The 142,263-nt window shown below is 46.6% G+C and overlaps 4 protein-coding genes and 2 long non-coding RNA genes across 14 annotated transcripts in view; 2 read left to right on the forward strand and 4 right to left on the reverse strand.

Moving 5' to 3' along the window:
* LOC121067006 overlaps positions 1-6,347 on the reverse strand; it is a 6,687-nt gene extending 340 nt beyond the window's left edge. Inside the window, exons 1-3 of one of the 4 annotated variants that reach the window (XR_005818060.1) lie at positions 2,699-6,347; positions 1,305-1,582; positions 1-113 (exon numbers count right to left, since the gene is read on the reverse strand). The exon at positions 1-113 is cut by the window's left edge and continues 340 nt beyond it. This is a non-coding gene — a long non-coding RNA (uncharacterized LOC121067006). Of the gene's footprint in view, positions 114-827; positions 1,583-2,698 lie in introns of those variants that run through there. The other 3 variants (XR_005818062.1, XR_005818061.1, XR_005818063.1) reach the window with 3 other exon arrangements.
* Positions 2,242-12,202, forward strand: CYS1 (cystin 1). Its single transcript, XM_040550923.1, has 3 exons — positions 2,242-2,415; positions 6,870-6,922; positions 11,251-12,202. Exons 1-3 carry the CDS (start codon positions 2,257-2,259, stop codon positions 11,357-11,359), a joined length of 321 nt encoding a protein of 106 aa, XP_040406857.1. The 5' UTR covers positions 2,242-2,256; the 3' UTR covers positions 11,360-12,202.
* Positions 12,203-15,609: 3,407 nt separating this feature from the next.
* KLF11 (Kruppel like factor 11) lies at positions 15,610-24,192 on the reverse strand. Its single transcript, XM_040550922.1, has 4 exons — positions 24,080-24,192; positions 21,514-21,768; positions 19,044-20,022; positions 15,610-17,161 (listed from the first exon to the last, which is right to left on the reverse strand). The coding sequence occupies exons 1-4, from the start codon at positions 24,119-24,121 to the stop codon at positions 16,848-16,850; spliced, it is 1,590 nt and encodes a 529-aa protein (XP_040406856.1). The 5' UTR covers positions 24,122-24,192; the 3' UTR covers positions 15,610-16,847.
* A 532-nt stretch (positions 24,193-24,724) lies between these two features.
* Positions 24,725-62,297, reverse strand: GRHL1 (grainyhead like transcription factor 1). Of its 4 annotated transcripts, none has more exons than XM_040550927.1 (16): positions 62,117-62,297; positions 59,330-59,516; positions 56,814-56,884; positions 54,986-55,376; positions 54,529-54,605; positions 53,587-53,743; positions 52,999-53,110; positions 51,927-52,021; positions 40,507-40,665; positions 35,893-35,944; positions 34,314-34,453; positions 33,070-33,107; positions 32,899-32,987; positions 31,248-31,333; positions 29,276-29,340; positions 24,725-27,594 (listed from the first exon to the last, which is right to left on the reverse strand). In XM_040550927.1, exons 1-16 carry the CDS (start codon positions 62,134-62,136, stop codon positions 27,480-27,482), a joined length of 1,854 nt encoding a protein of 617 aa, XP_040406861.1. In that variant the 5' UTR covers positions 62,137-62,297; the 3' UTR covers positions 24,725-27,479. The 4 variants fall into 4 exon arrangements, with proteins under 4 accessions (XP_040406861.1, XP_040406859.1, XP_040406860.1 ...); XM_040550925.1 differs by having other exon boundaries at positions 35,857-35,944; XM_040550926.1 differs by lacking the exon at positions 62,117-62,297 and adding an exon at positions 61,701-61,836.
* On the forward strand, positions 44,148-49,825 carry LOC121067008. Its single transcript, XR_005818064.1, has 2 exons — positions 44,148-44,529; positions 45,381-49,825. It is a non-coding gene; the product is annotated as an uncharacterized LOC121067008 (long non-coding RNA).
* Positions 62,298-70,252: 7,955 nt separating the features above from the next.
* Positions 70,253-120,356, reverse strand: TAF1B (TATA-box binding protein associated factor, RNA polymerase I subunit B). 3 transcript variants are annotated; one of them, XM_040552376.1, is made up of 16 exons: positions 120,205-120,356; positions 119,262-119,360; positions 118,690-118,775; positions 117,519-117,525; positions 116,725-116,820; positions 116,335-116,430; positions 115,627-115,759; positions 111,958-112,119; positions 105,285-105,379; positions 83,813-83,960; positions 81,478-81,655; positions 81,142-81,188; positions 78,315-78,405; positions 77,785-77,855; positions 75,061-75,286; positions 70,253-70,929 (listed from the first exon to the last, which is right to left on the reverse strand). In XM_040552376.1, the coding sequence occupies exons 1-16, from the start codon at positions 120,220-120,222 to the stop codon at positions 70,737-70,739; spliced, it is 1,746 nt and encodes a 581-aa protein (XP_040408310.1). In that variant the 5' UTR covers positions 120,223-120,356; the 3' UTR covers positions 70,253-70,736. The 3 variants fall into 3 exon arrangements, with proteins under 3 accessions (XP_040408310.1, XP_040408308.1, XP_040408309.1); XM_040552374.1 differs by lacking the exon at positions 117,519-117,525 and having other exon boundaries at positions 116,725-116,822; positions 118,687-118,775; positions 120,205-120,339; XM_040552375.1 differs by lacking the exons at positions 117,519-117,525; positions 120,205-120,356 and adding an exon at positions 119,635-119,852 and having other exon boundaries at positions 116,725-116,822; positions 118,687-118,775.
* Between the last annotated feature and the right edge of the window lie 21,907 nt (positions 120,357-142,263).

Consider the following 142,263-nt stretch of genomic DNA (forward strand, 5'->3'; position numbering starts at 1 on the left):
CCCACCATCCATCCCAGGACCTCTCTTCTCTGGGTCCCACTGGCCTCCACCTCATGGATATATTTTTTTCCTGGGGCTCAGAGGCACAGGATGTGAGATCTCCACAGCAAAGCCTGAAAAACCATCACAATTGTAATTTTTTTTTTTTTTTTCAGGTTTGGTGCCAGAACTGTAGAAAACCCAGGTGAAGACAACATCAGGGAAAAGGAATTGAAGGCCAGCCTAGCGGTCCCATTGCATGATAGAGGCAGGCTCCGATTTGAGCAATGCACACCTTTCCTTGCTGCACACGAGTTAATGCTAAAAAGGCAGATTAATAAATAAACCTGCTCACCGAAGGGTGACACCAGCACTGCGGTTTGCAGTGGAAAAGATTGAGGTTTCCCCGATGGCTCTGCAGAGAGCAAATCTGACATGATATATATGTTAACTTTGGGTTTGAATCCTTTTTGTTCCAGAGCTCTTATGCTGAGGGAATATATCTATTGAAGACTTGCAGAAAATCCAGCAAACGCCAGAAAAGAAGGCAAAACCTAAACATGTGGCGTAATATTTGTTGTCACAAGGTCAGCTTGCTCAACAAACCACCTGTAGTGCCCTAGAAAAGCTCTGGTGGGAACACAACATGAAAAAGCAGAGTTCCCCAGCTCTGTTTTGGTTATCACAGTGAGAGGAGCCTGCTATTTCACCCAGCAAACAAATTCCTCGTGTATTTGCTGCCTGGCACTGCGACAATACAGCTAGTGATCGCTGACACCCTGCCGTGCCCCGCCATCCCCATCCCTCCTCGCTCTCCAGCTGCCGTTGTCGCTTTGGGACACGGGTCGGAACTGTCATTCTCTTTTATTCTTTTTTTGTTCTCATACTCAGGGAATGAGCAACCTGAAAATAAGATCAGAAAGGGAGATTTCGCCCAGACAATTGCACGTCCCAACGCCACTTTAGCTATTGGTTTTGGAAGTCCAGCAAAGCCTGTCAAATACCACGACGGGGCAAATCAGCGCTCGTGGCTTTGATGGATAACAGTGATGTTAAAATATGTGGCAGCACCGTCTTCCAGCAGGGCCCCGGAGCCGCTGCCTCCCCCGAGGCCGTGTTGGATGCGTGGGCTCCCGGCCGCTGGCTGGGTGCCACCCGCAGCTGGCACCGCGCGCTGCCAGCCCTCGCTCTTGAAGATCAGCCAGGATTTTAAATACTGGCCCTGCTGGGAAACCGTGCTTAAAGCCACCAAAAAAAAAAAAAAAAAAAAAAAAAAGGGGATTTGATAGCTTTTTCCTGATTTTCCCGAGAATTCATGGGCTTACCAGGCCTTTAGCTTTCTGAAAATCTTCGCTTTAGTCCCCAGCAGACTTTGCAACAGGGAAACATCTCCCGGCCTCCCTGCTAAACCACAGCAGCATTTGGGTCGCCGCTGCCCGAACACCTCCCGGGCTGCAGCTGCTCCCAAACACGACTTGCTCGGCTCACCGCGAGACGCAGGCTTTGCGGAGGCGGCGTCAGCCCAGGCGGGATCCGCGGGACTGCCCTGCAATGAACTTTTTTCCATCGGGGCCGCCAGGAAACTTTCCAGGAGGCTCCGGGCCTGCAGGGAGCCGGTAGGTTTGTTCGTGGCCAGGGCCTGAAGGCAGTGCCACCGCTCGGGACCGTGCCACCGCTTGGAGCCCAGAGCCTCCTCTCTGTCACCTGGAGCACCCCTGGACGTGGCGCTGGGCACCCTCCGTTTCCAAAAACACCCGAGGGTCTCCTGCTGTGGCTGGGGCTCTCGCAGGGGCTGTCAGTGATCCGTAAACCGTCTGCCGCCCTCCTGGCTCCCCCATTTTGGGGGGGCTTTGGGGGAGACCCCACAGAAGGGGAGCTGCCTGATCCCAACCCGTGGCTGCTATCGGGGCCGTGGTGGCCTCCTGGGACCCTCCCCGAATAGCGACGACCCCCTGGACCCCCAGGGAAGGAGAGAGAGGGCAGAAGAGACAGCAGCATGCCCCCCATCTCGTGGGGATCCCGAGCTGCCGAGGGACCTTAGGGACCAGCCAGCAGCCCTGGCAGCCCTCCTGGGCCGGCAAAGCTCCCCCCCCAACCGCCCCCCCCCCCCCAAACCCTTTTTCCCATTTTCTCCCCCTCCTTTTGGCCGCCCCGGGGGCTCCCTCCCCGCACGGCGCCGCTCCCCCCCCTCGCAGCTTTACTGCCCCCTCGCCCCCCTCCGCCGCCCCGGGGGCCGGCCCCCGCCGTCAGCCGGCTCCGGCTCCGGCCCCCGAGCCCATGGGCAGCGGCAGCAGCCGGAGACGGGGCCCGGTGGCGACGGGGGGCGGCGGCGGAGGCGACCCCCGAGGGCCGGGGGCAGCCCCGGGCCCGGCGGAGGCGGCGGCAGGGGGCGAGGGGGCGGCGGCGCTGCCCGCCCCCGGCAGCCCCCCGCGGGAGGTAGGTGCCCCCCGGGGCCCTCAGCGATCCCCTTCCCCAAATCGTGTCCCCCCCCCCCCCCCCCAGGGTGGTCGCAGCCCCCCCGGGGGGTGCGGGGATGTTACCACCACCGCCCCGCCTCGCTCGGTTCAAGGGGGTCCTTGTGGGGGGCTCGGTGTTACCCCAAGGTTCTCCTCACCCCCGTTTCCCCGGGACCCCCCCTGTAAATAGGGGGGGCAGCAGTGCCCAGAGCCTGCCCCGTTTCCCCGGGACCCCCCCCCCCCATAAATAAGGCTTCCGCTACCCCAACGGGAGCCGGCCCCAAATGGTTCCCCGGCCGCTGCAGCCGCCCCGTTGCGCTGCCTCAAGAACCGCTCGGGTTTCCTGGATTTTCCTCCGGGGAGAGCTGAGATTTGTTTTCTTCTCCCTTACTCAGAAGTCACGGCGGCATCGCCACGGAGCCGGGACGGGGAGGGTCAGGCTGGGGGTTAGGGGAAGGATCTGCACCCGGGGGGGGTCGGGCACTGGGACAGGCTGCCCAGGGCGGTGGGCACGGCACCGAGCTGCCGGAGCTCAGAAATCATGGAGTAACCGAGTTGGAAGGGACCCACGGGGGTTAAGAAGCGTTTGGACAACGCTCTCAGACACAGGGTCTGATTTTGGGGTGGTCCTGTGTGCAGCCAGCGGCTGGGCTCGATGATCCTTGTGGGCCCCCTCCGATTCGGGGTGCCCTGCGTTTCTACAGCTGGTGCTGAGGCCAAAAATCACCGGCGTCGTTCGTCTTAGCTGGAAGTTGTTGTTGTGGAAGCTGTGTCCTGTTTGTTAGGTAAGCGCTGCTCCGAGCAGAGGCACCACCAGCCCTAAGGCTCGGGTAAAACATTCCCGGTGTGTTTCTGGAGGTACTGAGGTGTGCGAACGGGGCTTAGGGGCACGGTGCAGTGGTGGGATCGGAAGCGCTGGACTTGCTGGTCTTCAGGGTCTTTTCCAACCTAAAAAGATCCTGTGATTCTGTGATTTACCGACAGAAGTAAGTATTTAGGATGCAATACTGTCAGGCTTGCATGCCTCAGTTTTGCTCTTTTTCTGTGACCAAACTGCGTGCCCGTGGCACGGTGACAATTTTCGTGCAAACCGATTTGGCAACCAGGAGGCTTGGCGAGCACGAGAAACAGTTTTATGCGAGTCTTAAAGGAAAAACAAACAAACAAACAAAAACAAAACAAAACTGAAAGGAAGTGAGGTTTGGAAATGGCAAAAGGAGAGAGCTGGTACTGCTGGAGGTACGTTTGCAGGGCAGACCCGGTCTCCTACCTGCGCCGAGGTGGCCGTGGTCCCGCTCGATGGCAGCCCCAGGTCCTCCCCAGCTCCTCCCGGCCCACGGGCTGCGTGCGGCCGAGCAGGAGGGAGCTGCCAGCCGTGGGCACTGCTCGCAGGATGCGGTTTAGGATTTTAGGGCGTTGCGCAAGCAGCCGTCCCACCCTTCCCACGGGGCCGGCCGGGCTGCACCACCCGGGGGTGCCCTCTGCTCTGTGAGCTGGGGGGCGGGTGGAAAAGTGGGGCGAGGAGAGGACAGGCTGGTTTGGCAGAGCTGCTGGGGGCCATGAGGGGCTGGAGGAGCGGTCCCGATGGAGACCCGGCTCCAAACAGCCCCCAGCAGCTCCCCACCAGCCCCAAACCTTCCTTTTTCGGTCCTCCCCGCCCCCCCCACCCAGGGCTGCCCGTGCTTTTCCTCTGGGTCTTTGCTCGAAACACCCGTGGTTTTGCAAACGCTGCCACGGTGCAGATGTGGTGGCTGCTCCCCGTGGCAGCCGGGAGGGGAGCCTCAGGCGTTTCACCACCGGCTTCCCACGACGGAAAATCGAGCAGAAACGTTCAGGTCTTGCCTTTAGCGGCTTTTTCCACGGCGCTGCCCTGCTCCTTCCCGGAGCACGATGGCAGCAATCCACCACCCAGCCGCAGCTCCGGAGGAACACAGGCAGAGCCTGCGTTAACCATCTTCTGCAGGGGGTGCAGCACGCCTCCAGAACACCGATTAAATCCTCAAAGCTGGGTTTTTCAGCCCAAACAAGGCGTTTTCCACCCGTCGGTGCATCACCTCGCTGCCGGACACCCCCAGCCACACACCGCAGGGGCACAGGGTGGCAGATGTGGTTTCCTGCCCTCGCCAAACCAGGCCTCCGGCCGCAGAAATCTGCATCGTTCAGATCTAGCGATTTATCTCTGCGTTTCCTTCCTGTTTTTATTAATGGCCAAAAAAGCCACCCCCCCCGAGTCCAGACGCTCGCTCTGCAGCTCGTGCCGGGTGGCTACCGAGGAAAATTCCTTCTCTCTGCCAATTTAATGCTCCTTTTCTTCCTGAAAGCATCTGAAATGTCAGCAGAATCCACCAAAGAGTGAGCTGTGCAGTCCCCTCAGCCAGCATCAGTGGCCAAGCCCCTGTCCCCCCTTACAGCCGGGCTCCCCAAACCATCACTGAGTATTATTTTCCCCGGCGTTTTTCGGCAGAGCACGGGTCATTTTTATCCTGACACCACCCCTGACCCAAACCGAGCGCCGTGCATGCGTTCCCAGCCGGAGGACGGAGCAAGGCGGGGGGGGGGGAGCCATCCTTTCCCTGCCGAACCTATTTCCCCGTGACACGAGCTGGATTTTGCTCCTGAGATGTTGTTTTGGGCGGGGATCGCTGGCCTGGCCACCCGCAGCATTTCTCGCGTCGCTGGAGGGTGCTGCCTGCCTGCCTGCCGTGCCAGCGGGGCCAGCAAACTTTTTTTGATGCTCCCAATTAAACCTCGGCAGGGAGCTTGGGAAAGAAGTGTCGGTGCTGACGGGTTCCCTGGGAGAAGGTGGGAGCGGGTTTTGCAGAGAGAAGCACATTTTGCCGACCGGGGCTGCCCTGTCCCGATGACTAATTAATTCTGCCTTCCACCCACACGACACGTACGGCTCGTAACGTGGAGGAGTCAGCCACAGAGGGGGGGGGGGGAAAGGCAACCGACCGTGATCCAAACCCACCCTGAGCCCAGCAGCGTAGGAAGGAGGCTTCCCACGGTGGGAAGGGCTGAGTCCATGTGCAAGGAGATTCGGGGCAGCAGCAGCCTGCTGGGGGCGAGGAGGATGAGGATGGGGAGGGTGAGGATGAGGAGGGTGAGGATGAGGCATGTTCTGGGAGGAAGCAGCCTCAGGAACTCAGCACAGCTCCGTCCTGGCAGCACGTAGAGGGGCTGCTGCCTGCTTTTTTTGGCTGCAGGAGGCTGCCAGGAGGTGATGCTCCGTAACCAGAAGGAAATTCCCTTTGCTCACCATCAGCTCTCGCTCGCAGCCTTCGCTTTGCCCCAGGAGCTGTTTCCAGGCTCTCCCAGAGCAAACGCGTTGCCCAAGAGCGGGGGCCCCTCCGAAAGGAGGTGCGCTGCCTTTTGGAAGGTAGCAAAAGGTGCTCCAGGTTTGCGGAGGCTCAGTTTGTAATTCTGAGCAAGCAGGCAGGATGCGAAAGGCCCAGGACAGGCAGCAGATACCTCTCCCAGCCCCAGAAGCGGAAGCTGTGTGGGGCAGCAGAGGCTGACCCGGTGCCAGGAGAGGTGCAGGGGAGCCAAGGCGACGGCGGCAGCCCCGACCCCACCCCGCCGCCCCGGAGAGCTGTTTCGTTTCTGCTTTCTGGGCGCCGAGTCCTGTTCAACCTCTGCGGGTGTCGTCACAGGAGTCAGAACAACTCGCGTGAATCACCAGCTCCGGCCTCGGCAAAGCAGCGGCCAAGTCAGCACAGGGCTAGCTCTGTGCCAAGCCACAGCCCCCGTCCCTCTCCCCATCCTTTCCCATGTGACGGTGCAGAAAAGTGGAGAAAGATGGGAATTTTATTCCTCTTGGCTGCCGGGGTTTCGCTCTACCACTGGTTGGGCTGGGGGCTTGGGCAGATGTGGGGTCTGACCATCCTCCCAGTTTAAATTAAAAATTAAAATTTTATTTTAAAAAAATAATAATTAAAATTAAAAAAAAAAAAAAATAAATTAAAAGCCCAGGATTGGCTTTGGTGGCCCACCCAGTGACCCATCAGGAACCTTTGGGATTGCAGCATTAAAAATTTGGGTATTTCCCCTGCAGACGGGGTCGTTTCAGCGAGCAGCGTGGCGAGAAGTGCTTTACAGCAGGGAAAATGCTGTGTCGGGTGGGAAGAAGCAGCTCCACGTTGCCGCAGCTTTCTTCATTGGCAGGTGTTTTCCTGCTGCTGGCCACCAGTCAGTGGGGCAGCGCACGTCCATGGGCATCAGGAGGTGCCATCGCTTAACACGCGGTGGCTTCGGTAGCCAGCTGGATGCCCAAGTAGCTGAAGGAGAGCCGGCAGGACTGTTGTTACTGAAGGGGATGCTCTTGCACCTGCATCACCTTCACAGAGGTGATTTGGGGTGTAAACACAGCCCCCTAGAGCTGAACACAGCTCCCAAGCATTGCCACTGAAATACCTGGTGTTTGTTCTTTTCAAGGCTGTGTCACCTGCAAGCCCGCCTGACCCAGAGAACAACAACGTCAGCAATGAGTGAGTTCCCTTCCCTTCCCTTCCCTTCCCTTCCCTTCCCTTCCCTTCCCTTCCCTTCCCTTCCCTTCCCTTCCCTTCCCTTCCCTTCCCTTCCCTTCCCTTCCCTTCCCTTCCCTTCCCTTCCCTTCCCTTCCCTTCCCTTCCCTTCCCTTCCCTTCCCTTCCCTTCCCTTCCCTTCCCTTCCCTTCCCTTCCCTTCCCTTCCCTTCCCTTCCCATGTGGGGCAGCTCAAGGTGTCCATGGCTCTCCCCACCATCCATCTCCAAACTGTCCCACCTGAGAGTTTTGTGAGAATTTTCTCTAACTGTTCATAGCCCTAAATATTTGTTCTATACCTATTTGTGAGTTAAAAAAATCCAAGAGCCACGCTGCCTGAAAAGATCCCAGCTCCAGCTTAGGTACAGTACAACAATTTACTCCTAGTCATGAGTGGTACAGAGTTTAGGATGTCTGTGTGTCATAAAGGCATCTTGAAGGACCTCATAAAAAGGTCATCCAGCATGTGTAGGATGGATAACATCGCTTTCCTCCCTGGGAATCACAAGGAGAAACCCATGAGACGCTGCCGTGCTCCAACAGTGAGGGACAGGAGCATCCCTTGGGGACGGGGGAGTGGCGAGGACAAAGGCAAGGGTGCAGGCTGTGCCTCCAAGTCTGCAGCTCCTGCTGGCCAGAGCTGCAAGCAAATGCTTTTTGGAGGTGGTTCAGCACCCAGCAAACGTTCACGTGGATGAAATCAAAGCAGCTCAGGCCACAGAAGCGGTGGTTAAAGTGTGTGTAGGTGTCTGGTCCTAAATATTACGCAGGGCTGTGGGTAGAGTTATTCCAACACTCATGTAGGGCAGCAAATGTCCTGATGGACTGCCTGGCTGGAGGAATTCCCGTAAAACCAATTAAAGAAATAAATGCTGAGTGGGGAGAAAAAAGGAGATAAGGAGACTCTGCAGAACCACGGCGTGGTTGGGGCTGGCAGGGCCACCCGGAGCAGCTTGCCCAGCACCGTGCTATCTGCCAGCAGAGCAGGCACCCGTGGTGTGTGCTGGAGGTGGGCACAGACTGCAAAAATTCACGTGGGACCCCATTAAATGTCTAAAGCAGGCCCTAATAAACCTCCAGTCACCTCCAGGTGCCTGGCAACGTGTATGTATTCTTCACTGCATCGTGTTACGTTTTTATTTTCCACCAAGCAATTGTTTTGTGAACCTCTCTCTGGCATTGCCCAGGTCGGATGACACGGCCCAGGAGCGTTATAACGAGTGTATGATTGCTCCCAAGCCCTGTGTCACGAGCAGAGTTACCCAAACCTGGCTTTGACCCATTTTCCAGCTGCAAGGTCTTGCAGAAGGCATTGTAACGATTAATCCTGGACTTGCCCATCCTCAGCAGAATGATTAAAACCCGTGGCCTGGATTCATCCCGCCTCATTTCCAGGCACATAACTGAGGTTGACTTGATCAACTTGACCGGCTGGCCCCTACGGGTCCCTTCCAGCCACGGCCACCCTGTGACTCTGGGCTTTCCACCATCCCCACCTTGTTGGGCTGGCTCACCATGCCCAACGTCTTGCTCAAAAGGCAGTTTTTGCTCAATTTTTGTCCAGTCTTGCCCTTTGCACTTCCTCCTGCTCGGTGCATAGCTCATTGTCTATCCATTTAAAAAAATAATTGCCTCTTCCCTTAATCATCCTCGAACACAGAGAGGCCGTTAGCTGGACGGGAGCACACATCTTGCTTTCCTCTTGCCTTAATTGTTTTGCTTTAGCCTCTTAAATCATTCTTATTGCCACTTTTTTAACTCCCTCCAAGCTGTTAATAACTTTTTAGTGCTCAGATACCCTGTACAGACATCTTGATGGGTTGCCTTGGCCTTTTTTCCTTTGCTGTCCTACCACGCTCTTCTCTTCCCAGCGCTGCTCCTTCTCAGGTCTCTCCCTGCCCCAGAACAGCCAGATCTTGAATAATTTTTCCCGCCGCAAGTCTGTGGCCCACCAGGTCCTGTCCCAGCCGTGCTCAGGTGTCTGTGCCCCAGGTTAATGCCAGGACCAGGATAAACATTTGGCCAAGGAGCTGCACCGGCTGCTTTTCTTCCGTGCACGATAACCGGGATGTGCCCATCAGCGCGGAGCAGCCCTGTCAGCTGCCTTAGCCCTCTCCGAAGATAGTTTCAGAGACGTGGGGTGTGCTGGGGCTTCTGAAATCAAATCCAGACTTTGTCATTGTTTAACAAGCCCCTGAGATGAAGGGTCAGGCTAGGAGGGCCTCGTGAGGTCCCTGGCCCAGGCTCCGGCTCGGAGCCACACTCAGGGCTCCGTGCGGCCTGGCCATGACAACCAGGCCGAGGCCTGCTGTCCTTGGGGCAGAGAGGTTTCTCTTTTTAAGCAGATGGAATCACTCTTTTTTTGGACTTTTTGCCATTTTTCCAAATTAAACGGCAGATAGATTTGCCACAATAGCAGAGAGACGGAACTTGGGCAGGGCCTTGCTCGTGAAGTGAACGCTGCCCCCTTTATCCCGCTCGATTCTGGGGCCTGCGTGGCAGGAGGCTTTGCTTTTGTCTTCTTAAAAGCACGTCCGTGTTTCACCGAGCTTGAATTTTACCTGGAGACTTTCTCTCGTGCTTGGGGGTCACCAGCCAGGCCGGAGCATGAAGAATAATTAACAGCGAGGAATCATGCAGTCGTTAGGAGAAACAATGGCTCTTCTGTGGGTCTGCGAGCAAGCTGCCAAGAGCTCTGCCTCCGATTCATCGCGTAACATGAAATTAGTTGGAGGACTGTCCCAGCGCAGGGTTTAAATCAATAAATCATGTGCCAGCTGTGTGTTTAAGTCGGATTTCTACATTTCCTTTTCCTGATTCTTTCAAATTCAAAAGAATTTGCTTTGCAGCTGCTGGTGCGTGATCCTGGCTCGTGGACACTGGCTTCCAGCTTTCCTCCCGTATGTGCTGCTGCAGCAGAAACCAGGTAGCTCACAGTCCTTCAGGAGAAGAGAAAGGAAGAAAAGGAAGGAACAGAACTGGCTAAATCCTACTCGGGAGCTGCCAGGAGAAGCTGCAGCCGAGGGCAGGGTGCAATGTCCATAGCTCCAGGGCCACATGATGCGGCCGCCACGCCAGCTGGGGGCCAGGTGGCTCCCGGGAAAACATCAAACTATTCCTGACATTCACGGGGCACGGCATGAGCACTGCGAGGTCAGGCCAGCTGGGCCTTCTCTCTGAAAAGGTGCAGCTACCTCCGTGCAGTTTGCTCCAACAGGCAAATGCTTCAGAAATATTATGGACACGCCTGTGCCCAAGGAGAACCATCCTTGGCTGCCAAAGATGGCTGAGGGTTTGTGAAAGCAGCTCCCATATATGAGAAAGTTTCCTTGGAAAAGCATTTCAGGGCATTTTCCTTCAATTCAGGGCACTTTCCTTCAATTCTCATTCCACACTTACCTGCTTTGGGGCAGCTCTCATCTAATAACCAGGGTTCTCAGTTTTTTCCCCAGGGGATGCTAACACCAAATTCATCTAAGCTACAAGGCCAAGGATGAGCTGGATCTCATCCTTAGAGAAATGGTAAGCCATAGATGCTAACGATGATAGAGCTAGAGCCATGCTATCAGATACGAAAACCTCACTTTGGCAGCCAACCAACTGCCCTACAAAACCATTTATTTCTTGCTTACTTGTTCCTGGAGGGCACAAAGTGAACGCACCGAGCTGCAGGTCTGTGAAAACGTGTTAATACCCAAGTTCCTCCGAGTGAATTGCGGGCCCAGCAGAGCCCACACGCAGACACCAAACCTGGAGGGCTTTGTTCAGGCCCCGGAGAGCCTGAACAAACAAAACTACTACATTTTATCTTACATATCTCTAAAGCAGAGGTACAAAATACCAAAACAGTGGAAAAGCAAGCCGTTCCTACTGGCAGTGTCCAGCCCTATCGAAAGGGGCAAAAGCCGGAGGGCATGCAAATCCTGAAATAAATAAACAGAAAATAGTAAGAACACCTTTCTGCATAAAGCCTTGAAGCGAGTAACTGGTGTAAAGGTTATGGCGAGCTTTAGCTGGGCCTCGGCCATAACTCACCGGAGGGTTATGGGGTTAGGGGAGTGTGAGCCGCAGCATTGCAAGGACTTTACTTTCATGAACTCACCGACTGAAATAGATGCCAAGTAATAGCAAACGTCAGCCAGTGGTGGAAATTTGATGCGTTAGAGTATCTATATCTCAGCAAGCCACTTGTATTGCGACTTTTCTATTCACAAGCAGATGAAATTAGTGTCTTTTTGTGTCTTCGGAGCTGGATTCCCCCTCATGCCCACAATAACTCCTGCCCTTAACCAGCAGGTGCCCGGGAAGGAGCAGCAAGCAGCCGGCGGGGCGGCCGGCCGTGTCGTACGACTGCGCGGAGGAGGAGCTGATGGCCAGCATCGAGCGGGAGTACGGCCGCTGAGCCCCCGGCGGGGAGCAGAAAGCTGCTGCCAACAGACCACGGCCACCCCTCGCACGGCCAGGAGGAGGAGGAGGAGAAGGAGAAGGAGGAAGGAGAGGGTGGGCGAGAGGCAGCACGACTGCTCCGGAGGCACAGAGGATGACCTGAAGAAAGCCCACCTGGCAATTCGATATTTCAAAGCTCCTTTCTGAACCGTATTTCCAAATGAAGGCATATTAGAGTTCTGTTGAGCGCTGAGATATGGTGCTTTGAAGGGGAAGACCTTATTTTTTTGTTGTCCTGGCAGTGCAGGTGCTGTACCTGCAGCACAAGGGCTTTTACCCCCCAGTGAAAGCAGGAGGCACGTCCCCAGGGCCACCTCGCCGTGGCCATGGCCATCTACTTAGAGAGGGGCTTGCAGAGCAGCTCTTTGCCACCCATTCCCAGTCATCGCTCCTGGCCTTCCCCTGCATTTCTTTTCCTTCATAGCTAGTCTAGAAGAAAAATCACTACAATTTATCATTAGCTGAATCAGAAAGCCTGGATCGCCACAGAAAATCGTATGTTTTCAGCGCTCCCTGACAGGGAAGCCTGGTATTTTAGGGTTTCTGCCTTTGTTTTACCTGCATCTTAATGTGTTATGAGTAGCTGCTTATTATCAGAACTAGAAAAGTACCTTATTTCTGTCTTCAGCTGAATCGTAAAAGATGCCAGATGAAATCTTTGCAAAGAATGTGCAAGTGCAAGGGGAAACAGCAGGACGCAGCTGTATTTTGACTTCTTTGTCGTTCCTGAAATCTGTGTAAGAGAAAGAAGTTGATCTGTATTCTACATAACTCTCAATAAAGGCAAATAAGCTGTTCAGAAAACGTCTCCCTGTTCAAGCAGCGAGTGGTCCCACGAGCCGAGAGCGGGCAGGAGGCACCCTTGGAGGATGGTGGCGAGGCTGGAGGCCCTGCGGAGAGCAGGCATCCTCGTGTAGCTGGGGGCAGCGGGGTGGGAGGTGGGATCTCTGCTCTCCTGGAAAAAAAAAAAAAAAAAATCGCATTTTGAACGGTAGCGCTCAGCAGCAGAAATGGTCGTTTTTAGCTCTGCTGAGCCGTGGCAGGGAGGCTGCCCGTTTCTCTGCAGCGCAGCAAGAGTCGGTGGCCAGATCTCCCATCGCTTGTGTTGGTTTTCGGCAGCTCTCAGGGACCTACTGGGGTGAGCAGAAAATGCTCGTGCGGAGAAGAGGGAAAACACGGGAGACCTCCTGACTCTGGCACTGCAGGCGGCCGCAGCGCTCCATGCCCTGCCCGGCTTTTATCGCTGTAGGGTTTTAGATTTCCATCCAGCTTGGAACTCCTTCTTTTGGCCAGGACCTCCCTCCGAGGCTGCATTTGGTGACCGGTCCAGGTAATATCCCTAAAACCCCTTTCAGTCTGTCCTGAAGGAAAGCCTGTACGTGAACAACTTTGCAGATTGAGTTCCTGCACCCAGGACACAGGTGTCCTCCTGCCTCATACAGCGTGCGAGACGGCAGCCGAGCACAGGCTTTGAGCATAATACAACAGCAGTAGGCATGCGTGTTAACAGATTAATCACCGCATTACTCATCTAACAAAGACAAACGCTCTGTACGGTGTCTCCTGCCAGCCTACACGTAGGAGAGCCTTGCTGGCCAGCTGTCTGCACATCGCTCCTGTTAGTATTTTTTACAGGAGGCAACCCCACAGCTGCTGGGAGGACTAAGGAGGGCCCGACTTTCAGCTACGGATGAGAAGTTACTCGTTAGTTTGTGAGCAGATATCAGCACTTCTTTACTGCTGAGCTTGGCAACGCCCATAAATCCAGTGTTTCCTGACTGCCCGTGCAACCAGCTTACAGCTGCACAGCAGGGAAAGTCCTCAAGCCGTCCCTTTCGCCTTGTTTAGGTGCATGTCTTTTCAGCCTGCCAGCGCTGCAGCAGAGGAGGAGCCACCTCCGCGGGCAGCCACCAGACCAGGCAGAGCTCCAGGCTGTGATGGGACGGTCGCTCCTTCCCAAAGGATGGAGCAGATTTAGGAACCTTTTCGCTGGGCGGCTGCACGCCGGGTAGCCCGTTGCCCTGCGGATGCTTGCCGAAGCTTTCTGCACGCCTAAGCAGCACTCGTGGCCATCTGCACCCATCAGGAAGTCAGCGTTACCCAATTTCCTTCTCCTACGCTCCAGGACTGAACGAAGGCTGCAGTTGACAGAGGAAGAAACAGATCTGGAAGGAAAATGCCTCAGGGCTGACATACCCTGCAGAGAAGGCCACCCCACAGGGTGAAATGTGATTGCTGTGACCAGGCACAGCCGTGGCATCCTCCCGAACCACCCTGCAGTTTCCCTAGCCCGTACGTTGCCACTTTTTGAGTCACAATTTGCTGTTTTCCGCCTGTGTAAGTTTGCCTTTTCACGGCCGCAGCCCGCCTGACGCACGCTGCCTTGCCAGACGCGGAGGGAAGGCAAACAGAGACATATGTGCCGGCCGGCCGGGCTCCAGGAGCAGGGAGAGGGGAACAACCACAGCACCTTCCCCTCTCACCCTCCAGCCGCTCCCACGACGGATGCATTGCTCCACGGGCAAAGCCTCAAGCTCCCCGCTCCCTGAGCGCGGGGACTGGGTCACCTTGCAGCCAGCAGCTGGGACGAGGCTGGCAGCGGCGCCTCCTCTCCTCTCGTCTCCCGTTCCCTTACGTGCCCCCTCCTATTCCCACGCCGATGCCATCTCAAAACGTAGCGGCTAGAAATAAACGTCGCCGTAATCCGGGAGGCAGCCGGAGGTGCTTACAAATGTAAACAAGTCGCTGCTGCTGCTGCTGTCACCCTGGGCGGGCGCGTCCTTCCCCGCTGAGCCCTGCGGGTCACGGCCAGCCTGCCAGGGCGGCTTCCCCGCCGGGGCACGGGGGCAGGAAGGAGCAGGGGTAACGCTGCCGTCTTTCGGGGCAAACCCTCACCTCGTCTGTATTTGCACCGCGCGTGTCACACAGAGCTCGCAGCACGCGGAGCAGCAAGCAGGTCGGTACCTGCCGGGATTAGCTCCTGGAGGCGTGCTACAGGAGTACGGTCACGAATCTCAAGATTTGTGTTTTCACGCAAAAAAAACAAACCCTGGCGGTGATGTGCGCGTCCTACCAAATACACGAGAAGCGTTGTGTAAAGTCAGAAGTGGACAAGCACTGGTCAGCCTACGGCCAGACCCAAAAATAAAAAAATGCTGTGCTTGAAGGTAAGTGAGCCAGTGAGCCCTGAAGTCTTACGCTGGCCTCCATATATAACCTAAGTCAGATGTCTTTACACAGCTCTGAAACGTGTTCATAGGAAACCTGAAATTTCACTTTTTTTATGATTTAAAAGCAGCCATATTACGTAGCTTTTAAAATAGAAATCTAAAAAAGATAGGTACCAGAATGTAATTCTACTTCTTTAAAATACAGACTCAAAGAGACTGGATGACACGGTTGAGGCAGCGAAGCAGCCACTGCGGTCCCGCTCGCTCCGTAACCAACCCTCGCGCAGCACAGCGGCAGGAGCAGAAGGAGCAGCGTGGCGGCCCAGCCACCCGTCCACGCACGTCCGCGGGAGAAAGAGCCGCCCACGGGAGGGAAGAGCCGCGTTTGCGTTCCCACACCCGCCAGGAAATTTTGTGTTGTCAGCCCATCAGGTCCTCCCCGTGATGCAACAACCTAACACAACGTTTTATTAAATTACGGAGAGAGTTCCCAAGCCAGTTTGCTCAGGCGGACACCAAAAATGGTTGGTTTTAGGGGAAAAAAAAAGCTAACAAAGAAAAAAGCCACACACGAAGTACAAAATTGGCTATCAGATCGAGACAGGACAGTCCTCCCCCGTTATAGGCATGCTAAAGCAGCATCTAAAAGTCAAGCCTCTTGTTCTAGGGAACTTCAGAGCAAAAAAGAGCAGAATTCTCTCTTTCTTCACCACGCTAATGTGGAAAACGGGGCATTGCCCCCGAAGGGTAACGCTGCAGGCACTCACTGCGCCTGAGCGCGTTTTCGGCCGAGCCCTGTGGAGCACAAAGCAGGCCTGCACGTGCACACGCTCCGCGGCACGTACGCCAGCCAGAGGGACCGCAGCGCGGCGAGGGCAGGGTGTGGGCGCTTTCAAGGCGAGGCGCGCAGCTCCAGCGCACCCAGCGCAGGCTGGAAGCCCGCTGCCACGCGTTCTAGCCGTACGCTTACGGGTAAGAACAGCGATTTCGCTCCCTGGTCACATTTACGCCCAGTGTAAAAGAAAACCCATTCAGCGGGGAGAGTATTTCATTTAATAGAAAAGGGTGATTTCATACAAAGTACTGGGGGGAAGTATAAGGCCACATAGAGAGCATCATCGGGTTGACACGGTGGCTATTTTTTAAGTTAAGACACGATTAGTATTTCCTCTGGTGCTTCGATACAGGTAAATGAAAGCCTGGAACAGTTTCCTATAAGGTGCATAAGCATCCGCAATACATAAAAAACTTAGTTTCTCATTTCTCCTGTATTCAAAAAAAAAACCACCACCCCCGGAGACCCAGCGAATTATTCACACGTTATCTCGCCCTTTTTGCATTTTTTTTCAGTAGATTTTGATATGCTGGTTTAGCGGGACCGAAAGGATCATTTTTAGCGTCAAGGCTGCTCAACTGTATTCGTGCTTCTGCATCCGTTGGGAGGATCCATCGCAACAGCCTGGCTCCTCCGAACTTCGCTGAGGTGGAGCGTGGACTCGGGAGTGCCCAGCACGTCGAGCTTTACCAAAAGTCACAGCATCCCCCACTCACAAAGGGTATGGACTTGGTTGAGGTTGAAATCCTCGAGACTTTTATTCTGCAATCATTCTGTTGTGTTTTGAAACAATGACACACACACATCTCAAAATCTCAAACCTCCAATGCCACCTGCACAAGGAGGGTGTAACAGCAGCAGCCCACTGCAGGATCGGGATCCCGAAGCGTTACAATCCCAAACACTGAGTTCTCAAACGTTGTGAGTTTACAAAATGCTCTGAATGCGTTTCTTTAGGCTTCCTGAAAAATAGTTTCCAAAGCCCTGGGTCTCATCCTGCACACCCCTACTAATGCAGGTCGAGTAATTTGCCTGCATACCGAGACCAAAATGAATAAATACAAAATACATTTGGTATAGAAAACACTAGTATAAAAATTAAAAATCACCCTGTTTCACTGTCCATCAGAATATTAACAGCAAGCATTACAAGTGACTTTTTTAACCTATTGCCGAAATCATTTCAAAAAGAGTTCTGCTTTCCTGAAGTGCTGGTGATTGCATTTGCCCCAAAATGGAAAAAAAACAACACACAGGGAAGGGATGAGGAAAGACAGGCCAGATTTCTCACATAGCATTGTTAACCGAGGACCTAAAAAGAAGGAAGCTGAAGTGTGCACAGACACGCTGGGGGAGGAGGGTTGCACTGTCAGTTCTCTTGCAGCCAGCAGAGCCCTTCCCGATTTTCAGGAAGCTGGTGGAGGCGGCGCTCCCTCAGGCTAGCCCTGGCAGACAGATGACGGCACGGGGATGAGCATACCGAGAGCGCTGCTGCTGCTGCTGCTTTTCGGTTTCTCCACCGTGGCGATTCTGTTCAGTTTGCCAACCTCTGTCTGCCAGCTGGGAATCTTCTTCGTGGTCATGTGGCGGCGGGTGTGCTTCGTCAAGTGGTCGCTGCGCATGAAGCGACGCTCGCACACGGGGCACGCGAACTTCTTCTCTCCCGTGTGAGTTCGACGGTGGCGGGACAGTTCGTCCGAGCGGGCAAACTTCTTGTCGCAGCCTTCCCAGTTGCAGCTGAAAGGCTTTTCTCCTGCAGGACACAAAAGAAACGCAACTTATTTTCAATAAGCTCCATTTCATCAAAGAACTGACTTATAAGTTATAGCCTGCCTCGCAAAATCTGATCTGTTTCACTGAACTGCTCATGCAGGAAGTCACCATTTGCTGAAGTAGAAGCTGAATCCCAGTTTCAGGGAAAAAATCATCGGTCTTGTTTCTACTTATTTCCTCACACCTATTCAAATGTTCTTTAATCAAGCCTATTTTTTTTTTTTAATTATCCAAAACCCCAGCTTAAAGAAAAACGATTCTTCACAAAGCAACGTTATCGATCGACTGAACCAGAAGCAAATCCCTCTGAGCCTGTCCCTCCTACGTGGCCACAGCTCTGTGACCGCTACACGACATCAGCAAATATTGTGGGCAAGAAGAAACCTGGAATCGAACCTCCCAGGCCCACCGAAGCGCTCCAGCTCCGCATATCCGCGCGGCGTACCGAGGAACGGCCCAGCCCTACCTGCCACCCTACATGCCTGCACGCCCAGACACCGACGGGAGCTCTGTCTGCCAGGCAGTGAAAGCAGCCAGGAAGGCTTTCAACGTCACCTCGGCGCCTGCTTAACATCGGAACCGTCCTAACCAATGTGATCCACCGCCCGCACCCCACAGGCCTCCAGATAAACATCTACCACATGACCCAGATTTACGGCATCTCTTTGGAGCAGAACAACAAGTCCAGCGGAAAGGATGCACCGCAGCAGCTCTGTCCTCATCGCAGGGGGTGAAGCTCTGCACTGGGTGAGCACGATGGCAGCTGAACGAGTGGGATGAAGCAGGAGCAAGCTGAAGCTGCTCTGCCCACTGGTGCCGTGCAGCGGGCTGGCTTCCCTGCGGATCAGCAACGGTCCGGGCTCAGAAAACACGCGCTGCCCGCCCGTGGCTGTCCCGCAGCACCAGGTTAACTCACCAGCCTGCAGCACTTCCCCGCAAACCAGCAGCCGAACCAGCCGAGCTCTGCTTTACAAGGATTATCGGCTTCACGCAGAGATTAAGCTCTTTTCCCAGAGGAACTGTACGGACAAGCTGGCAACCTACTGGGAAGCCTTGCCATGGAAGCTGCCTTCCAATAAACCACAGAGGGTGGGGGAAGTAAGGCAAGGAAAAAACTAGACAAATGTTTAAATGAGCTGTTCTGTACCAATGATCTGCTATCCTTGTCCCTCAACATCAAAAATAGTCCCTTCCAAAAGCTCAGAAGTTAGTTGTAACAGAAGCTCTGAGCTAGAAAAAGGATAAGTAAAACACATTTATACTGCCTCCACGCTAACCAGGTGTTACAGAGCCAATTAGCTCTTATTAACTGTAATTAACTTTCATTTACTCACACAAAGGGAGTTCTGAAAGTAAGGGAAAACAGCTACATTCCTGCAGCAGCTCTGCTTCCCAGCACGGTAGCCCAAAACCTTAACGCCCACCCCTCTAGCCTAGACAAAGCTCTAGGAAAACGTGCAGCAGTTGACTTTCCCTCTTCCCTTTTACTTTGCCTTCACCAAAATGAAGACCAACCACCTGTACTACACTTTGGAGATCCCTCCACGCTCAAAACAAAAACTTGCACAATTCACTTCAGCCTAGTCCAGATGGCAGAGATCCACTCCAATCTAAACACACGCACGCAGCGGGCTACGCTTCGCTCCAACTAAAGCACGTGAAATTCAGCTAACGCTACGGGGTCAGCTGAGGTCTCCGAACAAAGTCTGTCTTGTTTTGCCCGCCCGTGAAGAATGAACATTCTTCTCTTCTCCCAGAGGAGCACAAAATTCCTGAGCACCTGCCCCTTCCCTTTCCCACCCCTCCCAGAGGAGCCGTGCATTTCGGCACCCCGACGGCAGGGCCCATCCCCCGTTACGCACCAGTGTGGGTGCGGAGGTGGGCTTTGAGGTGGGAACTCTTGAAATAGGTTTTCTTGCACCCCGGGAAGTTGCAAACGTAATTCCTCCGTCTAGAAAAGTCCACCTGGGGGGCGCAGCTTTGCCCGGAAGCGATGAACACGGGGGCTGGAGCAAGGGGCAGTAACTTGGTGCTCCCCACAGTCACGACCGCTTGCGGGCACTGCGGTGCCTGCGTGACAGCAGTCTGCGGGAGAACCAACATGACGGTCCCCTGAGGCACGGAAGGTCCCATGAGCAGGGGCTGGGAAAGCGGGGCTGTCTGCGGTAAGATGGGTTTCATCGGAGTCGAGGCCGCTGGAGCAGGAGGCTTGACGTAGGCGTTAATCATGCTGCTTTGCCTACTCAGGGGGACGGAGATCTGGCACAGAACCTGGGGGCTCGACACGGGGGCGGGCGTCACCGGGGCGGCTCTTTTTTGCAAGTCACTGTCACAGTTCTTCGGTACGTGGGGCTGCGGCGAAGCGGGGCGGGCTGGAAGCTGCCCTTTATTGGTCGCGGGATCGCCGCAGTCACGCGCACGGGGTCGATGCGCCGGCGAGGTTTTGGTGATGACATCAGCAGCAGCGCACGCGTCCTGGGGCGGTCTGGAATGTCTTCGGTCGGCTGCTCCGCACCACTCGGCGGAAGCGCCGCAGCCCGCCGCCGCCTGCGTCTTCTCGTGCGGGGCGGGAAGGTGGTGGTAAGCAGAGCTGTCGCCCGTGTGGCGGATCACGCTCGTGGCCATGGCCCGGCACGGCTGCGGGGCAGAGGGCTCGGCCACTTGGCTCTCCACGCTTATAACCGACGGCTTGCTTACGGGGGACGCGTCGGTGGTGGAGGTGAGCGAGCAGGCGGCCGTATTTGCCATGACAGTCCTCGGCTTGGAGTAAGTGACTTGGGAGGAGAGAAGCATCGCGGCCGACATCTCAACGAAGTCCGGGCTGTGCGGCGGGGTCATGCACTGCACAAAGAGAGCGCCGTTACACAACACTGCAGCTTCATAGCACGGTTCTCTACCGTTTTTACTGCGAAAAGAAAATTCAGCCCCCTCCCCAGAATCTCAGAAACTGCTTCCTGGGGAAACCAGTTAAAGCACGCGTTGCTTTACCTGACGGCCACTGGGAACAGGCTTAAAAGCACACTAATAACAGGAATGCAATCAGGCAGACTGTAAACCTGTTTAAGGTGTTCCATGTCCACTCGCTGCCTTACGAAAACCCTCTCGTTTCTCCTCCTCAGCAACAGGTACGGATTGAAGAGGCTACGAGCACTCTGCTGTTCGCAGCGAACTGACCAGTGACAGCAACACTGTACCATTTAAACTGCTGCCTTCCAGCAAGACCTCAATTTTTTAATAGTGATCCCCCATCAGCTGGCAGGGCAGTAGGATAAGCACACACAAACTGCTCTCCCCCCTCGCCTACCCCTTTCTCTCTGGGCTCTCTTGCCGCCACCACCTCTCCTTCCTCCTTTAATACCAAAAACTCAGCCCACGCCTGGCTCCTGTGCTGCTCAAGAGACAGTTCCAATACTGAGTGCCAGGAGTCAGAGAGAAGCAGCCCAGCAGCCAGCTGCTGTGCCACCTCAGCCTTTTTTCTTCTACTATTCCTTTCTTCCGACCTAACTGCACACTGAAAGTCTACTGGCTGAAAGAGGGCTTAGCCTTCTAAAACCCCAGTGGCACAGAGGGTTGCCTTTTCTGCTGTTGTTGTTTTGTTTTTTTTATCTACGTTTATTGCAACACAAATTGCAACAACAACAACAAAGTGATTCAGCTGACATTAGTCAGCCAGAGTAGGCCAATGCTCCGGAGAAACAGCAGGCTACATGTAGAAACATAGCATAAAACTAATTAAAATCCCTGTTTCATAATGGTAACCTGTACTTTCTCTCATAGCAATCAGAGCGAAGCCAAATGTCGTCAGGAGCCTTTTTCCTAAAGCACTTCCAGATAAGTCAGCGCTGAATCACCGCGGCTCGTTCTGCCTTTCTTACTCAGAAGTCTCCAAGAGGCAGGAAGCGATTTTTCCACCGTGCGGGTGACAGGGCCCTGGCCCAGGCTGCCCAGAGAGGCGGTGGGGTCTCCTCAGAAGCCGCCTGGACGTGGTGCTGGGCACCCTGCTCCGGGTGGCCCTGCTGGAGCCGGGGCTGGGCCGGGGCCTCCTCAGGTCCCTGCCCACCTCAGTGCTCTGGGGTCCTGCGAAACCTCCAGCCAGCACCCAAACTGCCTTCCCGCATCCCTACGTTTGCTACCCAGAGACAGCAGAAAGCCCCAAGCTCAGCAAGGCCCCCCCTCACTATTCCACGTATACACACACAGCACTGGCCACGCTGTGGCTATTCCCTGCAGGGACACGTAAGCAAGGCGAGCATCTCTCCAGCCAAGTTAAAACATCACAGGGATGTAACCTCCAGACATCACGCGCTTATTCTGCAGTCACGTTTTTCTTACCAGTGTAGATAAATAATCCTTGGGTAATTCAGAAGTAGCCTCGGCGTGCATTGTGAAATCGCCAGAATCCGAGAAGGGCGTAAGGGGTCTTATCTTTAACAGGTCACCCTTCTGCGATCTTTGCCCCCAGGAGCTCATGCAAACAAGTGCTTCGACAGCTTCGATGTCATTCTGCTCCAAGGTGCCGCTGGAAGACCTCTCGCTGTCGTGGCGCTGCCGTTCTCGGATGGACTCGTAGATGTCCACAATGTCAACCTAAACGCAATCGGATTACCGGCTGTTAGGACACGTCCGGAGACAAAGCTGACACCACCCACACGCTGTCTGCTCGCCATGAAGGTCATCTGAAACGGATCCCAGGCCTGCGGCAAGACTTTTACCAGGCAGCTCAGCTCTTCCCCTCCCCCTGCCAGCTCGCCTCCCCACCCCCTTACTCTTCTTTAAAAAAATAAAAATAAATGACTTGCAGGAAAGGAATTGATATGTGTAACATGCAGCTCGGGTTTCCAGAGCTACTTTCCTGGATGACACCGCTCTGAATAAACACAGCCCTTGCTTGCAGACAAGCAAAAAAGAGAAGAATTCTACTTCCAACCTTGTTTAGACAGGGCTGTCTCCCAGACCCCAAAGACTGCTGGTATTTAGCACTAATCTCATTCCTGCCTCATTGAGAACGTAGCTTCCAGGCTGGCGGTAAGATGCTCTGAGGTCTGAGCTCTGGCTCAGGGTACCACGCTTTGCAAAGACACTTTAATCTTATTTTTACCAACAGGAAAACTGGGGTGGGGGGAAGGAAGGAAAATAGCCTTCGAAGCGCAGTGGGACTTGTTGGTATTGCACTTGAAAAAATGTGTGGTGCTGCACAGGGGCTCGATATCCCAAAATGCACTGAGTACCATGAAGACAAACCTAATCGGATTGGTTTGTTTCCAAACACGAGCATCACAGAAGACACGTGCGTGCACACATACAAGGCAGCACGCGACTCTCCTGCGAAAGGGCACCCCAACTTCATAAAGCTCTGGGACTTCATAAAGGCTGGGATTCAGCAGTGCAGGGTGAAATTCAAGCCCCATGCTGCTACGCAGCGCTGATATACTACAGGAAAATTAAAATTAAATTACAGGGAAATTAAAAACCAAGAACCTTGTTATCACAGCCTCAAACCCTACAGGGAATTCTGCTCCTTGGGTGACATCACTTTGGGACTGGAGGCCACCAGCTTTGCTACTGACTCAAGTAACAAGCTCAGTGGTGTCACAGGTATACAGATGCGTGTGTGACACTGTTGCCACTACAGAGACACAACTGTTTCCAACAAAATGGATCTGAAACAGGAGCCTGCCACTCTCAGAGGACTTTCACCTAAAACATGAGGTACCCAGTGCAGAGGCGTGAAGGCTAGGGACAGGAAGGGGTTAAAGCACTCCAAATTAGGAAGCCAAAGGGTTAGCTGCTCAGAAAGAGAAATTTAAAATCTCCACTGAAAATAACGAAAACTGGAACGAGGGCAAGCACCGATGCAGCGTGCAAGCCCAGATCACCTGTCAAATAGGTAGCCACACCACGTGAGGCTCGGCACCGGGGAGCCAGAAAGCCTGCGAGCGTTTGTCAAAGCTCGGCTGCAGGCAAAACCAAGCCAGCACATTTATTATTATTATTTTTTTTTTTTTTTAGCCGACATTTCAGGAGAACGGCTTTCCCTGCAGAAACGCGACAAAATATTCCCCTGCTTCAAGAAAAAGAAAAAAAAAAAAAAAAAAAAGGGCTTCCCGAGGCCAGGCCCTGCCCGCTGCCAGGGAAGCGGCTCAGCACCACGCCTGGCCGCCTGTCCTCGCCTCACCCCGCCGCTGCCGCAGCGCCGGGCCCCCCGCAGGAAGCGGGGGCTGCTCCCCGCGGCGCCGACGCTTCCTCCGCCCCGGGGCGAGGCGGCGGCACCGGGAGGGGCCGGGGGGCACCCCCGGGGTCCCACAGGCTCCTCGCCCCTCAGGGTGCCGGCCCCAGCCGCCCCCAGCCCCCTCAGGGTAACGGTCCTAACCGCCCCTCAGCGCCCCAACCGCCCACCGCCCCTCAGGGCAACGGCCCCGACGACCACCCCTCAGCCCCCCTCCGGGTCCCGATATCGCCTCAGGATAACGACCCCAGCCCCTCCGGGCCCCGATATCCCCTCAGGATAACGACCCCAGCCCCTCAGGACCGCGATATCCTCTCAGAATCCCGATATCCCCTCAGGGTCCCGATCCCAGCCCCTCAGGGTCGCGATATCCCCTCAGGATAACGACCCCAGCCCCTCAGGGTCCCGGTATCCCCTCAGGGTCCCGGCCCCAGCCCCTCAGGGTCCCCATACCCCCTCGGGTCCCGATCTCCCCTCGGGTCCCCACACCCCCTCAGGTCCCCACACCCCCCCAGGTCCCCGCTACCCCCCCAGGTCCCCGCCCCCGCCTAACGGTCCCCTCACCGCCGAGCACGTGCCCGCCGCGGCCCCGCGCTGCCCCCCCCCCGGGATCAAGCATAGCGCCCGCCCTCTCCCCTCCCTCAGCACCCCCCGGCCGGGGCCGGCGCTCACCGCGGCCGCATCGCCCATCCCCGGGCCGGGCGAGCCGTGCATGGCGCGGGCACCGCGGGCGGCGGCAGTGTGAGCGGGCTGGCGGCACGGCGCGGCGCGGCGCCCCCGCCCCCTCCCCTCCCCTGCCCCGCCCGCGGGGCCGGCGCCCAGCCGGGGAGCGGCCCTCCGCCAATCAGCGCGCGGCGCGGCCCGCGCTCGGCCAATCGGGAGCGGCGGGCGGCGTGATCGCGGCGTGCCGCGGGGCTGCCGGCGGGGGGGGCGCCGCGTGGGAGGAGGGGGGGGAAGGAGGAGGCGAGGAGGGGAGGGGGCGGGGCGAGGCGCTGGAAACTGGGGGAAAGGTCGGGGGCGGGGCCGAGTCGGAGGGGGCGTGGCCAGGGGAGGGGCGTGGCCGAGGGCGTGGCCTGGCGGCCTCCCCCTCCCGCTGCGTGCCGCGCCGCATGTGGGCAGCGGGCTGTGTGTGTGGGGGGGCGCCCTAAATTGGGGGCGTTTTGGGGACAGCGGGGGTGGGGCACCCCAAAAACCCGCTGGTGGGAAGGGGAAGGGCCTGGGGCGCTGCCCCCACAGCCCTGCGGAGCTCTGCACAGCCCCCCGGGCACCCCACCCCATCCTCCCCGCCCCACTGAAGGAAGGGCTCCGCGTTAGAAATGACCATATAAAATTTAATAGCTCGGTGTAAAATACACTTGGGGTTACAAAACACAGCAGGAGGAACCACAAAAACGCCACAATACACGACAGCGCTGCTACTGTCCTAAGCCCCTTGTCCCCGGGGGAAAACAAAGCGGCAGGCCTGGGTTCGCAGCCGTGGGTTATCAGCGAGGAACTACCGCCCTACCTCTGCGCAGGCTACGGCTACCGCCCTGCCCCGAGCCTGAGGTTCTGCCACAAAACTTCCATTTTCGACAAAAACGTGTAAATATATATATATATATATATATATATTCCGTATCTATATACCAAGTTTAAAAAAGTTCCCTTGCCATAGTAACTCGATTCCCCGGAAGGTGAGGGGAAGCCCAAAGGGCAGGTCCGACGCAAGTCCGAGTGCTCGCAGGGGACGGCGGGCGTCCGCGGGGTCACGGCGCCGCGCTGCTCTCCTGCGGCTCACGGACCCCCGGGCTCCGTCCTCGTGCTGGACGTGGTGGCCGTCACCCCGCGGCGCCGGCTCGGCTCCTGGCACCGCGCGAGGAGGAGGAGAGGACGTGGCGCCCGGTGTAGGACCCGGCTCAGGATCCCGAACACAAACCCCGAAATACTCATGTCTCGCTAAGTCATAAAACAATAATAAAAAATAAAATAAAATATGGTGGGGAGGGATTTCAGGCGGCCACCTGGGTTCAGCACAAGGCCACGACCAACGAGCCCTGGCCCAGCTCTGCAGACCCCCGCTGCCAAACACCACAGCCTCCCAGGCCGACCTGTTCCTGTCACTAGGAAAAACAAAACAAAAAAAAACACTAAACAACCTTCTGAATGTGTAAACCTGAATTTCTGCGATTTAAGCCCACTACCTGGCGCTCTGTTCGCACCGGACTGGCAGAACGCTTCGACACGTTTAGGACTTGGCTCCTCAGCCCTCGCCGGGGAAGCTCGCCCCGAGCTCCATGCCCCGGTCCTTCCTCGTGGGGCACGAGCCCCGAGCCCCTCCAGTGGGACGGCGCTCGCCGGGGAGGGCCAGGCTCAAAACAGGGCACGAGGCTCCAGCTGGGGCTTTCTCGGTGCCAAGTAGAGCAAAAGGCGGGTCTCCTGTTTCCTGCGGGCTCTACTCCTGTTTATAAAACTCGGCGTGGCATTTGGCCTCCCTGCCCCAAGCAGCAAATCCTAACCGAGCGTCGATGAAGCGGCACCGGTACCGCTGGGTAGAGCCCTACATCCTACGTCTCCATCCTCGCCAGAGCAACCTCCCCGTCCTAGGCGAACTGCGTGCAGCTCTTCCCAGCTCTGCTCTGCCTGAAAACACGACAAACCGATCGTGAATCCAGATCGCTACCGAAAACAGAGGGGAATCGACGCAGCGCTCGCCCTTCCCTGCTCACATGCCACCCGATAACGCAGGTTTTTGCCCTAGAGCCCAGTGCTGCCCTTCCCCTGTGCACCCCTCACTCACTGCTGATCAGAGGGCGCCTTCCCTTGCCTTCATAAGCACAAATGTGGCACAACAGCAGCTTGGGGAGGTTTCTGGCTCTCCTTGCTGCCACCTGGGCTCAGGGCTCGTGCTACCAGCTGCCCTCGCTTGGTCTCCCCCCCCTTTTGATGCGCGCCAGGAATGTTCAGCCCCCAACTCCCCAAATACCACCCCGCCTGCTGCAGCAGGAGGCAGCTTTCCTGGGCCACAAGCCTCGCTTCCAGCTCTCGACATGCTTGCAAACCGCCTCTCCCCCATGGGTTCATCCTGCCTGAGCTGCCGTTGGGGTAAACGTTCACCGCCAGGCTCAGGGAGGGTCTGGGGGAGCTTTAAGCGCGCTGCTGCAGACCAAAACGCACCCTCCAGGAGGCTTCGGGGTTTAGGAGAGAGCCGGTACCTTTCCCTCCGCGGAGGAAGACGCGTGCTGGAGGAGGAGGTCTGGGGGCGTTCTGCCGACGTCCAAACGCGTGCTCACCTTCGGCGCGGGTTAAGGGTTTGTCCGTTTTTAAATAGCTACGTTAAATACCTGTTTCCCCCGCATACGGCATCCTTTTCGATGGGCTTCATTGCGTATATTCGCGGTATGTACACGAACACCATATTTTATATATATTATATATATATATCACTCGTATGTACACATTTACAAACCTTCAAAAATATATTGCACTTATATACAATATAGCTTCATCTGATGAGAGTTCACACAGTTACTAAGGCGAGTTCTTCATAAGCAAGGCAGTTTTTACGTCCCCCCCCCCCCGCCCCCCAATGACACAAGTGATCTCAACAACCTGCCCTGTTAAGGAGTAAACATCACAAAGACTTTTCTCCGACCTGCCGCAATTCCTCCTAGTGTCAAGTAGTAGTTCCGCAGCTCTACCTAACAGAAAACAGTCCGACACAACGCTATTGGCTGAGAACAGGCTCACACGCGGGTACTGAAGAGATAAATACGATATCACCACTCTAAAAGGCCACCTTCCAAGGGTTTTTTCCCCTCCCGTAGTTACTAGTGTTTTATACATGCTCTCTATTTAATTGCTGGTCTTCGCTCGCTCATTTCAAGTGCAAATAAGGCCACGAGCGTTACCACCTTCTCCGGAAAGGACAGAAACACAAAGGTGTTAAGCAAAACCACTACTCTGATCCCCAGAACGAGCCGACACCTGGCTTGCTCCTGGAGAAGGTGACTAGCGTTTTACCCAACACACCGAATTATGGGAAAATGTTCACTCGAGACCTTTGTTTAAAATCCACAGAGGATCAGCGATCTTAGATCTCGGTGAGAGTGAGCTTGTAAGATCCCCCGACTTCTTCGATCTGCAGCTGGAAGGTATCTTCATTAGAATAGTGTTTCACGATGTTGTCGTCCATGTTGACCAGAATTCTGGAAAAACAAAGTAAGGCAGGGAAATGTTAGAGTTCCACACGCCAAAGGCAGCAAAGGCACGCTCAAATCTCAGAGAGCTGGGACTGCCCGGAGGTAACCCGAGGTTCCTGCCCATCCGTCCCTCCCTCAGCGCTTCCTACTGGGGACCCAGCTGTTCTTACCCAAAGCTGTCGTCAAGGGCTGCAGCCCCCCTTGAATGGTCTGAAAGCAAGCGGTAACTCTAGCTCCTGAACCAGGGAGGGAAGAGATCTCAGAACTGGCAGAAATCCCTTCGGATGCTGCAGACACTTGAGCAACCTTGGGGCTCTGAGCTGCTCTGACGGCTGGAAAGACTCAGCACAAAGCCCTGCGGAGCTCACAACGGAGAAAGTGCTGATGCCTGGGCATTTTTCGTTTGTCAGGACAGTCAATAACTGAGTGTTTGTGTGCACGCAAATACACACAACTGTCCTTCACAAAACTGTCCTTACCAGCGCTTTAGCCACCACCAATTCGTAACTTTTGCAGTTATTCTGGGGCAGTAATTCTGCTATGAAAGCACAACTCTTGAAACCACATTCCAAAGGTGATAAGAGGACTTATTTTTCTGACCAGAGGGACTTGGGGGAAGAGGCTAAGAAACTGAAGTGACTTTAGAGAAGCACCAAAAAAATTACTGAAAGATTAAAAGGAAAAATAAAGGCGCCTTCATGAGCTCAAATATGTTACAAAATAAAAGGAGTGAGGCCTTTGTGGGGAGCAGGTATTCCGCCAGTCAAGTTCTTTTCAATGTAGCGCACAGAAAGACAAGCGGGTTTAGTAACCGCAGCCAAATGTAGACGCCCTGAGCACAGTTAGCCACTGGAACCGTTTAACAGGGCTTGAAGTAGGTTCCTCGTCACTGGGAGCCTTTACACAGACTGAGCTCTTCTTCCTCTGGCACGATCAACTCTGATTCACACAGCAATTAGATCAGAGAAGTCCAATGACTTGGTTTTGTAGGAGAAGTCAGAGTGCTTATTCCTGTGGGACCCTTCCAGTCTTTTGCTCCATGAGCTGCACTGGAACAGGATCAGTACGCGGTGCACACACACGCTGCGTTCAGCTTTGGGCCCCTCACTACAAGGGCATCGAGGCCCTGGAGCGTGTCCAGAGCAGGGCTACGAAGCTGGTGAAGGGCCTGGGACACAAGTCCTGTGAGCAGCGGCTGAGGGAACTGGGGTTGGTTAGTCTGGGAAAGAGGAAGCTCAGGGGAGACCTCATTGCTCTCTGCAACTCCCTGAAAGGAACCTGTGGGGAGCTGGGGGTCGGCCTCTTCTCGCAGATAGCCAGTGATAGGACTAGAGGGAACGGCCTCAAGTTGCACCAGGGGAGGTTCAGGTTGGAAATGAGGAGACATTTCTCCTCAGAAAGAGCAGTCAAGCATCGAAACAGGTTGCCCAGGAAGGTGGTGGAGTCACCGTCCCTGGGGGTGTTCAAGGAGAGGTTGGACGTGGTGCCTGGGGACGTGGTTTAGTGGTGACATTGGTGGTAGGGGGACGGTTGGACCAGATGACCTTGGAGGGCTTTTCCAACATTAATGATCCTGTGCTACGGCATTTGCATATGAGCAGTCCATAGAGGTATTTAAAGCAGATTTGCCTACAGGTTTGGAAAAAGGTGCCGTATTCTCAGAGTTGCAGCATGGATACATACTCACCCTTTTTTACACTTTTTGAAGATCTTCCCTATTTTATCAAAAGGAACATCGTACTTGTCAGATATCTGAAACAAAAGGAAGAAAGCCTTTGTAAAGCAAGGAGACTGCTAGTGCTGTCTCCCACTTACTGTTGTACAGAAAGGAACAGTAAAAGGTCTGCAGATCAAAACAGCTGCTCTGCCCTTTCAGGGCAATACCAAATCCGGAGTACAAGGATAAGCCCGGAGATGAGAACCCCTCCTCTGCAGTTTGCCAACTTCACTGTGAAAAATGTAAATGTTCTAAGCCCGGCCACTGACTTCTCATCAGGCAACCCCCCGCCCACCCAACAAAAAGCCCGCACAGAGAAAGAAACAGGAAACAAACACTCAGCATCCTCTCTGGGATGTCTTCAGCATATTGAAAACCATTTTTAAATTCAGTGTCAGAGGGGTCAGGTGAAAACTAGTCATCACGGTGGCTGATAGAGGGGGAAAAACAGCAAAAGAGCAAAGAACTCCGCTGTTAAAGACATAAGCTGATCATAAATGTCTCCCTTACCCATCAGAGGGTTCTTCACGTGGAACCACAGCCTCTAAGGATGGCATTTCATCATACAGACTGCCATAAAAGTCACGAGGCCAGTATCCCAAGTCTGATTTACCCAGGCAAATCGCTCTATTGCGCTGACAGCGAGCACCAAACCAGTAGGGACACGACACAAAAGCACAGGGTGGGTTCTCCAGCCTGCATTTGTGAGCTTTTGATTCCTTGTTTTAAGGAGTCCAAGTGAAACAATAAAGGTGCAGCTTCAGTGCAGGATAATGGGGTAAGGGAGGGCTTCCCAGCCTCCTCTCCCGCTACCTGTTGGCCCCCACATCCAGCCTGCCTGTGCTGACAAAGCTCGGGTGCCCCAGCACCAAGAGCCCACTGCTGCTGGAGCCGCCCCCAGCAACTACACATCACCTAAATTCCTCTTCCACCTCTAACTCCTCACCCAGGTTCACAGGGGAGAACAGCCCAAGAACTTCACAACCCAAAGCCCCACAGGGAGGACAGACTCAGGCTACAGACCCATCTCCAGGTCCCAAATCTCACGGCAGCACCTGGCCGCGCAGCCACAAAACACCTGTCCTCTGCGCCTCGACAAGGCGCTAGTCACAGAAAGACAGGCAGAAACGTCAGCGTTGAGCCTGTGCCAAGCATCACGCCGTTCCTCAGGGTTAAGCTCCAAATTTCCTCTGCAGCACGGCAGCAGCAGGGGTGGTGGAAGGCTGTTTTGGAAGTCACGCACCAGGGAATAAATTTCATGCTTGTGTGCACAGATACATAAAAAACTGTTCAAGCACACTCAGAAGCTGGGACTCAGAAAGAGCTCTTTGCTAGCAGGTTGTGAAGGGAGAGGGGTGGCCCCCAAACAAGGCTTCCAAGGCCGAAATAAACCCAAGCCATTGAACCCATTCCAGAAATCACTCCATTTCCTAACGGAAGTATTCTCTCTGATTTTGAGACATTTGGACATTGTAAGTGGAGTCCAGTGACCATTTTCTGACTCAACTAGGAAAAGACCCTCAAAGCCGCTTCTGCCACGTGGCCAAACACAACCCGTACAACAAGCATGCCCAGAAATCTACACCTTTCCAGCAGCACCTATCATTTTGGGACTAACTCAAAAAAGACAAGCCTGGATTTTCAGGAAGGCTAAGAAACACCTTCTTACACTCGGACCTTAAGTGTGTGGAATAAGTCACTTAAAAGGGAAGCTTCCACAAGCCCCTTCAACACTGAACTGAGGTGTTACTTACATTCCTTTTCCCTTTACTAAAAGTGCATCAGCCTTCTGCTTTTGATCCCAAAGCAGCAGGAATACGAGGACACAAACTGGGATCAGCATTCCTATGATTGTTTGGGGCACAACAACTGGACAGCCAGGAACTAGACATTTTTTTCCCCAAACCGGGGGCAAGGACTAGGAAACAGCCTTATTACTTACAGCTTCCATTAGGCCTTTCAGAGACGGGGTCTTTAACATAAGCGCATCGAAGACTTCTTCCGACTCTTTTCGGACATACAGCAACACTGCAAAACAAATCAGAGAGGAATTAGCTGTGTAACTGCTCCTTAAAGACCTGTATATGACTGTGGCAAAGCATGGAGTAATACACAAGGATGCCCTGAAGAGATGCAGACATGTACATTCACTATACATTGAAGACTGCGTGAAGTCACAGCATCTTGCACAACACAAGAATTTGATGGATGCTGTCACAGTAGGTGAAGGCAGCCTGGCCACCTCTTCCTTTTTAACTAATTTATTTGTCTGCTCCCCACTCTCCTCCTGTGCTGTCTCATCTGTCTTCCTTCTCCTTGCCATGCGTCAGCAACACCCGTACCACCTCAGCTCACTGTGGGCTCAGTTTCCTGCTAGGAGGGGAACCAAGGAAGAAGAAACCCAATTAACAAGCACCCCTAGCGTTCTCAAGCTAGCAGAGTCAGCGTGCGTAACATCAGCCTCATCAAAAACCGCATTAAGGCTGAGGAGTAGGCCTGAACGGCTAAAAAGCCAGGACTTGGACGTCTTTGCCGGCTTTAATCCATCTTCTAATGACTAGGTATTCCAGCCCGGATCGGATACAAGGCTTCATTAGCTACACGCCTGCAACACAGCACAATTACTGGCCTCAGCTGACCAAGGTGAGCTTGGGACAGCACAACACCTTGGATTTCCTCTGCTAAAGGAAGGTTCGAAAAAAAGGACTGCAGGTTTAAAGGCAGCACACGCTCAGTAAGAGCACAGGTAGGACGTTACAGCAGCCAAAGGACAGATAATCCCACGGGTCTTGTTTTATGGCATACAGCAGCAAGAGAAACAAAGAGGCCTCGTTCCCTTTTGTAAAATCCATTGTTCCTATGAGTTTACACAGACTACACAAGCAGCCCCGTTCGCATCAAACCTGGGAACTTTAACCTTCGCCACATCAGAATTGTAATCCCCGCCTTTTAATCCTTTAAACTTTGTCATTGTCCTTCCACACACAGCTGTAATCAGGCAGATAAACCTCAACACCATCTCCAAAAAGGATCTCATCCAAAAGGGATCTCATCTTCCTCCACAACCCCACAGCAATGTCCAATCCCACAGCAAAGTGCAGAAGTTGGTAACAGGTTTAAATAAGCAGAATACTCGCTCAATTTGGTTCTTGGTGGTGAACAGCCTGTTTTCCAGCCCCATGAAAGGTGCAACAGTTTTACATCCAGAACCAGTTCTTGGCACTGAACACTCCAAGTCTTACAGAGGATTCCCAGAGTATTTTGTACTGGATTCTCTGATGAATTCTCTCCCCTAATCCACCAAGGAGACCGGTAAACTCTTCAACTCCTCTGCATCTCTTTCCTTATAACAAGTTAACAGGCAGTCCATGTCTAAGCTGCTAGAAAAAATAATAAATTCTGACATGGCAGAAGGATTTGTGGAGCTGAACTACATCCTGGCACATGTACTTTCAATTACTATCCAGGGGCAGAACATCTGGCTAAAATATATTCCAAAATAAATTAAAACCAACTCCTTAACCTCGGATCCATCTCTCTATCCAGACGGACAAGAACTGCAACAATCCAGTCTTCAAAGGAGAAAGCAATACCTCTTTTTGGTTCTTCTATTCTGGCCATCTTATTAGGACTAGCGATGAAGTCCTCTTCACCAATATAAGCTCCTCTCTTCAGGTTGGAGCTGTCATTGATAGGACAAAACATTAGCCACAGCACAGTTACAGGGACAGGACCTGATGAGGCCGAAGTGGCACAGCTCTTACCTTTCGCCCTCCAGCTCTTCAGAAGCAACAGGAAGGACCTTTTAAAAACAAACAGAAGATTTTTTTTGACTTACGCAGAAGAACATTGGATGATCCCGCTGCCACCCACCCAAAGGTCCTCCAGCGACGAGTTTTTGTTCAAGGAGGGAGAACCCCTGAACCCACGGGAGGAGTTGCAAGGGACAGGCAGGTGGGTCACCCGCCCAGCTGGCTCATAAAGCACATCGGTACAGGGCACGGGGGAGAAAGAGGCTGTCAGGTAGGAAGCTCACCACAACTACCCTACTAGAAGTAAGACGTTTGGTCCAAGCAATAAACATTGCCTTCATTTTAATACACAGATATTTTTTGCTTAGGGTCATAAAATATTTTATCCAGAACTGGAATTCATTTCTCATCTTTCAACCCTGTATCAAAACCACTCAGTTTTCCAGAAGCCACTAAAAATCTTCCTCACCTCGTTTCATAAAAGAAATTGAAGGATCTCAAATGCTAAAGACGGGAACATACAAGAGCCAATCAGTTTTCTGTCTAGTGCGGTGTCTTCCATCAGCGCCCAGCAGTAGAGCCTTTGGTTTTTAACATGTGCTTTCCCACAATCTTACGGATACAAGTTTATTCTCCCAATCCCTGTTAGGAGCTCAGGCAATGCTCTTAAAAGTAAGGTTAACATTCTGTCAGAACGTGCCAGAACTCTCGACACAGTGAAGTTAAATGTTTTGAAATTTGGTTGCACTCATTTTTATTTTTTTTTCCTTCCAGCTTCCTGTCAGCTGGGACTTTCCAGGAATGCTGAGGCAGGGTGCTCTGGCAGCAGATCACAAAGCTGAGACATTTGCCAGCTCCGCAAAACGGCTTTTCACTCTGCAGCAGGCTGAAGAGGGAGAAGCCCGAGGTCTACAGCAGCACACCAGAAATCCGACAGACTTTACAAGAGAAAAACAGCCTGCAGTTCCTTCAGTGAACCCTCGGCTGGAGATGCTTTGGGAAAAAAAAAAATCACTTCAGGTTCTTACCAACAGGAGTTCATCTGAAAATAATTAATTTAGACAACATCCCCAGTTAACTCCAGCCAACACGTCTAGGAGCAACGTCCCTTGCTCATTTAAGGCTCGCCCTGGGTTTGTTTACAGCCTCACTGCAGACAGTCTGGTATTTCAGATTTATTCACACACACGGCATCCCAGACTTCTTGCAACTATGCCCCCCCCCCAGCCCTCCCCACCCCCGCGGGCTGTACTTACGTGAGCACCGCGCTGCAGATTCGCAAAGTGAACGTCGGGAATGAAGAGGACTGGCTGCGTGTCTAGGTCCATGAAGGGCTTGAAGATGGTGATGTCCGTGCGCTTGTGCGAGGGAAGCATGGGCACTTTGACGTCGGAGACTGGAGAGAGAGCAAGGAGCGGATTGGAGGGCAGGGTAAACGGTGACGAGGCCGCAGCTTTCCTAAATCATTTAAAATGCACAGAGGCTGTTGGGCACGAGTACCCTGCAGGCAGGGTCAAAGGGAGAACCTCCCGTAGCAGAGAAGTTTGAACCTGGGTTGTCCCGGGTGAGGGCCTGGACCCCAAAGAAACAGCTTGCTTTGCGGAGGAGCAAGAGTTTGCTCCATCCAAGCGAGCTGCTTGACTTCATTCAAGCATTAAAACAGGCTGCGGAGCGGTCTGACCACTCACCCCAGAGAAACCCAGGTCTTCCACGTACCAAGTGAACCAAACAGAGGGCAAAAGATGGTTCAAGCTCCCCTCTTCTGCCTAAGCGTTCCCCCAAAAGGCCGCTGAATTTCCCACACCAGAAAGTCAGAGGGAAGACAAAAGAATTAACTTGCAACTGATTTTTTTTCAAGATTGCTCTACTCCTGTAAAAAAATAGTTGGTGACTTTTGGTGAAAATAATTGCTGCTGTTGTTGAATCCACGGGCACGTGGTATTAGAGATCCTGGCGGTGGGTACGACGGCTTAATGGCTTAAGGCAATTAAAAACTCCCCACACAAGACCTAAACAGCAATGGCTTGGACTTTCCAGGAAAATAAAGGTCGCTTCAGGCTAAACCCAAACCTAGGAAATTCATCCTAGAAAGCACCTTCTATAAAATCACAAGACCCTGGGAGTCAGCGCTGAAACTGCTGGCACCGTGCAGCCGTTATGCAAAGAAAAAAAATCTTCTGGGAGCCGCTGGGGTACTGCATTTGTGAAACCGTGCTACACCTACCTTTTACTCGGGGGAAAAAGCAAAAACCCACCCCTTTTTCCACCTGCCCTTGAGCAAACGGGTTCCCTCAGAGCATTATCTTCTTCTGAAGCTGCTCCAGCTGCCCGTACCTGCTGCGTCAGGAAAATCCTGCCCAGCAAGCTGGGAGGTGCGCGCTTGTTGAACCAGCCGGGCTGTTAATAGCCCGGCTCTGAGGAGCAGGGGAGAGCACACACCTGCCCCACACAGAGGTGAGCGCAGGGAGGTGTTCCTCTAAGCGGCTCTGTTAGCGAATAACTAGTCAAAACACGGGGCCTGCTGCAGTCAAAATACAAAACCTCATCTGCAGCAGTTAAGAGACGCTTAGCAGGAGGCAGCTCCATCCACAGCCTTTACACACGAAGAGCGCCGAGGCCTTCACTTCATTCACTCACGTGGAAAAGCAAAGGCCTAAGTGACCCATAAACAACAGCTTGAAACAAAACCAATTCCATGGGGGGTAAAAAAATGGACTTAGGAGAATACTAGCGCACAAGTTACGCGTAGCCAAAACGAGATCTACTACTTAAAATACTCGCGGAGTAGTTTCTACTTACAGGCATTCAACTGAGAGCTGGGGTCAGTGCACTTGCCTTTTCTTTTGCTTTGCTTTCGCTCTTCATCCCTGATCTTCCTTTCCGCTCCCTGCCAGAGATTAAGGGAAGGGGGAGAGAGGGAAGGTCTTTTTAGTTTGGGTTTTCACCCAGAGGCGGGAACACCGATTCTTTAAGAGCTGTGTTTGGGGAGGTCAGCTTCAGCGTACCAGAGCACACCAACGTTGAGGTCTGCCCAGCGCTTACCTCCAAGTCCTGTCGCCTAAAGGAGTCCAGCGACCCATCTAAGACGGAACCACTGGCTTGTCTTTCAAGTCAGATAGGGGTGTGACGACAAAAGATACCCACAGCAGAAACAACCGTAAGAAATACGACATGAAATGAATCTGAAGTGTTTGACACAGGAAAAACTTCCACGTTTTCTCAGTGTAAGAGTTCACTAGGTAATCACTAAATGGTGATCCACGAAAACGAAGCCGCGCGGGATCACCGAGTGCCGGACGCTTTTCTGCACGTCACACGTGCAGCCGGCAGCCTTCGTACAAGCCTCCACCCATCCAAAGCTGCAGACGCCCATCACGTTAAAGCAGGCGTTATTTCTTCTCCTCGTGTCAGCGCCAGGCTATGGCAGCAGCCACAGCCCCCAGGTTCCTGCCCACACAGCCCCGGCGCTCCAGCCCAAGCAGCAGCGGGGAGGGAGCCCTATTTCCTGCTAGCTACACGCGGGCAGCTCTAACAGGGAGGAAGAAGGAAGGAAGGTTTGTACTGGAACGACGTTCGCCCCTGCAGCTTGCACACACGCCCACGGGAAGGCAGGGATGGCACACTGGCAGCTGCACGAGGCGATCAACCCAAAGCAGACGCCCGACACTCGGTGCTACCATCGGATGACTGCCCCAGCTGGAACGCACAAGCTCTCCCCAAACCCCCTCCTGTCAAGCAGGGTAACAGTTATCCGGCCACAGGGGAGCTCCGGGAAGCCGTTACTTCCCATCCCCGCTCCTGCAAAGCTGCCGGTAACACACCCGCGGCCTCGTGCAGCGCCGGAAGGAAGAGCAGATTAGCTACAGCAGCGGAGATGTCAAAAAACACGTGGCAAGGGGGGTGGGAAACCGCCTAGTGCAGAGCATGGGAAGAGCACCTCTTCCCCTGGCTAGCAGCAGGGACACGAGCAGCTTCAGGCAGCTGCTGTGGAAAAAAGAAGGAAGTTCCTAACGAAGCCAAGCAAAGCCAGCGGTGGGTTTGTCCCCCTAAAGCTGAGCAAGGCCCCAGCAGTACGACGAAGACATCCCACCTGAGCTTCGGCACGGCTGCACCGCCTCCCTCGGCGGCTTCCCCTACCTAAAGGGTTGCAACATCTCAGCTTGACTGCAGAAGACGGCAGCGGGAAGATCGCATTTGGCTCCAGCCCTGCATTTTCTACCTTTCGTTTGGAATTACTGAAGTTCTGCCACTCAAACTTCATGCTACAGAACAGCACTGTCTTCGATGCAAGGAACAAACAGAGCCATCACCAGGATTTGTAGGGGTTTTGAGGAAACCTCCACTGACCTCCCTTTCTGTACAGTCTCAGAGCTCTGCTTTCAAGTAACTTGTTTTTCCCTGGGCCTCTGCAACCTGCAGCATCTCAACTGCTCTGATAGCAGGCCTTTCTGATTCAGGGTAGGATACTTTTGGAGGAAAGAAGAAAAAGAGACATGGGAAAGAAGAGAAGGGAACCCAGCATTCCACAGTTCTGGGACAAATAGGCTCGTACGAAAGAGGTTTTCCTAACTTTATCACCTAGAAAACAGCCTACAGCCTGAAATCTAAGATTTCATGCTCTTGCAACGCGTTAAAGGCCGCAGGATTTTTTGGTTGTTGCTTTTCTCCTGCTAAGCCTCTGGTTGTGAAAGGGATTCTCGGGCTGTAAAAGGGAGGCTGCGTTTTGGGGAGGGCAGCCGTTCCTCCCTCCCTCCCTCCCTCCCGCAGCGGAACGGGGCTTGCTTGGTAAGCTCCAGATACGCAGGAGCCAGGGGAGCTCGCCGGGTGCTCCGCATCACAGCCTTTCCCCTGCTGGCCGCTCCAACAGCGCCGGGCGGCCGGCAGCAGGGCTCCGTGCGCTGCGTAAATCAAGCCGGGCTCCCTGTCAGCGTGCCCGACGTGCCTCTGCATCTGCCAACGCAGCCGGGGCGTTTGGCTGGCAGGGAAATGTCACTACGAGCCACTTCCCCTCCCGGTGCTCGTGGAAACTAGGGCAAAGGGGCTTGAAGACGTGAGGGCGTCGGGGACACGGAGCCGAAGAGGTCTAACGTAACAGCGCGGCGCTCCGGGGAGCCAGCTGGAGGCCCGAGCCGTGCCCCACAGCGTGCAGGAGGCGCTGGAAAAGGGGCACTCACCGCAGATCCTCAGCCTCGTCTCCTCGCTGTCAGGCTTGCTGAAGAGGTCAGACGAGAAGAGGTCTGCACAAGGAGTGCAGCTACTCCGAGGGTGGATTTGCTGAGCTGGGGGAAGAGACAGCCTCACGCAAGACTAACTGAACTGTTAGCCCTCCCTTCCACGGGACATCCACCGATTTGTACCAAAAAACAGAAAAAAGGGGACAGCAGAGGACTGCCGGGCGAGCGTTGGGGTTCGAAGTCAGTTGGTTTAGGCAGGCTTTAACCGGACCAGAGGGGCTCTACAGAGCCGTCCGAGCTGGGTGGCCACGGCACGAGCGTTTTGTGCTGGTTTTTCCCCAGTTCAGGCTTGGCTCCCCCCGGTAAAAGCAGGGGTAACAGCACTGGCCTGCAAGCAGCAACAGGAGGACAAACACATTAGGGGCCGCGCTGTGTGGATGCTATAGTAACGGCGGTCCTATAAACACCCGAGATAAGCTGATTGATTGCTTAAGATTTAAAGCACGGCTGCTGCTGGGAAAACGGGAGCTCCTTCTGAAATGGCAGGGCTCTTACAGGTGGCCGGAGGGGATGGACGGGAGGAAAGGTCAAAACCCAAAGTGAAAATGAAGGATGCAGCCGCATGGGGATAACTAGAGGGGCTGAAGTTTATAGCACGGACTCAAACACCTTCCTTTAAGCTACGTACCCACCAAGTCTGCCCTTTCATTAACCAACTTGTCTCGTTAGCGGTGGCACGAGCACGTCAGTCATTTTAGCACAGTGTCACTGATGGGCTGGGCAACGTCAGAGTAAGAGAACCCCCAAGCCCTGCAGCAAGTCTGCACTCGGTGGTATTGCAAATAAACGCATAAAATAATAAAATGAAGGTTGATAACACACAAGACTCCCAGCTAATCTGACAGCTTAAGGTGACAAACTTTCCTCAGTCTCAATCTAAAGGAGGAAAAGGGGAAAAAAAGACCTCCGAGGCTTAGGCCTGGAGAAAGTCCACGAGACCCAAGTTTCCAAGGCTTCCTGGCAAGTCTTAAGATAGGGCCAGTCCTACAGGATGAGGGAAACGCTATCACAGAAGAGCATCTGCAGAGGTAGCAGCAAGAATTTAACTCCCTGGTAAATTCCTTGCAGAAACGATCCCAAGGAGACTTCTCAGGAGGCACCTGAAGGAAGACGACTACGCAGCTTTATACCAAGGACTACAGGCAGCTCCTCCCAGCCACGCAAGGAAAAGAGGCCTATTTAACACAAAAATGGACAATAAAACGCGGCAGGGTGGACCGATGGGATGCCATAGCAGAGGCAGCCTCCATACGTTTTGGGAGGTCGTGGGGACACTGATCTTCGCGGCAGTGTCCTAGGGTCACAGAAAGCCCATCCGGAGAAGACATGGATGTAAAGAATGAGAGGCCCCAGTCAAGTATGGGGCCAGCAGAACAGTCAGCGTGGCTCACAGCCATCAAGAGAGGGGCTGGGAGCTCTGGGCAGCGCTCACCCCCGTGAGAGAGCTCTTGGTGGCTCTGCGAGCAGCACCACGCATCGCTTGCTCCGGTCCCTCAGAAGATGGTTCGGACGGGAGAAGGTTACAGAGACAGGCAAAGATCCCTTCTTCTCAAACTCAGAGAAGCTTTGAAGACTGCCTTCAGCTCAGCTCCCGCTGTGCTTCCTTCACAGCTTCAGGTGATGCGCGACTGCGGGAACGGTGTGAATTCTCTAGGGGCTGAACTAACTGCATCGGGCAGAGCAGACACATCGTGGCACCCGTCCAGCCTGTGAACAGACTTGTTATACTCACGGGAGCACAACGAAAACAGCAACATTTTCTGCTCACAGGACAGGTCTCTCTTTTTTTTTTTTGGATAACGAGTACAATAAGAACGCACAAAGACACTTAAAAAGGCTGTCACGACACAAGTTGGGCAAAAGTAAGAGCCTCCACCTGTTCAACTGCACCGACTCGTCCTTCTCCTAGTGAAGGCACTCTCCCAGCGTCTGGGCCACCACGTTTACCTTCTGCCACGGGCTGACCTTTCTCCAAAGTCAACACCGACGCAGTGCTCAGGAGCGCTCCAGCATTCTGAGAGCAGCAAACCGATCTGAGGTCATCATAACATCCACGAGCCAAGTGGAAGGGGTGACATTTTTTCCCTTGCCAAGGCTGCGCGCGCACAGGAGCCCTCAGTGAGCCCAAATACCAAGCGGCAGGATGAGAAAGAAGCCCCCTCAGCTGTGGAACAGCCTTCCCCAAAATATCATCTGCACGTTGACCCAGCCTTACCTTGTCGCAGAAGACTTTAATCTGGCAGTAGGCTCTGTGCACGGGCTTGTTACTCCTGTTATTGTAGCTATAGGTGTCAATCTGAAGATTCAGGGGCAGGCCTTTCACCCCCTTCTGAGAGGAGAAATCTGTGCTGAGGCAGTTCACAGAAATGAAAACCTGCAGGAGAGGAAACCAGTCCGTCAGAAGCGCCACGGAAATTCCCGGCTGCCCACCGAGCAATGGACTACTCGGCCAGCGTTGAGACCTAAGCGCGGGTCCTCACCCCCCCCCAAGGAGGGCTTTCTGTCCTTTGAGGTATCAGCTAAAATCCACGTGGAGCAGTACCGCATCCCCAGTTGTTTATAGATGTCATTACAGCGGACAAAGCCCTTGAACAAGAGTGAATTTCAGCAAACTCTCAAACTTCAGGAGAGCTCCACCCGTCTTTCCTACGTATTTTTTGCTGAAGAGACCTCATCTCTCATCATCAAACCTTTAGCAGCAGGAATCCTCCTACACCCAAGCTTCACTGGCAAGGCTTTAACCACCCTGAAAGACTTTCATTAATTCAGGCATGGTAAACCAAAGCTTTCTGAGTTGCACGTAAGCTGGTGCGAGCACAGCTGACAGGCAAAACTTTTCAAATCGTATTAAAAGCTATTAAAAACATTAAGCAGGCTATCACCTTTAAACAGAAGAATAACGCTATTATTTCGGTGAGAGAGTTTCTGGGTTTTCTACTTAGAACTATGAACACCATTTTGAACGTTCCCCAGGAAGACCTGCAGCATCCTCTAAAGCTCAGAACCAAAGGGAAAGGGTAATATTTTCATGGTTCTAATAAAAAATTGAATTAGGGGGAAAATGAATTAAGAGCGATTTTCAATGGATCTAATTTTATTTTCTTAATTGCCTCAAAAAAAGCCCTACGCCAGAGAAGGAGTGCGGCGCTGCCGACCAGAAGGAAGAAATATTCTCATGTGGCTGTGAACAAACAGGGCAGAGCTCTGTGTCCAGAACGCGTGCTTTGCGCCAGGCCCTTCTCCAGACACAGCGCTCATTACCGGCGTGTCTCGGAAGAAGCTGCAACAATTAATTACCAGGGATTTATCAGCTACCGAGACCTGCGGTGGCTCCTCTCCTCCCTGCCTCATGAACTAAGGCTGGCAACCCACCTCTGAAACAAAAAGCTAAACAAAAAATAAGGGACCGAAGCTGTTGGAGCCAGAAGCACGTTGCCAGAGGCTGCAGGAGCACGGTCCCACCGCCTGATTGCCGACTTCTCTGGTCTAACATCAAGCGCCAGGCTGACGAGCTCTGCAGCGAGCTGGTGCCACCTTCCGGAGCCCTCCCAGTACTGCGAAGCCCCAAACGCAGCTCGGAAAGGCGTAAAGGTTTCATCGGGATGGCTGTGGGTGCCCCAGTCCCTGGAAGCGTTCAAGGCCAGGTTGGATGGGGCTTCGGGCAGCCTGGTGGAGCGATGCTGCGATTCTGCGACTTACCGCCCCTGCACTAACTCACCTGAACGCTCAAGCTCGGCACGCAGCTTCTTGTGGTGGCCCCCGTGAGCGCCACCAGCCCCGCGTGCAAGCCCCCATCCCACTGACATACGCCCTGTGGAGTCCCACTTGTGCACGGAGAGATCAAAACGCATGAAACAACATCTAAGGAACGCCAGCAGCCTGTCTCTGGCAGCCCAGGCACAGCTGCCTGCGGCCCGAAGCAGGGAACGGGGCAAAGAAGGGGTGCTGACAGTGCGGCGAGCGTTGGCTCAGCACTGGTTCTGCCCGCTCGCCTCCCAGCTCGCGTGCCAGCACCCTAAGCCCCTTGCTGTTTCAAGGCAACGCCTCGGCTTTTTTGCACTACATCACAAGCCACAGCTGGGAAAGTTACTTTACAATAAGCTCGTCTTCCAGAGACCGACCCGACCGACCGCTACCCCGACTTTCATCCGCCCGCCTCCCCTTTTTGCTGCCTTCAACTCCCAAAGCTCTTTCTGCTTGCGGCGCTGGCACAGCCCCGGGGGAAGCTTGGAGGCGTTTGAAGAGCTGCTCTCGCCCCGTTCCGAGCCGTGTAATCAGCTGCGAGCACAGCCTGAATAATCGGGTTCCCTGGGCAGGGGGGGTGCTTTCAGAGAGCCTTGGCTCCGGTGTCTGCATGTTTCTACATTTTTAATTTTACGTTTCTTTACCCCTGATGAATATTCACACGCAGCTCTCACGTCTGTACAAAAAAAAAAAAAAGGAGGGTGTTCTGCGAGGAAACACGCACCAGCAGCCGCTCCAGAAGGTCTGCCACAGCCTCACCACTCCCGTGAAATCCCCCATACGAGTTTCACAGCGCCGTACCCCGGCAGGCTGAGCTCTCCAGAAGAGGCAGCACATCTCTTCTGGAGGATTCGGGTCCGAGTTTTGGGCTCTCCCTCCAGGCTGCTGCCCGAGAGGCTCCCCGGAGGCCGGGCTTACCAGCCACGCAAAGCGCACGCGGCTCTTGGAGCCTCGGCCTCGACACGACGGGTGCGTGCTGCTACAGCAGGACGGCACGGGTGTCCCATGGGAACGCGGGGCCGCCTGTCAGATGACAAAGCTCATCCTGCTACTTGAAGTTCTCCTCGTTTGGTTAGTTTCAGCTTTGAACGGCTGACTTCATTTTCATGCCATTTAAGTCTTCGGGACGCCGGGCAGATGACAACCACCGCCTCCTCGTACCTCCCTCAGAGCCTCTCCTGTTCCTACAAAGCCCTTTGGAAAGGATCACCTCCTCCTCCTCCCTACCCATCCCGTAACTCCAAGTCCTATTTTCCAGCTTGAAGTCCCCTCAAGTTCCACAAAAACGGACTTTCAGAGAACAGCTGCTCCAGCTTGGGCTCAAGCAGTTTCAGCCAGGAGCTTTTGCTCAGGAAGATTTGACTCGCGCTGGAGAAGAAACGTAAGGCCGAGTGACTGCGCCAGCTACATCCCCACCCCAAAATTGCCAGAAGAAAGAAAAACGTAACCGCAGAAGTTGCTCTGCGTCTCCAGCCTGCTGAGCAAGATTCCTTTTCATGTGTCCAACCTATTTTTCTAAGGGCAGTTCCGCATTCTCAGCTATATTAAGATTTGTTGTTACTTTTTAAAAAAAACATTTTCATCTCACCTCCCAGGATTCAACACAAAGACGGCACTTAAAAATAGAGCGCTGTCAAGCCCAAGCGCTTACAACCATGAGTCAAAGCCTCCAAAGTTACGTAGGTTTTCTTTAAAACAGATTTTGGAAAGGATTAGAAACCTGGTCCCGAGCTCTTTTGCTTGCTTGGCAGTTAAGCCTTGAGTGTACATTGAATCACATTTCCAGGCTTTTCTCTCCAACCGAAGCCAGACTTGACTTTTTCTTTCTTTTTTGTTGGTTTTTCACCCCAACGTGCTACGAGAAGCCCCGCACCCACCGGTCCCCTGCCACCACGTGTGGTGTCCCGCAGCCTTTGGGGCAGAGGAGCAGCCCGGCCCCCCAGAAAGAACAAACGGAGGCTTTAAAGCAGAGAGATCTGAGATCACGATGGGAGGCAGCGTGGGAAGAAGCCCGACCTCGTGACTTCCCGGGCTGCTCTAACCGTCCGACCGCTCGCGACTCGTAAGAACGGCGCTGTGCCCACGTCGGGATCCACGAGAAACAATCTTCAGTTTTAATAACGCAGGAAAAATTAATCCGGCTGCTCTGCTGCATGCCCTCAAGGAAGGGCAGCGGAGACAGCCAAGTTCTTTCCACACAGCACCTTTTTCTAACAAGATCTGCCTTTCAAACAAACCAGGAAAAACAGGCGTAATTAAAGGGCAATCAAAGCGCTGCAGGAACCTCGCTGTCAGCGAGATGAAAGATGCCTTTCTGAAATGAAGGCTTGCGTACCCAGATCTCTTCTCCCCGGTTTATCTTGGACGCCGCGCTCCTTTGTCACACAAGAAGCGCCCGCAATTTTGCTTAGTCCAAAGGCTACATATGCAGAAGCTTCAGATGAGATGTCACCTCGGACAGCCTCTCCTTACTCACCGCGGCGTGGAAGAGGAGGTAGGCACGTCTGGGGTTGCCACAGGTGACGGCAAGCAGCTTGGGTGGCAATTAGCAGGCCGGGAGTGCTGGCCCAGCACACGGACGCACGGGTGAGACCTGAAGTAGGCAACAGATCTCCCCGGAGTGCGATTCCTGGACGTCCTTCTGCACGAGGCTGGGCTTGGGATCGTTCTGGTCCCATCGCCTCGCTCCCTGTGGCTTCCTTTTTAATAAATACAGCTAAACTGAACTCACCTCCTCCCGTTTGTTACAATTTTGTAACCAGAGGATAAAGGCACCGCTCGATAATCCAAGTCCATTGGCTATTTCTTTCCCTATTCAGGATTCAGATAAAAATCCAGCTTTCCTAGCACCCTCAGGGAGACAGAAGCCTCTCATTTTAATGTTATACTCAGCTTAAATTTATCAGGCTGCTTTTGACGTTGAATTAACTGGGTCTGGACAGAACACATGGTGTAGACTCCAAAACACCCCGACGAGAGACAGGCTAAACTGCAATGAGCTCCTTGTTAGGGAACGCAGCCTGACACCATTTTCCATGACCTCGGCTCACCAATTCCAGCGTTCTGCCCCACACACGGTAGGCAAAGGGATCCCAGCGAATCCTGGGGCCATTTCCACCCCGCAAAGGCACAGCCTCACCTGCGGACGGCTCCCCACGCACCCTACTCGCAGACCCATCCTGTGGGCTGACGCAGAGCTTGCCCGGCAGGACCCATGGGATCCGTGCTGCTTCACATTCAGCTTTGACTCGGGGCTCCACGCTCGTTCTTGTGGTCCCCGGCTGGGGAAGGCAGCAGTTGCTGTGCAGCTGACTTTTATCCCCGTGTTATTTTCACTTTTTGCAGAACAAAGAGACGCACGACCCTTCGACCGAGCTAACCTGAAGAGTTAGTTTGAGGCTGACCCGGTGACAGCAGTCCCAAGGAGCAGCCCAAACAACCCATTGATCAGCCGCACACGAAAGAGAAACTGCCCAGCAGCTCCACGGTTGTTATTGAAATGCTGATGGTGGAAAACGTGTGGTTTCTCTAAAGGCTTTGACAAATATGGACACGGAAGGGAAAAATAAAGGGTCTTTTCTAAAGCTACGTCCACATGGATATACATAAAATAGGCCCTGACACGCTCAGTCTGTGCTGGGAGCTGGCAGGATGCAAATCCTCTGGCCCCAAAGCCTTATAAATTACACCAGCGTGGCTCCGAGGCCTTCCGAGAGCAGCGCGGTGCGCTAACGAAGCCATGTGGCTTCCAGGACGGGCGCTGGGTCGCGGCCAGGCAGCTCGCAGCGCGGGCAGGGCAAGCACAGCTCTGCCCGCACACATCCACCGAGGCACGTCCTAAGAAAGCAGTGCTGAGGAGACTGCTCTGTCTTTAAAAGAAGAAGAAGAAAAAAAAAAACAAAAAACCCCAGCAGCTTAGTAGGGATCACCTGAGAGGTCGCTAATCTTCCTGCTCTCACATTCGTTTCTTCACCTCCCACGTGCGCACCGCAGGTTTTGCATCAGCAGGAGGCGAGCCAGGAAAAGGGAGATAAAAAAACAGAATTGGGCAACTCGTGCACCTGTGGGCTCGCCTCCCGCCTTTGGGATCGGACGCTCCAAATAAGGCTCGTCTGGCAGGTCCGCGACAGGGCCGCATCCGCTCCAGCCCCGCTCAGCGCCCTCCTGCTCGGAGCCCGAGGAATTGGTTTGCACTGGAGCCCCCGAAGCCCCGTCTGGGTGCCTGGCACCGGGCGCGCCGCGGGTCCCACACCCCGCCAGGGAAGGAGGAGCGGGAGCCATCGCCCAGTCGCAGATAAAAGAACGTCCTCGGAGCAAGTTCATCCCATCAAGAGACCGAGAAGGCACGGTAATGAAAGGAAAATGCATATTCCCCCTCAAAGGGGAACGCCGAGTGTTATTCCAACGTGTTCTGGGGCAAGGAAATACAGGAACGTCTCTGCTCACAGCACGTGGGAAAAGCGGGGAGAGAGGTTCCCATTCCTGCCAGCGCTTCCTCCCCGCCCCACGCTCTGATAAGATAAAGATGCGGCCCAGGTGTCAGCTCCCGTCGGGGTGGTTCGAAAGAAAACAAAAGCAGCAGCTTGGGGGGGGTGAAAAATTGGCAATAAGGTAAAAAAAAAAAAATAATAATAATAATCTGAAAGAATGAAGTCTACAAAGGCACAGAAATGGCTGAAGGGAAGTTCTGCCATAAGGCACGAAAGGAATGGAAGTTAAAAAAAAAAATACCAGCACCCAGCTTTCCACCTAGGAAAGCTCACCGAGGGAAGGGTTTTGTTTTGGCTTTATGAAACACGCCGCGAGCTTCAGAGCCAGGCGGAAGACCAGAAAGGTGGTGGAGATTGAGACACCGAGTCCTGAGGGGAGATCTTAGCTGAAAAACTCCTCCTGGTGTGCAACGTTTAGAACCAAGGGCAACAGACACTTGGTTTTAGAGAACCCAGGCCAGAGTAGGAGAGCTCCGTGTTGAGAGGCAGGCAACGCTTGCTGTGCTTTTCCTACGTCCCTGCTCCAACGCTGCATGTGCTTGTGCCTCAAAGTACCTGTGGTCTGTAGCGCTGGCTCCAAACCAATCTCCCTCCTTGAAGTATGTTTGACTCATCACATTTCATAGTTTCATTTCCAACTAACCAAACCTGTACGTCCTCAATGCTGCTCAAGGTGGCAACACCTTCTTTAATGAGGCATATGACTGCCGCTTCATTACAATGGCATCCATATAAATACGGGCAATACTCATCAATCACAAAAGTTGAGTTCTTCCTACGGCGAACACCAAGCGAGGGCTACGCTACAAGAAACTCTTAAAGTAAATCAGCAGCGTACACCCCAGCCTTACTTTGAGTTAGAGCAAGAAATCTGTCCTCTCCAGGAGAAAAGTCCTGCCCAGGAACTGCAGGCAGGAAGCACAAGGGCCTGCCAGCAGACCACCCTCACCGGGCAACCTAATATTTCTGAAGGCCAATTCAAGTTTGCCACAAATTACCTTAATGCAGGACTGTCCCACTCGTCTTGGACAAAAAAAAAGAGCATTGTTTAAACTCTGTTATTCAGGGTGTCACTTGAGAGACGTCACAGCACCTCGTCTTCAGTGGAAAGAAGCAAGAAGCTCTACCACAGCATTCTCCACCTCCAAAGCCGTGGTCAGACCCTTACGACATACCCCCTTTTAGGGGAAAGGGTCTTTTCGCACAGTGTCTGCTTACAGCACCAAAGGGTGCCTCGAACACCACCTCGAGTTCTTGCAGCTACAAAATCTGGCGAACACGCAATCACCGAGAAGACGCGGGTGTGTTTTGCTGCGTTCTGCCAAACCCTGCCTCTCCTTCGAGCTGCAGCTGAGCAGGTTGGGCACGTGAGCCGTTCCGAAGCCCCCCGGCTCGCCCCGGGCAGAGCCCCGGCCCTCCTGCTCCACGGGGCAGGAGCTCAGACGGGACTTGAGCAAAGCCGGATCCAGCGAAGCCAGTTACCCCTGGGGAAACCGATCTGGCCAGATTGTTCAACTGTCACTGACCCGAGAGCGGGCCACGTCCCCAGGCCAGAGGCAAGGGAGAGAGAATTTGCCTCACACGGCCTAACGGGTAGCAGCAGGGGTAACAGGACAGCCAACAGTAAGAACAGAGTGGCAGGAAAGACGGGTAAGAAACGCGCGCTTAACCACGCGCATAACGACAATTTCCACCAGAAGACCTCTAACGGACGCCAGCCGGGGGAGGAGAACCAGGCACGCTGTACAGACACGAGAGGAGGTGGCTCCCAGTCTCAAAAACTCACACCCTGAACCTACAGACGCTTCTCCCCATTGCCAGGTGGAGGCAATCCACACAGAAAGCGCTACAAGGACAGGAATTCCTCTTCCCCAAGTTCAGCAACAGACTTTAAAGACGGCCAAAGCCTGCTTGGTCAACGAGGAGGGGCAGGCACCTCCACAGCAAGCTCCATCCCAGCCCTAATGAAGTAACAGAAGCGAAAGATGACCAGCCTGTGTTCAGACATCCAAAAGCTGTTACACAAAAACAATTCTACCTCGACCTTCTGCCCAACGCAGCAGAAGCCCAGGACAGGGTGGGAAACTGTTTGAAGTCTCCGCAAGCCTCAGGGTGACTCCAGTGTTACCCGTTGCGTGCGAGCGAGCGTATCAGCTCCCCATCTCTGTCAGACTCATCAGGCCACGCTTCCACCCAGCTGGGGCTGCTCCCGAGTAGCTGTGCTGACCACAGCACCTCCTCTCCATCTTTCTATCCTATATTTGCTCTCTTTCCAGTCTCGGAAGCACCACTTACAGGCAGCCTCTCTCCCCCACTCAAAACCTGGTCTTCCTCCCCACCCTCAGCTCCCTTCCCCTTTAGGTCCTGAGCCCTTTTTCCAGCTTGAACGCGCCTGGGAAGCCCACCGAGTTCTTAACGCGCCGCTCTCCCCCAGGCTGGCCGTTCCCAGCGACTCCTGTGCTGTCTCCGAGGAACAGAAGAGGGCAGAGAGGAGCTGCCAGAAAGAAGCACAAAACATTTGCTCCGAAAGCCACAGGCACTGATCCCAGAGTGGGAAAAGCCTGTCACGCGTGAAGTGCTCCTGGTGTACTCGACAGCACACACCCAGCCAGCTGCGGGACACCAGCAGTCGCTCCAAGCAGAGCTGCTCCGTCCCGCATCCAGGAGGCGTGCCCAGCTCTCGTCAGAACAGTTTTGCCTCACCAGAAAGCTGTATTTCACCCAATCCCCTGTGCCTCCAGGCCAAAGCACTCTCAGGGAGCGAGGCGACACGCTCCCGGCACGGACAAAGCGGCTCTGACGTTCCTGTACGTCCCCACAGCAAGGGCTAGCACGAGGCAAGGCAAGTTCTTGTAAACCTCTGGTCCCAGAGCTGCGAGGAGCAACTCGGTGTGACGAGACGGCATTTCCCCCTCAGCAGTTCTGACCCACGCCCCGAGCCCCGGGTGCCTGACCGAGCAATTACAGCACAAACCTCAGGCGCAGAGCCTCACACCACCGCACCGCACCGCACGGCACCGAGTCCTCCCCACAGCAACCTGGAACCGAGAGCAGCAGGGAAAGGGGCGAAGCAGCAACCCCGGGAGAATCACCTGGCTCTGGGCCAGGTTAACTCCGGGGCGCAGGAAGCAAGTTTCTAATAGGCAAGGCTTGCTGGCTGGTTAAATACACCGTCTACGCAACGCCGCTCTTATTAACCATCAGACTTGGTTTATTTCTGATGCTACAGAAGGTCTTCCACAGGTACTCAGCGCTCCTCATTCCCTGCTCTTCATATTCTTCACGACTATTCTTTGGGGGGGGGGGGGGGGGGGGAAAGGAGATTGAGGCGGGGGGGAGAAGGAGAGAGTGCGTGCACGCAAGGAAAGTGAACCACGCAATAAAAATTGTTGAAATTGGCTCAGGCATCTCCTGATAAGATCACAGGAGTTGGGAAAGAGCAGCAGCTCTGCTGATGAGAAATCCAGCCGTTGACAGAACGCATCCACTCAGGGGAAAAAAGTAAAAAGGTTAAACTGACGTTTAAAACACGTTTGTTTAAAACAGCGTTTGTTACAAACGAGAGTTCTTTCAACGCTCAAAATCCATGGTAGTTTGGTCTTAACGTGATCCTGATACGAAGACTGCAAGCCCTGGCTCCTGGAATCAAGTCCTTTCAAAGCACACGGATCTCGTACGCTAGCAGTGAAAGTCTGGAGGCAAATTTGCCTTATGTAGCTACCAAACCAGTCTGGGTCACATCTCCCCACACCACCTCATCCCCTGAAATACAACCCCGAGGGGTGTCCTGAGACTTTTTCAAACAGCTAGGGGCAATTTCCCTACGGACCTGCAAGACCTGAACATTCAGGGGTCTGTCGAGCACCAGGGCAATGACCATCTGCACCAGGTTCATACAGATAAAGCGCCTCAGCTCCCCGCTGAGGAACCTGTTTGAACGGTTTGGTTCGCCTCTTGGTTCGCCTCGACGAACGCTGCTGGCCCCACTAAAACCAGCATCTCTGCCTGGACGTGCCAAGGATGGCACAGGGGAGGTTGCTGCACGGCGTATTTCTTCGTCCACAGAGGACAGGTGCTAAAAATTCACCATATCTGGATCTGCTCGTTGCCTCTCTGCTTGCTGAGGCTGCCCTGAGAGGTGAAATCAAGAGAAAAATGGCTGGGCTCTGTCAGCAGGTGGGAAGAGACGGCTTTCCTCAGGACAGCCACCGGGTTCTCAGCACCAGCTCTAAGCCCTGCTCCTCGATCTTTGGCTACGGTAGCACGTTAACACCCTGGGAACACTGACTGTCTCCTTTCTGAGGCTTCACGTCCTTGTTCATAAATCAAAGGGCTTTGTGCTTCAGAAAACCACAGCAGGCAAGGCCCTCCCTGCCACCCCCCTCAGGCTGACCGAGGCCAAACCCAGAAGCCAAACCTGGTGAACGGAGAAGCCCGGTGCCCAGTTCCATACCCGGGTAACAGCAGGCACGCCGCAGGGCAGCCTTCTCTAGCCAGCAGCGCGCACAGCCCCTCGCTGCTGCCTGCCGAGCACCCCGCGCTTCTCCCACCCAGCTGAAAGCCAGCAGCAACCCCCAGAAACCTCTCCCTGCGTCCTTTTATCTAAAGCTCTCGTGCAGCACAGAGCAAAGCTTGCGATGACATCTCCTGGGCCTCTCGTTTTCGCCCAGGTAGTTCAGAAACTCTCCAAAGACGGCTTCCGCACTTCAACTCCAGCAACAAAGCGGTGGGAAGCGCCTGTGGAACTGAGGGGACTCCGTCCTCTCTGAGCTGCCACCCTGGCAGCGGGAAGGCGCGCAGATCCTTTTTGAGAGCTGGGATGGCTTCACACAGGTACAGCTAACCAGCGGCCAGGAGAGCCGCCCGTACCTACGCACCTACTGCAGCGCCCAAAGATCAAAACGGAGTTCACTGGGAGGCTGCTGGACCTCGAAACAGGTCACCGTGCGTTGGCACCCGTGGTTTCAGCAACGCATGCTTGGGCAGCTCAACAACAGCAGCTGCTCCCTCTTCTGCTGAAGACGAGCCCCTCGTCCCAACCTTAACTCCTCAGAAGTTGCCCCCCGGGCTGCTGCCAAGGGGCTGTGCTAACTGCCAAGCCCCGCTGCGCTCAGCGCCACCTCCAGCACCACCTCATCTGCCCTGGAAACCCTCGGCGCTTCCTTCTGCCAGTGCTCGCCTCTCAGGGAGACGATTCTGCCAAGAACCTAAAAGCAGTTGCAAAGCTCCCCGCAGTTGCACATGCGAACCCTCTTAAGAAACAGCCAGGAGGTTTTGCCTCACGTTAGAGTGTAAACAAACTTGTTACATGCTAATCACCGGGTAGGCCACACGCCCTTCCCTTCCCCCCGCCCGGCGAATCTCTCCCGAAAGGACAGGAAACCTGAGCGTGGTCACACACCTTCGCCTCCTCGTTGATGTCCCAGGTGAAGGAAATGGCGTTGTAGGCGATCTCCTCGATGTTGCTGATGGTGTTGAAGCTCTCCTTGTAGTCAGCTGTTAGAAAGGAGAGGCGTGAGGGAGAGGGAGAGGCGATACCGTCCGGAGCTCTTAATCACACAGAGCAGCCAGAAACTGCAACTCCTCAGCAACCCCTTGGGGGCAAAGGAAGCTGAACTGTATTTAAAAATGGATCATTAAAAAGTCTGGAAATAGTTCTCATACCAAACACACACACACATCAAAAAACAGGAGGGAGGAGCAAAATAGGGGACTCACAGAGAACCCCAACTAGAAACTCCTAGGGGAAAAGCAGACATCACAGATACTGCATGCCCCGTGCCATAACCTGCTGTGTACGGGAAACTCCACTCCGGATGGCAGAGGAATAAGCTCTCAATAAAAGTCCTTCAATAACAAAGATTTGCATGCGCGTCTGCTTTAAGTGCCAAGTGATTAATCCCTGCTTTTATTCGCAGAAGGAAGACGAGGAGTACAACCCAGCCTTCAGCCAGAGAAGGCTGGACGCCAGCCAGCCACTGCCTTGTCTAGAGGCGAGTGGAAATTTGCAGTGTTTTCTTTTTTGCCGTGCACCAAAAGCCAGTTGTGAGCAAAGCTGGGGGAAGGAGGATCGCTAGCGTCGAGGTATTTCTACAAGGATCTTGGCCTTTGAAGAAACACGGTATTTAAGACAGCCGCGGAGACTGTGGGCTGCAACTTAGCTACAGCCACCAAGATACGCCAAAGGAACTGCAATTTGGAGACAGGCATTACATCGCCCAGTGCAGGACTCTAAACTCGGTCTGCTCATGAACAAAATAAACCCCTCCAAAATCCAGCCCCTCTAAGGGGTCCTAAAAACCGCAACGTTAGCCCAAAACTATCAGTAGCTCTCTCCAGTCTTTCAGCAAAGCTACAGAGAGTTGAAAGCGTAATCCAAAGGTTGGTTAAAATAACAAAGCTTTAGCAGAAAGCCAAACCGTGCCAAGGAATTAGGCTGGAGTTTGACATCAGCAAGAAGAGTGTTCCTTTACCTATGTCAATGCATCTTTGTTTGGCTGTGTGCTGTCTCGAGTGCCAGTACTTCCAGTGCCTGAGCTGATCTTCTCTTGTTTTGTCTTCAGCAAACACCACCATGATGACACTCTGAAAGGAGAGGGGGGGGGGGGGGCAGAAGATTAAAGAAAATAAAACGCAACCACGTGAAAGAAAAGGCCGCAGAGTACATTTGTCTTGGAAGTCCTCCTCGGTGTCAGGTTTTCCGCGTTGCACTTCGCAGAGCGGCAGCGCAGCTGGCCCACGTGCTGCCCGGCAGGAAGGCAGACAGCAGCGCTTTCTGGGTCACAAAGAGCTGAGCGGAGCTGCCCTCCTAAGTGGAGTTCACGGATCTCGTTGCAGGCGTTGCATCACCTTCACACAAGTGCTGACACCGCTTCTTAGCGGGCCGAGCCAGGACGGGTTGGTCTGGAAGGAGGCGGACGGCAGAGGAACGAGCGCTGACGTAACAGAGCGGGTAAGCTGCCCGGCGTGCTGATGCTCCGGTTGGGATTAGCTTCGGGAGAGCGTAAGGCTCCCAACACGCACGCCCTCTTTCCCAAGAAACCACAAGAGCTGCCACTTACTCGGACTTTGCTGATGGGGTGATGGATTCCTTCGCTGCTGCTCACTTCTTTCAGCGTGATCGGGTAGAATTGGCCTTTGTTTAGGTAAGTCATCGTGCTGTCCCCTGGCTTCTGCCGGAGGGACTTGGAGGCTTCCAGGGTGTATTCAAAGTTATTCCTGCGAAGCAAAGAGGACAGCGATTGCTAAGGCATTTTCCTGGAAAGCTGATTAAATGTTTTACATTTAATTTGGAGAAATTCCAAAGTCGTTAGTTGACTCACTAAGCCATCAACAGGCGAGGAAGTTGGAAAACAGGATGAGCCCCTTTTTAAACTATTTCCTTCGTGAATGAAGATTTCAGAGAAGTTCTTGGCAAGCTAAATTCCGAGTCACAGCGGCAGGCCAGTCTGGAAGCTCTCTATTCCATCTCGGAGCAGCAAGCTGCTCTCACGGAACAGAAAACTATCCATTAGCTATTAGCAATTAAATTAAATTCACAAGCTAATAAGCTATTCAGTGGCCACGGTCTCCCCTTCCCTCTCGGCGAACTGCAGCTAACACAACTACCTTATTCCCCTCCCTCGGAGTTCACACGAGTTTCGTGCTTCCCATTTCTGCTGTGGCTTTCCAGCAGAGGGACAACAGGCCAGAAGCCAGCTCTGAGGGACTGCTGACAGCCGCTGCACCTTCTGACGGGACAGGGAGTTGTTACAAGGACAGCAACTGAAGCAGGGTGGTATTTCCAGCCCTACAGGTAGCTTTCCTTGAAGATGTACGTAGTGAATAGTTGAAAACTATTCAATTCCAATTAGCAGCTACTGTTGGTGCTTTTGACATCCACAGCCCCCAGGAGCCTGACAGAGACTCAGTGCAGAAGGGAGCGAGCTGCACCGCCTACTCACATAAAACCCAAATCTAAGAGAAGAAGAGAGTAAAGGCCAAGGGGGGTGTTAAAGCATTACCCAGAAATACTGTCAAACACATAATCTTCTGAATTCATGTTGGTCATCCGGAGATTCAGTTCAGCAGGAAAGAAAACCTGGTGTAGACACAAAAAAACAGAACACCGCGACAATTAACACAGCAGCACCAAGAGAAGTCAAGATTAAACAGATACGTGTTGCCACAGAACTTCTGGCAGGCAAACTGATCATCAGATAAGAGCCGATTTTTGGTCTGTACACACAGGACACCGGAGCAGGTTTTTAATCCAGAACTTTTGGGTGTCAACTAAGCACAACATCTCACAAGCCTTCTGAGTCAACTTATGGCAACATTTTAAAGCTTCCTCAAATCCTCAAAGAAAAGGAGCAGCTACACGGTTCCTTGATGTGTGGCTTTAAAACAAATAAAATCACGGTTACTGCTGTTTTCAGCTGATACCATTAAGACACACGCACGGAGTGCCTTTTTTTGTACCTCTTGCACGCCTTCCTTGAAGGTCTCGGAGAAGGTCGAGTCCGGCGTCCGCCTCTGGGAGTTCTGCGGCTGGGTGTTGGAGTTGAACTGGTCGGGATTGAGGTTCCTGTCAAACACCACCACCCGCTCGGGGGGCTCGGGGTGGTAGACGCTCGGAGGGATGCCCACCGCGAAGCCGTGGGGCTGGGTCTCCGTTTTGATGGAGTGGGTGGGCATCGTCGCGATGGAGACGGTGACGGTCGTGTCAGGGGTGGTGAGGTGGCCCCTCTTGTCCATGCCCATCTGGGGCGTGTGCGGAAGGACGATATTGAAAGGCACATTCTTCAGGACCTGGACTCTGTTTTCTCCGGCAGAAATAAGCGATTGTTCCGTCACGTTCGGGATGCTGTTCCTTTAAAAGGCAAGAAAAAGTAAACAAACAGAACTTTTAGTTTTCTCATTAAACAAGAACTAGAACTGCTTTTCAGCCTTTAGGACAGCTGATACCAACTCTACTGTCCGCGAAGAACAGCTCTACCCTAACCTGAAAAGCTGGGAAAACTCAAAAAAAAAAAAAAAGAAAAACCACTCACCCACTGCTAATAACTCCACCTTGGAGATGAATTACCCTGGAGCAAAGGGTGAGGGTTCACAGCCCCGATTCTCACTGCCTGGAAAACAGCGATCCAAAACCAAGCGCTGTGATGCTCCTCTCACCACACGCAGGCTCACGCTAGGCTGCATACAACTGCTGTCCGGTGGTCGGAGGGGGATCAAGAGCAAGGTCGCCGTTCCTCTGCCCTACAAGTTCGCCACCCAAGACGAGCTCCCAGGGAAATTACAGCCCTCGGTCGTGCACGTCCCCCAAGAAAAGCCCCACCGGGACTCCCCAAGGTGGTTTGCATAGCTTCGCACTCTCCACCCCACCGCGCTCATTTCTGCCAGGATGACACTGACACCTGCGGCCGAGCTGACCTCGGAGCTAGCAGCCCCTCAGAGCCAGCCCTCCCTCCCTTCCTTTCTCCCTCCCAGCGACGTGGTCCTGCCCTCTGCTCCGCACCAATTCGGACCCTCCCCCGTCCCCTCGGTGAGCCAGTCCAGCTTGTTCCACTGGCAGCAAACTAATCACTTTTGGTCCTGCTAGGTTATGGGTCGGCGGCAGACCACAGCTGGTACCAGGGGAGCAGTGGGAACACGTGGCTGGGAGCCAGGCTGCTCTTCTCAACCAGAAGTCGTTCGAGCAAACCACAAAACCTCACCTCAGGTCCTCAAGACATTTTAATCTTCTAACCAGTCCAAAGGAAGAGGACGGTGGGAGTGGAAGCCTGTCTTGAATGAACCTCACGCTCATAATATTTATTTAATCGGTATCTTCGTCTGCTTTGGGCAGGGGGCACAAGAGAGGGAGGGCAGGAAGAGGAAGACGAAATAAAGAAGTGCTAGAGGATACAAAAGAAGGCCACAAACAGTAAGGAAAACTAAATCGCAAGCACTCTGAAGTCCCTCCCCCTCAGCCCATGCGTGAGGGAGCAATGCTGCTGGTGCCTGAGACCAAAATCAGCAGTGAAGAGTCGAGATAATTGCATGCAAAAAAGAAAAAAAAAGACCTCTGCAAGCCTTGGGAAGGGAAGCCTTCACTTAACGTTAAAGAAAGCAGCTTTTGCCAAGCTGACTGCATGACACAAGCAGACAGAAAGCAGAACGGATGGCAATAAGAAGCAGTTTGGGCCTCAACTCTCCGTATCACAGTCCAGTCCCCGTCCTGTTCTTGGGGCAGAAGGTTCTCTTTCAGCAGCTTTGGTGGTCTAAGAGCAAAGGAAGACAAGCAGACAATAATAAAAACTCATACCTTTTGCTATGGTCTTGGTCAGGATGTTCCACCTCTGGTTTAGCTGTCGAAGATCTCCTCTCCCTTGGCACCTGGGAAACACAACACACGCTGTAATTGCATTCCTCCTCCCGTACACACGCGCAAAAAATTGGTCCTTCAAACCCAGCCATTACAGCTCTTCCCCCTCTTTGGTCAAATTAAGAGGGCATCGCTCTCCGATACCAGTCATTATTAGCATTACAGCCTGACTGCTGCTAACATCCGCGCAGCTCTGGGACACCAGGCACGTCCCACGTGCTGCTCGGAGGATCCTGCTGCCACTCGTGCAAGCCCTGCGCTCCTGCCAGCGTCAGACCACGTTAAAGCTGGTGGGGAAACGCAGCCCTCGCAGGCTGGAGCACCTCGGCTGGACCTGAGGGAGAGCCTCGACGTTCTCCGAGGCCGCTCAAGGCTTTACTTTCTCCTCAGAGCCCAGGGGACTGGGGGCACCAGGCTCAAACGGTGCTCCTGGCACTTGGACCCAGCGTGCCACCTGAAGGATTAAAGCAAACGTTTTCCTGCGCGAGGAGTCGACTCCCGGCACTTCCCTTTGCTCCACGAGCGCACTCGGATACTGCTCGTGGTTGCCAGCTCAGGTGCAACGTGAAGAATCACCGCGTTGCTGCTAATTAGCTCTGATGCCGGCGACGTAGCTGCATGAAAAGCATATTTCTCTTAATGGCCCCTGGCTAAACCCTAAATCCTGTCTGTTCCACGTAACACGGGAACTCCAATAACCCCAGAAATGGATTTTCCACAGCCACCAGCAGAACTCTGAAAACCTCTATTTGGAGACCACTGAGAGCCTGACCACAGCTATCCACCGAAGAACAAGGTGCTTCCAAACTGCTCGTGGCCCAAAGCCCACCGCGGCTGCAGAACCCACATTGTGGCTGAAAATTTAACTTCTGTAAGGCCCTGCTAGCAACAGCTGAAGGATCAGGGTAGCCCGTTAATCAAACAGAAGAGTCTTCAAGTGTGTTTTTTTTTTTAAATATAAAATATTCAAAGGTGATCTCATCGCTGCTTTTAATATTGCAAAGGGAGAGGGGGCGTATTGCGAATGCCTAGACGCTGTCCCTCTGACATTACTTCATCACAGCCTCCAATAAATCTTTCAGCCCTAACCGTTCTGCCTCACACAAGTGTGCTGAATACCTGTTTTTCCACCAAATTTTCTACACACCTACTGATACCCAAACATGAGGAAGCCCCGAATTAGACGTTAATGTACAGCAAATCCCTTCTGCCCTGCTACGCATGAAGGATTGACATCGCCATTATCTTTGTAATCTACGCATTTAGAAATCAAAATTGATTCTGTGGATTAAAATTGTTCTGGTGAAAGTGTTTTTTTCTCTTCCCCCACCCAAGAGCACAGCAAGCGTGGGCACAAAGCAGAAAGGCAATACTCCCATAAAACTAGCCGAATAACACTCACGCCAGTGAATTTGTGGCATTTCGTTGCATGTGTGGAGCGCTAAGCTCCATATAAAGCGTTACAAGAATATTTTGATACACAAGACGTGTTCAAATCAAATATAAAAAAAAAAAAAGACGGGCAAAGATTTTGTACGCCCAATGCAACCTCTGCTAGGGTTTGAGGAGCATACTGAGGCTAGCAATTGCACTCACGGCTGTCAAAAGGCATTAACCAAAACGCCAGGCCCCAGAGCCAGGTCAGCCCTCTGGCCTCCCTGCCTGCTCAGCAAAGGAAAAACAGGCAGCTCCGCCTGGGGAGCCAGGCCGCTCGAACAGCGGCACGACACCTCCCCGCCTGCAAGCGTCTGCCGGCCTCCGCTGACTTGAACGTCGGGGTGAAGAAAGCCACCCTGGCTTGGGCCTCCCATATTTAGAAAAGAAAGCTCAATGAGATGTACTCCGTGCAGACCAGAAGGTCATCTGCTCGGGTTCCACTCACCCGTGGGTATCTAGGAAGGTAAATGTCTCTGAGAAGACCTCGAATGCTGAGGGGAGACAACCACAGCTGCCAAAGGATTAACACGTTAACAGCTCGCTGAAGGTGCCTGCATCCCTCTAACCAACTCCTTCTGGCTGACGTTCCCCCACCCACAACCAAAAATTCTGTCTTTGCAGCTTCACAGCAGCACAAAAGCCAGCGGCCCCACCAGAACAGGAATCACATGAGCAAAAGGAAATGCATATTTACATTCAGACATGGACACGCTCCCAAGTTTCATTCATCGTGACTACTTAATACTCTGCCTCCTGCAGAACCTGGAGTCAAAGTGCTACTGAAGCTTTTGACCATTACAGCAAGATCCAGTTCTTATTTTACTGAACTAAAAATAAACCAACTTTCAAGAGATTTTTTTTTTCTTAATTTTAAAGCCATATAGTTTAAAGTCCTCGTGATATATTCACGGCTTCAGCAAAATCCATGCAATGACTCTTTGTCATCAAGCAAATGACGCCTTTTCCACCGGTGGAATAAAAGCTCCAGTGGCTGTCAAAGCACCCCCGTGACAATCTACCTTGTAGTAATCGTACAGCAGTCCGAGGGCAGCCGCGCTGTCTTCATCGCCGTTGATGCTCATCATAGCCTTGGTAGCTGCCGTAAGGGGATTTTCAAGAAAGGATTTCCAGGCTTCATCTTCGCTGGTGTACGGACGTCTCTGGGAGTAGAGAGAGTCATTCTGAAGAACCAGCACGGGTCTTTTACTTGAATCATAAAAAAAAATGAAAAAAAGAAAAAAGAAAAAACACCTGTTAGAAGTCATGAAAAACATTCCTGAAGTTCTTTAAAGTTAGCTGCCCCAGTTTCGCAGGGTTCAAATTCTGATTCAGTGCATTGCAAGGATTAGTCAACACAAAAAGCCCAGAAACCTAATTCTGATCTCACCCGTGCTCAGTGCAAATCGGGATTAATGTGAACAAACTCAGCTGGATTACACCAGCCCATATACAATCACAGAGCTGTTTAAGAGCACAACAGACCTGCTAACGCTCTGAATCCAGCCCAGGAGTTATACGTGCTTACCGGCCTACCACCTACAAAACCTCTAGCACATCCTACGTAATGGTAGCGAGCCGTAACCTGCTCTAGTTTCCATGTGGAACTAGAAAGTGTGAACTAACAAAACATCTTTCTCCCAGAGCTTTCAGAAGGTGCCTGCGCTCTCCGAGTCCACATTAAAATATCACCTAGAAGCTGATGATTAGTTACAGGTTACACGTGGAAAACTGGCCAGAGTCCTCAAAAACCAACACAGCAGTGAATTTTTCTGACAACGGAAGCCAAAAGATTTGCTGTCTGGTTACTGCTGAAGAGACATGAGCCTAGCTTGAGTCAATGACAAGTTATAGCTGGGAAAGAGAGAAAACCTTGGCTATTTCCTTGATGATGTAGTACATTGAGAAACTGCATCTACTCTGAACATGCTGCTGTTGCTGCAAAGGAGAAAATGTCCAAGACTCGCCCATAGACCTTCAGCCTATAACTGAAAGCGGGTCATGTTGGTGAAACATATGCTTCATCTGTAAAGTCAGATCAAGATAACATTTTAAAAATCTGACTTTTTAGATGAGCTCAAACAGTTCTCCTTGCAGTGCAAGGACAACATTAGTTTGCTAGATTGGGTGGAACAGGGGACATTTGGATTTCCTCAAATAATCCAAGATTTTTAATCCGATAATCTTTAATAGATCAATAACAGTTTGTTAAAAAAAAAAAAAAAAAAGGCAAACAAACAAACAAACACCAAAACGCATCCTCACCACCATCATACCCCTTCCCCGGAAGATAAGGATTCTTTTCATCTGTTATTTACCCAGATGCATTCAGAGATTGAAATACACTACAAATACAAAAAGTTGTGAAATACAAAGTTGTGAAACGCTCTAATCACTATAATCAGCTTAGCACTATACTGCATTTATCACCACCTTCTACCAAAAAGATTGCAAAGCACTTTGTAAATGATGCGTTCGATCCTTTATCGGTTACACAAGCAGTCCCACAGCTTCAATGGGACAGCTTGGCTGAGCTTAAGGCAGTTTAAGTGGGAGTTTCCAGGATTTATAAGAGCACTTTGTACCTATAAAACAGCATTGTATAGTTGGGGCAAAAAAGCAAACAACAAAAAAGACAAGCTCTTCACCAAACCCTTTTCTAGGTCTTTGTAGGGATTCATGTGTGGACTGACATATGTATGCCAAATTACAGATTGCTATTGTATCCGGGACATCTTGGAGGTCTCTTCCAACCTAGATGATTCTGTGATCCACCTTCTACCAAAGACTGCACAGCAAAAGACAAAGCTGAATTCTCTTAAGGGATGCGGTACAAGTTCCTCCTATTCTTATACAATGCGATGAAAGGAGCCTGGAATATCCACAGTAAGTGGGCAAGTCCTCAAGTCAAGTTACTTGCGAGAAAAAGGGAAGTGTCATAAGCGCTGTGTGATGCCTTTTACCCATCCTTGCTATGCCAGGAGCCGCAGGACTGCCAGCCCACCGAGCTGCTACCCTCCTGCACTCCCACGGGAGGAGAAGGAAGGGGGAGAAGCAGGAGCACCGGCAGCTGGGACGGCCACGAAGAAACCCAGCGAAACGCAAAAGCTGCCCGTTTCTCTGCCATTTCCTCAGCGTGGCCACAGCGAGGAGCAGCACACGCTGCCCCACAGGCGCCGTGCAGGGGGAGTTACCTGCGGAGCTGGCAGTCAGTCAGTCCCTGCACACAGCCGCGGCAGGAAAACGAGAGGGGGTTAAGGAGAGGGAAGCAAAGCTCAGAAAGCTTCTGCTCGCTCCCTGGCAGCGAAGGGGGCCTTTACAGCACCCGAAGCGCCCCAAATCCCCCCGACCCTACTGAAACCGAGGGGATGAAGCGCGGGGCCGCCCCGTTACCTGCCGAAATCCACCTTCCCGGCGGGGTGAGCCTCGTAGAAGTCCATGGGGCCCGCTCACAGACCCCAGCCGGGCATTGGGGAGGGGGTGTGTGTGGGGGGGGGGGGGGGGCGCTGCGCACACCACACGCGGCGGAGCCCGCTCCCGGCAGCGCGGCCCCGCCGGCCGCCGCCCGGCATTTAAGGAGGAGGGGGGCGGCGGCTTGGGCAGGCTGGGCGGGACGGCCGCAGGGGTGTCCCCCCCCCCCCCATCCCCTCACACACACCCCACACACCCGGGGGCTCCCTTCCGCCATTTCGCGCCGCCCCGCCTCAGGTCGCTGCCCTAAGATGGAGGGGGGGGGGGGGGGGCGCCCCCTGAGGGGCTTCTCCCCCCCGCCCCCCCCTCCCCGCCCCACAGGGACTTCCAGCACTCACTTGTCGTAGTCCTGGGTCATGTCTGGAGGAGGCAGCGGGCGGCAGAACTGGCCCGGCGGGTCGGGACGGGACGGGACGGGTCGGGTCGGAGCGGGACGGGACGGGAGGGCGCGGGGGCGAGCGGAGGGAGCAGCGCGCAGCCCGCCGCACCGACGGGTTTTGTCGGCTTTTCTCGCCCGCTCAGGTGGCGCCGCCGGCCGCAGGTGGACGGGCGCCGCGCGGAGCCTCCCATTGGCCGCCGAGGGCGGCGGGGAGGAGCCGACGGCTCCCCATTGGGCGGCGGGGAGGGAGGGGGCGGGACCGCGGAGATGGTGCGGAGGGGACGGGCGGCGGCGGCTGGCGCTGGGGTGGCCGCGCTGAGGGGAGGGGGAGGGATGGGTGCAACGACGCGGGGTGGCCCGTCTTCACACTGACAGGGCTGCTCCTGAGGTTTAAAAAGAAAAAAAAGTTCCCGAGGTAAAAAAAAAAAAAAAAAAAAAAAAAAAAAAAAAAAAGTCTGTTCCTGAGATTCCTGAGGTAAAAAAGGCGCTTTCTGAAGTAAAAAGTCAGTTCCCGGGGAAAATAAATAAATGAAAAGCCGTTCCTTAGGTTAAAAATGCCGTTCCTGAGGTAGAAAGTCCGTTCCTGAGGAAAATAAATAAATAAAAAGCCGTTCCTGAGGTAAAAAGTCAGTTCCCGAGGAAAATAAATAAATAAAAAGCTGTTCTTGAGTTAAAAAAAGGCCGTTCCTGAGGTAAAAAGTCCGTTCCCGCGGTAAATAAATAAATAAAAAGTCGTTCTTGAGATAAAGTCTGTTCCTGAGGTAAATAAATAAATAAATAAATAAATAAATAAAAAGGCCGTTCCCGAGGAAAATAAATAAATAAAAAGCCGTTCCTGAGCTAAATAAGTAAATAAAAAGCCGTTCTTGAGGTTTAAAGGGCCGTTCCTGAGGTAAATAAATAAATAAAAAGGCCGTTCCTGAGGTAAAAAGCGCCTTTCCCCCGCGCTGCCCCCCGGCGGCTCGACCCCATCGCCCCCCTCGGGGCCAGGTTTCCCTCCTCCCTCCCGCCCTGCTCCCCCCGCGACTTTTCGCACTAAAACCCCTTTTTCAGGAAAAGTCCTTAAAGACGGAACAATTCGCCACTGCCCCGCTACGGTGGACCCCAAGGACGCCGCAGCCCTCGAGCTGGGCGCAGGGGTGGAGGGAAGGGGCGGCTGAGGACGGAGTTAATGCTGCTGAAGCCTCGGGGTGACAGCGGGGCGGCCCTACGAGTACACGGGTACGTCCAGCGGGGGCACACCAACATAAATCGGCAAATCTTGAGTTCCTCCTTGAGAAATAAGGGTGGGAGGCTGCCTGTTGAAGTAACAAGCTGAATCAAACCCCATGCAGCAGCCATGCTATCTATCACATGTCAAGATGCTTCAGATAACTACTGTAATTTAAAAGCGTGTATACTAATAAGAGGTCTCTCTTCTAGGTCAAAATCTCTTCCCTATTTGTACAGGACATACTCCAATGCAAAATTACAGAAGGACAATTCAAGCAGCCAACCGAGGGAAATACGAAACTAAAGGGAACAAACTTTCACTAAGGGTCTAATTCTGGAAGTTGCTTAATATCCTCGGACTGGATTACAACTAGCGTTCTAGAAACAAAATGCTTTGTTTGGATCGGCAAACATTGCCACTAGGATGGCAAAAGATAAATATTGCTATCTGGGTAGGATCTCGCTCTACAAAGTGAAATGAACTGACTTGAATTGTTCTTCATGACATGCAATAAAAGCTATTCTGTATTTTTAAACCATTTTAAAATCTAGTTCTAGATTACACAGAAGATGTAATTTCTTACCTGCTTGCACTTATGAAAAAGCGCTATCATCAATTAAGATGTCAGGAAATCACATTTTTCCAAACAAGTAAAACTTGCTTTGTTTCCAACATAAATTACACAACCAGCTCAGAATTAGAAGTATTGGAAAGGGCTGCTAACTTTCTCAACTGTTATTTGTCCATAATGCTCTCTGTTCTTAGAGCTCGGGGATGTGCACGCGCGATCACCGCTTTTTGGCACACATACACACTTTTCATTAACACTAAAATACTGTCCTACCCTGTAGCTCTCAGTGACCCAGATGCAGTGTGCCTTGAAGTTCAGTCACCTGCTTACATTGCACCCCAATTGCTGAAATCTTAGTAATATGCCGTGCTTGGCATTTCTACTTAACTAAAGTTTGCTGAGGCTTTATTCCAAACAAATCAAAGCTGGTGCCTCTGCAAAAGAGTCTGCTTTTCTTAACAGCCTGATTCACGGATGAAAATTTAGTTATCGACATGGCAATCACTTCCACATTCAGGAGACAATGATACAAACACCGGATTGTGACACCACTGACTAATCTGCCGGTCACAATCTAGACTCTGTAACACCACTGGTAGGTGTATTTCTGTGATGTCACTAACCCAATTGCATCATCACTGGATAAAATCAGGCAAGAAGCACAAAGGGATTGAGGAGGGCTTTGGTTTGGGCACGAAGCCATCCCAACCTGATGTGGCAGCACTCTGGCAGGACTTCCCTTGCCTTGTGCTGACTGGCGTTCGCTCCAACTGCTTCCCTCACTCAGCCCTTTCACCTCCGTGTCTCTGCTCTCCTCCACCTCTTATGCCCTCCCCTTTACCTTTTCCTCTTCCTCAGTCCTGCCTTCAGTGCTCTCCTTCCCTTCCTCATGCATTCATTTCCTGTTAAGTGAATTCCCACTCAAAACACATGAAGAACCCCACAGAACCCACACACCATTTGCAACCATCTGGCTGAGCGCTGTCTCAGCGTGCTCATCCGTTTCCCTATTGTCTTTTGACATCACTCTCAAGAGAAATCGGGAATTATTCTGGACAAGGATCACCCACTGTTATGACTTACCTAACAAATAAGTCTCTTTAAGTTCGTACGTGATAATTATCATCTTCGTGCACCGGCCATTCATTCACACCTGTGTAACAAACAAGTTGCATCAAATTTGTAACAGTATTTTTGATTTCGCAAAACACAGCAGGCAGTCAAGACAAGATGCTTTCTACTTCATCCAAACCCCTGAGACGTTGGAGCCAAGCTGCAGATCTGGCTGTAAGGAGCACCAAATATTCTATACTTCACTGCACAGCCCACCAGGCAAGCTCTTCTTTTCTGCGTTAGGCCATATGGTCACCGACGATACAGCTGGAAAAGTAAGCCCACAGCTAACCACTGACCCCCGCAGAATTAACCCGAAGTAGTCAAAGGGATGAAAAGAAAGAGAAAAGCCCAGGCAGAAGTTCGTGAACTCACTAGGAAGTGAGGTCAAGCAGGCACAAAGGAAAGGAAGAGGCAAACAAGCGGCCATGGAAAAGGAAGGTGGAAATGCCTTGTAGGAAAAAGATGGGGAAAAAGGAGTAAAGAAATAAATGAAAGCTCAATGCATGAAATACAGAAGAGGAAAGTGTTGGCTTTTCAGTCATATCCCTATATGCAATCTTTCCAGCATACCTTAAAAATCTGATTTTCCCTTTAATTCTGTATTTAGCCTTAAAAATAACATAGAAACTGTTCGCAGAAAGCAGACTGTTCAGGGCCAGGAGATGCAGCTCCACTCTGACATGCCTACCACATAAATGAACCAAATTTGCAGAAGCCTACATATAAAAAGAAGTCAACCTGAAGTCTAGAATTTTAGACTTTAGAATTTAGAATTTAGAAAAGTCTTTAGACTTTTTAGAATTTTAGACTTTAGACTTTAATCGACAATAAAACCTTTGGCTAGCCAGTCTTACTGAACGTTTCTCATCCCTATAAAGCACTTCCTTTGGATTTAACTCCTTTGTACATACACCCTACTATACGGGGTGAGAGCGATGTAGCAAGAGGACAGCGTGTGCAGCTCTTTGCCTGCATACTGTTGTCTGCCTAATCCGCTTTGCTCCACAGCACAGTCAGCACTCAGCTGCCCAGCCAGGAGCTACGAACACCACGCAGCTCAGAGACGAGCCTCCCTTCAGTCAACAAAATGTTTTGTCACGGTCTTGTGCCGAAGTAGCACACCTCACTGCGCTGATGAGCGTCCCTCGCAGCCTAACAGAGCAGGTTGCCCGCGGCTGGGAGAGGGCCGGTCACCAGCGCTGCCTCCAGGGACCATGCTCCGAGTCCTGCTGAGAAGCACAGGAACCAGCCCGGGCGCAGGCTTCGTGGAGCTTGCCTCTTCACCGGGAACTCGCTCACCACCTCGGCAGCCTCACACGCCAGCCTCGGCTGCTGTGGCACTGCAATATAGTTTTGGATGAGCAAAGCCACTGCTAGGACAACAAGGAGGTCTTGGATCAGATACAGAATGCTTCTCCAGTACAGAGCAGCCACGTGAGACTGTCAGAGGAGTTGGCTTGTATTTTCTTTTAAAACCGCCTGGGTTACTGCCAGATGCAGGCTGTAGATGCTGGCGAGTGGGGAGGAGCGTTCTGGCTCTCAGAACACCGCCACTAGCAGTTGTACAAGGGCAGCTATAACCTCACGTGAGGACACCAGCATTCGTCATCCCGTGTTCTGCCAGTCCTTACTCAGTCTCTCGTTCAGCGCATGCAGCGCTGAGGAAAGCTTTCATCTCTGCCAGTTCCCACATCTTGGCATTCCCTTCGTGCTCTCCCTCGTGTAATCTGGCCAGGAGCAAAGGAGCTTCACACGCAAGGAGCAATGAGACCAATGACTGCGGAGGAGATGCTGGAAAGCGAGCATTGTGCTTTTAGTGTGGACAAAGCACCGAGGCACTCTACTTTGGCCAACCTGCATGCTATCATGCTCAGCCAGGAAATCTATGACCATATGTACTGGGAAACCCATTTTGTTTTGGATCAAAATCTTGAACAAAGCTATCCTGAGTCTTCTGTGCCTCTGAAGCAGCATAAAACTTACTCAACCTGACACAGGGAAGGGATGGATTAGCCACGGTGCAGACAGCTATCCAGGGACTTTACATTTTTAAGACTTTCCCAGAAGGCTTGTGGGTCCCAGCCCTTTTGCTCCCAGCTGGCCCTGCAAAAACATCCTCTTGACAGCTTTCCATAAACACCCTAAAATGACTTTTCAGGACCATCAGCAAATCTTGGTCATCCACAAAGGGAGAAAAGCCAGCATTAAGCATTCAGGAGAAGACACTTCTGAGCTTCCCAGGAAGTTAATAGAAGTGAGTTTTCACTGCGTTGCCTGCAACGCTGCACGAAGCTTTCCCAAATCTCCTTAACACCATTGTTTCAGGGGACGTCCAAATAATAGCCTAGGAAAGACGTAATTACAGTGAGGCCCATACAACACGCTATTGACAATATATTGAACTAGCATTGCTTACAGGCATGTAACCTTGCTGATTCTCATTTCTCTTGTTAAATCAGGCTCAGAGCCCTTGCTCAATGCAAGTGGTTAAGGAGAAAGCCAAACATCTCTCCTTCGTGCCTGGAAAACTATAAAAAATTTGAAAAGAAAAAGGTATGTGGCAGACTAAGTTGATATTGAGAATGCAAACACACCGAGGCAGTGAAAAGACAGTAAAATTCCAATTCTGTTGGAGACTAACTTCCAAAGAAAATTAGACGCCTGTCATATTTCTCCAAGGAATCAATAGAAAGGTTGCATTACTGAAGAAAATTCATAAAGTAAGGTTACATTTGTACTCTTGATAGAAAAAACAGCATGTTAAAGTATAATACGCAAACTGGGAAAAAAATAAATTCACTTTAGAAGGCACATCAAGGTCTCAGAATAACTGATACGCTATTGTCTAAGTTAGTAATTATTCAGCTATTCAAAATCTTCTCAATACATATTTAAAATTTCAATCTAAAAAAGCACTTCGTTTTAACCTTGCTTGGAGACTTGAATTTCCCCCGGAAGAAGTACAAAAAGGCCCGTGTCAGAAAGCTGAGCTTTCCTTGGCCGTTTTCAGCAAACAGTTACCGAAAGGAGCTGCAAGGTGGAAGCAGATACAAGAGGTGGTGGGAACTGCTGGGCTGCGGCAGACACCCTGCCCCTCAGCCATCTGCTCAACCAGCACAGCTCCACCTCGGGCTCATATTAACTGGACTCCAAGCAGTTGTCCCCGGAGAGCTCGGCTACACTCCACTGAAGATAAGGCACTCTCGTGGCTCGTCAGCTTCTTAAACATCACTACTCGAGCGTAAGTGCCGATTGATTAAACTGGATTGAACTACCATTAAGTATTTCAGAGGCACACCCTTTTCTTTTAAATCTGCCTCTTCACCTATATGTCCAGAAGGCACATGGCTGTTGATGATTAATTGCAAGCTTTATTCCAGTTTATTAAAGTACACCTTTAATTTATTCTAACATCCAAGGGAGCTTTGTTACATTTGTAACAATGTAACAATGAGTACGGTATTTTTAATTTACGAAGCTGAGATTTTACTACTACAGTAGTTTTAAAAGAAAGGTGTACCTATACTTAAGAAGCGCACAAGTCTTTCAAATGAAGACTTCTGAATTAAATTAAGCCTTTATGTATTTAAAGTGTCTTTTAAATAGGTAATTCAGAACTTTAGCAAATACTATAGTATAACGAAGGGGATACTTTCAGGAGTTTGAGGAAACACTGTTAATACACGTTGCTAATGCTTTCACATTTCCGTCAATTTTTAACTGACGCAAATACTTACCCAGAACAAGAACAAAGGATAATTTTTCTAAATATTTACAAACTTCAGTAATTCGCTCAGGTGAGGTTAGGTATAATAAATAACAGCTAATTTTAAAATAAAAACATGAGATCTGATTCAAATTGGTACATTCTGACTCCATTAGTGTAATTATCAGTTCAAGAGACGTCCAAAGTCTTGAGGTAGCTAGCACAACATGGCAATACACACTGAACTCTATCACTTAGGAAATATTTAACACAAACAACAAGTAACAACTCAGCCGGTACTCTTTCCCCCACCAAACACGGGTTAGCTTTGTGTTGCTAAGAGCATACTTTCTCATCTGCATGTCACAGTCACTTTATGGGACCACCGCTCTAAATCCGATCTACAAGAACTGCCTAAGATGTCTAAAAAAGTAAAAACTTTCACCTAAATGGTATCTTTTCTGTCACCTCAAATCAGGACACCATGTTCTACTCTACTGAGCCAGTGAAGCTTTCGTGGCTTGCCAGCATTTCCAAATAACTCTTACAACTTACTTTTAATAGCCTGCCCGCCCTCCCTTCCACACATTCCTGTCTGCTCTACCTGTGCTTGAAATACTGCTTTATTGCTTTGCTTCAGGTGGGCAGGGCAGCACGTCTCCTCTCCTATCATTCATTCATTCACCTGCTCCCAATTTTTAGACAACAGTTTCACAGATTGAACTGCAACAAATCTGAAACCCTTCCATCACACTTAGGCTACTCACTGAGCTGATTACCTTCTCGGATTACATCTCACTGAAGCCCAAGCCTTGCTCAGGAAGGAAGCTATTACTAAAATAAAATAAAATTTTAAAAAAGTCTGCAGACAGCATTTTTCTTGTCCACAATACCGCCCGGGAACAGCTGGTGATTTTGTGATCGATCAAGTGTATTTGGCAACTTCTGTACTTTGTGCTGACAGACGGAGTTACGGAATTTTGTTTCGTTCAACTGAAGGCAGCATTATTCAGCTGTGTATCTACTCAACATATCTCTGTTCAACATACGTATGTGTTATGGTGTCTTTAATGTACTCGTAGCACCCAACTTCATTTACACATTGTCTGGGATGGTTGGAAAACACAGTGCATAAATAAGATTGAGCATGAGAAACGGGTAGAATGGCTGAGGCGCAAGCTGCTGCTTTATAAAGTGATCAGAAGAAATGAAGTGCGGCTCAAAAGAGAGTAGCATTGCAAAAGAAGAATGACGGGAGGACCTGGCAGCTATTGCTGTACAAGAAAAAGGATGGGGAGTTCCAGGCATAAAAACAGCTGCAAAAGCTGTGAAGCCTGGAGTGGAACACGGACCCAAAAGGCGTTAGCTTGAATGAGAGGCTCAGGCACAGCAAGAGACTGGGAGATACTCAGGATGCAAAGAAATGTTGAAAGCAGTGCCAGAATCGCTGCAGAACAGACCATTTAGGAACAAAGACTAAACAACTCACTGCAGTGAAAACATCAACCACCTGCTCCTTTTATTTGTTAACATGCTATTTCAAAACAAAGTAAACATTACTTCCTAGAAATATATTTGCTGTCATACAAGTCGGTAAAAAAAAAAAGAGTAGCATTTTAATTGCAAAATCTTACAATGCAATTAGATGCCAATGTGCTGTCCAGTACACTTGAAGTATGTAAAATTATGTGGAAAAAATGGCAATTTCATAGCTTCCTGTTGGCTCTGTTGCAAAGCGAGGAAATAAATCTTGGTAAACAGTTCCCTTGGTAACTCTCCCAATTGGAAACCAGTGACTGACTTAAATTACGGATGAAGTGACACTACAGCTGCAGTGCAGTGGCAGAGCTCAGCACTACGACCTCAACAGGTTTCTACGCAGGAAACAGGAACATTTGGTAGTGTAGATGTGATACCCCGGTTCGGGATCAAACCAATTCACACAGCTTTAATACTCTTATATTTAGGTCTCTTTACTTCCTTAAGCCTGTGTTGTATTTTGGCTTTTTAGAGAGTTTTTTATGAAAAAGTTTGTGTTCTATCACACACACCTCTTCATGGATATAAGAGGGCTGTATCCTCAGAAGAAAGGAGAATAGCCTTAGCACAAAATGGTAACTCTGGGGAAAGTCCACTTCTTTGTAGTGAGCCAGATGACCACACAATCTGAAAAGAAAGAAAGGAAATATATCAAATTCTACTTAGAGGAAAATTCCAACATCTTATCAACTGCCTAAGTCACAATTCTTGTCTACAATGTCAGTTCTGTCCAGAAGAAACTTAGAGGACTGGCCCAAGATATGTCAGAGATGGTACAGAAGCATTAAGAAGTAAAAACATGCATAGCTTCTTGCCCTGTGAATTAGGATCATCCTGCACCAGATGAGAAATGCGTTTTTTGCCTTTCAGCATGACGTTGAACCAGTGCTCTTTTTACCAGCATTCAGCACACGTAGCAAAGTGTGAACTGGGCTACCTCAACCTAGTTTTAAAACTGCCAAGACCATCCAGTGCAGAAACCCCAGACTCTTTTTTTCTCTTCCCATTTGCACCGATCTCTAACGTCCCCTCTCCTCTTGCTGCCACTATGCCATGCAATGGTAACCCATCCAGTTCTTGTCCTCTGCCTTTGTGTGCAAAACATGGAATACCTGCCTAAAAACACGAGAGGAAAGCTAAGCTCACGTCACTGGAGTAATATAGGAAGCACTGGAGCATACGTTGGCCGTGTTGACAAAAAGTAATTAGTGCTATAGCAGCCTTCTGCTTAATTATTTTGTAGCCGTTGTGGCAACAATTTTAAGGGAAATGAGGAGCTTCACTGCTGAAGTGTGTAATGAAAACAGCAGACTGGACTTGCTAGTAAGAAGCACCAAACACACCCAACCAAAGATGACGGAGGACGCACAGCGTAGATAGTTCAATTGCATCACTATTGCTTGGTTCAGCAATTTAGGCTGGAAAAATAACCTGTTAAGCCCAGATTTGCTTTTATTAAGAACAGAGAGTTTAAAGTAGCATAAAATCCAGCTGCTTCAATTAAAAAAAACCAACACTTTACATTCACACGAGGATTCAGGTGCTATTCGCTGTATAAATCCTATGCAGCCTCCGGTTTACTACGTGTTGCCCTGGGACGTGGAGAAGCAGAGTTTAAATTTCCCCTCTGTCTGATTCAGAGCAGCGGTCTTAAATATTCACCAGAACAAGGACTGGAACCTGTCTGTCCCAATTTTTATGGGCAAGTGTGCTAATTACTAGACTATAGAGTCATTTGCTCGCTCCCTCTGGCCCAAAAAATATTTACATTTTACCTCAAACTGGAGGAACAGATAGACCCGTCCTGGAGTACCATGAAAGTCACACTTCGGGGAACAAAGTCTTTGTTTAAATCCTCCTGAAGCTTGGCAGATTGGAAATCTGAAACCAGGTCTCTCTCACCGTGGGTCCCATGGTCTGCCCAACAGATTCTGTCCTCATGCTGCCCAAAAGCTGCCAGCGACCTCTTACAAAAACTGGTTTTAAACTTTTCATTTCAGCGGTGTCAGAAGGAACCAGCTGGCTCCACAACCCCACCCAAAGCTTTGCTAAGTTCAAGCGTCACTTATAAGCGGTGTCGGTTGAACCAAATCTGCATTTTTTGGCTAATATAAATTTAAACATTTTGTGACACCCTCATCTTAACCCCAAGTTTCAGCACTTAGAATTCTTGAGGGCAATTCAGTTGTCAGAGCTCAGTTTCTAATGGGGGTGGAAGGGAATGATGCTGTATGTTCTTAGGCAAAATGTGCCTGAGAATCCATCAATACTGTAAAGCACCTGCTCCACTAACTGGAGTTACACTTTTCACAAGAGTCCCTAAAGACAACAGACAAGCACACACACACACTTTTGCTCCATTTTGTGCTCTTTCTGTGCTATTTACACTAAGAGCATCTCTAAAGAGCTAAAAAATTTCCAAGGGATTTTAAATTTAGATGTAGTCAGGGAAAAGCCTATCTATCTCAACGCTTCTCACACGTAATACTTTCTCATATATCATCTCAAAATAGTCATATACCCAATTAATTTAGAATTCAGCTTAAAAAAATAAAGCTCTAAAATATAAGAAAATGAAAAGAACATTTTACCAATCAGTTTACCGCTCTCAGCTTTGCCCATGCTGGAATCGCACTTTAGTCCTACAACTAAAGCATTCCAGCAGTCCCAGTTAGACCATGCTGATTTTTAGAGAATTCGTATCTTTGTTTTTCGTTCTCTTATACATACACACACTTGTATAGGATAAAACCCCATATCTGAGGGAGTAGATGTTATTTTCCAAAGTTAACTAAGTGTCAGGTGTATAATTAACTACTTGCATTGCAAATGATATAATGGGAAATTTAACCGGTAAGAATTTAAATTCAAATCTTGCTTTATGAAGGCTATGACAGTTTGCCATTAACATTTTAATACATTACATATGAAAATGCAGGCTTAAAAACAGACTTTGCATGAAAAGATTATTCACGCAAACATACACCGAAATATCCACTCATTCCGTGTGTATATAAGACTTACGCAAATTTGTGGTAAAAAGGATTATTACCTCTCCTCCCTTGAAAAAAAAAAAATGGCCCCCCAAAAAAGCTTCTTATTCATACAAAAGAATGAATCCATACAACCAAAGCTCTTGTAATATAACACTGTGTTTACATTATTCCAACCCATTTCTGTCACGGTGGATATGTGAAAGGCAATGTGAAAAGGAAAATAAAGATAAGCAAATAAATCCGCTAAAAGAAAAGACGGCATACAGGTAAAAGCCAGTTATTTTCAAGGGGAATATTTAATGTTTTAAAAATCAGGAATGTATCGCTAAGATTTTGTAGGGCCTATTGCTCTCTTTAGCATGACATTTAGAAGTGTATATCAGATAAAGATTTAAGATGTTCAACACACATTCAACAACACACAAATGAAAACTCATTTCACATTAATGTACCCAACCTCCTTTCCAAAAAAAAAAAACACACACAAAAACCCACATTGCACACATGAGAAATTCAGGAGAATCCATCTGCAAAGTTCTTTTTTCTTCTTCCCCAGTGATATCCACCATACATTGGTCTTCTGGATTAGGATTTCACGGTATGACCAATGGCAGAACCAAAACCTGGCACACAACCCAGAAGCCTTATCCACAACACCAAGGGAGCTCAGGAGAAACATTATTTTAGATATTTCCTGCTCCCTGGAGTAATGCTATGAACTCCTGCACTCTCTTGGCAGGTCTTCTGCTCTCTGTCACTGGCCTGCCCTGGCTCTCTGCTTGTACCCACCAAGTAGAGTCGTATCCCCCCCCCCCCTCAGTTTTTGCAGAATTTTACACAAGTGGAAGGTATTAAAGGACGAGTGAGAAGCGTGACACAAACCAGGCAGACAGTGAAATATTCATATAACCTTGCACAAGGCTGGCTAAACTGGGCTATAATTCTTACTCTTTAGGTCCTTTAAAGTAAATGACTATACTAACAAATAGCATCATTGTTCTGATATACCCTTAGTTGAACAAATAAATAAATAAATTTCCTTTAATTTGTGAAATCAGGATTTGGGGACAGTTCTCTAGTAAAGATGGACATTAAACATTTTTAATAATAAGCACAAGACGTTTCCTTTTCCCAGATTTCTTACTTTACTTTTCCAATCTGCTTGCAAAAACAGCTTAGAGGAAGTAGTGATCGAGTCCTCTTCATTCCCAGTCATTTTATTTTTAGGTATATTTTGAAGGCATTAACTAGCTATTTATTTGAACTCTGAGTGCTAATTTTAACATTAAGTTTTTATTAAGACCACCAAAAAAAAAAAGGCAAGAGAGTGATTTAGAAAAGCTATTTTCCATGCTTTTTGGGGCTCAGAGGAGAGAGGAATGGAAGCTTTTCCATTCTCTTAAGAGCGGTGGTGCAATAGTTTCTAAAATACTACAAAGACGGAAGCGTGGTGAATATTTCTATCTTGCTGCTACTCTTGCCATGTGACTGTGCTTGTTGATTTTGTCTCATCTCCTCTCTTCTCAAAAGCTCACTTTGATCACTCTTCATATTACAATGTCTACTCCCAATCCAAGACTAACCCTTCCGCACACACCCCTTTCTACAAATGATTTTAAATATATGTGAAGACATAGTTGCATACACACCCCATATTTGTCATTTGGAAAGAAAAAAATATAGATATATGTATATACACACATGGTACTTTACTGTCAGGAGATTTTTCCAAAAGGTATTTAAGGAAAATTTGAATACTTACTTTTCAGGACATAGTCTAATTGTGCACAGCCAATAGTCAGGGTTGATGGTTGTAAGTACACCGTTTTTTTCTTGCAAAATTCCCTTCAGGCTATGCCCATGAAAACAAGTTCCATCTGTGTTTTCTTCAGACCAACTTAACTGAAAACTTGAAGGATTTGGCCTTTCAGCAGGTTGCACTGCACCAGACAGCTTGCCAAACTGATTTTGCAAGTTCACAACCATCTCTGTACAAATAGAAACAAACAAGGGGAAAAAAAAAAAAGCAAAAGTAGTAAGTGTTGGAGTACCCTTTAGAGGTGATTTAAAAAGGAATAAAATAGGGGTATTTGTACCTTTTTTTTTTAATTTTATTTTAAACCTCTACAAGGAATACTGAGAAAGCTTAGGGCTCTATTGTTCTTTCCTCCATTGCATTTAAAATTCAACTCTGCCATATGCTTTAGAAAAAGGTTTTGAAAGACGATTCGAAATGTCGTGTTCTTCATACCTAATGATAACAGTAAGAGGGTCTTCCAAAAGCACTCCCCAGGTAAAGCCAGTAAAATCCATTTGATACTGCTAATACTATTACTCTTACAGAACACATATGCCAGGATGCCTTTCACTGTATTTACCTGGTCATATGCTATCACTTGGACTGGATAAGATTTATTGAATAGCTTCTTGTGTACCAGAATTAAGGAAACCTGGCTTCATACACATATGGATTTAAGGTTACACTTTTCATAGTGTAGATTTCAACTGGAAATAAAATAAATAATAATAAAAAAGACACACCACCTTTCTCCACTACTTGTGAAATACTCAGAAAAAATCTAATATATGGTGGAAGAAAAAAAAAATCACATCAAAATGTTTCTTCCTCTTAGTGAGAGCATTTTATGGGGTCTCTCTCTTCTCCCTACCTACCGCTTTCAGAAGCCCACAGGAACAACTTTGAAATTTCTAAACCCCGTCAAATGCACGTGAGAATGACAAACTTTCATACTTTACTGAGGCTGATGGACAGAGGAAAAGATGTTTTGATGATAGATCGGCACACATAACATGACCAAATAACCCTTTGTTTCCCTAGGATAACAAGCCAGCTAAAAAACACTGTTGTTGGAACTCCAGGTTCTTTTTATGATCTGTATCTGAGTAAACTCATTCGTAAATTGGAAAAAGGCAGGAAAGATATCCTAAAGTGATCCAAGGAATGGGAGGCTTATCTTGCAAGACAAAAGAAAAGCTTTACTAAAATCAACCACCACCACCATCCACTACCAACCCCTCCCCCAAAAAAAAGAAAAAAGAAAGAAGAAAAACAGTAAATAAAAGAAAAAAAGAAAAAAAATGAACATTTTTGAAACCTATACCTGACATACAAGTATATGCTAAATGCCAGAAGGGTAAAAAACTGCTACAGGTAAAGGAAACTTTCAGAACAAGAAACATGCAATCTGTCCAGAAATAACCAGCCAAAAGTACAAAATGTTTAACACCAGCAGAAGGACAGTTCTAGAGCACTCTCTGCATAGGTATTCATCATCTCTGCTATTTAACATTGTTTTACGATGAATCTTGCCCAGTCAAAATGACACTATGGGAGAGTCTGCCTGCAGTAGTCGGTGGTAAAGCTCAGTAATCCATGTAGCTCAAAGAGAAGCAGAACCAGATGGGGAATCCAGAGTGGCACAGAAATAATAAACAATGAATATTTTTTCACTTTTTCTTACAAACACGGGAAGTACAGGGCATCTGAGGAAACCATCAACTTGGAATAAAGCTAAACATGTTTTTCCACAGAAGGTGACTCAACTGCAGGATCACCCCTACAGAATTTTGAAGCGTGAAAACATGAATAAAAACCAAATGCATTCTTGCACAGGAAGTCCAACACAAGCTATTCAAACCAAACAGGGCTATACAACGTGCTTACAAGTCCCTGAACCAGTCACTTCATGAGACTGGAAGAGCATATAAAGGGAAAAAACATCACTTGGCACACTTAACGTCTCTCTCCAAATACCTGCTGCTTACTACTATTAAATGTAGAATGAGGAACTTCATGTTTTATGTAATTGAATAAAATTCTGGTTCTCCTAACCAATGACTGTGGTTTTTGTTGCTTTTCTTTCGTTTGTCTGTTTTTAATGGAAAAGTAAATCACAATAAATTCTCAGAGGTACTTCTACAACTACTAAAATAAAATGGATGGACCTTCATTCTGACCATACACAGCTAGCCATTCAAGTAAAGTCATGTTCAGACAAAAAAGGCTCCTCGTATTTTTGTAGAAGACTGCAAAAATAACAGAGAGAGAAGATGGACAGGCAGGGTCGACCAAAGGACATACTGGGGGAAGAATATGAAGAAGAAGAAAAGCCATGGGAGAACAACAAAAATTGATGAAGAGCACAGTTATACAAAGGCAGCTGACAAATCAGTGTGATGAGGACACAGTACTCATTCTGAGATTACATTAAATAGGTCATTAGGAAGACTGGCAAAGGGAAGACTGGCAAATGCAGTTTCAATTAAGCAGGAGGAAAACGTCTGATTGAAGAATTCCAGCCATGAGTTGTAAAATAGCACTACGTTAATTTTACCTGGAGATGAAAGAAAGAAGGGAAAGTATTTTAAGATGTAAATGTTATCACAGTCAGGGTTGCAGATTTTCTATGATGGGAAAACTTGGAGCACATTTCTGTGCTGATGGAAAGAGGCAGAGTTTACTCACGTCGTCTCCTAAGAACTTTGGATTTCTTCTTGACTGAATAAAACAATGGCTTTTCACATCTCCACAGATACCTACAGTAAGAGAAATAGAAGTTGTTAGGAAAAAGAAGGCTTGAGCAAACATGTGAAAGAATGGCAATTTCTTAAAATACTGCTAGAGCTATTAAAATAAAAACAAAATAATCTAATGGTTAGCACCACTAAACCTAGCCCCTCCAACACATACAAGAAGCCTTTCTTTTTAGTAGACAACCAGATGCATGTAAGATTTATTGTAATCAGTTAATAGTTCAGTTGTATAAGCTACTTGCCACAAACAGTGTGCATTTAATTAATATGTTGGATAAACTTGATGAGTGTAAATAGAAAATTAAGATAGGGATTTAATTGCTTTATTCACCCAAGCTTGCTGGATGGAAATATGGAGCAAAATTCCAAACCTTTTCAACTTCTGGAGAGGTCGGGATTTCACTTAAAACTGTCTACCTTAAAAATATTACTAGTAGTATTAAGTACTTAAAAACCTCTTACTTGGCTCTTTCTTCATCCAGTTTCATTTGCTCCGCATCCAAGGAACGTTTTATAACTTTGTACCACTTTTTGAACTCAAAATATGGACCACCTGAATAAAACATTCACATTTTAGGTTGTGAAGAAGTAAAAGAAACACGTGACACGCAGAATGTGGTCTCCATGCAGTTATGCCCTGTATCTTCCATCTGTATGCAAACCTATCCAAAACTCTATGTGCTTATAGAAAACGTACTTAAGCCAACATCTCAGTAAGAAAGAGAAATGAGAAGCAGAAATGCAGGAAATGAACAGCATAATAAGTGTGAAGAAGTGCCTTTGCTCAAATAGTTTTCATAGATGTAGCACAATTCAAACCTTTTCCCTCCTTTCTGAAGAGTAAGCCTAAATGCTACCTCCTCTCTACCAACAAACTAGATCTCCACAACACGGACTGGCCTTTGTCTGTTTGAATGTTGGTTTCAAGGAATTAATGAAACTGTAGGTCAAGCCTAGGTTTAAATAAATAATTTCCGAAGCTCAGATATAAGATTTGAAACAGTGTCATCAAGTCCCCACTGTCTATCCTATTGCTCATGAGATATTGCAAGGCAGGAGGGATAAGCTAGCCAATTTTATACACTTTATATCACCGTCCCATATTTTTAAGCACAGGATTCTCACTCACTGATATATGAGCACATATTTACCAGCACATGCAAAAATATTAAGGCACAAGGCAGTCCAGCAGCACATTTATCATTGATGCTCCGAAGAGGCATAGGACTGAAGTAGATCAACAGGGTACAGTAACAATAAGCACTGCAAACAGTACTATGGCGTAGAGTACAATTAAAATATAACCATCTCTTATTACTCGTGGGTGTATTATCTGCATTGTGAATTAACCAAGCTTTGCATTTCCCCATTACCCCAGCTGCACTGCACTGATGCTTGCATCATGCTTAGCTCCGCCAGCTAGCTGTTTGAACTGTTTTGAGGGTGACTATACTGTTCTTATGATCAGACTTCTGTATGTTTTGTATTATCTGTGTTTTTTGGTATTTGAGTTATCCTGCCACAAGATGTCTTTAAAGCTAGAACTATAGATGGACTCCAAAAGCAACAGACAAATGAAGGAAGAAAGATCCTTCAATACTTCTTAAAATTCAAAGGTGTGGATACAATTTCTTTTATGAAATACTCAACGCAGACAGTGCTGAGAGGGCAGTCCAGGGGAAGAAAAAATTATTTACATTTATCTTAATACAAATTATTAAGCATCTGTCACAAGCAAACCCACTGCCAAAGACATGACGCTAGGCTACAGTAACCGTGTACCTGGCTGGTAGTGCTAGTCCTACGTTCACATAGCTGAGTCAACTGGAAAACATACAGCTCTGCGATACACACATACATATATACACGTGTCTCAATCGCATTTTTTTTTTTAACATAAACAATAGTGTGTATGTGTGCAGTTCACAGAACATAGACACACAAATACACGCTAGGTAGCTACAACTATCTACTGCACAGCTCCCAGTCTGTCTTTAAAAAATACAGGAGCTGGGAAAAAAAAAAAAGGCTAGAGAGAGGATAGTTAAATTGAAAACGAAGTTCACATACACCGAATCTTTACAAGTCAGTATTAGCCATTATTCATTTCAGTACGCTAACTTTGGGAAAGTGCCAGAGGCAGTTTTGAGCTCTGGCACTGATCGGTGCCTGAACAGAAAACTCTCACGTCGGCTGCTCACTGTCACTCCAACGTCTGAAGTACAGGGACAACACAACACAGCATATGGATCGTTTTGTACCAGCAGATTTCAAAGGAAAAAAAAAAAGTGGGCAAAGAATGAGCTGTTAATTCCCAAAGGCAACGAGACTGGTTAATAAGGTAGAAACCCTATTAAGACATTAATGGCTTTGAGCCTGGGCTCGTAAGCAGTTGTGCAACTTCTACTCCTGTCACTATTACGTACTCCAAGTTTTCAATGGAAATGAAATTGAAAAACTAAGATCCCAAATAAGTTTGCATATCCACTTAAAAATGAGGATTACAGGTTTTAGTTGAGAGTAATGACTTCTCTACATACAGCAGTAATTGTGTTCATGCCTGGCTAACACTGATTTCTGTTATTGACTTAATTTTTTCAGAAAGTAACAGAAGGGTAAAAACGAACCCAAAACCGGATGGAAGGCTTAAAACATAAATCACCATAACACATCTTTGATCTTATCTTCAACTGTGATCTGGATAAGGCCATGGAGAATCTTCCTGAGGATTTCTGATCTCTGATTTGGTCTTTCTGCCCTCAAAGAACCATGTTCACACCATTATCTTTTCTATCTTAATTGCTCCTAGCTTTTCCACACTCTCTCAGGATTATTTGGAAGAAAACAGATTACATCTCAAATATGTTACACACTAAGACATTTTATTTAACAAGACTAAACAAGTTTGGATTGTATCATAAACGTGGTTTGATGCCCCTAATAAGTATCTGCTATTTATGATCAAAGTGCATTCCCTCTTTACGGTATAACCATTCACCTTCGCCTAACATGCAGAGCATTCTAAAACGAGAGGCAAACAAGGAAAAGAAGAAAGGTATCCACTAAAACGCGTACAAAATTCCTTATCCGGGACAGTAAAAATTACGCGAGGAAGCCAAGACAATTTTATATGAACAAGATTGTGTTTTCTTTAAATAAAGAACTTTCTGAAAAGAATAAAAGACAAAAAGACACTTTAATGATCAATAGGATTAAGTCTTTCTAAGCCTGATTACAAAGTTATTTCATTTACAAAATCACGACTGCTTCTACTGGAATATTTACGTACCTTCTTTGTTATTTTTATTTCTTTCTGCAGCAAAGTCTGAAAGTAACCTGGGGGAAAAAAGACCATTTTATAGCTGCAAATACTGAACTTTTCACGTGAATTTCAAATACAACTGACAAAAATTACACCCTAATTTTCATTCCAGGTTTCAAACTGTTGATTTGTAAAAATAAGAAACATTCAATTCCTAAAATGCCTTTGAGTTCATGTTTTATGCTACTGAACTTAAAATTAAAATACTATAAATCAAATATTACTAAAGAAAGCGCAATCCAAGATAGTCATTTGCACCATTTGAAAGTTTAGTCTTCGTTAGAGATTTGCTTGTATACTTACCATTCATAGTGATCATCTAATAAAAACAATAATTTCAGAACTACTACAATTATTGCTGCAGCAAGGACATCGTATTTCACTTTTCTTGTTGATTTATTTCCAGGCGTGAGAGTCAGGAAATCCACTTCTCCGAAACCAATCTTTTTCACCACTCGACAAGTCCAATTATGCAATTCATCTAATTAATATAAATAAAGATAAAAATATAAGTACGTTGAGACAAGCTAAAAGACTTTTACAGTGCAAATACGAAAAATTGGTCATTAGAAGAAAATGATGGTTACATTTTTTGGACCAACTGGCCAGTTTTCAGGCTGAAAAGCATTTTTGGATATTTTTATATACAGTGGGTAATCTTCATTGTAAATATAATGAAAAAATGACGCATGAAAAAAAAACAAACTTTTTTTTTTAATGTTATTCAAAAGATGTTGTTATATCATCCTGAACATTGTTCCAGGAAAGCACTCTTGGATCCACATGCAGAATATAAATACAGTTGAACTCTAGTTTCAAAAAACCCCGAAAGCCAAAAACTTGTCAGAAACGTTTTTCCTGTCTATCAACCGAAAAGAAATGTAGGGCTGGGGCCAGACTATGGCAGCGCTAAGAGAAGCAGGGGCTAGCTGGGCTCGGCAGCAGGCTGGGGAACGTTCCCAGCTGAGGCTAAAACGGGCAGTTTAGGTTAAAACTGGCATTACGCCGTAAAGGCTAATTGCACCCGCTAGCGTGGCTTATGTCAAACCTACACAACTGCAGCTCCAAAAGCAGCAGTAGGATATCCAGCCAGCCTCTTATTACTTCATGCTTATTTTTCACAGATACAAATCCCCCAAATTTCTCACCCTTCCTGCTCAGCAAGAAATACGGGTGTCGGTTACATCACCATCAGATTCCACAAAGGTTAGCAATGTATGACTAAGTACAACCTTAATCCAGCCCTACTCTCTATTCTCTTGCTCCTTACAGAGTTCAACACAAACGAATTTTTAATCCTCTCGTATGTAACAGTAAAAATTAAATAAAATCTGAAAAGCGTAAAAGCATTTTCCAAACAAATTTTCTTACAAATACTGCCAATATACTTTCTTGTCTTTTACATACTTTAAACCACATTTTCATTATTATTCAATGTCCTAAGAGGCACTACCAATTCACTTTAAGAGTTTAGGAAGCAACAGTAGTCTTTTTTCAATAAACAAAATATAAATAAAATATAAAAACAATAAATAAATAAATAAATAGATACTTCTACATGATAAAAAGTTCAGTTGCAAGGAAAGGGTGAAGGACAATATATTCTGCTCTTATGGTAACTTTTAAAGGGTATTTAGCTTTATATTTCTCTGTAATAAACCTGAAGATGCCAAATTTCTAGCTTTTCTTTGACTCAACTGACACTTCATAACGTGAAAAATAAGTGAGCCTCTATAGGCTCCAGTGTAACACTGGTGTAAAAGTACAAAAGCAGAATTTTTACTCTGGCATTTCAGCCATAAATCTTTTTGTTGTCTTTTTTTCATTAGCTGTCAGTATATGGAAACGTAAAGTAGTTTTATTCTATGTAATTAACTGCAATATAAGATTAAAAAAAACTAACAAACAAACAAAAAGAACTATTAATTTCTGGAATGTTTTGAGGGGAAAAAAATAATTTATAGACTATTTCCCCACGGAAGTCATCTCCAGAGCCAGCAGTATTTGACAGAAGTATGGTAACCCAGCAGACACAGGTCATACACTATCAGTTTTTACACTCATCAGTTTTTCTTTGGTAGTTCCATATTCAAGACTGAACTTTAGAATAAGCAAAAATTCCATATTTATGCAATAAATTATTTCAAAACTAAATCAGAAATAAACAAGACAGGTTGTTCTTCACCCAGCATCCCTTGTTAATACTAACATTAATGTTATTATGCAACGTTATAGAATATATATTCAACTTTACATATGACAATTCCTTTCAGTGCTAAGCAATCAGGTCCTGACTTCATGCATCTTTTATCTGAAGTGAATAAGCCACGTGACTTGCAGTAGTGCCTCTTAGCTCACACGGATACTGAAAGGTCTAAAATGAAGTGTCCACTCAACAGGCTGAGAGTCAGCACCAGAACGCCCCTGCATATCTGGGCCTTCAATACCTACTTTAAATGTTTGATGAAGGTGTTTTCTATAGAAATGATCTTTCAGTTCAAGCTTAAATGTGTATAAATTAGAAGACAAAAGCGCCTCCTCTTTTAAGTAGTGATTCAAGGTTTTTGATTTTTGTTTTTGCTGGGGTTTAATAAACCAAAGAAAAATTTTATCGGTTTGGGTTTGGGAAAATATTTACCAGGTAAATTAATTTCCATCAAGTACTTCATGCACAACACATCTGGATGGAGAAAGCAGCTCTCTGTTATATCTGGAAAACGAGGCAGGTCTAAAAAGGCTGCAAGTTCAATCATTTTGCTGTACACCTCTTCATACACAGGCCATGACTGAAAGAGAGGGATAGAGCGGGTTATGCATTTTCTCTTTTACCATATCTATTGTTGATTTTAAATTCCTGATTTTTAATTATTTATTTAATACAGAAACACTGCCTTCTTTTAACACTCTGTATGACTAAACACACATGCGAGAATGGAGCCAGACTGCAGCATTGCACAGAGAAACACAGGCTGGTTTTAAAGCCCATAAAACATACAAAAAGCCAATAAAACATTGCTCTTCAGACCTGTGACCAACACACTACCTCTTCTGTGAAGTGATCAATATGTTTTCAGATGCTCCAAGATTGAAATTGCATTTAAAAAAAAAAAGGTGCAATTTAGAGTGACATTGCTAAAGAGGAAAGAGATGACAATCACAGAATGGTTGAGGGTGGGAGGGACTCCTTGGGATCATCCAGTCCAAGTGCCCTGCTCAGGTCAGCTACAGCAGGCTGCCCAAGACCATGTGCCTTTTGGATTTTGAGCATCTCCAAAGACGAAGCTCCACAAGGCTCTGTGGGAAACCTGCTGTTCCAGGGGTTCACCATCTTTGCTATACAATATATGTTTTTTCTTACGCATAAATGGATTTTCCTGGCTTTCATTTGTGCCCATTGCCTCTTATCCTGTCCCTAGACACCACACTAAGGATCTGGTTCTTTTCCAGGCTGCACAGTCCCAGTTCCCTCAGCCTCCCATCAGCAGATGCTTCATTCCATCATCTTCAAGGTCCTTCTTGGGACTTATTCCAATACGTCCATGTCTCCGTTTTATTGGAGAGCCCAGAACCAGACCCAGCACTCATATCTCACCAGTGCTGAGGAGCGTGAAGGGATAAAATCCCTTGACCTGCTGCCAATGCTCTGCAGAACGCTGTCAGTTATCTTTGCCAGAAGGGTACATCGCTGGCTCACATTCATTTTCACAGCATCTTGTTCACCAGGACCCCCAGGGCCTTCTCTAAAAAGTTGCTTTCCAGCCAGCTGGATGTATTTGTGCCTGGGGTTAATCCTCTCTAGGTGCAAGACTTGACGTTTCCCTTCGTTGGGCTTCAGGAGGTTCCTGTTGGCCCATTTCTCCAGCCTGTTGAGGTCCCTCCGAATGGCAACACACCCACCTGGTGTATGAACCACTCCTCCCAGCTTTACATTGTCTGCAGACTTGCGGAGGGTGCACCGTGTCCCATCTGACCCATCATCTAGGTCATTAACAAAGGTTTTAAACAGTACCGGCCTCGGTATCAAGGCCAGGAGTACACCATCAGTGCCTGGCCTCCAGCTGGACTTCATGCCACTGACCAGAACCCTTCGTGCCCAACCTTTCAGTCAGTTTTCAATCCACCTTGCAGTCCCCTTAACTTCATCAGTTTGTCAATGAGGATGTTGTGCAGGACTGAGTCAAAAGCCTTGCTTAAGATAAAGAGCATCCACCAAGCCTTCTACCTGTCATCAAAGGTCATCAGGTTGGTCAGAGCATTTCCCCTTTGTAAATCCATGCTGATTGCTTCTAGTCACCGTCTTGGACTTCTATGTTTGGAAATGGTTTCCAGGTTTATTTGCTCCATCACCTTCCATACTTACGCATTTAGTTATTTATCATTTTCCAAACTATTGACTACATGAAGAAAGCTCCCCCAATTTCTACTGAGATTTTCCTGTTAGAGGAGAATATAATTTACAGCCAGATTTTGGTAAGCTTGTTCAGTCAGCTCAGCAGGACCTGGTGGAGTTTGCGCAAGTATGAACTGAAAGATTTGACCCTCATTTCTTAACACTTTAACTCTTCTACTAAACACAGTATTGCGTGTCTTAATTCTTTATATTTTAAATGGTTATTTGAATGTACCTGTTAAAGTGATAGCTTCCAGTTGTTCAGGCTACTTTACCCTTTTACACGTATAAGGGATGCATTTTCTGCTTGGTCTTGGCAGTTCTAACTCAGCAGAGCACTTTATCATGTATCGTATCTATCAAGTTAACTTGTGCTTAAGGTACTTTCCTTTAGTAGGAATGCTGCAGGAGTTTACACTTTGTACACAGATTCAAAACTTTCCTGAACAATACTGAATTCAGGCTTCTGATTTTATAGACCAGGTTGAGAACAAAGCGATTGTGCTGACGACAACAGTAAGACTGAGATAACGCCTTTTCAACCAATCACTTGGTTTCACCTATTTTAACATAAGCTATGTAGCAATTGCTCAAATTTTACAGTTTTTGAGTGATTGCCAAACGTTTCCATTAATTTTCTTAAATGATCTCCCCCCAGACTGCAGTTAAGACTTCCTTAATTGCATTAATACACGCTTAAGCAAACGAATAATTCTACTGTCACTATTACACATGCAACTTGGGTAACAGTTAGGAAGTTGTATCATGTTCATTATATTTTCTAAACAGTGTTAAAAAGTGGCTTAGACTTCTATGTGACAATCTTGAGAAACAAGAAAAACATGCATTACCAGGCTCCTGCAGAAGACCAAGCTCACATTACTTTCCATTCCTCTTAAAAAGCAGCTCTACATTGAATACCAAAACAATCCTAGAACAAAACCTGAATCATACGTAACTTCTCTTGAGTGTATCAGGAGAAAAATTAAAAGTCCCAAATAATTCAAATAAAAGCAGCGTGAGAGCAATATTCCTAATTAGATATAAAGGAAATGCATTTTCCCTTTGATGAAAAGCAGCTGAATTAGTAGCTTCTTAATAATATAGCACAGATGAAAATGAAGACACCGGGAATTCAGTCATTTGAAGCACTCCCTTTCTCAAACATTAAACTATCACCAGTGAAGTTATCTGAGCAGTCTAGTTTTACAAAGAGGTACTTTAAGGAACGTAACTCTTAATTTGAGGGTCCAAGGTAGGCACCTCTATCACTGTATACATCAGCTTTTCTCACTGTATCAGGCTAAGGAGACAGCCTTCCCGTCCTGGGCACTCGTGAATCATCGCTTCATCCTCACAGCCAACACTGACTTTTGTTTCAAAGGTTTTAGAATCCAGTTCAGGCTTTTGTTTGCAGTTTAGAGAAGTAAACCAAGTTATTTTTCAAATGCTCTTTGCTTCATGATAGCCTTTTTTTTTTTTTTAAGAGTAAACACAAGTGATGTAAAAAAAATAAAAATGAACACTGAGTACTATCATTTGGCTCATTTAAAAGGGTGTTAACAGACTAACACTGTTCTTAGCTGATGTGTGTTCATAAAGAGAGGTAAACACAAGTGGGACATGCAGATCTAGGAAGGACACAGTCATCCGCCGTAAAGACCAACCAAATCCATCGCTACTCTCCAGGGCTTAACCCCCTAAGCTCAAAAGCATTGATTGTAGTAGTAATCGTGTTTCTACAACGCAGCGCTGAGTCATGACAACGCAGGATGGATTGAACGCTGCACTTCAGGAGCACGCAGTCGTCTCCTGACCTGTAAACTGCAAGTGTAAGCTGAATCAAAGAGGAGATCACATCTCAGCAAGACACATCGCAGCAAACAAAGGGCTGAAAGACTTGAAGGTAGAGGACTGGGGAGACTGTAGAGCATTTCTAGCCCTGAAAACTCTCACCTGGCACCATACACATACCCTGCTTCATTCTGAAAGAGCTCTGAGTTCACGCAGCAAATCTCTTATGCTGCAAAATCTCGCTTACTGGGAGGGTTAAAGCAAACAGAACGCCCAAATTCCATGCAACAGGCACAGTAAGTGTTAGTACAATACTAAGAAAAGCAAAATACTGCAGTCAAGCAGCCTCAAAAGTCACAGAATCACAGCATGGCTGAGGTTGGAAGGCACCTCTGGAGGTCACCTGGTCCAACCTACAGCAGGTTGCCCAGGACCATGTCCAGGTGGCTTTTGAAGATCTCCAAATTCATGAATGCTGATAAAATTTATCTGAGAGATACTCACTTTCTACCTAGCTATGCATCTCTCCCAGGAAAAACAAACGTGATAAAACAAGTTGCGCCAAAAATCAACCAACAAATCCAGTAGGAAAGCAAGTTCCAGAGCTGGGGCCTCCTTCAAGTGAAAACACTCTGCCTCATGATTAAACCCCAAGGGAGGAGTCCTTGGACAAGAGGGGACAGCCTTAGATCATATGCCACACGTCCTCCAAGTACAACTTTCGCTTATCCAGTCGCAAATTAAACGATTTTGCATTACACATTTTCAGTTGTGCTTCTGTGCTAAATGTTAGGACAACTCCCCTGTCCATCAGCATGTGGAGTTACTGAGCTCTCACTTTGTTTTGAGAACCTGGGAAACACTCGGCATATCAAACCCAGTTACAAACCCTTGAGGGCACTTAATAATTTCAGGAAGACTGACAGAAAACCCTTTTAAAGTTATGCCACCTGATAGCCCTTTCAGGTGTTTCGCAAGCTGGAATTTCTTCAGGACTGATCAACAATGCTGACAGAGCCCATAACCTGTCTAGATCGGGTACAGAGGTTACTGAGAACTTTCCTTAACAGCTTTGTCTTTAAAATCTTTGTATCTTGTTCTCACACACGACAAATAAGTTAACATCAGGTCGTCTACAGAAAGTGGTACAAAAAATTAGTACTACTTGAGAATACTTTTCTTTTTTTTCCTCTCTCCCCTCAACTTCGTATAGGAGAGAAAATACACACTGCTCAGTCGGTAAAGAAGTGTCTAGAGTAAGATTTTCATTATGATATACACTCATTAGACTACTTAAATCAGTTGCCTTTATCTTTCCAAATTACATGAAATTTTTCACCTGTGCTAGAAAAGAGCCACCTGGTTTTCAGAAGCGTACGAGCCAAACTATTACCATGATAATCAGATCAGAGCAACGAGTAATTGTTTGGGGTGAGCCAAGATTGCAGCCTCTCCTACTTGTTTGGACAGTATCAGAATGTTGCTGATCAACCAGCAGAAAACAGTATACAACTGGCTGGCTTTCTAGCTTCATTTGCAGGCTCCAGAGCTTTTTGTTTTAAGTGTGGTCTAACTGACTCTCTCCTTAGCTCACCATATAGACCGTTTTCTCCTACGGGAGGAGAAACCAGCAGTACTTACATACGCACAGTTCTGTTTAGTTTATTGTCATTACGTTGTATCCCTTCTGAAAAGAATTAATTGTAGAGTTCTTTAGATCCTCCCTTTTATCTTTTTTTTTCCCCCTATATACTCTCCTCCAGTACGTTTTCCCCAGCACAGTTCCCTTTCTCATCATCCCTTTACCTGAGAATTTCCAAATCCAGACTCCTTTCGTCCCATGCCTACCTGTTCTCTGAGGATCTACCTTCAGCTGTTCAGCAGTGGACATCTTTTCTAGGAGCTTCTTCTAATGACCTTTCAATACTGAAATCTACTTCACTTTTTCATTATTGATCAAATTTTGAGTGTTGGAGGAGGGTTTTTTTGCATCACAATCCAGAAGTTGGTTCAATTCCTGCCTAAAGCAAAGCATGTCCATAAACCAGGAGATATTTATTGTAAAAGCAATAAACCGAGTGGGTACCCTAATGCACATAAACATCTTTGAATGGCGCCTGCATTAAAACACACTGCCAGGAACTCTAAAACTAAGGTAAGATTAGGTACCACGTCAGCCCTACAGAGCCTGGCTCGCTGTACTTCCTTCCGCTACTCAGCAGACTCAGCTCTATCTGCTAGTCTGCAGCACAAGCCTATCCTACCAGCCTGACGTGGGTTGAAGCCAGCTGTAGTGCACGCAGGTTACACAACAGAATTGACTGTAAAGACAACTGTATCAGCTGTAAAACGTACACCCAAGTGAGTACTTAATAGTGAATAAAATGACCTCATGACCCAATCGTTATGTACTAGATCCACAACGTGACTGGAAAGCCCAAACTCCTCGATTACTGAATAATTTCTTCTCCCATGACTTGGGTATTGCCCTCAACAATGTGGTGCGCTCCCACAATTCTATCAGTCTGGTTCCCTCCCATGCAAACGTGCATTAATAAACAAATGCTACCAATGTCTATTTTTAAAATCTCTTTCCCCCTCCCCTTGCCTAACTTCTATCTGCCTCTCAGCGACCACCATCCTACCTCTAACATCAGGAAACTACTGCAATAACTCTCACACACAAAAATTAAGGACAATTAAACACTGTGCATCATTATCAATAAAAACCTTCCCAAATAAGCAACCCTCTCACTAATACACATTTTTTCCCAGCTAGGTTAGCTGTCAAAACTAAGGCAGTCAGCTCTGCTGCAGTTAGATTCTGTGCAGTCTTAACACGAAGTTTGCATGAATTATTTTCCAGAGTATAGGGTATACACAAGAGAAATACACGATGTAAAGGATGGGCATTGTGAGCACTGATACCACTGCTGGGCAGAAAAAACCATCCAGCCTCATGAGGTGCAAGCATATGTGAAAGCATGATGGGGAGAACCACTGCACGCTGCTCTTCCATCCCTTCCCAGCCACCACCAGAAACAGGTAAGCAGGGTCGATGAGCGCCGAATCTGCCTCGGTACCCCCGTTTTTATGTGGACTAAAGGAGCAGACACATTTCTTCAAACACTGATATCCATGAATCATATACAGATGCTGATGTAACAGCAAAGGGTGTGCCTGGACTTATTAAAGGGAACCAAGTGACAAGGACGAACAAAGGCAGGTGAAACTGCTACAACCCCACTCAAATACCTGCTGAGAAACAGGTAGCTCCTTAGAGTTCTTCCACTAGAAAAGACCAAGCACACGCTTGTTGCTTGGTCAACAGAAATTGCTGCTTCATGAGGCTGCCATGGAGCAGAGAGGATAACTGTAAGGCTAAGACAGGGTAATGGAATCAACCTCTCCATTGTTGAGACAGACAAACATGTTGCCCAAGTTATCTGCTTGACAACACATGGGCAGAGAAAAAAAAAAAAGGAAACCAAGATACACTTGAAAATCATACAGGTAACACTGGCACTCTCTCTGTTGCTCTCCTTTGATAACTGTCCTTCAAGATCTCATCTGAAACAGCTACTACATCTTAAGATCCCAGACTACTCATGAACATTGATGCAGAGGAAGTGAGAAGGATCTTTGTATGGAGAAGATTCATTTTAGACAATGACTCTTTAAACAATGTTTATGCATCTTTGAGAGAAAAAAAAATCTAGGTGTGCTAGGAGGGTATTTTGCTGCACTGCGTTAAAACAGTTTTTATCAAGGAATACAAGATGGCATGTGGATGAGCCAGCAACCCACACGCAAAAGAAAAAGCTAACTGAGCATTCAGTACAAATGCACTCCTTTTCTGGAAAACATATATATATTTGTATGTATGGCAGGCTTTTTAATACGCTACTTTCAGAGGAATACATCATATTCATTAGACGTTTCCTGGCTAAAGTGGTTTTGAATAAATGAGTTTCAATATTATTAAACCAACAGAGACACGTGCTTGAGCGTTACCCACTTCATGCTCAAGTTACCTCTGAACGACAAATACCGCTTCTCTAAAAATGTAGTCTTTCTATAAATGGAGAAAGCAATCCAACGAGGAGCTGATCTGTCATAATGTATTGAAATGAAGGAGTTTGGGAACAAATTTTATTGAATTTCATAAATATTTTGGTAGGTTTGTTTTCTTTCTTCATTAAGTAATGCTTTAAGACAGGTATGGACAAGCTAGAGTTTCTGTTACACAACAGCAAGCTCCCATGATAAACTTGATTACAATAACCCTTTCAGCAGTGAACTTCCTCCTCAGCTTTTTTTTTTTTTTTTTTTAAATAAAAGCCTCACCCTTACTTCTTTTCATTCTGCACTATTTTTTTTATCCTGAACAAGTACTACATGCACCTGCTAAAATGCGAAAGAAAGAAAGAAAAGAAAGAAAGAAAGAAAAAAAGAAAAGACACCCCAACCAACTAGAGATTACAAGGTATCACAAAACCCTGGCAGACCAAAGCAGGAATTGCTGCTTGTTTTGGAAAGCAAAAAGCAGCATTAGTGATTAGCAGAATTTGTATGGCTGGAATTTATACCTCTTAGAAGATTTTTTTAAAATAAACAAGAACGACTGGCTGCTGTGTTCATTTGAATTCTTTATAGAGTTACCACTAAAACAAGAAAGTCGCAGGGCAATTAGGCTCATTCAAATTTTAGACAGAAGAGAGATCTTCACAAACCTTACACACCAGGCCAAATGTGATTTTACGAAAGGACCTCAATAAATAGAGGAACCCAGCTACAAGCAAGCTTGGTAGATCACATCCCAGGGAAGCAGAAAGCTGTTGGCATTGCAGTCTGAACGCTCTGGCAGAAAACCGAACCAACGCTTTGACCTGTATTCCTGAGTCAATTCATCGATTTAGTCAGCAACTAGCAGTCTGAGTCAGACCCAAACTAAAATACAAATGCACAGCCCACCAAAACCTGGGCTGTGAGACAATCCCAGGGGCAGCGGTTTCCCCTAAAATGCACGATGACTCGGAGATGTGGGCATCAGCCAGGATCAGATTCTAAAGCGATACAGGACCCCTTTTGAAAAGGCAGCATAGAAAAGAAAAAAGAATTAAATAAGGTGACAACCTTACAGTATTTAGGAAATCTTCAGGTTTACTCATGACAGTACCACAACCCACCCTGTTGCTTTCGGGCAAGTCTCTTTGTCGCAGTTTCCCAGCTGTCAGGGAGCAGCAGCGCTCCATTTTCTCCCAGCCCAGCCTAAACGGAGCGGCCACATGATGGGCATCGGGAGGAGAAAAAGAAGCCCACGTCCTGCAACCGTGCTGGCTCGACGTGGTGTGCACAAAGCAAGCCCTAACTCCCACGTTAGATGAAGAAAAGGGAAAAAGATACACTGAGCAGCTCATTACCTTCCACATATTAAACTGCGACGCTATCTGGTAGAAACGATAGGAGATTAAATGATTAGTGACTACACCCTCACACACTTAGACATCGGCCTCAGCTAAAAGCAAATTCATTCCAGTAATTCCTAATTCTGTACGTTTACCTTAAAACCTTAGTCATGCTTGGCCACTGGACAGGTTCCCCAGGGCAGTGGTCACAGCACTGAGCCTGAGTCCAAACAAGAAGTGTTTGGACAATGCTCTCAGACATAGGGTCTGATTTTCGGGTGGTCTTGCATGGAGCCAGAAGCTGGACTTGATCCTTGTGGGTCCCTTCCAACCTCAGGATATTCTATGAATTTAAAGACATGAAAAGACGACAGTATTAACTTCATATATTCACAAATCCAAGACCTGTGCTTGTATTTAGGGCCAAAAAGAAAAAGAACCAAAGGCTGTTAGAACTATTACTGGTAAAGTGCAAAAATCCCTAACTTGCTGTCTCCCACACGACCCAGTATTCACTCTTACTTGGCTTTTCACGTTTCTCCTTTTAGCACACTTCTAGGCCAGACTTCTTACAAGTGTTCCCTTCCTCCTAGCATGGGGACTGTCGATCCTACTCATCAATAAGAAATCTTATATTCCAAGCATTGTATTTAAACAAGCCATTCTTTAGTTACTCCACCAAAACGAACGTCATCACAAAATAAATGCATGCAAAAGCTTGTTTCAAAAAGCAAAGCTTTTCCTCAAGAAAGCTAAAGTTTTCCTTGCTTAGGGTTCTTTGCCATAGGTTAGCAATATCCCTGTTAAAAAAGGATTTTGCGTACTTCTACCATTTAATCATTCCTCAACATATTTTTAGTTGAATAAAACTGAACCCAGATTTCTCAATCTGAAACTTTAAAGACGAGCATTAAGTTCACCAAACTTAAAGGCTTGAACTATAACGTAGAAGAAAAGTTGGTGAGATACCGAGTTAATGAAAAATGAAGTTTTACCATCTTAAAAAGTCTCCCCAGAACACAAAACCCATGAACTGAAACCGTAACTGAAATTCCAGAACAACAAAATCAGCTGTACCTCATTGAGCCCAAAAGATCTTTTTAGCCTTGCATCCAGCAGCAAGCAAGAGAGATGAGTGGGGAGGAATTTAAGAACGAAGCAAGCCACAATGACACTTTCCCAAATATTTCTGCAGCTTCGCACAGTTTGTGGCTGAGACAGCAGTGAGATCTCTGAACTTTTTAGTGCCGTATGCCTTTTTTTTTTTGTGTGTGTGTGTGTGTGGCCTCTGTCCAGTCATTACCTGACCCCTCTTAACACTCAGACCAACCGATTGCAAGAAGTTCCACCAACTGCCCACAAGACACACGAATTATTTCCTGCTGTTGGATCCCGAACCAACAGGGTAGTAAAACTTCATCTGACACCTCCCAATTCTTGTATTGGAACAGACAAGAAACATTTGCCTCCTAAACAAAGTAAACTATCATCACAGCTTCCTCTTAGTCAACTCTTCTTTAGCTCGAAAGATAAATAGATATGTTTAATTGTTTCTTGTAGGAAACCTGTCCGGATATTTGATCGCCTTGTTGTCACTCTGCGTACCTTTTAGAGAGGGTAAGCAAACAAACAAAAAAACCAAACCAAACCAACCAACCAACACAACACAACCAGAATTCCACAGATTTCTTAAGTATGAGTGCCTGATGGATTTATACGTGAACAAAGTTCTGTTCTCCGTTCCTTTACTGGAAATCAGGAGCTGTTCGAAAATAATTCTAACGCAGCTGCAACAGCTGCATGTTTGAAAACAGCATCACAAAGGGATTATAGAAACCTCCATAAATAACATCGTGCAGGTATTTACATTAAGGTTGGTACATGAATATAACAGCATTGATCATACCAGCTTTCAGAGAACATGACAAATTTTACTTAAAAAAAATCACCTCCTATTTAACAAACTTAATTGCACGAGCTTATCTGTTGTTTGACTTACACCTCGTGGGTGTACTCGGACACAAAGAAGGCACTGGTGGAAAAAGTATATCTGTGATTTTAATAGCAGCTCATGGGTCACTGAATTATAATCTTAAAAATCATACTAAAAACTGAAGTATAGCGCTCACATACTGTAATGCTTACCCACTGTAATGATGCCATACAAAAATACAAAGCCTGCATTGTGTAAGTCTTTCACGATCTTCTCCTTCCCACTCAACGTCTTTACTTACTCCTCTTTTCCAAATAGAAAATATTTTAGTCATCCGTTGGACAGGATGAAAATCTGAGAAATTTATAGCCATATTTGCTCCATCTACATTCTCAAAACTAAAGCTGAGAGGTTATGTATTCAGCAGATGCAGAAGAGAGCAAGTTTCTTGAAAAAAATCTGGTCAAGAGGGTAGCGTTTCTTTCAAGACATTCAAAGCTGTTCATAACAGAGCATTAAGAATTCTATCAAGGAGTAGAGAACAAAAGTGAAAAACAAGAAGGAATAAGAGGATGAAGACAAAGGATCCTGTATGTATGCTTTCGCTTATACTTGGATTTTTATTTAGAGTTATCATTCTTTAAAAAATACTTCTGCAAGTGTAGGTAGTGTGTATGTGCATCAGTGACAGGCAATTTACTTTTTCTATGTGGTTTACTCACAAACAATGGTCAGCAGATCATTTTATTTTAAAAACCACCTTCAGCATAGAAATTAGCTGAAACTTCCCAGCATGCTCATTTAATAGATTAATTTCAGAATGGTAATGTCAATTTAGGGAATGAATGCATGGCTGTCACCAAATCAAATTAGCAATACCAAACCCATGGTACAAACCCTTTCTTCGCAAGAACTTCAGTAGAGTGACCTCATGCAATGCTCAGAATACAGAGGAATTTCACTCCTCCTTAGACGGTGGGAAAAAAACATAAAGCCCTAAAACAGTGATTCACTTCTTCTGCCCCTCCTAGAAGAGTACTATAATTAGGAGACCAAATCCACACCCACAACTAAAGAAACACGAGCACTTAAGAAACACTGTCAAGTTTATAAACTTCTATTAACATACCCAAACTCTGTAATGAAGCAAATGCTAATCCTTCTGCTTTTAAGATGATGAAATTATAGATCCAGAAATAGCATCTTTGATATAAAACAATCCCAAAACACGGAATACCATTTGCTGTAGTAAAGCACTCAGCCGTATTGCATCCAGCTTAGGGTACAACCCAACGAACGACTCAAGCAAACCGAAAGGAGGAATTAGCCTGAAGAGCAGGATGAATACCCACAGTTTTCGTACCACGAAAAACAATCGCCATGAGATTTCTAAGGATCTTCAGCGGCCAATATTATGACTCCATATATTCATATAAGCTCACGTCACCGCTACAGAGTTTACCCAGAATATCTAGCCCCTGGCTCTAAGCACTGAGACAGGCAGGTCCGAGCAGCCAGCTCTGCAGCCATCCTGATTAACAGAGGCCTTGCAGACATCGGGCTGTGCCCCGTGCAACTCGGGGTTTGAGCACAGCCCTCACTCCTTCCTGCCCGGCAATACTGCTCATCCCTTTTGTTAGGTGGGAAGGTACACATTTTCTTCCTGTATTCAAAAGGACAATGAGAAATAACGTAAGCTTTGTTCTCGGTGCAAGTGGGAAGACCTACGTACGCGAATGAGAGCAGCACGCCAGCTCCACGAGCTTGCCCAGCCCTGAAGGAGAAGAGCTGAGTGAAGGTGAGGAGGGAGGCATCGATACTCTAGGAACAGGCCCTCTTCTTGACTGTGTAACCTACTCCAGTATCTAGGTCCTATCTGTCTATGTTCAGGCATTTCAAACCCAGTAACATATTTTATCAATGGGATATGCTCCCAGTTGCGTAAAGAAAACAGAAGGAACTCAAAGTACCTAACAAGAAAATGCAAACAAGTGTTTCCATCATTAATAAGCCAAGCAATATACTTGATACATAACTAATAAATATTATCTGTGTTATTCAGTGCTGCAAATTCAAAGCACTTGTTTTCAAGAAACCCATAACGCTGACACTATTTCTATTCAGAACATACCTGTATTATTCAACCAACCCTAACAGCATATTACATAACCCCCAATGCTTTAGAACAATCTGGCAGAGATTATTAGAAATGAATGAGGACTGAACACCAAATACCTCCAAAATTGAGCCATTAGGCTTGAAACCTGAAGACTATAGCCAAGTCCTGGTTTTGGTTGTATACAACAGGTAATCTTCAAAATATTGAGCAATCTTCTTTTCCTTATCCATGAGAAATCCTCCGATGCTACATTTTCCTCCAGGCTACCTGACAATTCTTCTGCCCCCAACATTCACAAGGAAATCAAAACCAGGAGGCGTCTTAAACTTCTTAAACTTGCCAGTTAAATTTACAAAACAAAATTGCTTTTACTATGCTTGAACAACGCTGAGTTGATTCAAATACATTTTTGTGGCACGTCCCCATTTAATTTAAACCAGTCCTTACTAAGCAGCTAAGTTATTAGATGGTGACAAGGCAAAAAAAATGTTTATGGTTCACAAGCATTAATAACTGTACTGCAAGTGTAACTGCCTATAACCACAAGAATTAGAAACGGGGGCAAAATCTGAGGTTCGACCAACTTTGGTTTAACATCTGCTGCCATGGTAAAGCTCAGTAATATTTAACCACGCTGTAACACAAAGGATTACTGTTATAGGACCACTGTGAACCTGGAAGAGAAGGGGTCCAGCTTTGGGTAGGAGCAGGATATAAATCCTAAATTTAAACCTTGTTCTCAAGTATGGTAGTAAAATATACAAAAGATCCCTGGCTCCCAGACATAAAAGCAGGTGCTTTAGACCTCTCAAAATACCGTCTTGGTCAGTCACTAATACTCCTAGACAGTTGCTTTTTATTTTAGGATAACAGAATAAAAAGAGAACACAACCAGAGGACCACAACTAGGCAGAACTGACTGCGCAGTACTTGGGGACAATCTCCTGGATAAAAGAGGAAAGGAACAGCTCCATAGCTGCTCTGCAATGAAACAGAAGGTAAAGGCAGCTAAGCAGCAAGGAAAAGTACAAAACAACAACAAAGAACCTTCACTTGCAATGCCACAGGTAAGTCATGAAACAAATAGGAAGAAAAAAATCAAGCTTGTTCTGTAGCTGGAAGAAGAACTGAATCCATCTCGATCAAATGATATGTAAGGAAGAGAAAATTTATGTCTGCAAAAACGTACAGCAGTATCTGATAAAATTAAGTGCTTTTCAAAGGATAGGATCAGAAAATTTACACACAAGAAGCTTCAAGGAAATAACTAAGGCGCTCTCTGAAACACAAATGCTGTTTTTTAAATAATCCTAAGAAATTCTAAAGATCAAAGGACTCTCAGCATTAGTATTTAAAAAAAATGTAAAAGGGGAGATTCAGGAACTCTAGAATTATTAGCTTGGCATGGATCCTGAAGAAAACAGTACAGTGACAATGGGAAAAATGGAAGCTAAAAATATCTTGTCAGTCAAGCAGCCTTCGCAAGGTCATAAGAGGAGAGAGCCGATTGAAGCTCCAGCTTCAATCCACAGGAGCTGCTGCTCTGAAAAGACATTTTTCTTCTTTCTGGAATAGCTCACAGATATAAGGAAGCCAAAATCAAACCACCAACATCACAACAAACAGAAAACCACACACACACAAACTCAATGGAGGACTCATTATGGTACTCTGAACTCAAAAATAGCCTCTCCGCTGGAAAACAAAGCACGCAGAACTAGTGAGCAACAAAAAAACTATCCTTAATAACACAGAAAATCTTGGCTAATTAATCTCAGAAATCAGAGCTCTAAAATCATCAGGAGAAGTGAGATTTGATTGAAGCTGACACAGAAAGATGGGGGGCAGAAGGATTAGTGACATATGGATACTAAAGTGCTGCTAAGAATAAAATTAGAGGGAAAAGAAGGTAGAGAAACCGAAGAACAAAAAGAAAATATAAACTGTAGAATACTGTAAAAGAAGAAAACAAAGAATTAAGAGTTTCTAGGCAGTGTAGAGAAGAGATCATCTGCCAATGTTTAAAGCAAGCCTCTCACTCCTAAATAAAAGAGGAAGAATGTAACAATAACCACTAGAGAGGGTATGTGTGCATGCATGAGTGCAAGGTATACACTCAACTCCAAAAAAATAAAAATTAAAAAATCCAAAGCATCATACAGAATAAAATGCTCTGCACTAAAGAAGCACATTCTGAGAAGAGCTAAAGGAGTTCTCCATCCCACTTGAGAAATACACTATGGTACCTACTTGCACACCCAGCACCGGTTACCTTAAGGAAAAGGCAGGCCCTGGATGAATTACACCTTTTCTTAGGGCACCAAATATAGTATTGCTTTTCAAGCTCTTCCTTTTCCTATCAAAGCCAACATCGGACGATAATGGAGTATGAATTAAAATTTTTATTGAACTGAACACAATGGAGAACTGCCCAGAATTACCGGTCTAATGACACAGACAAAACCATCATTTCATGTTGAATGATGAGCTATTAACCACGAAAGAAAGAAGGTATCAGGGAGAGAAGAGACAACAAAAGGCCTTTCAGTGAGGCTGAAAAATAAGAAAGGAAAAATGAAAGATGAAACTATACAAATATAGAAAAACACTGTACAAATGAAGAAAAACACTTAACTGGAATGAAAGATATATAAAAAAAGGAAAAAAGCTGGTACAGACAAGTCATATCAATTCAGTGTAATATAGGAAGCAATGGAAAAGGTGGGGAAAATCCCATGAGTTTTGTGATGATTCCCCCTGTCCACTGCTGTTTTCTGACAAACACAACATACTGCTGCCACCTTGCCAGGACGCATTCACAAATTTCGCATAGGCAAAGGTAAGGAAGATGCGAACATCCATCTCACCTAGGAGTTTAGAAAGAATTTCTGTATCATGGGGACCTGGAAATTATCAGTAAGAATTATTTATGGATTGAGACAATAAGGGATGGAAGTAGAAAGATTTTTCTGTCTATAATTCACCTAAATAGTGCCTCCGTTAACAAAGCTAACTTGGCAGCAGGATGTGTAAAGTATAATAATGCATACTAAGACAACCAAAAAATAGCCTGGGTATTTATGTTCACGTGTTACAAGGTCAAACCTGCCTAAATAAATTTATTATAACAGGCAACAATACTCAGAAAATCATTAAAAAAAGACATAAGAACAAAATTAAATCCTAAATCAAAAAAAAAAAAGGAACTAATTTAAAGATAGAGGTTCCTAGACTACAAGGTGTATCAACACCATCCTGGAAACAGCAAAGTATTCCATGGCCCCCTCAGGAAAGGTTTCCAGCTGACAGAATTGTGCAGCTACCTCAGTCTCGGGGGCCGGGAAGAGAAAGGCTCTTACAGGGAAGCCATCCCATCACCACACTCCAGGGCAGAACCAGTAGAAAGGGGAATGAGGGAACCGCCTATTCCTTCCACCTTCAAGGGCAGGTTGGTGGGCAACTCTGAGCAGAACTCATCAAACCCACTGAGCTCGATTTTCTCCTAGCACCCCACCCCTCAGAAAAAAAAAAAAGTTTTTCTTACTAGGGTTAGGAAGAAAGGAGTTATTATAATGGTGGCGGAGAGACTGAAGGCAGGGAACCTCACTGAGGTCACGCGTCTGGCCCCCCGCCAAGTCCAGCTACTTGCGCATCTACAGCGAAGACCATTCCAGGAGCTCTTCGGAACAACAGGATCTGAAAGATATTTATGAGACTACACCTATCCTGTTCCACACAGCACATACTCCAAAATGACGTGTTTGTTATCTCCAATACTTTGGTAAATCGAGTTGCCCAACAGCCATGGGAGTGACCTGCTACCTATAGGTTTGCATGTGCGTCAAGAACATGAGAATCAAAACCAAAAATTATTTCTGGATGCACGCATGCACGAGATCTACAAGGTGTTAAGAGTAAAATACGCCAAAGACTAATGATTTTTTACAAATGAAAGCTAAAGGTAAACTTGAGACAGCAAAGCAGAAGCACCTTTAAGGTACAAACAAAAGGATTACACAAAAGTTGATACGGTATGCAGACCCTGAGTCAGAAATGTAAGGAAAAACAGACCTCCGGCAAGGACAAGGTGTTGCTAGCTCAAGAGAAAACAGATGCTTGTGATCAGTTTTATATAAGGATACAGATTAAACTCCTAAAAGCAAAATAGAGGGGGCGTATCTTCGGGACGTATCCCTACTCCAAGCAGAAATGGAAGAAGGAATGTGTGTGGAGATGCACTGGAGGACAGATCCTATCAATAACAACCTGAAATCAAATTAGCCACACAACTTGATACATACTACGCTAATTTACAAACCAGCTGTAAGTCTTACACTAGCAGGCTTTTAAACAAACAGATAGTCTCTGCAGTAAGAAGGAAACAAAGACGGTATCTACCTAAAAGAGAAAAGATGACTGCTCAAAGATGTGTTAATTATTGGCATATGCCTTAAGATCAGCAGCAATTTAGTATAGTGAAACAAATCATAAATAGGAAGAAAAAGCCTTGATCTCCTGCACAGAAAAACAACAACAACAAAAAACATAAGTATTGTATTCTTTCTTGATGCATAAGAAAGTTTTTATCACAGGGATAAGAGCACACGGACTCTGCTTTACCAAAATGCAGTTTTGCAGCGTAAGATAAATATTAGCTTTTCTTTTACTGTTTTGGGAACTCAGAATTTGTTAATTAAGAGCTAAGCAGGAGCTTCCTGCTGCTGCTGCTGTCAGCCCCATGAACCCTCCAAACGTACATTGAGGCAAAACCCATTTATCAGATGCTAACTTGTAACATACAGATGATTTAATAGAGTCAGGGGTAAATAGGATGTCTAATCAAGTGAAGGCGTACAAAGGCGAGCATTGGAAAGATGCACGTCTATGGAATACGGATAAACAACTCATTTCCCATTTTACAAAGTTCTTCAATAAAGTACTGTTATCTTTCCTAAGTGCTACCTCTCAAGTATTTAATCTCAGCTAGACCTGGCACATTTATCTCACAGTTATGCATCACAATGATAATATGGAGATATGGAGAGGCAGAGGCTCCATTTCTCTCTCTCTTGTTGGTTTTTTGTTTTGTTTTTTGTTTTAAATGAGGCAATTACACCCAGAGCTCTACACACAGGGATGCCAAAACCAGTAACCTTTGTAGCAGGTATTTTAAATAAAGCTCAGTATGGACAGAATGACAAATTATGCCCTTCTTATTAGATATTCCATACTAGATCACAAAGGACTTCTGCCACCCCAAGGCATACTGCACCACCAGAACCATGGCATGCTGGAGGTTAGAAGGGACCTCTGGAGATGATCGAGTCCAATGCCACTGCTCAAGGCCAGGCCAACTACAGCAGCTTGCTCAGGACCATGTCCAGTCAGGTTTTGAGCATCTCCAAAGATGCAGGCTCCACAATGGTCTTTGGCAGCCTGGTCCAGTTTTCAGTCACCCTTACACTAAAAAAACCACACAAATCTTATGTTTAAATGGAAGTTCCTGTATTTCAGATAATGCCCATTGAGTCTTGTCCTTTCACTGGGCACCACGGAGAAGAGTCTCACTCCATCCCCGTCCTTCCGATCAGGTGTTTACACACTCAACTATATACCCCTGAGCCTCTTCTTCTCGGGGATAAAAATCCCAACTCCCTCAACTTCTCCTTGTATGACAGATGCTGCATCCTCTCATCTTCTCCAACTGCTAGACTGAAAGCAGGACAGCAGAAAACCAGCAGTGATAGAGACTCCATGCCTGTATTACACATAGCACTGAAATCCATCAGCTGGAAAGCCTGAGACTAGTCACGTTCCATGCATGCAAAATAATAATACTGAACGACCTAAGGTTAAAAAAATGTTTTGTCTACATACACACACCACTACACAGATAGAAAGTAGATGTGACTCACCTTGTCGTATTTGTTGCATTTATTTTTTCTAAAGCTACGATAACTTCAACCTTGTACAAGTTCAGCGTATTTTGGGTATCTGGGAAATCGTTACTGAAAAAAGATTTTCAAGCCACTGAGAGTGTCATATGTAAGGTGAGCCTTACCAAGTTCAGATTCATCTACACTTAACTGATAAAATAATACTTAGTATGACTTCTTCTTGATTAAAATTTGTGTTGCATCAAGTTAGCACAAGACACAAACACAGTAAAAATTGGTTAAAAGAGAAAAAGGACATAATGAATAGTCTTGTCAGATGTCTAGATTTTTTTAAATGTCTGCAGTTTACATTCACCAGACTTGAAGCAAAACAAATAATGACATTAAAGCACCTTGACTTGCCTGGTTAGTAGTGATCACAATCTGATAAAAAGTTTTTTGAAGATAATTGCCTATAGAATATTATATACAGAACACCAAGGAGAAAAGAATGCAGGCTGTGTTTGCAGAACAGAGTATTACACAATCCGACTTACTGCTCCGGGACAATCACCTTGTCTCTTGAATGTCTCAAAACTCAGATGTCAAAACTGGATGCAGTAAGCTACTGGTGATCTCAGTGCTGCAACGAGCAGAAAGATCAGTTCTGAAACGTGAGATGTAGGGAACAGATTGAAGGTTGTTGGTTTTGTTTGGTTTGTTACTGTTGGCTTTGTTTGTTTTCGCAATTCTTAGCTCAGTGATATAGTCAAAAATGTTAAACCTAAACAAACCCATGGATGCGTTACTAAAGGAGCATTTAAGGTAGAGTAGGGAGCAGATATTCCTAGAAAGAGAAATCCACTACAACATTACAGTAGCTGGAAAACAAACTGTATGATATCAAGCTTAGAGAATTTACACCTCTTAATGAAAACAAAGGTTAAGAAATGACTTGATTAGTAGGCATATCCACTCGTGCTGGTGGAAAAGGCGGGGGGAAAGCAAGTATCAATACCAGAGACAAGGAAGATTTTCTGTGTCATGCACAGGCCACCAATTCAGCTTTTAAATCGGATGTAATTTACTGTAGGTTAACTAGAACATTACACTAGATAATATCACTCATGGTGAAACTTTAAATCAAAAATCAAATGAAGTTAACTTTTTTTTTTCCCCAGTTTGTGAAAAAATTAAAGTATTTATAGTTATGCATATGTTTCAGACAGTGTGAAGTGGCTATACTCCCTCTTCTATACAAAAAGGTGAAATGAGATTAAATCGACCAGCTTGTGGGTCTCAAGTTGTGACGTCCAGCTCCATGCCAAGCCATTACACAACCAGCGGGGGAGGCGCTATGGAGGGACAGCAGAATAATGCAAACCTACAGTTCTGGGAGAAAGCAAGCTAACAGGGACTGATGAAATCAGCTGCAGGACTGGCATCAGATACGCCAGGCCAGAAACACCTCCATCCCAAAAATAAACAGCAGGTCTTTGAAGGGCAATTGTCATCTTCTCTCTGTATATCGGATCTCCCACTCTGAGAGTAGTACAAGTTCTAGGGTCACACTTTGTCTGAACATTTCACTTGTATTTTGTAGGATCACGATTTTTGTTTGTTCGTACTTTGACCAGACTAAATTAAAAACAAAGTTCTATGTAACCATTTTGAGAGGTTATATAACATCTCAAAGGATGGAGACAAAGAAGGACAGAGAGATTGAGAAGTAAAAGTTAAAAAAAGAAAGTTTACAACCACAATTCAACCTGATGAATCTTTTCTATTATGGAAAGGTCTAAGAGAAAGATTCTACAGACTAGCTTCTGAACAACCCGTGACCTGTTGAATAAAGCTACATGCTGGAGAACAAACACACAGCAGCAGCATCACTGAGGACCTTGGCTACAAACACCTTCCAGCAGATGAAAACCTAGCTTTTCCTGTCAGCAGAATTGCTGCTTTCTGTGCTTGAAAGCTAAGCTTTTATTTGCACGCCTCAAAAATCCATAAGTAACTTTTTTTTTTTTCTTCTGGAACACAAATACCAGTGGGCAACCATCAGCAGAATACATAATAATCCTAAATAAGGGACAATTTACATTTTACTCAAGACTGTCTATCGCCTTGCAGCTTCCAGAAGGTCAGTAATTCCCTCACGCAGATTTTAGGTTTAATATATTTCAACCAGTACAGCAAGAAACAGAACAAAAGATGGTATCTAAACAATACTGAGCAGAAATAATTCTTGTAATTTTACACAAATAAGTTAAAGAGACACGATATTATATTGCCCTTAGATATGAAACCAAATCCTATTTCTGAATGTTCCAAGTGCAGTTCTGAATACCTTTTTCTCCGTAAGTACTTACTGATTTTGTTTTAACTTAGGTAATCAGCCTAATAAGACCGGCTAAAGATTAAAGCACTCAGAGTCACTGATTGCACTGCTTTCTGCACGGTCTCCAATAACGTGAAACGTGAACTCTACAAAGTAGGAATAGATTTCATCAATTTATTAGTACACTTAACCAAAAAAGCCACAAAAAAACTTTTTTTTTTAAATCTATACTTTTAAGGAAAAAAATACCTCGACACCAAAGATCTTAAGATCAAGGCCATATAATTTCATCTTCTCTGGAAAATCCTGATAAACGTTCAAATATGGAATGTGACCTTCGACAAAACCTGCATAAAAAAAAAAGAAGACCAAATCAAAATAGTATTTAGTATGACAAAAGCACATTTATTCTAAAATTAATCCACAAATCAATTTCTGATTTGAAATAACATCAGCTTTATGCTGCCTAAGCAATTCTATCTGAAGCCCCACACTCCTAAATGCTCCACTCTATGAAAACCAGTTCAATCATTTAACAGGCCTTTAAGTTCAAGCTCAGATATGACTGACAAATGACAATGTTACGGCAATAAGCTTACAATCAACACGCTTGCATACAGTTTGTTCTGCACATTCTTCAGCTACTGCATTTTGAAACTGCTTTAAGCCTCCTTCGAGTGTTATGGAAGCTTTCTTTCAAAATTCTGAGGCTTTAGGTAGATTTTCCAAATTGGAGATTAAACACTTTCTGCTGGAGGAGGTTAGAGCGACAAAATATGGTAAGAGGGACATCGCAGAATTACGCACATGTGCACAGAAGTGCAACTCAGTTAACTCTCTGTAGTCTGATTAGAAAAAGTATTATTTTAGTATGAATTGAAATTATTTTGTACACTCACAAAATACAAAATCATTTATTTTGCATTTGCACTGAAATAATTCATCTTTGTTTAAAAGCTGGCTTCGGTAAATGGTTTACAACAATATTTTGGATTTTTTTTTTTTAATTTTTACTTATTTATTTAATACATCTATCTGATGGGATTTAACAACAGCTACCAGTAAAAAGCCACCACACGTAACCCCTGCTCTTATCCAACATCTTAGTGGGCTTTTACACCAGGCAAAGCAAGCACTGGAGAAGCATGGACCTTTGCAGAGGAACAGGCACTATCCTCATGCCAGACTGATGCCTGTTAGTGGTCTCCCACAGGACTGAGTTAGAGCTGCCTTCCTGGCTCTTCCTCTCCAGAACGATTTTGTTCAAGTAGTAATTTAAACCGGAATGAGTTAGCACTTCAAGCAGACCAGATCCTTTTCTTTAAATAATATTAGAGATTCGAAAACAATTTTCTCTTCTGCCTGCTGTCTTCTGCACAACATCCCTCTGATCTTGCGAGGCAGACCAGCTATGTCTTAGCCTACAAACTCTGCAAGCTCCTCGTGGGTTCGTCTGGTGCTTGCCAAGCTGGGCTTTGCTCCTGCTCCTGGCGCGGGGCAGTCCCTAAAGGCTTCCAGCCCTAGTCAGACCCAACCCACGGGCAGACAGACCAGGTTCCGCAGAGCACAGCAATCTCTTGCTGCCAAAAAATGCGTCTGAAGAAAAAAAAAACACAACAACAACAACAAGAACGAGGCAGAACAATGTCTTCGCCGATGATTCAGCTCTCTCCTCAGCCTGTTGCAGCGCACAGGCTCACCGCTCCTTCTCCAGTACTGCACCTCCATCACCACTTGCTGCATATCACAGGGTATGTGCAGGGAAACTGACTAAAATCCTATTTAAAGGCTAGTTACTGTGAGAAAAGGTTATGGTTAAATCCCCTTTTTTAAGCATTTTTAACTGAATATTGAATTAGAAAAATGAATTTAAAGCAATATTAAAGTGATAAGCGCCTCTCAATCAAAGCTGTTTCTCAGTTAGAATAAACCCAGCATTTATAAGGAGTTCTGAAAAACTACAGCAATCTGAACAACCACACCGCCTAATACTTTCTACTTTAAAGCTCTGCATATTGGTCTCTAAAATGAAAAGATGAGGGTCATAGCACAAGATCCTTTCTATATGAAATCGTGCGATGGACATCTTGCTCATTTTTTTTCTTGCAACAACCTGTGCAAATAGTATTTCTGCATCCCAAATGGAAACGTGTGCTAGTCCGCATGTTTGCTGGGTTGTCATCAAACCCAGCATCAGCTGCTCGTCCTTACCACCCTGCCAGATCTGATGAGCAGCTTGCAGGACAGCTCCTTGCTCACTTTAGTCAAGGTCAGCAGCAATGAGTTGAAGAACTGAAATCTGAGGGATGGCTTCACAGAACGGATTGAGACAACCCAAAAGCTCAGTGTAACGAGTTGTAATTCCCTCCTCCTGGTCTGGCTGCGTGCTCCTGTTGTTTTCATCCTCTTCCACAAATTTAACTCACAACAACAGGCAAAGAGAAACTTTGCTGCAAGAAAAAGAAACTCTACTGCAAGAAAAAGAAAAGCTGTGTATTTCCTGTCTTCTAACAAACTAAGGCTCATGGGTGGCTTCAAAAAGTACTAGAACTGGCAGAGGGAAGGGGATACATCACAAAGCCAGGAGCAGAGAGGGGAAGCACGACCTTCCCCTTTCAGCAACAGCGTCCCATTACTGGCTCAGCTGAACATAAGCTTTGATGGACCCTTGGGAAGGAGCAATCACACAATTAGCTGTCAGATCTGAAGAGGCAGCACCAAGAAATTGAGAGCGGCAGCCTCCTGAGCCAGCACAGCAGCAGCTGGAAGAGGACAAACAATCAAGGCCTTAGGGTGTGGTGCAGTTACGATTGCAGGCGAACCACCCTAACAGCTTGCTGCCTCCAAAATGGGAAATCCCACCCCCTTCTGTCCTCTGCATCACACTCCTGTCTCCCCTGCTGACAAAAGCACTTGTGTGACTTCTCAGACAGGGGATTAGATTGAAAACTGGGCTTTTGTTTTCCAGGGTTTGATTTCAACCAGATAGACTTCCAGACTCAGCTGCCTGCACGAATGTTATTGCCAGCACGAGGTGGAAAGGGACAGCCGTGCAGCAAATTACACTGCACTGAAATGTCCAGTGAAACCTTCTTGTGCAAAATTAGTTTTCTGATCTCCTTTCATCTAATACACCATAAGGTGGGTAAGTGCTAGCACCCAGGGCAAGAGAAAAGGCAGCAATATTTACCAGAAGCACATCCTTACTTTGCAATGGACGAGTGATGTCTACAAACATGGTGGGGTTTTTTGTTTCTCTGTTTAAAAATTTAATCAGAGAATCATTTAGGTCGGAAAAGACCTCTAAGATCATCTGGTCCAGATTTAACTTATCATATCAAAGCACTGCAACTGTGTAAAAAACACTGACATCTTTCCTGAATTTGCCTGAAATTACTGTCTCTATGCAAAAAAAAGTGCTCTTCTCTCAGGTGAAGAGTAGTTCTTATGTTCTAAAAATACATGAAACAGCATAAATACCCTGTTATGAATACAATGTACTGATGATTCAGGATGTTAGAACTTACTCCAAAAGCCCAGATCTGGAATAGCACTTGAGAACAATTTCTACTGTCTGCTCTTCTTCCAAACCTGTCATTTCACAGCCAGGCGATCCAAACACTTGTAGGACTACGTTGTATCAGTGAAGTGCTTGAAACCTGAATGGCGCACACAGTAGGCAGTCCGTGCTCTTGTAATTACAGCAGCAGCAGCATGCATTAGTCAGGCCTAAGTGTGAAAAAAAATCCTACGTCCTCTGCATACTACGAGGAAATGATGCATCTGTTAAAGCCACACAGCAATGCCACAAACTGATTACAAGTTTAGTCTTGCCAGCGTAGCTCGGTATAACCTCATTTGAAAGGCATTATTTCGCAGCCTCACCAAGTCTAGCATCCTGATTTCTTTTTTTCCACAGACCCACAATTTTATTAATTATTTAGATAAATAAAATACCACGTATCGAGCACTGTGAGATTATTCGCAATGGAAAAGGATTTAATTTGTTACAGACTGGACCAGAAGGCTGTTAAAATGTTATTTTAAATCAAAATGTGCCTTTCGGAGGAGGTAATTGTAGTGTTTTTCTGTTAAGTGTGTCAAGCAGCAAGGAGGAGTGTATTTTTGGTGCTGTAAATCCTTTAAAAACTGGCAGATTGCCCTAGCATGGTGCCTAAGCATGTGTCACAAGGGAGGAGCGGGAGTCAGCTGACTTCAAGGTGGGGAGAAAACAAACTGAGGACGAAACAAGGCAGAACTTTTAAGCACTGCTGTAATTCAGATGGTTTAAATAACACAATTTGCCTATAAAGATTTAAAAGGCAGTGCTGAATCTTTCATGTTTTTCTCTGCATAGTTTTCATCTCTGGTCTGTTGCTTTTGATCTGCGTATCCTACTGCATGCAAAAATGTTAACATTGTCTGATTTTTGAACTTAAATATTCAGAAGTGAGAAAACAGGAGCCTTATGGTAGTTCACGCAGTTGAGAATTCTTTCCCCTTCTTCATCAAACTTGTGAAAGAAAAAGACCTTAAGGGTAGGGAGGGAAGCATGATAATGTAATTACAGCCTTATACAAGTATCGTATCATTGTAAAACTTTGCAATACAAATGGCATTCTTTCAAGCATCACTTTTGCATTTAATTCAGTCGTATGTTCAGTGCGTTTAAAGTCGTTGCCCACTAGATTCATGCACTTACAAGAGTATTAAACCATACGTTGTACCTAAATTAAGTGATGCATTCGCTTTCAAATCATCTTATTTCAATTTCCAATTATTAATTTCTGATTACGGCTCTCTGCTGTATTCGATATCTGATTTTTTTCTCTTTTTCCAGCTTTTTTGCTGCCTACATTTCCTTTAAATCCTTTCAAGCACTTATGCTGAGCTCTGAAGGATCTCGGTACAAAGGATGTTTCTCCAGGTTCTGCACCAGTTGCTTGGATCTCTCCTGCAGTCCCCAACTTCTGATGTGCCAAACACAACAATACACCATTAATATGCAATCAACAGTCCACCCAAGCACTGCCCTTTTTTTCCTTCCTTTTTTTTCTTTTTTAAAACAAAGGAATGAAAGAAAAACAAAACAAACAAACAAAAAGACAGTATCATACTAAGACAGGAACTTGTGTGGACGTATTTGCCTAGTATGACCCCACATGCTTTCCAGAAACACTTTCCAAGGTAGGAAGAACGGACCCAAGAATAGATATTTGATTTTTCTCTCCAAACAGGATGTGCTAAGCAATAATTCTTTATTACTGTGCATCATATGCTCCATCCTAGTAACTGTAATTTACTACTTGGAATTTTGCCATATATGTGCATTATCAGACGGCATTTTTGTATTCATTTTCTAATCATTGATAAAAAAATACAGAGTAGGCTACAGTAGTTCTGACTCCTGCAGAATGTCCTTAGGGAAATACTAGTCAGTAATAACTTGTTTATTGAAAGCCACTTTGACTACTACTTCTTAATCTACTCAGTATTTACTTCTGTATTGCAGTTCGAATTCTGAACACTGCGGCATTTTGCTGAACATTTTACAAGCATCTTTTATGCAACAGCATACCTAGCTATGCAAATATGCAACAGTTTGTGTGATTATCATTGATGAAGGCAACAGCCATCCCCTAAAGTTAAATCAAAGAATTAGATATTGTTTAACATAGAAATAATTTAGCCAGTGTTAACTACTACGTTTAAGACGTAGAAACATCTCCTTTCTAAAAAAGACTCAGAGAAGAGTGTTCTTCTTGTACTTCACTCTTAGAAAGCTTGTACAAAGCTAGAAAAGCGGAGGGGGGTCAGCAGTACGGGGGGCAGAGGCCATTAAGGAAGATAAGGCTCTGGGATAAATCAGTCAGCCTTTCAGCACCAATACTAGTTATGTGCACCATATACGTTACCTTGTCTTTTAGCCTACAGGTTACAGATTTGAAAAAATCAAAATTAAAGAACTGAAACCTGCCATTTTGACTGAATCTTGAATAGGTTTCTCCTCTACCTTGTCCCAGTGCAATTTGGATCGCCCACTTACAGCTACTTGATCTTCCTGCTCCTTACATTTTGATTAAAAAAAAAATCTCCCAATTGTTTAACAATATTCACTATTTCGACACTTGTTAAAAAGGAGTATCAGCACACAAAAAGGTCTTCCAAGGCAACTCCAAGAACTCCTAAATGTAAGCTATTTAGGCCTGATTTAAAGTACTTATCACTAACAACAACAACAAACAACAAACATACTCGACAAATTAATTTTCATTCCCTACGAAAATAAGGAGCGTGTTCATATCCATGTTGTAGGGGGTAGAAGGGAATTGCATTGTCAGCAGTACTTTGATGATCCCCGTATTTAGCACCAAACCCTGCTGTTAGAACATTTTACATCTACTATATTAACAGCTCTATTATTACGAACTCTGATGATTACAGATAAAAAGATACGAAGACAAAGAAGGACCTCTTATATTAACTTCTGCGTCCCCACTCCAGAGCGTGAAGCTGCCTAGCTACCTTCCAGATCGCTGTATACTGCTGGCATTGTTTGTATGATGACACTGACGTAAGTCCTAGGGAACAGCTACTCATTTCCTGGCATGCTGACAACAGCAAAAATAGCAAAAACGTGACCATACACACCTCCAGCGAATCTTAAGAAATTTCAAAGGAGAAGGATAAAGGGCTTCTGTAGCACCAAACCCTTGTAGCTTTTTGAGATTCACTGCAAGCAATGGAAGAGAATGTTTTCAAAAAGCAGCTTCGCAAATGACGTTGGAGAAAGGATAAGGAAACTACTCGTCGGGGACTTCTCACTGTCACTGAGCAAGCAACCAACAGGGCAATAGTAAAGCTCTAATTAAAAAAATATATATTATTTATAAAAGCAACAAATATTTCACTGGAGACCGTTCATACCTTAAGAGATCAGATAACGTCATCGGTTCTCTCAGCCAGAGCAATGCCATGTAACAAAACGAAAGGGTCATTGGCATCGACATCCTCAGTTTCTCCTTTTGATTCTTCATTAAATACAGTCTACCATCTACCGATCCAGAGCACATAGAGGTACATTCTTTGGTTTACGTTAAAAACGAAAAAGAAAAAACAAGTAATTAATATGACATACACACAATCTTGGTATACAGAACACAAGATTAAGGAGCGCACAAGGACCATTGTTCAGCAACTAGTAACATTCTCTAATCGTTACTTTGCAGTAGCTTGGTTGTTTAGGTATTTTTGCTAATAAACAGCTTAATTAATTTATTCATCTACCATAATGTGCAAGGACAACCTGTTTAATCAAGTGAAATAGCAGTTTATGAAGACATTGGACCATATTCTGAGACAAACCTCACTCTGGTACCCATAAAACCAGACCATTCAGTGGGAGCTGCACTTAAACTTGGAGCTCTAGAAAGCTGTTAACTCCTATACAACATATAACTAACAGTAGTCATGAGCTGGGAATACTATTTTCCCTTTGATAGATAGGGAGCAGTGGGAAAATGAGGGCAAATTCTCTGTGCTTAAATCAATACCTTGGAAATAGGGATTAAAACAATTTTAGACTTCAGCCCTTTAAAGTCTTAAAGTTAGTTAGTTGTGACTTGTGGTCAAGTCAGAACTTTAACAAGAACACAGTCTACACTGCAGAGACTTTACTGAAGTTATGGTGTGTATCCATCTGCCACAAATTCTCTAACTGTGGAAAAGTAGGTATTATTTTAAAAAAAACTAAATTAAATGAAAAAAAAAGCTTCAGAACACAAATGCATCAAATGGTAAAGAGGGCTAAAACAACAAACAAAAAAGCAGCCACAAAACAAGCAAACCTCCCTACATCCCCACTGAGATGAATCATTAAAAAAATGAGAAGCAGCAACAAGAAATTTAATTTAGGGGAGTGACTTCTGAGTTAGGAACCTTTTCAGCAGCGAAACCTTGGAGTTCAGGGAAGGAGGAAGAGAAAAAGAAACGCTTCATCATGAAGCGGCCAGGACAAATGAAAATGTTTTGTATTTGAAGCACACCAACGTAAAACACCAGCCTCTGTGGAGGCTTTCCCCACTGTTTTCCCACACGCTGTTCGCCTGTTCAGGCAGGAACAGCGAAGGCTGGATCCCCAGCTCCCCACCTGGGAGCTGCAGGGCCACAGCAAGCAGCCTGAAAAAAAAACAAATTTAAAACTTCAGAGGACTTGGTAGCTCCGCGGTTATGCTGGTGGGTGACAGCCAGGTCTGTGAGGCGTCAGTGGTCAGCAAATACAGGTGTGGAGCCCACTGCTACAGAGGAAGACGCTGCAAATATTGCATTTCTGAGCCAGAATTAGGCTTTGATGCCACCTACCGGCTCCTATAACGCTGGTCGGTAGTACCAGGGACGCAGCAACAAGTTAGAAGAGCCAGCTCACAGACACTCCTCATGCAGACTAAGAAATGGTCTAGATTAGAGGATCCCGAGATGTCTGTTGTGCATACGTGCGCTGGAGAATAAAGGCAGGAGCAGCAGCTAATCCTTTTAGTCAACAGTTTCACCTTTTACGTGGACACATGTGCTTAAAGGCAGCTTCGTGACTGAAGCTTCATTATTAATTTCACATTCAACTCAATTTAAAATAATCCTCATTATATTTGTGGCCTTAATGATGGCACACAATTTCCTTTTATTTCTTGCAGCTTATGCAAGGCATGACAGCACACAATTACACACATCTAATAATTTAAGGGTTTAATAGGCTTCCCTAGCAATATCTCAGCGCTATACTCAGTGGAATTTGCTATTATCCCTACACAAAAATAACAAAAAAATAAATAAATTAAAAAAAAAAAAAAACACTTGCATGTTGGAGAAGCTTCTTAGGAAATAAAGTGTTGAATCTGTAGCAATAAAAAAATAAAAACAGCACAGGAGAGGAAACCTCTGAATCTTCATAATAATTTCTGGTCGACTACAATATATCTAGTATTTCTCATGTTAAATTTCAATATACAAACAATTTCTATGTTTGTTTTATTTCTCCTAAATGTACTTTCAGTGTCACTAAGCTCTTATCCACTTCAAGTGCTTTTAGTGGAACAGGTATGGCTACTTAAAGGTGAATTCAATCTGAAACAACCGACCAAGAACAGCATGTTAAATTGTGGCCTATCTTAAGGCTATGTAGCTATTCTAAAACTAAAATTCCAAATATTATTCTAAATTATTCTATAAATTACTGTAAATAATAAGAGACACAAGTACTAAGGAAGAAACAAGTTTCTCTAGACACAAAAAAGAAAAGAAAATTCAATGGAGTATTTCACTAGAATTTTTTCACTAAGTTCTTTCCTATTCACACAATATGTATTTGTTTAACACTCAGGATCTGCAATGTGCATGAACACACAGATCCTTTACCTAAAAATCTTCTCATTTTAGTGCAATAGGATGAAAAGTGTTTGCATTACACTGGCAAAAATTTGTCACCATTTTTTGCACCATTTTTCCCCACCTCCACTTCTATTCAGAAGTCTTAAAGTTTCTCAACATTTCTAATTGCTGCAGATCAAGTTTCCCATTCTATTACCATTTCTGGACTTTATGAAAAAGAGAAAAATGTGAAAGAACAAGATTGCATTCTTCTCAGGGTAGACAGGCAATACCACAGAAGAACAGAAATAGGACGGAGAGAGGACCACATAACATGGGAAGAATAAACATTGAAACAGACAAAGAAGGAAAACGTAAGCAAAGAATAAAGCAAAAAAAAGGCAAAGAATCAGAAGTTTAGAGTGCAAGCAAAACTTTTCAAATATGCCTTGAAATGGATTTCCAGTATCAGACATTGCAGCACTGTCTGGCATTACACTTGCCCAGCACCGAAGACTCCAATTTTCTATAACATTTAAATTCAAATCTTCATCATTCTGTAAATGCTTTCAAGTTGATTTGTGGGCAGAAAGAAGAAACTGACGCAATGTTACAAGAAGAATTTTGATAAAAGAGGCTATATGGAAAGCAGTAAACAGAATGCAGAGACAAAAAAATACAAAAATACCAAAAACACGAAGGAAAAATATTAGAAAGATAAACAAATACAAAGGGGAAAACGAAAACAAAACAAACAAACAAAAACAAAAACCACAACACCATAATACTTAGAAGAAAAAGAAATGAGAATCAACTCTTATTTTTTAACTTGGAAGTTGTGACTGACAACTCTGCTGTTAGATTAAGTGCTTATTCTTTAGAACCACAGTGTTTTGTGAACATCAAGCTTTGCAGATTAATAGCACTTTTTTTTCCCCCACTCCACACAGGACGCGTGGAGCAATCTGGTTATAAAATACCTTCCTCCTGCATTTCCAGGCCCTGTTCAACTGCCATCTCCTTGTAGGAAGGGGAAATAAAATAAAATAATAAAAAGTCTTCTGCTTCTGGTAGAATATGAAGTACCCCAGTGGCAAATAGGACTGAAAACTACGCTTTCTAACCACACGTCAACAAGTTCTTCCAATTCATTCTACACAACTACACAGAGGATGTATATGCAACTCTACAAAAACAGTTTCCAGATACTTCGGGTCATTGCTCCTACCTGAGACCTTGCCACTTGACGAGGCAAAGCTGCAATCTGTCTGTAGATCTCCATCGCTTTCAGAGAGAGAGAACAAGTGAAGGAGGCTAGGTCTCTCTGGTTCACTATCCATGTCTGTACTGCTATCACACACCTGTTTTTGTAAATAAGTCTCAGTATTATCTACTATTAGTTACTGTTTTAATCTGAATAAACAAAATAAAGCATAACAGATGCAAGATCTACAGTAAATTAAGTTAAAATGCGAACAGCGTGGATTTAACTTGCTTTGTGAATCATGAGTGTGTAACGAAAGCCTACAAAAATATTTTTTAAATATTTCTCAGCTCAAGACAAAATAAAAGAAAAAAGATTTCTAGTGATCCCATTACATTCCAGTCTGCTACAATAACCAGAAAGTAGGCAATTTATAGAGGTAAAGTGTGATGAAATAAGTAACTTTGGAATAACTTATTTTTTATTATAATTTCTGCTCTATCTACATGCAACGTATGCCAAGACAAAAATATGTTTTTAAATAAGCAACTTTCCATATTCAGAAGTATTTGTTTCTTGAAATGGAGGAAAAAAATAGACATGTGGTACCCCATTTAGAAGATATTCTTCATGAGATTAATGTGAGCTAGATATATAGCTTAAACAAAGGTTTATGTTGCTGCTCTTTAAAAAAATATCCCACATCTCATGGGATCTGAGCTTTTCACTTACTGATAATGTTTTGACAGCTTCACCAGCTGGTCTGTCGCAATATGCCTGTTGGCTCTTCTGGAGGTAACGCCTCCAAAAATTGCACAGAATTTCATCCTGGTAAATAAAAATGGACAATGATTAGTGCAAAGTTTAGAAAACCATTAATTTCTGAGAGAACAGAGCATAACTGCTAATTCAGGAATCTGAATAATATTCCAGCTCTGACTTCATTACCTCCAATTTATAAATCATGTTTTAAAATTACCAGGAAAATTCAGTTTGTTTACATGTGCTCAGTAGTTCTTTAAAAAGGGGGTTATCTGAGTCACTTGCAAAATTACAGTATTTTTAAAAACACCCCTGGTTGCACACTCATAGTATGTAGAACTTACGCTGATCTTTACATACCTTCATTTGTGGACACACTCCTAGTGCTTCCAAAGCTTCAGCTTGTTTCTTGAGTACAAGCTGAAAGCCTTCGCAAACATACCATTCCCAGCCTTCCTCTAATTTAAAAAAAAAAAAAGAGCTTTTTGTTTCCATTATAATCAAAAAACAACAACTTATGCACACTTATTTCCACTTAATATTCTGATCCAGGACAGGACAGAGACATGTCTCCATTAAGTAACTTCAGATCCAAGAGCAAAGACCAGCTACACTGAATGTTCCATTACCTTCCATTTATTCAGTCTTAAAAAAGAAGAAACATTACTGATCAAGTGCTTTCTCTGCACATTTCCCAGCAATAATACGTTTCACAATAATTTCTAATATGGCATTTGAAATCGAGTGGAGAGTTGTCAAGTGACCAGTTTTAAAATAGCTGAGAACCTATCATTAAAAAAAATTAAATACAATCTTTTCTTTTCTTTCCCATTCCCAGTGCAGAAAACTGAAATACATTATGTTGCAGCGGTAAGTCAGGGAAAAACACAGCATCACCATGTTCTTTACCGTTGTCTCTCACTGAATCATACAAACTTAAACGAAAGTTTCTCAGCTATTCAATGCTTCTAGCATATCCCAACAAAACATTAATTTTGTAAGGAGTGGGCCTGTTCCAAACCATTCGCTATTTCCTCAGACAACGTGATATTTACTTTTCACCCTTACCTCTCCATATTTGCTAGTCCCTTCTACAGGCTTTTGGTCTTAGAAAATTTCTCTGCATTTCCTAGCTTCCTCTGCATTCCCTCCACGTCTGTTCTTCATTTTTGTTCCTTCCAGTCGCACCTTGCCTCTCACCATCCTAGAAGTTATCTGCCCAAAGTTTCTACCCTGCTTTAATGACGTTAGCTTTACCTGGTAACCAGAGATACAGCTACTCCTACAGAAGTAGGAAAATAAGCTGTCATAGTGTAACTTAACTGCACTTGCAGAAGGGACTGTATGTAGGTAAGGATTTCTTTCTTAAGCACGGGGGATAGCTAATGACAACCCCAAAAGGAGAAGTAAAAAGCTCAAAATGTCACACAAATCAGGCTTTAGGAGCAATACAGGATAAAGACAGGTGGAGATATTAAGGTTGCTCCCTTTTTCACTCCTCCCTTCGCTTTCCCACAATTGTTCTTTTCAACGTAACGCAGTAACCTACTGCCACCACAGCACAGTGAAGATAGGTTAGCCCATCAGAGATAAAAATAACCCCACACTTCATTTAGCATTGTAATGCATTTTTGCTCTTTGAAAGCGACCACAACAGTAAAACTACTACCCAGCACTCACAGCGTACGTTCATAGCTACAGCAGCAGCCTCACCGTAACACACACAGCATACCACCATATGCAATGACTAGCGTACTTCTCAGTCATGAAATTAAAAGTGTAGAAGTGACTCGGGATGAAAGATGTAACGCTGCACTACCTTACTCTAGCTATTGTAACTGTATGAAATCTCATCCACATCAGTTTCTGTGTAGATCACAGGGCCAAGTTCCTTCAACGCAAGCTGAACTTACATTCCTTGGAGTCAGAGCACTGTCACATCTCACAAAGAGAGACAACTTTTCTCTTTTGTGACAGTCGTACAAGGAAGAACCAAAGGGATCACCACATCTGAACGAATGCCATGTGTATCTTCAATGAGTATCAGCTTGCACAAATCAAAGTGTTGGTAAGTAACGCACAGCTCTGCTCAATGCAAAAAATCCACCACCAGCTTCACAGAGGCACCTGTGCCTCAGGAATTCACTGAAGCTGGGGCTGCTGAAGGTTCTGCCAGCATCTGGGGGATGTATTATGTTCCTGAGCTTAGTCTTTTCTAGCTATTTTTGGCCATTGTCAAAGACAACGTGTTAGGTGAACCTTGACTGAACCGACCCAACGCATTCACTCTTAAGCAGAATACAGAGAGAAGCACATACGTACCACTTTTTTCCCCGATTTCTTGAGCCTTTGGAGATTGTCTGTATTCTTGCATTACAAATAACTTCAGTGTTTACAACATCTCTAGTTCTCTGCAAAACAGTAATAGATGTTAGCAAGAAAAAGGCCAGGCCTAACTTGCGTCAGTTGCTCTATCATAAAACAAAATGGAGGAATTTGTTCAATTTTCCTAAACTAAAAAGAGACAGACATTTTTCATTCAGAAATACCAAAAATAGAGAATAACTATCCTGGACACAGAGGCGACATGCAACAGAGTTTGCCTACACCAGTACTGTACTGAAGTGCAGCAATATCCATGAAATACTTTTCAGGCACTCAGACATCATACCAGCAGTACTGCTACAGCAGCACCATGTCTTACACTGGCTCGTTTTAAACTTTATGACTTGAAGTAACAGTTGTTTGCAATAGCGTTCAGTCAAGCATTAAAAAGGAAGAATCACAATACTGCCTTCAACTTCTAATGTCAAGGAGAAAAAAACAAATATTTTCTTATATAAAACAAACGAATAAACAAACAAACATATTCGAAGGTCAGTAGCTTAGGTTTTTACCTCAGTAACATTGTGGCAAGTTCTGCAATAAAACCTGCCTCCATCAGTAAGACCCCAGTTTACTTCTGAACATTGTGCGCACCGTTCGTTGAAATCTCTCTAAAAGGAAAAAAACAGAGTTTCACATGCATTCAGATACAACAAGTAAGACTACTACTCGGCTATTGCAGAGCTTTGGAAATTATTTATGGACAAGTAAACACGTGCCCTTTATCTTAGCTCATGTAGATAACAATCGCAGCATTTGCTGTTAGCTGCAGGTAACTGAAGAAGCTGGCAAGATACTTGTGCACATGAATTTTAGTATAAGGGGGATAATAATTCACACCTAGGACACTGGGCATGCCACGAGAAACAAACAAAAAACACCTACCAGAAATGAAAAGGGAATAAAATAAGACAGGAAGCAGACACTGAGAGGTGAAAGTAAAACTAAGCTTCCAGAACCGTGAAGAACCACGTGGAAAAAAGCGTGCACGACTGGGTGATGTGCCCAGGAGAAAGGGGTACTTCCAGGAGAAACTGGGGAGAGAAGGGAAAATGGGGAGAGAAGGAGGAAAGCGGGAAACCCTCAGAAAAAGGAGAAAAGTGGGGGGGGGGGGGGGGCTGCGGCGTGTGCTGGGGCCGGGCAGCTCCCTGCGGGGACTCTGCCGGGACTGAGAGGACCCTAACGGGGCTGAGGGGACCCTGCCCGGCCCGAGGGGACCCTGCCCGGCCCGGAGAGACCCTGCCCGGCCCGGAGAGACCCTGCCCGGCCCGGAGAGACCCTGCCCGGGCCTCGCCCGCCGCCCCCGGCTGCGCTGCCGTTCCCCGCGGCGCCTCCGCCCTCCCCCGCCGCAGCCGCCGCCCGCGGCCCCCGAAGGGCCGCCGGGGAAGCGCCGCCGCCGTGCTCGGGCTCCGTCCCTAGGCGCAGCAGCCGCCCCCACGGCTCCCGGAGCCGCACCGTCTCCTCCTCGTCCATGCCGGCAGCCGCCGTGGAGCCGCCCCGGGGCTCCCACCATGGCAACCGCGCCGAGCCGCCCCGCCGCGGCCCGGCTCGGAAACGGCAGCCCTGGTCCTTGCGTTCCGGCCCCGCTGCTTGTCCGGGAGCCTCCTGGGCGGTTGCTCCGGGGTTATGGCCCCCGCCGTGGCTCGGTGGCGTTGATCATGGCTGGTGGCGGGTGTCTGAGGCCGTCCCGCCTGCCTCAACGCCCGGTGGCCCGTCCCGCCGCCATCCCGCTCCGGGGTGGGATGAGGGCTATAAAGGGGGTGATGGAAGGGCTCGTCGGGGGGGTGGAGGAACACACATGGTCCCCGGGGGGAGAGAAGGACACTGAGGGGGCATGGGGGGTTCCTCGCTGAGGGGACATGGATGCTCCATCTCTGTGGGGACATGGGGTGCGTCACTGAGGTGATGTGTATGGATGCTTCACCTCAGAGGGGACATGGGGGCTTCACCTCTGAGAGGACACAGGGTGCTTCACTTAGGTGATATGTATGGTTGCTTCACCTCAGAGGGGACACAGAGGCTTCACCTCCAAGGGGACATAACGTGCTTCACTGAGGTGATATGGGGACTTCACCTCCAAGAGGACATAGCACACTTCACTGAGGTGATATGCATGGATGCTTCACCTCAGAGGGGACATGGGGTGTTTCACTTAGGGGACATGGAGGCTTCAGCTCTGAGAGGACACAGGGTACTTCACTGAGCTGATATGTATGGATACTTCGCCTCAGAAGGGGCATGGAGGCTTCACCTCAGAGGGGACATAGGGTGCTTCATAGGATGCTTCACTGAGGTGACATGGGGACTTCACCTCCAAGGGGACATAGCACACTTCTCTGAGGTGGTATGTAAGAATGCTTCACCTCAGAAGCGACATGGGGGCTTCACCTGTGAGAGGACACAGGGTGCTTCACTTAGGGGACATTGAGCATTCACTTCTGAGGGGACATGGCATGCTTCACTGAGGTGACATGTATGGATACTTTACCTCTGAGGGGACATGGGAACTTCACTGAAGAGATATGGGGTCTTTACCTTTGAGGGGACATGGGGCACTTCCAATGGGGACACAAGCTCCTCTACCCCCAGGCCACCACAGTGCCTCTTCACTGAGTGTCCTCAAATCATCCTGGCCGTGTACATGCACCGTGTCCCCCGGAGGCCCTGCCGAAGCTGTTGAAAGAGACTATTACTGCCTTTACAAAAGGAGACCAGAAGAACTCATTTAACTATGTAAAGTGCTTGGGGATCCTTGAATGAGGGAAAAGATGATCTGAAATTCACCTTCATTTAAAAAAAAAAAAAAAAAAAAAAAGAACCACCACCAAACCCCCAGATCTTGATGTAGGTCTCTAATTTCTGGTACGCTAATAATAATGTTTACACATGTCTAAACACTGAGATCTGTTATTGCAATGAATTTGCCCACAAAATTGGAGAACAGGTTTATGCCCCTTAAAAAAAAAAAAAATCCTTTAAGTGAAAGCATGGGAAAAAATTAAAGCTAAAATATACATAGAAAGAGGTGAGGCTCCCTTGACAGCTGTGGTTACATTGATGTTGGAGGAGATGTACAGAGCTAGAGGGGAACTGTTTATGTTCAAGACAAAAAGTTATTACTCATACCAACTGTGATCTTTTTTTCAGTGTGGGATGAACATTTGTAACACCCATTAAAAGGAATTATGCATATAATTCCTGACATGGTAAAAAGGTGATTGTCAGCCTCACAGAAATGTAGCTAATATTCTGATGAAACAGATCCTACTTGTGATTTTAATTTCCATGTTTTTTGTTTGTGAAAATACAGTTCTGGGAAAGCAAGGCCATTTCATGCGTTGGATCTTTTTGTAATGAATTTCTAAGACGAAATGCTATCTTGAAAATTTTCAGAGCAGCTATATTATGATAAAACAAGCATTGCTCCTGCTAAGGGCTGTGCTTGTGTTTGACGATGCTGTGAGCGGGCCATGGGCCATTAAATCAGTGGATTTAACTCAATTGAAGAACTTGTTTAAGTTAAGTGTGGAAGTGACTGCCTTGATGCTTTCATAAGGCAGGACCTCAGAGGTAGGACTTCTGTTTTCTAATTACAAGTGGTCAAAAAAATGTTAGAGGAAGCACAGTCACAGGACTCTGCCAATTGGTCAAAACCAAAGCATTTCATTTTCAAAGGTAGCAGGTGAAGATAAAGAAGAAAAGAAGTGTGACGGATAAAAGAAGCAAAGTGTGACGGACTGCATGGGGACCAATATTAGTGTACTTCTGGGCATACCAGTGTAATGGACAAGCACTTACTCTGCAGGTGAAGTAAAGATATGAAAAGCTACCAAACTTTATAAGGAAAGTTGTACAAAAGTAATATTGATGGTACTAGTTACGTATTCGTATCCAGGCTCTAAATAACTGCAAAGCTTCTATTAGTATTTCTTAAGACCACCAACTAACTAGTGCGGACTAGTAATCTGGTAGCAAAAAGTCAAAGCATAATAGGGGTAGCAAGTCTTATATCTATTTCTTAAATATTTTTTGAAATGACATGCTTAAAACCGGTTTTTCAGCATATAAAATGATGTGTAACCTTTGTCCCTAATTACAAGTTACCCAAGCATACTGATAGGGGTATGATAATTTCAAAGCCAGGAGACAGACTGTCTTCCTGCTTCAGCTCACTTTTCTAATTAAGATCATTATGCATACTAGTCAGATTGATTCAAGGCTCAGATAAATAATATGTCCTGCTGTTTCCAATGATTTGAATTTTTAATGAACCAGGTTCCACTGCTGATATCACATTTCTGACTCTTGACTGCAGACTTTCCACATGTGAAAACGCAAAAATTACATCTTGAACCAGAAGATGTGTCCTTTGGCCTATCCTTCAGGATATTGCTCATGAAATTGTACTGGCTTCAGGATAAGAACTTCTGCAACACGGTTTCTCCCTAGAGTCCAATATAAACTTTACCCATTGTGAGACACCTACTACAAAGAGTTGGAGCAGAAATGCAACCTCAGCTGCTCTAAAAACTGTGAAGATTAACAGAGGGCAGATCTACCAGACTCTAGTTTATAGCAAATATACCTAGTTATTAGCACCCACAATTTGATTTTTGCACCTTCAAAAAAGGAAAGTCTCTCCATGGCACAACTTGTGTTTAAAGACATATGGCAAACATAGAGAAGTTAGGAAAACAAGACACAGGTGCTTTTATCTGAACCAGCTGGATTTACTCTAACTGATCTCTAAAAGAGACCACAGTATAGAAAGGGAAAAGCTGTGCCAAGCAGAAGTGCAACAGAGACAAAGCTGTGGAGATACAGTTGTGTGAGAAGCAAAAACAGGAATGATCAAAGAGGGAAACGCTGATGGAGCATAGAGTTTGCAGGCAGCTTGGCAGGGGACGATAGCCAGGGAGGGACTGAGCCATGTGGAGCTTTGAAGGAAGCAACAAGAAGAATGAATTTAATGCTACAGCTTGGACAAGCCCAGCATTGCCTTGTGATATTTAGTGTTTATTGTCCAGCTTCAGCTCTCAAATTTTTATTTTTTTTAAATGCATTTCTAGCCCTGATGAACTTGCATATATGACCTTGAACATCCCAAAAAACAGAAAGCATATAACTTTTTTTTTCAAGGTTTACTCAGGTTTTCTTGTGCCATTCTTAGGATGCGAGCAGCGTAAAGCTGAATTTTTGACTGGTGAAAGCAGCACCCAGGAGGGAGGGCAGACATATCGAGTCATGCACTGAGCACGGGGTTTACACCATCACCTTCTGCTTTGCACATGTGCTGCAGCCCAGCCTGTCTCACACGGGCACATTGCAACGCCACAGGCTCACTCCAGTTTCACCTGTGGCTCCACAACACGGAGAGCTGTTGATTATCTGTGATCATCAAACCGTTTGTGTTGGAGGCACAGACCTCAGAGAAGGACATCATGTTCAGATGAGCTGCTCTAGGGGGCAAAACTCTTTAGGTTCAAACTCCTCATGTGGTCTGAAACCGTGTTAACTTGTGGTCAGAGATTAAGTTGTTTGGGAGGTCTGCCTGGGGATGCTGGAGGCAAGTAAAGACCTTGTTGTGGGACCTGGCCTTCACGAGCAGGTTCTCTTCCTGAGGAGCACCAAGCTCCTTTCTCTCTGTTCTTACCAGCAGAGATTACACCCTCAGTACTTGGTGATTGTGCTCATCTCGTTCTACAGGGCTACACAGCAGGGGTAGGTCACTTTGAGGAAAGAAAGTGATCTTAGCAGCCACAAAGGAACAGAGCGGGCAGTGGGTGTTTGAATGTCCCTTTCCACATTCCAGGCATGTATAATGCCTTTATTTTATCCTTTTCCAGGTTTATTAAACTGCTAACACCCACCATTCCTTCAAGTTATATTACTTTTGGTTGTGTCAGATTTTGTGTAGTTTCTAGCTTTTTTATTATTTTTTTTTCCTAGAGAGAAATATACACAGCATACTAAAGGGGATCTCGGTTTCCACTACAGCACTGTGCGTCCACCGGGCCCTGAAGATCACTCTCAGATGCATTTAATCTACCAATGCAGTGGCATTTTCAAAGGAATCGAGAGCCACCTTGTGGAGCTGGGATTCATGAAGGGGCTCCAAATAATACTGCTGGGAACAGCTGCTCCTGGAAAGGAATTCAAATCCAACAGGATGCTGGAGGTTGCCAATTAAGTGAGCGTGCGCATGTCTGTGCATATTCAACACATGCACTGTGCATCACACAGCTCCTCTGCTGATTAAAACTGTGTAGAAAAGAAGCACACAGTGGGCAGTAGGAAGCAGGAACGTAAGACAAGAGGGAAATGCAGAAAGTGGCAGAACCAGAAGAAAAATAATGCGTTCGTTATATTCTGCAAAGCCTCGGTGGAGGGGGAGAGATTGTTGTTGTTCACGGGGCATTTTCCACCATGTAATTAATTAAGTCCTCAAAAGTACTGATAAGTTTTGGAATCATTCTGTACAGATTTCTGTGGCAGGCTTGTTTGCTCCAGTATTCGTCCATTAACACCAGGAAGTATGGCTGCCAGGGCCCTAAAGCTGCCTCATATGCCATAACATATGGCAAAGATGGGATCATTGATGGGCGTAATCCGTAACTAGAAACATTCTCTGGTCATTGCTCCTGCACAGAAGTAAAGCGTAGTCTTGGCCCTGATACAAACAAACAAACAGAGGTTGCAGTAGGGGTTATAAAGCAATTCTTTTACCTTTTCTCACGCATCATTTCTCATGATGAGCCCCGAGTTGCTTGCCAGTACCAATGTGTGGATGCCAGCCTACAGTTTTATAAAAAATTAGATGTTTTTTCAGTACCTTAATGCAGCAACAACTTCAGCACATAGGGTCATTAGCTGATGTCTTAAAAATATATTTTATTTAAGCACAAATTTTAAAAGTCTCTCCAAGTGGTAGACCTTAAATATTTAAGAAACTCACATGAAAAAGAAGGAACTGTGACGCTAGAGTTCTTCTCCAGGAGCCAGAGAAGCCACTGCTGAGGTAAGTGGGTGTGCTGGTAATCAGCAGGTAATCAGCCTGCTTATTGAATCATGACACAGGACTTAAATGCTGAGCAGCCATACATGCTTTTACACATCTTCCAGTGAGCTGCGTTTCAGCTCCAGAAGCTTTTTCAATTAGTTACACGCTAGTGAAGCTCTAAGTTAAATTACATTTCAAAAGAGATACCGCATTCAAAGTCCTTGATAACCAAACAATCATTAATATCACAAAACATGCTGCAAAGCAAGTAGCGTGTGAAAGCATTCTGAGGCGTCCTTCTTTTTAGGACGAGTCTTAATAAACAAGCCCAACATATCTTCTATGGTTACCAGAGTTTAGTTTTCTCTCATTTTCAAACTTTGCTGTGGCAAACAGGAGATATCTACAGGTATCCTTAATGGTCACTTCACACCGACTTATTTTTCCCCCAGTAATTTAAATGTGATCATGTAAGATGGCATGTGGTCGTAGGAGAAAATTTGTCAAAAGACAGAGCAAGGCTATGGCAAAGAACCCACAACTTCTATCCTGGTTTCAACCACTGGAAGTCTCAAGAAATCCCTGCATCTTTTCCTATGATTCTTATTCCAACAGGCCATCAGGCATGGGCCCATAGAGCATTGGGAGCAGGTTTCCAGGGTTTGCTCCAAAAAAACATGATAGATGATTCTACATTAGAATACACTGAGGTAAAGGACAGCCAAATCTAGAAGAAATAGAAGTGAGCAGAATGCAAACCTCTATTTTCAGAACACTTCCAGGTTCAGGACTCAAAGCTGAGCTTCCCAAGTTGCTTCTGCCAAAAGGAAAATGCAGTGGGGTTCAGGGGAATCTGGGAGAACCGGTAGGATCGCCTTCCCCGGGATGCAGAGCTCTTCAGCACTGACAAGCATGTTCAAGGTGACTAGACACGGTCCTGGAAAACTAAGTGCACCCTTAAAATTAAGAAAAAAAATCCATTTTCTATTCCCTATCCTCAGCACACAACCTTTATAATATTTTTTTTGTAAGCACGTAGGCAGGGTTGCAATTTTAAAATGAGAGTTTGAAAACCTATACTTTTGTTCTAACTACAACATTCAAAAAAAAAAAAAAAGCAGCAAACATTAATTTGAAAAATTCAATAAAGTTTCTAGGAAGCCATACAGTTAATGGATGATTTTTAAGAGGAGGGCTATAAAAAGTAGTTATGATTGCTATTATAGTAATAAAAATGAAAGCATAGTAAAATAGAGGCATAGGTTTGCTCTGACTTACAATCTCATTCCCCCATGGATTTTGCCCTCCTTTTCTCACCACCCTTTTTTCTGTCCTTACTTTCTAAAGAAAGAAAAGATCACCATCACTATCTGTAGCTTGAGTAAGCCTGTAAATCACAGCGTGCCGTGGGACCTAGGTAGGTTCACACCAGCCTGGAGAGAACATGTCAGTATATTTGAGCTCCTCTGCACACTGGGGTATTTGGGATGGGGATGGTTGTTAAAGACACCACCGTGGCAAGGGGACAGAGCCGTGGCGGTTCATCTTTCCCTTAGCCCTGTGCAATATCCTTAAAGCAATTTATTACTGTAATACACGGGCAGGTAGCAGGGGAAGGCATTGCTCCTGCAGTGCCAAAGACTGCACGGCTTTGGTTCAGGGTGCCAGTTACACAACAGGGACAGCAAAAGTGCAGAAAGGCTCTGACCAGGGCTGAGATGTAAATGAGGCTCTGTGAGGATCTAGTGTTATAATCAGAAGAAAAACACTAAAATGAATTTTTAAGAGATTTTGTGCAGTGAGGATGAGAAGAGGAAAACTAGGGATGAGACATGCTTTTTTTTTTCAGTTTATTGATACACTTCAACTTAAGACTTTATTTATTAAACAGCACAGTTTCTACTTGAGGACGGTGGTTTAATTGTGATTGAAAATTGTCCACCTGGTGGCCTTTTAATGCCATTAAAAGTATTCATCGTGATCCTGCACTGGTTGTTATCCTGGTTTTAAATATAAAACTGGTTGCTTATTAAAGTACAGACTTCAAGATCCCATCCAAAGCCCAGCAAGGACAGTGGAAAATCATTTGGTGGGTTTTGGATCGTGCCCTCTCAGCCACAGACTTGGGCTAGGCGTGTGTATGTGTACTGCAGCAATTATCACAGATGAATGTGTTTAGCCTTAGCTCACCCTTGGGAAACCGAAGCACCCCTGTCACCACTCACAGATGGATCTGTAGATCTGTGCACCACGAGTTCCCTTAGTCAGATCAGTGCGTAATCCCACAGCACATCCTTCTGGAGCGATAGCCTACTATTGCATCAAGGATTCTTTCCCTGTTGTGCCTTTGTTATTTATTTATCTTTCCCTTCTTTTCTACTCCTGTTGCATGAAAAACTTCTGAGTACTGGATTTTCTTACAGACCCTGTTTCTTGAGTCAGTCTGCGCACAGGCTAAGAGAAAACATTTCGTGCTGGCTATAGAGGTTTAAAAATTATGAGTTCTGCTTCCCTCTCCATGCTACCTACCTAGAACACCTCTTCAAGTAAGCCTTCCTCAGAAGAGTGTTGGAAACTTGGAAGGTGGCATGCAGATCCCCGACACATGGAGCCCTCCAGGAATCCCACCCACACCTTGAGAACAGCCAGCACCTACCTGCGTAATGGAGTCACCTTCATGCAGTGGGCTGATCATGCTCTGAAGGTACTGGGTGAAATCATGTGGCCTCACAGACTAAGGATTTGGGGCTTGATTCCACCTAATGGTCACCAAATAGATGCTTTCTTTCTCATGAACATAATATGTGGTAAAAAGGCCACGTGCTCAAATTACTGGTGCCTTCAGAAGCTTTATTCCATTTTTTTTCATTTTAGCCATGCAAGTAAGACACTAGATGTTAATTCAAGAGTATATCCAAGGTAGCGAAGGGAATTTAATTAATTAATCCTACTGAATGTAGAATCCTAATGTACTCTAATGTACTTCACAATCCCTGGAAAGGAAGAAAAAGAAGATCTTTAATTCAGGCCAGGAGTCTTATTTTCATCTTATCCATGTCTGTATGACAAGGGCAAGCAATCCCAAACAAAGGCATAAACAGCACCCACCCATCCCCAGCATTGCTCACACCATTTAGGCAATTTAGAACAGTAAACAAAGATAAGCGATCTGCATAGAAGCAGCTTTAGGTGACCACAAATGGGTACCGCTGTTTAATTCAGCCCTCTCTCACCTAAACAAGTTTGTTTTCTCAGCGCTGTTTATTTGTACTAGGGAGTGCTAGGAAGAAAATTCCATCCTCCTCCAGATTACCTGCTTCAATGTTGTGAAAATTCAGTATTTCCCCAGCCTGAGAATATATTCCTCCTACAGACACACTGCGTTTTGCAGCCTTGCCAACGTTTGTTGGTTGGTTAGTTTTTTTCCCTGTAGCTCATAGTGTTTTGCTGGGACTAGAGCTGGTCTCTGAAGTGGGAGAAGCCCTACAAAGTTCAATGCAGATGGGTAAACCCATCTGATCAGCATTTCCGTCTCAGGAGGCAGGGAAGTGGGGAAAGGCGAGATAAGGCAGAGGTAGATACGTGAAGGTTTGAATAAATGAATTGGAAGGTGGTGGCAAGGGAATGGTTTTCCCCTCGTTATTAATTTCCTGATACTGAAAAATGGAAACGATGAGAAAAGCTTAAGAAAAAACTGCTGTGCAAAATGCTTCCTTTTACAATTCACAATGAAATAATCTTCAGACCAAGAAGCTGAAAAGCACATGCACTTCTACGTGTCAAAATGTCCAACCTGCCCAACCCGGGAAGGTGGAACGAGGAACCCACAGTATTTTCCCCACTCTGCGAAGTTACACCGAGACCCAGCGCAGGCAGAGGAGACATGGGGCAGGACGGGTGTACAGGGGAGGACAAATGGAAGGGAAACAAATGTAGGGTAAGAACTTCAGCGTCAAAGACTAGAGACCAGGAATCTTGGGGACACCACAGTTCTCCCATATGAACACAGAAGGACAAGGAGTTTGAAGTATCACGAGGCAGATCTAAAGCCACAATTTCTTCTCCAATGAAACAGTGCTAGTTAGCTGACGTTTAGGGCCTGGTGCATGAGTTTGCAGTGTTCAGGATGATAGTTCTTGGCATTTAGAATAGAATAGCTCAGTTGAAAGGGACCTTCAAAGATCATCTATTCCAAGTGCCTAGCATATCTCACACTTTGGCAAGGTGGCGAGAAAGCATCTGTATTTGCCTCTCTGCTGCACCTGAGTGCATCTTTCTGCCTGGCAAATGGAAGGCCCGCACAAAGAAGGTGAATAGATGAACCTGTAACAAAATTAACTTCTGAAGTGAAAATCTGCTCTCCCCCTTATTCATTCACAAACCCATGAGAAAAACCAGCATGCTGTTCATTAGTTAACTCAGTGTTTTTCTAAACTTGCAGGAAGGTTCTTTCAAGATGCTGTAATGAAACCTGTTCAAATAATCCATTCACAAAGCCAGTCTGAAACAACTTTGAAGCACAGGTTGACAACAACAGAAAACAGTCTTATGTGACCCTTCACTTCAAAAGAGGTGCTGGCAGAGGCACAGAGATTGCCGCCACCCACACAGGAAAACATACATGGCTGAGCAGCTCCGCAACAGCACATCGGGAAACAAAACAGTCTGGCCAAGAATTGTCATTGAGAGCTAAAAGGTGCGCTCTGTTGGGTAACAGAGAGTCTCCAACCTGGCAAACAGATCAGAGACCCGCACCCAGACCAAGGAGTCTGAACCCTCCATCTTCGTGTTTTCATCTCTCTTTGGATTGGGTGCAACCACTGAGGGAAAGCACTGATCACACAGAGATCACACATATGGCCATGTTATGGCTATAAAAAGAGAGGGAAACTATGCCCCAGGGTTTTAGCACCTGCTGGCACCTGGGGAGATGGGTGCTGGAGGATCTGAGTTGCCAGAGATGCTCCGTAGCTGCTCTCTGGGTTTGCTGGGCACTTTCCAGAAAAATGTTGGTATGTGCTCCCTGCTCAGAAGTCTTCATCATTTAGGAAACTAAAGTTATATGTGAGGAGTCTGGGGAGAAGCAAAATTAACTATTAATGTATCTATGTATATTTAATACGCAGTTGCAATCCTCACAGCTCTCCACTTAACCATTACTTCCTGGGAATATTCCTGTGAGTATCTTGCATTAAGAAGCAGGGCTTGCGGAAGGGTTAATGCACAACTTATGTATTCTCCTGGCCTCACTCATAAAAGCATCATAAAGACCCTTCATCCCACTAGAATCAGAAAATGCAGACCATATTTTCCTAGGTCTTCATCTGAGGCAAAAAGATATAGAAAAATGCATGCTTGCTACTTTTTTTTTTCCTAACAATCCATTAATGAATCATGGAATTAACATAAGCTGAATTTCAGGGGTTACAGCTTTCATTCTGCCCTGGTTGGTCATCCCTAGAAGAGGAGGTGAGATTCTGCACGTGAAGTTTGTTCGAGATATGGCCACGTTGGTCAGCACACAGTGATCTGGCAGGGATCTGACATGCATACACCCAGCTGGGTCGTCTTTTCCTCCCACCTCTGCCCTTCTCTACTGCTCTCCCTCCTGGTCACTTTTATTGGTAGATTTTTAACCCCAAAGACACAAAGTGAAGCACCCGCAGGAGAGAGTTGTTTAACTCTCAGGACTTTTACTCTGCAACCCTTTTGGAACAGCTGATGATATTTTGCAAAGTTTCCTATTAACTCTTATCACTTGCTGTCTTTTCCCAGGTACTGCTGCATGGAGAGAGCATCCATGGCTGAGAAGAAGTGGTGACAGCCACCAGTGTCCCAGTGCTGGAGAAATCTGGTGGCGTGCTCTGACATGGATGGCAGGAGCCTGACGAGGCAGGGAACCATTCTGGCAAGCTGCATGGATGTCTCGGGTGGATTTAAGGTTTCACTGATGTGACGCTGTCCATACTGACTTGTACTGGGCTTTTGGTGTTGTGAATAGCACCCCTACAGAGCAGCCCTGGGCAGTGTGAGCACTGCTCTGCAACAGCTCAACCATCCGTGTGCTATCAGCGTTATGCTCATCCTAAATCTAAAGCACAGCACCATACCAGCTACTAGGGAGAAAATTAAGTCTATCCCAGCCAAAACCAGGACAATATCCACCCCTTTTTCCACACCATCTATATCGTGCTCAGGTCCTGCACATTCCAATACATCCCAATTAATCACCCCCACCTTTCCTGTCCTTTGATATATACACACACACACAGATATCATTCTCTTAGTCTGTGGCTCATCCCTTTAAGATGTCCATTGAGATTGTTTTAACCCATGACTTCAGGTTCCATCTATCATAACAGTCCTTCAGGGCCGGAGAGTTGGTGTGTGGTGTTGGGTTGTTGCATGCTGAAGCCAGTTCTGGTTTCATCACCACTGCACTTGTCCAGTTCTAACGCCGCTGCACTTTGTTCGGTTCCATCAACATTTATTCATCATTATCTGGGTGATTCTTACTCTAATATGGCGTGTAGCTGCTAATATGACATGTTAATGTGGCATACAGCAACCGTAGCAGTGCTGACACACGATATTATGCAGCACCAATTAGCACCATACAATTAAAACCACGGGCTATTCTCACCTAGCATCAGGCCCCCTTGAGGCACCCATCGGACCTCCCCATCCTTCTGCATTGCCCACCAAGTGCACCCAGGTCCTTGAGCAAGAGCAGCCCCACGGATGGGTTTGCCTTTGCCTGAGGCAGGAATAGCCCAGGCTGTCTTCTCCAGCAGGTTGTTGATGTGTGCTGCAGGGACAGGGATCATTCTTGATCCTCTCAAGCATAAAAACTAGGAAGCTTTCTATTCCGAGGCGTAAGTGTTGTTTAACTGCTGTATTGCACGGAGGCTCACATCATTGTGTTGTCCTCCGTTTAACACGGATTTCATTCGAATACAATCTATACTTCTACCCATTTGTATGCTTTATTGCCAAATAAGGAAAAAGTAAATATGGTCAAACAAACACAAACAGTGCAAAGTGATTTTCAGACTTTCAAACACAGCCAAGCTTTGCCCAGGTCATGGCGCTGCGCACAGCAGCTGCAGCCCTGGGATGGCCCTCAGAGGCTGGCTGTTGGCCATCAGCTGCTGCAGAGCTGTAAATACAGCCCCTGCTTTCTGGGTCCCACATAAATAATGGCTACGGGAAGTTCTGTGATGAAATTCTGGAAGGAAAAGGTTAAAAGAGATCAGAGGACTGGCTTAAAAAAAAAAAGTAGAAAATAATATCCGTAATTCAGAGAACTGGAAGTGGTGAGGAAGCATCTCTACGTGTGCATCTGCTCCTGCTTTCACCCAGCCCATACATGCAAAATCAGGTGCATAAACAATTGTCTGTGTGAGATTTCTCATGTAATTTTCATGTGGGAAAAAAGGCACAGCTGCAGGACTAAAGGTGGTGGGCAGATCTGTGGCTGAAGCCTTGCAGCACAGTGTAGAAGCACACATCCTGCCAGAATATTGACAGGACTGATCACGATGGCTTCTCCTTACTGCTGCTCATGGGCCTGCACCATCCTGCGTGGACCCAGTCTGTGGACAGGCATCTCTGTGCTATGGGGAAGGAGTGAATTAGGGCACGGGTAGGAACTGCTGTGTCTCATTAAGGCCAGATCCCAGCATCTTGGCTGGGGAAGGTCGGTTGGTGGGCAGAAGTAGCGTTTGGAGAGGATGATGCATCAGCAGAAGTGCTTCGGTTCTTTTCTTTGCAGCTTCCTTTTGATGACTCAGATGTTAAGGATGTCGGACAAATTCCTTCCCAGCTCCTGACAAAGCCCTTTACAGGATCGCAGGGAACGGGAATGGAAAAGGCCACATCCTTCTGCTAAGAGAGTCACTTCCTCATAGAGGGATCGAGACAGTCTTTGGGGGGTTATTCCCCAAAAAAGAAGCTCTCCTGGAGACCAGAGCACCTGCACGTTGGGGTGGTTGGTGGGACGTAGCTCACAGCTTGCTTTCTGGCCTGACAAAGGGAAATAGGTGAACGGCAAAGAAATGCCACAGAAAGCTGACAGCTGCGAGGGATGGCAGAGGGAAATTCGCATGCCTTGATGGCTGTGTGCATGGAATCTGGAGATTCCAACAGCCAAAATACAACAAGTATGCGATGGAAGACACCTTATTTCAGATCTTATTCCCTTATGTCAGTGGCCCAGTCACTTTTAATACAGGAGCAGCAGAGTTTTGTTTACTGCTGGAAGCTGAATTACTGGGATGGTTGAATTAGGGCTGACATTCGCTTCCTGATGGAGTCAAGCCCTGATTTCCTACCATCTATAACATCCCCTTTAAAAAAACAGTTTCAAGAATGCCTTGCTTCTTTATATAATGGTACAAAAGAAGGGTCTTGCAGTTCTTTGCATTTATTCACATCAACCATCCTATTAGAAACATACATTAAGATCCACTCATGATACCTGATGTGTGGCCGCTAAGGTCTCCTCCCACACTCCTCAACATAAAATGACACCGTGCTACTTGCAGGCAATACAAAGAAAGCTGCCTATGCCACATTTTTTTTTAAAACATAACTTTGCCATCTCAAATGGTATGGCTAAGGGATCATAACTTACTAATGCCTTCTTCAAAGCTTTTGCATAATAATTCTGGTTTTTAATCTGAGGCAGTTAAACCATCTAATATACAAACTCTTGTACTTCCAACAAGTGTATCTGGATGTCTCCCAGTAAACCAGTAAAAGTTCATGGAATCACATTAATATCAGACATTCTATTATACAGGTTCAGTTACCCTTGAATAGACTTTTTAATATATGTTGGTTTTAAATGACATCATTCATAGACACTGGAGTTCTGCTGATAAAACATATATAGCAGAGACAGCTGCATAAATATTTATTAATTGAACCCTTAAGCAAATAGCTACTGCAATAAATCATTCATCATTTGCCCAAATAATAAAATTGTGCTGAATTCCCAACCATTGCAATGTCACTGTCTAAACTACCACGTTTAGCTCATTGTCCATAGGCAATTTCTTACATTGGCAAAAGCATTTTAAAATCTTCTTGAAGGTGTATTTAAAGCTTTACATCCAAGCTCTGGAAAATCTTACGGTTTGTCCTTAACAGAGACCTTTCCGTGGGAATAAGGGTTTCAAATTATGTGTTTCTAAGGATCCACTTATTTCAGCTTTCTGGTGTATAAATAGCTCAGGGGCCTATTGGCATGCAGGTAGATACCCTAATCATTGATTAATGCAGCACGAATGGAAATGTAATCCTCTACTGTCATCTTTTTTTTTTTTTTCCCTTCTGTATTTGAATCCCAATCTTGCTTTCACACCGGTGTCCCATTAAACATATCATCGATTTATTGGCGTTGTGCCACGGAGGCTGACTGGAGATAATTTACCATGCACTTTAAATAATGTGGTTTTGTATCTTCTGCTTCAATGCGGAGCTATAGGCATCCACTTCTCCAATATATTTGGCTTCCCAGGGTTTTCATCAGTCTGGGATTTCCACTACTTCTTCTTTTTATTGCTTTGCTTTGAAAGTTTGGAAGTGTCGGGAGTTTTAATGCTTTCCAGCTTGCACACAGCTCAGTCATCAAGGAGGGGCCATGGTAGCTCTCGCAGGGAAAAAAAACTTGGCCAAAGTAGCTGACAGCTGGGATTTGGAGGACCTATTTCCAACCAGCGCTCAGAGACAGGAGCAAAGGCTGGCCAGAACTGCAAAATGTTGGAGCAGATTTAATAATCCTGTTATCAGCCCAGGAGCTCGGAGTGATGTAGCTGCCAGCGGGCATCAGGACGAAGTGTGTCTGGCGTCCTGCAGCCAGCCTCCGTTTGGCTGGCAGAGCCCCGAAACCAGCCCTCATCTCCCGTATGGATTGGCCTCTCTGCCAGCCGTGTCCAGACACAATAAAATCCACAGAGAGGGGAATTGAGATGGTCCAGGCAGAGAGCTCTGGGCTAAATAGCTGCTCACTTAATTCATTTTTATGAATATGCTGCTTGTAAAATTGCAGCAGAGGAGCCCAGCCAGAAAACTCTGTTCTGCTGGAGCCAATCTGGATTAATCCCAAATCAAGTGATAAAGCCAGGCCTGGGGAAGTGCTCTCTTCTCTTCTGCACTTCTTTGGGGATCTTCTCCTTTCTGGTCAACTTTCCCTGAACCCACGAGAAGCAGAATTGCCTTAAACGTGTTGCATGGTTGACTGAAGGAACTGCCTCAGTTTCAATAAACGCCATTCTCAAGGCTTCTTCTGGAAATTAGGCAGTTAATTTATTGATCCAATGAATTGCTGCCTTTACCAGCTGTTTGTCAACTCTCCCTTCCATATGAAATATAGGAATGCATTTCAGAGAGGGGGCTCATTGTTTTTATTTTTGGCAGCTGGATGAAGTCTCTTATTCCAGTAGCAACACGGAGCTGTGCTTGATGTGTTACAGCCACCTCTAAGCTCCCAGACTGGGGATATAAAGACGTTGGCTCAGCACACAGCATCACCGCATATGGAAAACATAGATGGCCACAAAGTCTTCTTGATTTAGGAGGTGGGATTTGTTTGCTTTTTGCTAAAGCTCTCCAATTTCCTGAGTGTCATGCACTTGCTGGGATGGGCCCTGCCTTGCTTCTCAACACAGTGGAGAGATCCATGGCAGGGGATTGAAATTCCTTGGTCAATAAAAGCGGTGGGATTTGTCACAGCGAGTTGAATAGTGCAGCACAAAAGTGCAGCTTCATTTATAGCTGTGGAAAACCTACTCCTTTCTTTGCTCCACAGATTTATGCTTAGAATGACTAAATTTTTCCCTGGCTTTACATACCGTGCTATCCTGATAACAGTGCTTTCATTAATATCATTTTGGATGAGTTTTACATATAGAAATAATTGTTTCATTTTGGTTTTGTCCTTAGCATTTTGGCTCGGTACAGTGGACAAGACAACATCTTCCTCCATGGATAATTCATGAACTCAGTGCTTTCTGTCACTTTTCTGACACCGAAGCTTCTGAATTTCTTGCCAGGGATTTGATTTGACAGCTCATGCAATCTGCGAGATCCGATCAGAAGTCCTGAAGAAACGATGCTCCCAGTGCCAGGCAACAGATCCGTGCCAGAACCTGCAGCTGCCCGACTTTCCACAGAACCACACAGGATGGTTGGGGTTGGCAGGGACCTGAGGAGGCCCCGGCCCAGCCCCTGCTCCAGCAGGGCCACCCAGAGCAGGGTGCCCAGCACCACGTCCAGGCGGCTTCTGAAGGCTCCAGGGAGGAGACCCCACCGCCTCTCTGGGCAGCCTGGGACAGGGCCCCGGCACCCACACGGCACAGAAGGCTCCTGGTGTTCAAAAGAAACCTCCCGTGCTCCAGCTTGTGCCCACGGCCTCTTGTCCTGGCACTGGGCACCACTGGGCAGAGCCTGGCCCTGTCCTCCCAGCACCTCCCTTCAGGCACTGGCAGGCCCTGATGGGATCCCCCTGGGCCTCCTCTTCCCCAGGCAGAGCAGGCCCAGCTCTCAGCCTCTGACAGAGGCACATTCCCAAGGCACTTCTACAACTGGGGACTTTCAGAGGAGATTTTTCAGAATCGAGATTTTTCAGAAGTCTATCAGAGGCCTCACATTGACTGCTGCACTTCTGCTGGAGTTTTCCCATATGGATAAGTGAGAGCTCTTGAAAAAGTTCTTTTAAAAAAATCACTAAAATGTAAAATACTAGCTAACCTAAGTATACACTAAGGAGACCACTCTTTCTGCAATATGCAATATATTAGGTCCAGCTGATGTCAAAAGGAAAGGCCCGCTGTCTAACTAAAGATGGGAGGATTTGAGTTGTTCTGAGAATCAAACAACTGTTAAAAAATCTCTATCATCTTTTACAGTGCATCTTTTAGTCAGTAATCTTTTATAGGACAGCTAAATCATCTTCTAACATTCAGATTTTTTACAAAATCCCTAATAAAAAGTAATATGGATGTACATGTAACCTATATACATCTGCACCATCAGATGCTGCACTTTAGCCAGGAGCAATACCCTAGAAATATTTGCTGGTTTTATTTATTTATTTATGTTGTCTCTGTGTCTGTACATGCACCAAGGTTAAGAACTGCCATGCAAGGTGGCTGTTTAAGAAGTCTGGCTATAAAAAACTCCTCAAATCTATGGAGGACAATATGTTTAGCGCATGAAAATAAATACTCATGTAAAATTGATTGGGGGGAAAAAAAAATTTAAATAGGATAATTATAGTTATAAATCCACTGGAACAGTGGGATGTGAGGAGCGTGGTTTGATTAGATGATTTGCAAGTTGATTAGTGATCCTCATCTTTCCCTGCAGCGTTTAATTGTCCCTGTTGGTCTCACTCGGCCTGATGAGCGGTGGCGAGGCAGAATTTATCACCTCATCACATGGCGCGCAGTGCAGCTGCTCAGGGAGGAAACCCTATGGCCACAATGAAAATTCACACTTTTCTCACAGCTGTCTCTATGAGGGATCTTCACAGTGCTAGCAGGATGCATGCGTGCATCCCACCTTTCCCTACAACCTGAGCTCATCCCGCAGGGGCCCTATTGCATGGGGACAAAGGCTGGTGGCACACCCATTTTGCACCCTCCTTCCCTTGTTTTATTGCTCTTTTCTGAGAAAGCTACATAGAGAATGGCTTTTTTTTTTCCATATTCTGGAGTTATTTTCACCCTCTTCTCTCAGCAGAAACAAACTCAATGGCAAGGAGAGTGACTGTTTCCATACTTCAGTGTGGCTCGTGAGGACCTGCATAGGATGCAGTGTGCATATTTGCACTCACCTGGACGGTGGGTGGCCCCTGGTAGTCACTGCAGGCACAAAAAAATAACATTTCTCTCCACCTTTCCAACTGAGCAGGGGGATACCACCACCCCATCCAAGAGCTGGGTGATGCTGCTGAAACACGTCTTGTTTCCTAGCAACATCTTGGGTGAGAAATGCAGCCCTACAACGCATGGAGTAGGAAAACATAAAACAAAACCAAGAGGAGAAAGAGAGCATTTTGCTGGAATTTCACATCGGTATCATACCAATGAGAGGAAAATTCAGACATCAGTGAAGTAGCGAATAGCAAGTGTAAGCTTAGCTCCAGCCATCAATAATGGCCAGCAGTTATTAGTAAGTGGTAGTCTTGCCTTGCATTTCTGCATGCCAAGGCAGAAGCAGGATGATACCTCCAGAGGAAACTGCCTGAGACACACCGGACAGCGTCCGTGTTGTGTGTCCCACTGAGCTCCTGGACTCCCCGCCAAGACCAGCACCTTGATCTTTGCTGTCTGGCAGTCCACTGGGGTCCCTGCTTACACAAAAATTCAACCCAAACCTTGCATCTTCTGCTGATGCAACTCTAAGCGTTTGCAGAGCACGAGGCAGCTCTTCGCGTTGTGAATCAGTGCAGTAATGCTTACCTGGGAAGCGTTATTGCAGGAAGGTCCCCGCCTACAGCAGCACTTTGCTGTAGCTGAGCTCACCATGAACAGCACTTTTAAAAGGCAGGCTGCAAAACCATTCAAAGGCAGGGTTGAGACACCCCGTCCTTTCAAAAATAATTGAAACTTGAGGTGTCTGACTTTTATGGCCTTGCTTACCTCCCATGAACTGCTTCAAACAAAAGTCAACAGCACCGCACAGGACAAAATGCAGTGTGCAGCAGGGCTTTCACGCGAAGCATTTCCCAAGGAGGTCCACCTAACCTAACTTCAGACACTTAAAGTTTAGTGAAGTTTAATGTAAGTCCCTTACACAGGTCATTCGTCACCTTCTAGAACAGAAAACCATGGTGCCTGGTTTCTCTGCACTGACGACAAAGGAAGCATAAGGCTGCAAACACCAGAATTGCCTTTTCCTTTGCCATAGTTGCCTGCCTTACAGGCACCAGTGACCACCAAATCTTCTCAGGCCTCTTGCCTCTCAACAGAACAATTCCAAGCTTATAGCAAAAAAAATAAAATAAAATCATTTTTTTAATGCATGGCCCTCTCCTTAAAAGGCCATCCTTTTCTTATTCTTGTAGCCCTCAAAGTCCTTCAGGTTTTTCTGAAGTGTATTCTAATTATTCCGTCTCAGTGAGCTCGGTGGCAAATGTCATTAGCGCGGGCATACTTTTATGTCAGGCTCACTAATAAAAATAGTAAGCTGAATCCAAGATCAGGTTGGTATTTTTTTAGTAGCTGCCTAAATAGCCTTTTGTACCCCATTAATTGTTTATCAGCCATTTCCATTTTAGCCAATTCTTCGCCTGCCTTGGATACGTCCCTCATTTAATGAATAGTTTCCAAAGTGACATGATATGAAATGCTTTACTGAAAACAAGATGAGAAAAAAATTAGGGGATTTTCCCTCTAAGACTCAATTAAGCTTATCAGAGAAAGATACCAGGTTAGCGTTGTGTGACCTGCCTTTGATTAAACTAGGGTAAGTGATACCCTCGTCTGTCTCTGCTGAGTGTTGAAATCACACTAATGGTGTTTAGCTGGATCATATTTTTAATGCTTTCTAAAATGTAGAATCTACTCTTGTTCTTCTCCATCACGCATTCATGAGTTAACGTATCTACTAGTTTTTGCAGGTTCTAGTGTTTGTTCTTTCAGGGTGGAGGGTAGAGACGAGGCCATGCTCTCCATCTGAACAGTTCTTTGAGATCTGTTTCTGCTTCAGATGCTCGCTCATTCCCAGGAGTTATGCTGCCTTTGTCCCACATGTCATTGTGCTTATTGAAAACTGAAGCAAAGTTTTCATTTAGATTTTGGCCCATGCCTAGCTTATCTTTAATCCCCACCCAATCTTTACTGCAGGGCAGCCTCAAATTTCTCTCTTTTTTTTTTTTTTTTTTCTCTCTCTCTCTCTATTTATTTATATGGCTAAAGAACATTTTACAATGTGTTTTTAATTTCCTTTGCAAGGTCTAACACAGCTCAGCTTTTGGCAGATCTCACTTTCTCCCCACACTTTCTGACCTGCAATTTTCCACGTTAATCAGCCTTTTTTTTTTTTTTTTTTTTTCTCCCGTTCCTTGCAGGCCCTGTGCTTACTCCTTATATCCTTCTCAAGTTGGATTGTCATCAGCTGGGTCTGGAGTTCTTCTCTGTGAGCTTTTTCTCCTTCCCAAAATGCAAACTGGAAATACATTTCTATGTCTTTGACTTCAGGAATCTCTTTTGCAGTCAAGTCCCGAGCTTCCTCAGTTCAGTTGGCTTCGCTGCTTTGAAATTAAAAAAAAAAAGCCAAACGTGAAAACCCAGAAAAACACACAGCATGGATTTGTTTATCTTTCCATTCAGTTTAATCAAAATCCTCTACGATCTACTTGATCAAGGCCATTTTCTACAGCCCACCCTTCCGTAATGTCCTCACTACGTCTAAATTAGCACTACTTCCTGCGGGCTCAGCACGTCTTGCTGAAAAACTGTCAGCAGTCCAGCCCCAGCGACACCTGAGCTCTGCCACTACCCGTATCCTCAGTTTTATTATTAATACCATTTTTTCTCTGATCTACGTGTAGGAATATGAGGTCTCCCACAGGTCCTGCTGTCTGTCTAGCAGTATTCCAGTGTGCCTCCCTTCTAATGACGATGCTCCAGTTGGGGTGGCCACCCCACCAGGTTTCTGTCTGCCTTGTGAATACCTGGCCGCACACCTGCAGCAGCAGGTTCAGCTCCTGCATCCCACCACAAACGCTCACGGAGCAATGTCCAAGCTGGTGGACCCCGACCTCACTCTGCTCCTGAGCAAGTGGGGTTGTTTCACTGCCTTGTCCTCACCTGGCACCCATCTTGTGAATACCGCTCTGTGTTTTCTCCTTGCTTTCCAGATTCCTCTCCTTGGTGTGCTGTTTTCTCCTTCTTCCTCACTTATTGTGTTTTGCTTTTCTGATGTCCTAGACTGGGGTGAGGAAACTTGAGTCTCTTCCAGCCTTAACCAGCAGTTTGACACTCCATATCTGAACGCAGCTCAGCCACCGAAGACAATTTTCCTCCTGTGAAAGCTTTCCAGCATCTGAATGTGCTGAAACCATCCTTTCCAGCTCTGTCCTTGAGCTATTTGTTGGTTTTGTTAGCCTGACATGCTTTTAGCCTTTCCTTGCTAGAAACCTGGAGACGTTAACTGCAGATCCCCGCAGCCTGCACTTCTCGAGCAGACAGAAGATGCTGCCTGCTTCACGTTTCGTGACACTACACAGAAAACAGTGCTGAATGATTTTTTTTCCTAGTCTCCCCTGCCAGAATAAAGAGGTCTTAAATTGCATGTAAGTATAATTTTCACTGGAGCGGCAAGCAAATAAAAGCAAGACTCAGAGAAGAGGTGCGAGTTAAAACCAATCTCTGTCATCCTCATAAATATCTTTTATTTTTAATGTATTTCTGAAGCTTTGCAAAAGCAGCCCTGTGCCATTGCTTTACATTAGTGATAACTTCCTACCTGACGTGCTACATCAAAGGAACTGTTCCCTTGTA

Source organism: Cygnus olor, chromosome 3 (assembly GCF_009769625.2).
Source record: "Cygnus olor isolate bCygOlo1 chromosome 3, bCygOlo1.pri.v2, whole genome shotgun sequence".
Lineage (NCBI taxonomy): Eukaryota > Metazoa > Chordata > Aves > Anseriformes > Anatidae > Cygnus > Cygnus olor.

Excerpts from the sequence above, each read along its gene's own strand:
- CYS1 (XM_040550923.1), top strand. The coding sequence starts at position 2,257 with ATGGGCAGCGGCAGCAGCCGGAGACGGGGCCCGGTGGCGACGGGGGGC. Across the intron at positions 2,416-6,869 it reads CCGGCAGCCCCCCGCGGGAG|GCTGTGTCACCTGCAAGCCC; the intron begins GTAGGTGCCCCC and ends GTTCTTTTCAAG. Across the intron at positions 6,923-11,250 it reads AACAACAACGTCAGCAATGA|CAGGTGCCCGGGAAGGAGCA; the intron begins GTGAGTTCCCTT and ends GCCCTTAACCAG.
- KLF11 (XM_040550922.1), bottom strand. The coding sequence starts at position 24,121 with ATGCACGGCTCGCCCGGCCCGGGGATGGGCGATGCGGCCGCG. Across the intron at positions 21,769-24,079 it reads GGATGGGCGATGCGGCCGCG|GTTGACATTGTGGACATCTA; the intron begins GTGAGCGCCGGC and ends GATTGCGTTTAG. Across the intron at positions 17,162-19,043 it reads CCACCTCCGCACCCACACTG|GAGAAAAGCCTTTCAGCTGC; the intron begins GTGCGTAACGGG and ends TGTGTCCTGCAG.
- GRHL1 (XM_040550924.1), bottom strand. The coding sequence starts at position 61,747 with ATGGACTTCTACGAGGCTCACCCCGCCGGGAAGGTGGATTTCGGCAG. Across the intron at positions 55,377-56,813 it reads GACCAAGACCATAGCAAAAG|GAACAGCATCCCGAACGTGA; the intron begins GTATGAGTTTTT and ends TGCCTTTTAAAG. Across the intron at positions 33,108-34,313 it reads ATCTGCAGCGCGGTGCTCAC|GTCCTTCCTGTTGCTTCTGA; the intron begins GTAAGTACAGCC and ends TGTTTTTAAAAG.
- TAF1B (XM_040552376.1), bottom strand. Across the intron at positions 105,380-111,957 it reads ATCTGATCTCTTAAGGTATG|TTGTCGAAGGTCACATTCCA; the intron begins AACGGTCTCCAG and ends TTTATGCAGGTT. Across the intron at positions 81,189-81,477 it reads TTAGATGATCACTATGAATG|GTTACTTTCAGACTTTGCTG; the intron begins GTAAGTATACAA and ends TTTTTCCCCCAG.